Below are 144,179 nucleotides of genomic sequence, written 5' to 3' on the forward strand. Positions count from 1 at the left end.
CTCACTTAGCCCCAGCACTTTGATAAAGTCCAATATTCTACCGGATGCTAGTGAGGCGATGCGATCCCCATCCGGAAACATGGATCCAAGGGCCTTAATCTTGCGTCTACAGATTGCTGTGTAGTCGATTAGCAGGTGTTCCGGTGTTTTCAAGCTCCCTGTCACAGAACCGGCAGTTAGTGCAAGAGGCTAGGCTCATGTTATATAAATGCCTATTCAGCTTGCAGTGGCCTGAGTTTATCCCTAGGTAGGTTAATTATAACTTTAAAGCTGCTCAGGTTGTACCCCCCAAATAGCAACTTGGCATGTCGCATACCATGTGTAATATGTAACAATTCTGTTCATGTTGGAGACTTCTTTGAGGTTAACATGTAAATTTAACGATTTTTGAAAACTCTCCCTAAATTATATAATATTATTAGTTACTGAATTAGTTGTCGATGCTATTTTACAAAACTTAGATACGAGTTTCCAGTTTCTAAACCGCTGAGTCCACTGTCTTTGTCAGCAAGTGTACACGTACATATTAACAGTTATATATGTGCGCGACTGTGACTACGCAAATACAATGGCTTGGCTGGTGTTCACTCGTTGTTCGCACTTTATAGCCCGACACAGTGCAGTTCAATAGAGAGCAATGCCGTTAACTTCACTTCTGTTTGGTTAAGTTCGGTTCGGTGTATTTTCTGTAGCATGAAGTAGCTGCGCACAGTCATTTGCTCCTGATTACCGTGTCGAAGATCATAAATTTGTTTATGAGCCACTTTTTACGAGTTCGCATTGTCAACGCTACGACGAAGGAGCAACAAACGCGCAGCGCGGTGCAACGGGCGGCTGGAGCTACGATGAGCACAGCATAATGGGGAACAAATAAATATGCATATATGTATGTACGTATGAATGTATGTATGTATTATGTGTATGCTAAATGAGCTTAAAAAGCAGCACAGTGGATATAAGCGTTTATAGACCGCGCGGCAGCCGCACCGCGCCATTTCAATGCACCGAGTTCACAATGAAAACAGTCAGCGCGCATGATCGCGGAGTCTGGTCTGAGTGTGTATGTGTATGTGTGCGCGCGTGGTTTTTGCGTGGCATAAAGCAGTGCATCGAGTGTCATAACTTTTGACCAAATGAAGACATAAACAGACCATGCAGTGCGCGCCGCAGACAAAAGACACAAGCGTAAACTGTAACAACAACAAGCGCGCAAAGAAAACATATTGAACCAGTGCTTGTTTGTTTTGTTGGTTTGGTTTGTAGCGAATTCGCTTTTAACTTTTAGTTTTTGTTTTTGCTGCTGCGCTTTATAGCCGCGCGTACACACACACAGAAGCCTGCGCGTGCATTTTATAGACATCAGCGAAACAGTAGTTATTGGCAGCTGAAAAATCAATTTACTTGTGCTTAAAGTTTTATTTCTTTGACAGTTTCTAAAGATGTTTACACACTACGACCGCAGACGCGGCGCGAAGTTGGCTAGCAATGCGGTTTTAATGCAGGCGTACGTGTGCGCGCAACCCACATATAAATATATAAATCCTGTAATATGTATAAAGCTGATTACATAGCGCGCTTACAATGTACTACAATATGCCATCGTTTGCTGTTGTCTTGCTTAGTCATTGGTCAGCGCGTTGGCGCGCGCGTCTGCTTAGCTGCTATTCTGTGTGCACTATCATTTTAGCCACCATTGGTAGATATGATAAGATAGCGACTAACGCCACGCCTCTAGCTTATTGCTTCAGCACTCATCCATTATATGAAACTGTGCGTTTGACAGACAAATTGTGTTGGCGCTGTTTGCCGACGGCGAAATGAAAGCGGAGCGTATTTTCGATTATACTGTATAGCGCCAGATATTTCAAGGACCTGCACACCACTATGAAAGGAATGAAATGTCGACCCGCAAGCGCTGCGCTGACCTTGTGGCGCCTCGTCTGCCGCATTCAAGGCTCTACGCAAAGGGCGCGCGACAGCGTGTGTAATGCACAGCGCGAGCGTCTGCGGTAGTTGTCCTCTTAACACACTTCATTAGTTGCAAAGATTGCAAAAAGCACATATATGGCACACAAAGTAATGTTAATTGGCGTAGTTGCCACCGTTTATTTCAATATTCGCCGCACTCCGGGCGAATTGGCAGCGTGCGCGCCAAGTAAGGCATGCATGCCTAGCATATTGCCTGCGCCAGTGCTGTTCTTAATCAATCTCGCACTTGCCGCGCCGTCATATTTATTGCTTCATATTTCCACTAGCATATGCTGCTGTACACTCGGCCAGACATAGGCATGTATTGGTATGTGCTTATTGAGTTTAGCTCCACCTCCGTGTGTTACTGCGCAGACGCGTAAAAAGCGCGCTCACACTTTGCTGCCGCGCGCTCGCCTGCTAGCTACTACGTTCGTGTCTGCGCTTCGTTGTGGGTGAGCGTTTGGCACGACGCGTCGTTGTTGGGCACTTTACTACTGACATTCATATATGTTGTTGTTGCGCTTGTTGCTGCTTCTGCCGCTGCAAATTGTTGTGGTGTTGGTGGTGATGGTGGTGGTGTTGGTGTTGGTGATGGTGCTGATGACAGACGAATGACAGACATAAGCGATTGTCGACAACAACGACGAGCAGCAGCGCACACGCTGAGATAATTCTGAGAGATAAGGGCCCGGCCGACCGACCCATGCCCGCCAGTCAGAAGACAGCATTTGCGCGTTGTGCTGCGCTGCGCTGCTAGTGTAGTGGCCGCGCGCTGTTGGTGTGCGTGCACACATACACACATAACAGTACTTAAAATGCCTCTGTGGGGTGCAGTTGGGGTTGGCTGCGCTTTTGTGAAACAGGATGCCCATCACGTCTAATGGCGCGCTGTGGCCACTTGACTGTGTGTGTGTGTTTGTGTGTTTTCTGTGTATTGAGTAGGTGGCTGGTTTATCTAGTATTGTTGTTATTTTTTGTTTTACAAGAAACACATTTTAGTTGATGATAAAATTCCAGCGCTGTGGGATTTGACGAAAGGGGCGGTATAAGTGGCGCCAGCCCTCAAACTCAACGAAAATTTCCATTCATTTTACTATATACAACAACAATAACAAGCACAACAACAACAGCGTATTTCTATTACAACAGTGCCTGCAAATTACTGGCGTCATTTCGAGTTGTAGCATTTTGGTGCAATAATAAAGGCAACTGAAGCAACAACAACAACAAGAACAGCCAGATCCGTTAGTCGCAGCAAAACTGCAGTTCAAGATAAATAATAAAAAATTAATATTTCATTATCTGAAATTGTGTGGCATAACTGTCAGACTCTGCCCACCGCCGCCTCCGTGCGCTGCCATAGAATTTTCACCACATTTCCTGATTATTCTCAGCTTTCCGCACCAAACTGCACATCTATGCGGATGTATGTGTGGCTGTGTGTGTATTTATACACTGATTACTTTATTTTCTTTTTTTAATTTCTGTATTTGTTCGGTAAATGAATTTGCTATAGCGTTAGCAGGCGATAGGCGGATGGGGTTTTTTCAATGGGATTCTCATAAATTGAGTCAGGGACGTGTGGAGGAGTGGACGAGTGTACGAACGGACGCATGGACAAATGCCACAACTGCGTTCAGATAAATTGAAATGTTTTGAATTGGCATGAAATTAATTATTGATTTAAATATACATTTGTGTGTACATGTATGTGCGTGTTTGTGTGTATCTAGGAATAGTGGCTTTCTGAGTACACAGGCGCATGCATAGTTACATTGACTTGTAGGCTAAATTAAGCGCTAATATTTAATGGAGAATTTGTATGTAATTGGAGATCTCTAAAATATGGATATTTGCGATTCATTAATTTCGCCTTAAATGATGAAGAATGCGAAAATTTAATATGCTTACTTGTTTGGCTGAAGGAAAACTTAGGCTGTGGATTGCAAATTAATTAGTAAATAATTTCATAAAATTAGCCAAGCTTTTAGTAAGCCAAAATAAAGCAAATTGAACTGTTCAAACATAATTGAATATTATATGAGTTTAGAGTTGCAAAAAATGCATTAAAAAAAAACTAGATAAAACGTTATCTTTGGTTATATTGAAAATACCCTTTGAAAAAAAAAAATATTAAAAAAAAATTATTAAATTTTTATTTTTAAAAATATTATTTTTTTTTTTAATTTTCGGAACTAAAATATATATTTTTTTTTTACTTTACTATTATTTATTGAATATACCCTACTTAAGAGCCTAACAATAAGTTTGCGAATCTTAAACTACTCACTTAACTTACACCCTACATGGGTGATTATTTTTTTAAACTGAGCCTAAAATATATTACGTCTGGGCTGGTCGTTTCTACGTAATCTTGAGCTCCTGTTCACACGCAATAGCGATCTTGCTTGTTGATTTGGGTGAACCGATAGTTTCAATGCATATTTCGCGCTTCGTTGCTCTATTTCAGTTCGTACGTCTGGATTTCTTAAGTCGCGTTGGATGTTCTCATTTCGGATATAACACGGTGCTCCGGTGTTTGTACGAAGAATTTTTGATTGCGCACGACGAATAATTTCGAAGTTGCTGCTACTCGCGTTGCACCACAGCTCACACTCATAGCCCCAGATTGGTTTTAAAACTGTGTTGTATATAATGACTTTATACTGTAGACTCAGGGCTGAGCGAGAGTTAATTTCGCCAAGTCAGTCGCCTATCCAGATGTACCCCTAGGTAAGTAACATGATTGCTTTGTGGTATTTGTACGTTGTTCAGTGTCAAAGGCGAACAGCTGCTCTTGTTTAAGGTAAATGTAACGTGCTTACATTTTTGCTCGTTAACCTTTATCTTGCAAGAACACCAAGAACACTGCCTTGTGGTACACCAGCTTCAATCGTTTGGGCTGCAGATGTAGTGGTGTTAGGTTAGGTTAGGTTAGGTTAGGTTAGATGGCTGATCAAGAGATCGCACATGGACTAATAGAAGTAGTCCTTTGTGAAGCCATTGAAAAACGAACTCCCGTGTTCGGACTTAGATATCGGCAAACCGTTTAGTATCCAATACAAATTTGCAGAGGCGCTTAATTTCTATGCCCGCCAGGTCGGCGGGTATTCTGAAGCTATGTGCCCCCAAGTGTCTAAGTCTTGACCTCCCAAAAGCAGGGCAGTCAAGAAGGAAGTGCTGGCTAGTTTCTACTGCATCATATTCCAAGCAGCTTCTGCATGCGGCGTCCGGTAAGATTCCCAGTCTTACGGCATGTATGCCAGTAGGGCAGTGGCCCGTCAGGAGCCCCATCATTAATGAGAGGCTAGCCTAACTGAGGGCAAAGAGATCACTAGATCTTCTGCGATCTATTTTGGGCCAAAAGGCCTTTGCGACCGCACAGGTACCAATGCTGGACCATCGCTGACCGAGCAGCCGCGAGGCCCAGCCATCCAGTACTAGAGAACATGAGGATGCAGGAGCACCTACCCGTTCCCATTCTACCGATAGCGATTCTAGGGTGCCTTTCCTTGCCAGCTCATCAGCCTTGCAGTTACCTACAATTCCGCTGTGGCCCGGCACCCACACCAGTCTTATAATAAAAGCTCTCGCCGCCAGAGACAGAGACGCCAGACACTCTTCGACCAACCTTGAACGCACTGTGAATGCGTGGTGTTACATCGAACTACAAATTTTCGATCATAAAGATAGGACTTAAACAGTTCGTGGGTGTTTTGCGGGAGTAGCGTTTTTATTTTGTACATAAGATCCTCTAACCATACTCGATAAAATATAGTTAAAAATAAAATTTTTAACCCGAAAAAACGATTTTTTTCATGGAGCAATCGATGAAGTGTTTCGAGTTGGAAATAGTCGGTGATTTGTGTTCACTCGTTTAGCTATCGTTGAACGCATTTCACACTGAAAGAAACCATGTGAATCTATGATCTTATTAAAAAGACATTTTTTGATTCGTCGTTGGATTTGAAATCATATTTGGATAAAATTTTATTCGAACATTATGCATATGGACGGTCAAAAAATAGTAGTGTGATTTTATTTAACAAAAATATATTTAAATTAGATTTTCTTTTCATCTGATTTAAATTGAAAATAATAAGAAAATTAATTATAAAATAATTAGTATTTAGTTGCGTATCCTTTGTTCGATATTACAGCTACACATCGGCGATGCATTGAATTAACGAGATGTTCACATCGTTCCTTTGGTATCCATTTCCGTGCCCCCTCTACTGTTTCCCAAAGCTGATTATTATTTGTTGGAATAGCAACAGAAACTGCCTTTTTCACATCGCACCACAAATTCTCTATTGGATTGAGGTCTAGAGACTGTGCAGGCCTTTCCATGACCTCAACCCTGTTCCTCTAAAACCACTGCTGTGCCAACTTGCTTGTGTGCTTTGGGTCATTGTCCTGCTGGAAGACCAAAAGTAGTGGCAAAAGGGAGCATGATTTCCTCCATAATTCGAACATACACAGTACCATCCATGATTTCATTTATCCAGTATATCGGTCCAACACCATAAAATGAAAAACATGCCCAAATCATAATACTTAACCCTCCATATTTAATAGTTTTAGTTGTGTATTTCGCGTTGTATTCGGAACTAGCGGGTCGTCTGACATATTGGCGAGATCCTCTTGAACGATTTTGGATTCGTCTGTCCACAAAATATTTCTCCATTTCTTAAGGGCCCATTCCAAGTGATCGTTCGTAAACTTAAGCCTTTGCGCTACATGCTTCTTAGTCAGTAATGGCACTTTTCTTGGGCTATGAGCTGCTAAGTCCTGTTCCCGCAAACGTCTACGGATAGTTTCCACGCTTGCTTCCAGCTGCAATTCACTCTTGATATCAGTTGCAGGTGCGAAAGGATTACTTTTCGAGTATCTAACCACACGATTGACTAATTTAGCGGTCATTGCGGGTTTTGACCGACTCAATAGCCAACACATTTGAAAGTAAATGAAATAACGACTCCACGTGCTAACGTATACAGTTATAACGGCACTTTTTTATTGAACTCTGTCTATAAAACATTATATGTATTAAGGGGAATAAAGGGAAAAGAAGAAAACGCGAGAAAATAGAAACAATTAACTATGTGCAGTAGTAGCACTACTATTATTTTGACCGCAACTGTAGTTACCAAAAAAAAAAAATGCACCTGTGAAGGGTATATTAGGTTCGGTGCAGCCGAAGTTAGCGTTTTTTCTTGTTTTTATTTTAACGCATTTTTGCTCGGCTCGTCCCGATAAAGCTGATTTTTTTAAGAGTACCGTAAACAGATCTCTTTAGACATGCTTGACGTGCGAATTCCGATCCCACATTCATGGAGAGCATTATAACTGCCGATGAGATATGAGTTTATGATTTTCACATGCAAACAACTCAACGATCATCGGAATGGAACCTGTTTTCTGTCGATCGAAGAGATAAAACAAAATTCGCTGAAGAAACTGAAGGCCATCGCAAAAAGTGCTTATGAAAAGTGTTTCGAGGAATAGAAAAACTGTTGGCATAATTGTATTACATTTGATGGGATCACTTTGAAGGAAACAAAATAAATATTGATGAATAATTAAATAATTTGCTGTTTATTTACAATTTCTGGGTACTTTTTTGTCACAATTATAACCGGACGAGTTCGTTCCAATGACCGGACACAGACACTATTTTGGTAATATTTCGTTCAAATAATTTCTAATTAAGAAACAATATTTCATAAAATGTGCCAAGAAAGTTGTGTACAATGTATAGTCCTAGATTTATTTTTGGTATTTTATGACAGTTGATTTTAAGAACAATGCGTTAAATAATCGATTCAGCTCGATTCAATTCAGTGAATTAAGAGACAGCAAATATGCTGTATATGCCATGTCGTTCGAATGGATGAAAACCTTTCAGTTCAGTGACGCAATATCCGTCGGGGAAAGCAGATGAAGGGGAAGACCTTCACTCCGTCGGAATGACTAGGTGGAGAGGGACCTGGCTTCACTTGGAATTACCAATTGGTGCCAAACAGCGAAAAGGAAGAACTTCTGGCGTCGTCTAGTTTGTAATGGTTCAATAAAAACTAATGGGATAGTTGTCATTTATTCAGTCTTGGCTGACATTGGCTCGTATATATTTATTCAGGAGAAATATAAGTCACGTAAAATTGGAGGTTATGTAAAATCAAACTAATATATGCATGTATCCCATACATTTGTATTATAAAATCACCTTGAATCGAATAGCACCGTTACATTTTATCGTGACGCTTCTAAACTGCTTTTACATCTTCATAGTATTTTTATAGCTTTTCCTTGCAGACCTCGCCCAATAGGCCAGTAGGTCGGTGGTTGGTCTGTCGGCTTGGAAATTCGCATTTGAAAACTATTATCCCATACAATAAAATTATGGACCGTGAAGAAGATCAAAACAATAGTAAAATTAAAAGGCGGCGCGTGCCGAGTCTGGCGCATTGTAGCTGATAGATGCAATAAGATTGAAATTCACGCGAACGCACTATGCTGCGTCGTAGCTGCAAACGACCACAACGATTTTTCGGCCATAAAATTTTGCGCAAATTCATTTCCTCACTAATTGCACTAATGTGCTCTAAATTTTCCAGATATTTATTTGCTTTATGAAAATTGTGTTATAATAAGACCGAATTACGGATAAATTTTCAATTGTGGAACAGCTGAGAAGACGACTGCGCCTGTTTCCGCCGCAAAATGAGAGTGCGTAAATAAAGTCATGCGCGTATCTTGTACATAAGTATGGTATGTATAGCGGCAACAAGCATTCTCTATATGGCCTTAAGGAATGTTTTCGAGGATTTAGGTAAGGTTAGGTTAGTCTGGTAGGCTGATGAGCAGCGCATACATCAGTTTCGGTCTTTAGCGTTACCAGTTGGAGTGCTTACCTATATGTACTACATGAGGAGTAGTCAAAATTTTGGAGGCTTGCGCTTGACTCGATTTTCAACAGACACTATGGCTTCACTAACGATCTTCCAGTCTCTCATACCGTGGCGTCTCCAAATGCTTGACGCGTGGCCTTGCCAATGTGGCATAAGTGCACAAGGTACTCTATTGTATCTCTGATGCCGTTTATTTGTAGTTTTTTCGGCCTATCAGCAGGTGACGCCACTAGAGTTGGAGAGTGTTCCAGAACCTTACATAATTCTGATCTCCCGCTGTGCACATAACTTTTGCAGTTTTGCATCCATATAGGTCGTTCCATTTATACGTCTCTGATCTTCCCTACCATGTTCTTGCCTTAAACTTCGTATAAACAATTCATGGGCTTACCAAAGTCGATCAAGGTTTCGGTTGACGGCCGTACACCACTCTTGACAACCCTGTACATTATCTCATTGCCCTCGATGCCCTTGTGATCTGACACCTAGGAAAAGTGAAGCCTCTTGCTTCTGGCGATCTCCACTCTCTACTGCTACCCGTCTCAAGACACTTCTCGCGCAAATGCGAAACAAACTAAAAATCTAAAGTTGCCTGCTAATGCTTAACGGTCTTTAAACATACTGCAGCTTAAAAGGCTGCCTTATGATTAACTCTGGACAGTACATCCCGGCACCAAATCCCTTCTTCATATTGGACCCATCGGCATAAATGTTTATTGTGTTGCGCTCATCCAACGTAACTTTTCCCGTACTTTGTCTGCTCTGAACCGTCGTTACCAATTGAAAAATGGGGCCTTGTGGACGTTGCTTGCCAAACGTCCAGTACCCCCCGAGCTTTGATCGACGGTTCCATGTGTAATTCAGATATAAATTAAATGTAAAATTTATGATTGGTGGCTAATGTCGGATCAGACTCGGTAGGATTGCGATGCTTATCATCTCGACGAAGCTTTGGCACTTTTAGGGAATTAGGGGAGGCATTACCTAAATGTGAGTGAAAGGCAGAAATAAACTAGCTTTCATTTATTTTCCTTCACTTTTGAGTGTGCTTGGTTTACAAACTCTGATATTTAAGAGCGCCGTACTTATAATTAGGCAAGATCCCGCTGTTCCACTTTCCAAGCTTGGGTGATAAGGGTGAGTTGATTATGTACACCCTGTTTCGAATAGATGTCAGTGGTGCTAGCAACTGTTGCCTGCTGTCAAAGTCACTAACTCATGAATATTTTTGGTAAATGTTAGCCAACAATGAGCGGACATTAATACGTTGGCATACTAAGAGACCCGCCATGCAAGTGAGTCCAGCGCAGGTGAACTACTTACATATATATAGCCATATATGCATAAATCCGAACGCATGAGTCCCCGTGTGCATGTGATATTCAAAGTATCTGTATGGTAAACGTCAGCATTTTAGCTTGCGTGACTCCATTTGCATAAAGCCCACATCATCCCATGGTAGGGGTGAACTTCGCGATTTAAAACTCTGTCGGCAGCTGCTCCACGTGGGTCGCACGCGCCATTCTAACACTAACGCTTAAGCGTCCAAGATTGTGCTGGTGGCGCTGGTGCCTAGGGTGGTTGTACTGGTGCTACCGCTTGCATAAACTGTCCTTAAAGCGGCGTCGCGGTCGCGGTCACAACGCTGATTTGCATTTTGTTGTTGCCACCTGACACCGCGTGACGCTCAACCACATAGGCACTTTGGCAACTGGCTAGACATTCAACTAGCCTGGCAGCCAGTCAGCTAGTCAGCCAGTTGGTCTCTTGGCCTTCCACCTTAGCTCAATCGTATTGCCACTTAAGCGCTCACTTAGTCAGTCAGTTTGCTAGTCAGTCAGTCATTTGGTCCGCTCATTCATCTATTCGCGCAGCACCACGCGGGTCATTTAGCCTTTTCACTGGACTTTTGCAGTCGTGCCTTTTGTTTTTGTTTTGCGTGCTGTCTGTGTGTTTCTGTTCTTGCCACCAACTCCACGCCGCCCTCTACGGTCGACACAAGTTGTGTCTCTTCGTTTGCGCTTTTGCTTTGTTTTTGTGTTTTCTTTCTTTTTTTGTTTTTGTTTTTTAGTTAGTTTGTTTGTTGTTTGTTGGGGGCGCCCGCCGAAGAAGTTTCGCGTCAGTCGCGTCTGAGGTGCTTCAAGGGAAACAGGTGCCATTGCCGTTAGTGCTGATGTTACTCGCGCAAAAAGTGCCGGTGCTATGTTTAAACGCCGCTGGCCGTTTTACTGCGTGTGTGTGTGTGGTGCGTCGGGTTGTGCCACTGCTGGTCGGCCACTTGGCCAAGTGAATTGAAAACCGAAAAATGCAAATAAAGTATAAAATACTTGCTGCTGCATTAAAAGCAAAAACAACTATTCAAACATAACAAATACTCAGCAAAAAGTGCCGTTAAACGTTTAGTGCGAATGTGCATAATGACGCGAAGAGTTTGGCAGCCGAGTGACTGTGTCGTGGGGTCTGCGTTGCGAATTCACAAATAAATTTTGCGACTTTTGCTCGAGTTTTTGCGAGGGTTTCGTATGTTCTTTTGGAATTCGAATGTTTTTTTGGAGCTTTATGGCGACATTGTTGCCACATTCAAGGTGAAGATTACGTGCAATTTTCAAAGGGTGCTATTTTACTGTTATTGCTCCATCTTTACTTATGTACATCAATAATGTTGAATTAAATTCCAAAAAGATGTGAAATGCATGAGTCTTTGATATAATATATAGTATCTGGCATATAATGCATGATGTATTTGCTTTCATGAGAAGCCTAAAAATAAAAAGTAAATAAAAGGAAAATGCAGCGCGAGGAATTAAATTTGGAAAAATGTTGATTTGATTTCAGTGCGACCTTTAGTAATCATTGGAGATTTATTTAAAATTAATCGAAAAAGAAGTTTTACTCAAAAGTTCCAGAGCACCCGAGAACTCTTTAATAATTATCAAATAACTCGAAAAGTATCTGTCGCATTGACTTAAAATTTTCAGACAAAATTTCTAAGATTTTATATTTTAAGAAGATGCAAAGGAAGGGTAGTTGTCCTGAAGGGCTTACATCTGTTTCGTCGGGTAAAAACAGTCCGTTTTCAACAGTCTTTTCTCAAATAAAAAATAAATATTTTGTTAGAATTATTTATTGTTACAAACATACATTGTTAACAAAGAAATTCTGAAATTTCTGGAAAAAAAAAATTTTAACTCGTCCATTGCGACGCGACTCTTCGGAAAAGAGATGCGTCCGCATTGGCAGGATAACTCCTTACATAATCACATAAAGTGAAAAAATACGCGTTTTGTTAAAGCCTTAGCTTAGAAATTGGGCGAAGAAAAAAAAACAACTCAAAGTTTCATTTTAGGCAGATTTTTTTTTGCAAAGAAATGAAAATTTCAGTAAAAATTTCGTGAATTTTTTTTTCAAATATTATTAATCCGGAATAATCCAAATCTTTAAGAACTGTATCTCATAGACCTATGTAAAATTTCATGAACATTAGTTTGCTAGTTCTCGAGAAATCTTGCCAACCGACTTCAAAACACACAGTTTCGAGAAAAACACGTTTAAAGACGGCGGACTTAGCGTAGCTAGCCTCAAGCGCACAAGTTCTCAAGGCTGTATTTTCGAGACAATTACTCGGATCAACTTGAAAACAATATTCTAGAGGTGTTAGAATTAGAATTTAATAAGACTATAGAAAATGATTTAAATATCATAGAATCTTTTCAACATTGGACAAATTATCAAAATATTTTTTTCACTTATTCCATAAACATTTCATTGGAAAAAGTTCAATAAAAACAAGTAAGGAAGTGCTAAGTTTGTGTCTAACCGAAAACTTAACACTTTCGCAATTTGCAAATTATGAAACCTCACAGATTAACCACTACATTAAGTATAAAGTCAAGCATACTTATGCTTCAAATTCTTAACATTAGATATACGGGGACTAGAGGAAGTATTCCGCCGATTTCATCTATTTTAGGAAATTTGACATACTGTTATTAGAAATATATTCTTTCAGCCTTTCATTAAGATGCCTTACACATTAACCTATAGATGTATTTTAATTTTTTTTTAACCCAAAGGTGTCTCTCGCTATGGCAGACAGTCACTTGGGTTTCAACTCCTTTCATCATCCTGATCATATACATATGTATTGGGTTGTCAAAAAAGTCTTGCGGTTTTTTTTTGGATTTTGTTTTATTTTTATTTTTATTTTATTTTTTTTTTATTTTATTTTTTTTATTTTTTTTTTGTTTTTTTTTTTATTTTTTTTTTCTACTACGCCGGTCTCTTTCGACCAATTCAGCGATTTTATCGCAATTTTCGACGACAGACCTGCCGGAGCGTGGCGCATCTTCGACCACCTCTACACCAGAACGAAAACGTTGAAACCATCGTTGTGCGGTGGAAATGGAAACTAAATCGGGTCCATAAACTACACAAATTTTATTGGCGGCTTGAGATGCATTTTTGCCTTTTTCGTAGTAGTACTGTAAAATATGCCGTATTTTCTCTTTATTTTGCTCCATGTTTGCGACGCTATAACTCACGAACGACTTAAAAGAAACGACAATCAATCAAACACGTGTTACCGCGTGAAATGAGCTTTCCAAAAAAGTATAGCATGACCCGATGCGACGAATAAAACTAAAACTACGCGCTTTCAGCGCCAACTAGCGAAAATACCGCAAGACTTTTTTGACAACCCAATATAACTCTGTAACTATCTCGATTAGTTTTAGTTAACAGAAATAACCGTTACTCGCATACTGTCTTTTGCAAAATACTGCGAGCGTTTAATTATACACAAGGACCGTATTTCTTCATCACCAAACTTGTTAGACTTAGGGTCAATTTTAGACCTCCTTCGCATCACATTTATTCCACTAATATAATTTTTCTGGAATGAATTCGTTATAACTTAGGATTACCAAATCAATGCGGTGATTTGTCCTGAAAATGGCAAAATCCAAAACTTGATGGATATTTTAAGGTTAATTTAGTGATGGACGCAAGATCTCTTATGTGCTCGATGTTCATCCGCTGTTATATACGAAATTTTATTAAAGGCATATACATATGTATGTATGTATGTATAAATGAACGCTATATATCGCAGACCTCACAGTTGAAGAAACAATTCAATATTGAAACCAAGAAGTAACTGACTAATCATCAAATACGAAAAAATATCGAAATTATTAATGAGAAACGAGAAATTCCGAGCGAGCACTGGTGCGCGAAAAAAGATTTTTATGTCATCAATATTCGATATAATTATGCGATCCAAAGCTTTTGCACGCAGACTCAATCAAGGTAAGTTTAAAAGGCTGTAAAGTATATCTAAAAACAAAATTTTATAATAATAAACAGTTTATCAAGTTAATGTCATGCTACAAAACCAACTTACAAGAAGTTGCATGGGCATCGGTGTGCGAGAAGGAAATAATATTTTTAATGGGAAGGGAAGAGTCATTGGCAAATACATATCTTCAGTAACAAAGAAAAGGAGATTTAAAAATTTGAAATTTTTTAAAAGAAAGTACTAGATTGAATGTTTCGAACTTCTTTGGACGCAATAAGGCATATTTTCAGCTATATTTAAGATTTTTTTTATAAAAATATTTAAAAATAACGGAGTTATGTGCTGTCTACAGAGGTACCAAAAAAAGTACCCCAACTGCCGATATGATATCAGCCGATTGAATAGCTGAAACAAAACACTTCAAACCGTTTATTAAACTTCAAAATATTTCCTATACAATAACCTACGATCTTTGAAAAATATCTTAAATTAACAAAATGGCCTAATTTTGATTTTTTTATTTTTTGAGGTAAAAATGGTGGTTTTTTTTTAGTGCCAAATTGACAATTTTCAACCAATGTTGTGAAGTTATAATGAAGCTTCAAATTAAATTTTGCCATCAAAAGCTTTTGAATGACAAGCTTGATGTTTTGCTCAAAGTCTTGAATCGAAGCGGGATTGTCCGCATAGACTTTAGATTTAACATGTAGCCAAAAAAAAAATCTAACGGTGTGATATCACACGATCTTGATGGCTATTCGACCGGCCCAAAACGTAAAATTATCTGCTCAATAAAATGATCTCGGTGATTCCCATTCTCCATTGATTGGTGCAATGTTAATACCAAATGTCGCCGAGATCACGAGATTCACTCTTAGTCAATAGTTCGTTATCATGGTGCGATAATGGTTGACATTTACGGTTACATTACTGACATCATTGTGGAAGACATATAGACCGATGATTGAACCGACCTTCAAACCACTCCAAACCATTGTTTTTTCTGAATTAATGACAGACTCTTGAATATCTTCAAGTTGCTCTTCGTCCCAAAAACGGCAGCTTTGCTTGTATACATATCCATTGAGCCACAAATGGGCCTCATAGCTGAACAAAATTTGGCTCGAAAAAGTCGGATCTACTTGGAATTATTCCAGGACCTATAGAGCGAGAGTCATTTGGGAAGGTCGTGCGGCTTCAGTTCTTTTACAAGTTGTATTTTGTACGGCGAGTCGTTCCATACTTCAGTTCGAGTTGCTGCGAACGGCGCTGAATCGACTCTCCATGGTCTTAGTGCACACTCTCAGCTACAGCTGCTATATTTTCTTCACTGAATGCTGGACATGGTCTATTCGGTTAACTATGACTTAACAAAGAATGCTGGATGTCAAACTCAGTGATAGTGTTGCGAATAGTACGACTATATTGACCATAAATCGAGCAAAACGCGTGAAACACATTCTATACATATAATAGAGTCAAAAAAACAAACTCAACATGAAAATTGTATTTAAAATATATGCATTTAAAAAGCAGATATGCGGCATTGAGAAGATTTAATATATGGTGGTATATATTCCTAACTCATAAGCAGAAGATAAAATTAAATCCAAAACGAAATTATTGAAATTCGCGTACAATGTTAGTGATTTAAATTGCTGGTGAAACAAAAAATAAGAACTATAAAAAAGTATGACACAATTTTTGTGATAAATTATTTCAATAAAGTTATTCTTGTTGTAGAATTATTTTTATTAATTTATTTTGAATTAGCATGTTGGCGATAAGTCACTGGTCTCATGTTAAAGGAGAATAAGAACAAATATCTGTATTAGGGTGGGCCAAAAAATGTAATTCTTTTTTCGATTCCTACACTGAAAAAATGGTTGATAGTTACCCTACAAAAGGCTCTCCAAGTATGAGCTCTAAATTGTAACGGGAAGGTCTTCTGACTAACGGTTTTCTATTTCTTCAAGTAGTTGTAGGTGGGATACAAATTTTTCTATCTGATAAAAGGAAAAAAAAAACATAAAATCGTTACAATTAAAAGCTCATACTTGGATAGTCTTTTGTAGGGGTGTCCATCAACCAATTTTTCAGAGTAACAAGCGAAAAAAAATCGTTTTCTTTACCCACCCTAATATATTTACAAAACCTACACATAAGTATGTATTAAGATAGAAATACATTTGCGGTCTCTGTAACGTTCAGGCTCTTCAAGTACAAATATATTTGTATATACATACATATTTATATATACATGCATACTTGTATATACTACTAAATATGAAAAAGTTTAAGATTAGTTGGCATCGAATTTGGATCATAAACCAGCGCACATTCACGTGATATTTCTGATTTTCTGTCATGCTAAGGGGTTAAGTGTAAAATTTAAAATACATTTTTTATATTTTCATGATTCTGATAACCGGATATCTGTTAATACGAATGAGTTCGAGATAGTTCGGACATCAAGTTAATATTAGTTAACTATGCGGATATTTGTAGTTACGAAGCTCCGGTATCCATATCTTGAATTTTCTAATTACAATTCCAGAGGAATATGTGGTAGCCACAACGCGTTGAGAAGACAATTACCAAGTGAAAACATACTTTCCTTCCTGAAATATTAGGGCTGGGCTAATTTGCATTTTCGAATATTCGAATGCTCAGCACCACTACAAATCAAGAATTCTTACTAACTAAAACTGGGAAAATATAATAACAACAAAAACTTGTGTCGAAATGTAAAAAGTTTTTATTTGTGTACATACATACATACATATACATATATGTATATTTATATCCACACTCTGGCAATAATATCTACCACTGTGACTTTATCAGCTTCCAAAGTTCTAAGAAAATACGCAAAAATATTTAAACCTTAAACACAATGATTTACTTACATATGAACATATATTATGCATATATTACATATATAGAATGTGTTTAAAAACAACAACATATACATAAATATCTAGCTGATAAGCGCGTGGTTCGCTGGCATAATGGACTCGGTGAAACCCCAGTTGTAAGATGCTGTCATTATGCATTTGTAAATGCTTATGCGAATGTGTTTGTTATTGTAGTGACATTGCGTTGCAGCCTAGTTCCTATGTAGTATCAGCTCAGGCCTGATTACGGTACAAGCGTTGGTTGTGGTGACAGATATTCAAGTAAGTTAGTCTTTTTCTCCTGAGCCGTCGAAAATTTCGAAAAATCGAAATTATTTACCAAAGTCTTGTGGATTTAGAAAAATGCAACATTAGATATTATGGAAGTGGAGATTAGGCGTTACCATTTTAGTAACGAAAAACCGCATTGCAAATGAAATAATCATATGGAATTTAAAATTGGGATATAAGGGAATTAGGCGTGGCTGAAGTCCGGTTTCGCCCATTTGCACACTGTAGTACAACTAACCATTTTTTTTTTACTTAAATGAGACACGCCCATTGTCCAAAATTTTAAACTGGTTGCTATGAAGTTCTATTGCATCATGAAAACTGTAAGATTTAATATCTCTGGGGCATTTATTCATTGGGTTATCGCATTTTTAGTGGTTTTTAACAAAACCGTTATATGGAGAGCAGGCGAGGTTATTTCAATTTACCAATTTTTACACAGTACGTGGATAAGCTAGTGAGACTTGTCCTCAGCAAGTCTATTGAATCTACTTTAGTGGTTTAGAAGTTGTGTGTTTCAATTTATTAGAGGGCGGGACAAATCCTAGTTTTTTTTTTAATATCCTTAAATATGGATGCCCCTCCATACTTCAGCGCTTATCACAAAATAACAGTTTTGTAAACAAATTAATACGCTGATTAACAGCACTTCATAAGTTTTCACTTAATGGCATTTTGTGGTCGTGACAGTGGTCGGATTTCCCCATCTGCAATGTGATTATGATCGACCAACTCGGTCCTTTAATAAGTATCTTGTTATTTATGGGCGTAGACACGCCTTACATGGTAATAGCAGAATTTACAACAACGCGCTAGTCGTTCTTCCTTTTTGCTGTTTGGAGCTGATAGGAGATTCCAAGTGAATCCAGGTCCTTTTACACCTGGTCTTTCCAACGGACTGCCTCAGAGCTGTCTTTTAAGTTACTATGCTATGTCAGAAATTTTATACAGCTCATTGTACCATTGACTGCGGTATTCGCTGTTGCCAATGTGCAAAAGACCATAAATCTTTCGCAGAACCTTTCTATCGAAAACTCGTAGCGTGGACTCAACAGATCTTCCATGTCTCTGCACCACAAAGCAGGACGGGGATGATGAATGACTTATAGAATTTGGTCTTTATTCGTCGAGAGAAGCCTTTACTTCTCAATTGCCTACTTAGTCCGAAGTAGCACCTGGTGGCAATAGTTATTCTGCGTTGGATTTCAAAGCTGACATTGTTATTGGTGTTAATAATACTGGTCCAAGATAGACGAAATTATCTACGACTTCAAAGTTATGACTGGCAAGAGTGACGAGGGAGCCATTCGCGAGGGCGACGACTTTTTGTTTGATGACAGGAGATATTTGCTTCGCTTCCTTATCCAGTCTGGAGAAATCAGAACTAACGGAGTACGGCTGTTGAGATCATTGGTCGATGTCAGTGGCGTACGCTAGCGGTTATGCACTCTTGTCGAAGATTGTACCTTCTCTATTCAGAGCTGCAGCTCAAACTATTTTCTCCAGATGTAGATTGAAGAAGTCGCACGATAAGAGGTGGTGTGTGTCGATCCTAATTTCATGAGTGTTTTCCAAGATGTGGCGCATGGTGAATGGTTCAGTGAGTATACTTAGTATATCGTTTTTCTGGATCAACTTCATTTTGCGGGCATACAAAATCGCTATGTGTGTAATGCACAAAATAAAACGTCGGACCTATAAAAAATATATACATATAAATGACCAACATGACGAGCTGCGCCGATTTAGCCATGTTCGTTTGTTTGTCCGTCCGTCTCTCCGCTTCAGTGACTTGCTATTAAGTCTAATATATACGTGTGTGTACATATATATTTCTAATAAAATAACAATAATAATATAGGTTTCAGACTGAATTCATAATTTCTTACGCCCGACAGTTATTTTGGTGTTTTTGCAATAAATCTAAGCGCTCTACGCTTTATTTTCGTTCAATATTATTAGTTCTATTTCATCATTTGTACGTGAATTTCGACTGTCACCCAGATATTCCATGGCTGGCCTATATTACAATATATCGGTTATGTGTATATGTATGAATGAAGAATAATTCCCATTAAACCAACCCTACAGCTGTGGATATATTCCAGTACGTATGTATTTATGTATGTTCATGTGCATGTTGAAGTTTATGTGTGTGTGTTAAGATTGCTCCACAGGCCCACTGACCATCATATTAACAAATAGTCACTCACTTATTTTCGTACAAAATAGCTGAGTACTCTTGTTTATTTGGACTTTATCTGCCCGGACCGTTATTTAGTCCGTTCTGTTGTCATTCAAGTCACCTGCGACAGTGTGTTAATTTTTATTGCATTAATAAAGTAAACTTTTCTACAAACCTAAATACATACATACATATAAGTAAGTATATCACACACTAACACACTTCTAAAGTTACGCATCAAGACAGTATTTATCTTCGAGAATACCAGCGCTCTGATACGATCGATTTTTTTGTAAAAGCTCAGCGAAGCAATAAATTTCTTTGATACGACGAAACAATATTCGGAGGCAATAAATTTTTACCCAGTCCAAATAGCAACGAAAATTAAGTAAAATCATTGCAATAACAAATTGCTGGCGGCTAAGCAGTGTCTTAAGCAATCGCAAGAGACATTATATTCTCTTTAGTGCTGGTTAAACCAAGCACAACAACAACAATTTTTGGTAAATATAGCAATATAACTGTATATCAATGACAATTGCAGTCATGTGTTTAATACCGTTATGTATGTGTGTAAGGAAATGTGCGAGCAATAAAATATTTGGCTTGATAACAATTTATTTGGTTTGCCTGTCTTCTTTTGAAGACATTGAGAAATTGTGAGTACTTGCTGGACACAATTATCAGAGCCTTCAAGTCAGCAGACCCTTCTGCAGTAGCAGTCGATTTTCTGCCTCAACTAATTTATGTGAGTCAAACCCTGTAGAATGATGATTCGTTGCCTGGATCGAACGAAAATATGTTGTCGAGTTTGATCTTTCGTGGTTTTCGTGGGATGATTAAGGTTGCATATGAACACTTTTACTCCAATTTTGCTATACTTAAGAACAATAGTTTGACCTATATTTCGGGAAAAAATATTTCCAAAATTGAAATGTCGATGGACACAATATGATACTCATGGTGACGAGCTCATATAAATTTCCGAAAGATCTCCAGCGTAACTTTCCGCTGTTGGCATATCAAATAGTAGTAATAGTTTAGGTTGATAATCTAAATCTAGATATGATTATTATTTCTATGCGACATGTTTGGAACTCCTAGTTTAAAAAGTGAAGTGAATGAAGTGAAGAGACGCTGTGAGCTTATCCCGGATGGATCAGAATTAAGAGAGATGATAGGAGGTAAAGTTTTTTTGTTCTGCTTTTCATTAACTTATTTAGTTTTCGTTCAAGTAGAGCCATCAAGGTATACGAGTACATATATACATACATATATGCAGTAGATGTAATACACTGAAGTGCAGTTTCCTTCAGAGAGGTGTGACTGTGCGCTCAAAACTAGTCAAGAAATTCGTGAACCTTTTAGCGATAGCTTCAATCTTCCTCCATATTCGGCTTATAAGAGTGCCCGGACACAGCACAATTGCTGAAAACTGCAAAGCCGATGCCCAATTAACCCAGTTTCATTTGGCTGGAAGCGAGTTGATTGAGTTAAGCAAGCGTTGATTAACAACCAGATATTGTGCAACTGCGAAATGCTTCTGACCCAGAGTGAACACTGAGATGTCTTCCGAATTAGTAAAGTCAAAGCTGGCACAATTCCAGATGTGTATTTTGAGTAGACACTGTCCAATAGGTACATACGAGGTGCGCTTAAATATTTTATCGGACACTCTTTTCTAAAGCTATGTGGAGGAAGGCGAAATGTCATTTCCTCCTCTCTGGCAAAAGCTAGATTGAAATTGAAATATCTCGGTAACCATACCTTCGGCAACCTTAGCGAAAGATCAACATGCGTCGTCGATCTTTGAGAATATGGTGGTATTATTCCTAAAGTTTTCGGGTAACAAGAAAGATCCATCAATAAGGATACACTCTACGACCTAAACCTAACTAAGGTTTTATAACTTACGAAAATGGTAATGGTCGAATCGCGGGGAGGTGATACAAACGATTTGCAAGTCAAGATTAGCAGTCAAGAAGGGTTTACGATGTGTGTAGTGGAAATTGCAGGGAATCTTTTATGGTAAGCATACATACGATAATGCTCTTAATTCAGACCTGAACTGTCAACCATTGAACTGTCTGAAGAAGCATAATGCGGAAAGGAGTGGAGTGCGGATTGTTTTCCGCGAGGACAGGGCTACTCACGTCGATAGTGGTTCGGATCTGGAGCCAAGTGATTACTAACCGTTCCTGATTATGGTGAAAAATTCGCTTCAAGTGAAGCTTGTAAAAATCGACTCTTACAGTTTTTGATAATATTGACGATGATTTATATAAGATTGACATTAGGAAACTTTCTTCAAAAATATAGTAATCCGATTTGAACAATTTCTTCGAATATTGTCTTAGTCTAAATAATATAATATATATATTATATATAATTATGGAAAGATGAATGATGATGAGGAATGCACTGCGACCTTTGGTCTATTGTGCCCAATATGGAAAGATATCTCGTCAAACAAAAAAGTTTTCCCTATGGTTCCGATAAATAAACAGTTTCTTTAGGAGAGAAATACTTTTGCAAAATTTCAAATGGTATTTGAGAGACTGAGAGACTAGTTCGCGTATACCATATACAGTCAGACAGACGGACATGGCTAACACGCAAAACTTTAATTAAAAGAACAAAATTTCAAAAATTTAATTGATATCTAGTAAACAACTAACTGACAACTGTCTAAAGTCCAGACAAATTTGTGAGCTTCTAAAACATATGGCAGTGAAAATATGCGTAAATAAAATCGCAATGTCAATATTGTCTCATAAATTGACAATTTTGTTTTTTTAAGGCAGGAAAACGCCCATAAACAAGAATAAAAGAGTATAATAGAAGGCATTATTTTTTCGGCAGTATCGTCTGTTAGATATTACTATTATCAGGCAATCTAAAAAGAATACTCCAATACTGGAGCACATTTAGTCTGAAATGCTCGTATAAATCGATCGCCGTGATCGTAAACCATCGATGATAACGTCAAGCGAATGTGCTGAAGTACAACATCGGTGTTGTTGTTTCCACTTCTGGCGAAGACGAGTGAAAACAAGCGCCAATTTAAAATTTGGTAATATTATTGTACTTATTTATATAATTTATGACTTCCACCTATAAAGAAGATTTTCATCGTTGGCTAAGCTCATAAAACACTATCTACAATTAGACATTTACCAATCGATATTGATTAGCGGCCAGCAAGGAGCAAGTCGCGTAATGTCATGCTCAATAAAAAATAAAAAAAAGACAACAACAACTTCATAATAGTAGGTGAAGAGCTTTTCGTAAAGTACATTTACAACGTTAACTAATTTTAGAACCCACACACACACATACAAACTCATACATTTAGTCCACGTCACACACGCGCACGTATTTATGTAGGGTTTCAAGCGCTCCGAACTGTCTTGTCAAATGAAGCATAAGCAGATAACACCTATGTATCATATCTATTTATTTGGTATAAAGTCGCATTTAAAAGGCATTGTGCTGTGACACCCAGTGATGCTTACGACCTGACAGTCTAAGGCTGTGGACAGTAGGCATACAATTTATGGCACGTTCTTTTTAATTTACGATATCAATGTTTGACTTTCTAGAGGCATGATGAGATGACATTTTACAAAGTTAGTAGAAATATCGATAATTGGTGGAATTCATCGATTAAATGTTATAATTGCCAGTTGTGTGTGAGTTGGCCTTATTTACAACAAAAACAGTTCTTATTTGCACTGTTTTTAAATAAAAAATCAATTCTATCGAATAACACGCATGATGTTTTGCTCCAAGCCTGAATCGATGCGGGTTTGTCTGCATAGGCTTTATACTTTATACGAGTATATCCCCAAAAGAAAAAGTCTAACATTCTGTTATCACATGATCTTGGTGGTTAACCGATCGGCCAAAAATATGAAATTATCTGCTGCCCGAAGTGATCTCTCAATAAATCCATTGATTGATGCAATGTGTGGGAACATCGCCGTCTTGTTGAAACTAAACGTCGCCGAGCTCACGAGCTTCAATTTCAGGCATCAAATAGTCGATTATCACGGCGCGATGACGATCGCCATTGGCGGTTACGTTCTTACCGGCATCATTTTTGAAGAAATATGAACCGACGATTCCACTGGCCCACAAACTTTCTTTGCCGGTTTCCGGACATGAAGCCGAACAACCAGGTTCACACCACTCTTAAGTATCTTTTCTTGATTCAAGATCATGGTGATAGACCATAGTGATGAATCGAAGCACAAAATCCACTTTATCTTTTCTAAAACGCTCCAGTTGTTGCTGAGAAAGTCGCATTCGAATTTAAAATTCACTTGAAATAAAGCTCATACTGAGATGTGTAGAGCTTCTACTAAATCTCTCTCAGTCAATCGACGATCTTCCAGAACCATATCCTGTATCTTGGCTATGATTTCTGGTATTGATGCGCTTTTTGGACGTCCTTCACGTGGATCGTCTTCAAGGCTTGTACGACCACGTTTAAGCAACCCATCTTTCTACTGTTCTAATTGTTTATCTATCACTGCACGATATTCAATTTCTTTTCCATTATAAAAAATACTGTGACACGGCGACACTAAATGGCTTGTAAACAAAGAATGAATTGACAGATTAAAATGAAACTTCACATACGTTCAGATGAAGAGCGTACCAACTACACAAAAAAAATTTGTGCTAGTAGTAACGCCTTTTCTTATGGAACGACCACTTATTGAACAACCTGTTAAAGAATGTATTTCACGAGTTTCGCTCAACTTATGGTCAACATAATCGGCCTACTGTGCTTACTATTAGCAACACCATTACCCATTTTGACAAACAGCATTCATTATTTGATAATATTCGACCGAATAGATCACGTCCAGCACGCAGTGGAGAGTCGATTTGACGTCGTTCGCAGCAACTCGGACTGAAGCATGGAACGACTCGGTGCATTTTCCGTCGAGATCTTAAATTGTAATCGTACACAATTTTAACTTGTAAAAGAACTGAAGCCGCTCGACCTTCCCATATGATATCGCGCTATACTCTAAGGGCCCTTGAATAGTTCCAAGAAGATCCGACTTTTTCCAGCCAAATTTAGTTCAGTGATGAGGCCTATTTCTGGCCGGACAAAGAGCAACCCGAAGAGATTCAAGAACTATCATTTAATATAGAAAAAAACCGTTTGCTGTGATTTGTGAGCCGGTGAAATCATCGGTCCATATTTCTTCAAGAAGAATCATGCGTGTTATTCGCTTCTTACCAGTCGAAATGCTCGAACGTGTCATCGAAAATTAGACGCAACGGATGGACCATCTAAGACGTAGTTGTCGCCAACATTTGAAAGAGATGATCTTCAAAAAATAAATGCCAAATAATGTTCTTTCGAGTGATAACAAACATTCCACAATAAATTTGAAAATTAAATTTGTTTCTGTGTTTTTTCTTTAAGAAAGTAGGAAACCTGTTATGGATCACTCTTTAGTAATAAAACTAAGAGAGTGTAAGACCCTCAAACCAAATTAATATGATAATAAATTTTATTGTAATCCATTAACGATGTCGTCGAACAATGAAGTTGGACTCTTTTGCTTTATTTTCTAACATTGCCAATATATTGGCATTTAGCAGGCTGTCATCCTTGCAAGCAAATTAGTTCTTTTAGTACTTGTTATAATTATATAGATTATAAACGCCATATCCCCATAATATCACAATCGTTTATGTGTATATGAATGTATTTAATATATATATAATATGAAAGCTGTTACAGCTGATACCGAAGATAGCTCATTAATTAGGCGTAGTTCTAGTTTTATTCGTCGCATCGGGTCATGCTATACCTTTTTGGAAAGCTCATTTCATGCGCTAACACTTGTTGATTGTCGTTTCTTTTAAGTCGTTCGTGAGTTACAGCGTCGCAAACATGGAGCAAAATAAAGAGAAAATACGGCATATTTTACAGTACTTCTACGATAAAGGCAAAAATGCATCTCAAGCCGCCAATAAAATTTGCGCAGTTTATGGACCCGATTTAGTTTCCATTTTCACCGCACAACGATGGTTTCAACGTTTTCGTTCTGGTGTAGAGGTGGTCGAAGATGCGCCACGCTCCGGAAGGCCTGTCGTCGAAAATTGCGATAAAATCGCTGAATTGGTCGAAAGAGACCGGCATAGTAGCAGCCGCAGCATCGGTAAAGAGCTGGGCATGAGTCATCAAACCATTATAAACCATTTGAAGAAGCTTGGAGTCACTAAGAAGCTCGATGTATGGGTGCCACACGAATTGACGCAAAAAAAACATCTTTGACCGTATCGACGCATGCGAATCGCTTCTGTATCGCAACAAAATCGACCCGTTTTTGAAGCGCATGGTGACTGGCGATGAAAAGTGGGTCACTTACGATAACATAAGGCGCAAATGGTCGTGGTCGAAAAGCGGTGAAGCGGCCCAGACGGTGGCCAAGCCTGGATTGACGGCCAGGAAGGTTATTCTGTGTGTTTGGTGGGATTGGCAGGAAATAATCCACTATGAGCTGCTCCCCTATGGCCAAAAGCTCAATTCGGACCGGTACTGCCAACAACTGGACCGCTTGAAGGCAGCACTCATGCAGAAGAGGCCATCTTTGATCAACAGAGGCCGAATTGTCTTCCATCAGGACGACGTAAGGCCACACACATCTTTAGTGACACGCCAAAAGCTCCGGGAGCTCGGATGGGAGGTTCTTTTGCATCCACCGTATAGTCCGGATCTCGCACCAAGTGATTACCACCTGTTTCTGTCCATGGCGAACGCGCTTGGTAGTCTGAAGTTGGCCACAAGAGAGTCCTGTGAAAATTGGCTCTCCGAGTTTTTTGCCAATAGGGAAACGAGCTTTTATGAGAGGGGCATTATGAAGTTGGCATCTCGTTGGGAACGCGTCATCGAACAAAACGGCGCATATTTGACTTGAATCGCATTATTGTAAACAATTTTATGAACAATTGAAAATTGAATAAAAATACGGCAAGACTTTTTTTTATATTATGAAAGCTGTTACAGCTGATACCGAAGATAGCTCATTAATTAGGCGTACAAGTGTTTTAGCTGTACTATCACGACTTCATAAATGGAGCTTTCAGCGAGTAGCGTGTAGCGTGTGCGCGTAAGTGTATAAGTTTGTGCTTGGGCATACCAGCGCCTACATTTTCTAAGTATTCAAAGTTTATGATACATACATACATACATACATATGTACTGCAATTGTACAAGTATGTATGGGTGTAGGTCTTCTATCTTTTTTAATTTGCCTTTGTGTGGGTTTTTCACAATTTTAGTTTAGTCTCTTTGATTAGATAACGGTTAGGTGACACCAATACATGCGCACTGATTATTTATAAGCGTTTGCTGCTTGCTGCTGCAATAACCGTTATCTTTTGGAGAAGCTCGTCTATCTATTCGTGTGTTTGTACGAAGCTGAGTGTAAATGCAAAGACTTGTGTGTGTATGTGTGCGCTTGGTGGGTTGAGTGGGCTGTGTTTCGGGTTGTTATGCCGCTGTTGCGCGCTACAAATACCAAAGGCCAGATCATACCAAAGCTTGCCGTTACCATTGGCGGGGCCACGCTGCGCACAAGTAAGTCAAGCATACCGCGCGGTCAACCGCATTCGACGCGAACCATACGTTGCCTCTGCGCTCGGATAAACCCAAAAAAGTGTTATTTTGACATAGAGGACGCAACGCGCTCGGATAAATGGACGTACGCGGATTATCGCAAAACATTCTAAACACAACAACAAACACATACATGTAGATTACGTGACATATACCTACATACTCGCACACACACACGCGCCCACAACACTTGGTGCTTATACTACAAGTGTACTGAAGCGTTTGGCGAATCGGCAACGCCGCCGATCTCTTTGTATCTAAGACGATTCTAATCCGAAGTGCAATCCGCGCGTATGTAGAGCAAGAGTAACAAGCGACGCGCATATACATAAGTCATATTGAAATTAGATATTCGCTTAGCAAGTGTATTTGTGGCTGAAGGCTGGAAAAAAGTTGAAAAATAAAAAAAAGTCAGCGAAACAGAAGGGAAGATCAGTAGCAATTATGTGGAGCGGATGTGCCGCAGTCAGTGGCAACACAGCGTCGCGCGCGATCTGTGTCAAGTTGTGGGGTACGCGGCAAATGTGCCAGCGTCGGAACGGCATACAGTTAAACGGATATATTCTATGAACTAAAATATTCTAATAGATACCGCGCACTAAACTAACAACCGAAACTTGCTGAAAAAGCGTTAGTTGTTTGAAAGGAGTACTCAAAATAATCGTGTTGTGCATTTGATTTTAAAGAAAGTGAAACAAGCGGTGAAAGTGAAAGATCTATTGGATTGCAATCTATTGACAAACTTTAAACAAAATATTTTCGTGTGAAAGAGTTCACTTCTTATAAGAAAAAATTGAGAATACTGTGGCGGTTGTGGATTTAAGCTCAAAACACTCCGAAGCGGTAAGTATTTGATTTAAGAATCCACTAGAATGCTGTGACGTTTTATTACAAAAAGTGGAACACGTCATTCCTCAATGCCTACCGAGACAACAAATGGAAACTTGTTTTAATTTTAAGCCACCGTTGGCATTTGCTACGTTCGACTTTTTCCGAGGTTGGAAAGTAAAAAAAAATGTTTCATATTTTATTGTGTTGTGTCATTTCCAAAAATTTTCAAAAAGACTTTCTTTACAAATTTCGTGCTTTGGCCTTTTCAAAAACTTTTGTGAAGTAAAGTTTAATTCGCAATATTTTTAACCTTGAACAAAAACTTATCCGCCGCGACTGGATCAAGAAAAATCCAATAAGGCCCAATTTTCGAACAATTTTACGGCAATTTGGACCATATGTCAGCAATAACGAGCTGAATATTGATTTCCAAGGCGTCAATCGTCTTGGTGTTATCTGCATGGACAAACGGCTCTACATAACCCCCAAAAAATAATCCATGAGTTTTAAAATCGGTCAATCTTGAAGGCCCACAGGCCCACGACGCGAGATAATGCGCTCACCACATATTTTCTTCAATAAATTAATTGTTTCGTTGACTCTATGGCAAGTACAGCTGTCTTGTTGGAAACAAAGCTCGTCCGCATCAACATCCTCCAATTAAAGTACGACAAAGTCCTTAATCATGGCATTCAGTTTTGAAGAAATACGGATTATGCCCATTGGCTACACCAAACATTAACTTTTGGAGGATGCACTGGCATCTGAACAGTGACTTTTGGTTTAGCATTAGTCGAAATCCAACAATTTTGTTTATTAACATAACCACGCAACCAAACAAAACGCTGAACAAACTTCTTTTGTGAATATCGGGTTTGGTGACCTTGTCTTATTTTGAGCATTTTGACCGAACGTACGACGCACTTGTTGATCGCTCGGCCTCAATTCTTGCTCGAGTTGTAGTTTGTAAGCCCTCAAGTCAACATCCTTCCGAAAATTTTTTCTTAAAGTAGCACAGCTATTTGAAAGAAACCATGAGAATCATTCGGAAGTACAATTGTTATGAGATCCTTTTTCCAACAATAAACTGCTCATTTGTTGGAAACGTTGATATTGGGTCACTATAGCCAATTGCTGCCTTGCAAACGGAAGCATCAAAAAATTGGTCAAGTATGGAAAACTTTTTTCGAGCTGTCTTCACGAAATTTAGAACAGATTATTGTTTAAAGCAACGGTATAATCTCTAAATAAATTGTTCAGATCGCAGAACTATAGATTATATCTGCGATTAGATTAGATTGCATAAATAAATGAGGATTGCCCCGCGACTTAGGGTCTATTGTATCCGCTCTTAAGCCCCAACGACTCACTTGGCCTCAGCATATTGATAAATTCCAATATCCTGCTAGGTGCTATTGGGGCAGTGTGATCCAAGGGCTTTTATCCTGCGCCTACAGACTGCTGTGCAGTTAATTAGCAGGTGTTCTGGAGTTTATAGCGGCGATAAAAGCTGACCGATCAATATCAAGGGATATTATTATACCATTTTATGCTACAAGAAATGTACCTGTGAAGGGTATTATAGCTTTTGAAGTTTTTTCTCCGGTGGAATAAAAGAAGATTAAATTAAGCTTTTTATTAGTTTTGTGAAAAGTCAATCAATAGTTTGTTCGTTTAAAATTTTTTGACACAAGATTTTCACTTAAAATTCACTTTTTCAACCTAGGAGTAAAGCTGATAATAAGTTTACATGCAAACCGTTTAAATAGCATATGTACATACATATATATTTTATTGCATGCTCGCGCATTTTGAAGACGAGCAGCTGATAAAACTGACAGCAGCCCTTCAGCTGAAGAGTGCTGCCACCGCTTATCCACGCGCCTCAACGCTTCCGGTGGCCTGTGCCAGTAATAAAAGCGCACATGTCAATATGTATGTAGTACATATAAATAGTAGCGCATACAATCATATATGTATGTATGTACATATACATATAGACAGCGAGAGATACTCTCATTCATTGAATAGTTAAGCGCATTGTCAGCTGCTATCGTCGATTGCAATTGCATATCCTGGCCCGCCCTCCACTCGGCTTTCACGCGCACACAAATACACACAATTCGAGATCACGCCGTTTGCATGTTGGGGCAACAATAACTACGCGTTCTTCAATGCTAGTTGAAATACGTGAAATTTGGAAGGTCATAAGAAAATCGGACAGGAAAAAAATTGAACACAGTGATTTTCTTCGTCTGAAATAGATAGATTAGAAATATTTTATTAAAGCAATATTTTCAAGGGCCTCAAATCATCAATAGTAATTAAGTCAAAGAGAGAGTGGTTAAGCTGGTTATATTCGACAATTTATTTAAAGAGAAAGTTCCTCAATAACTTTAGAATAAACAAAGAAAAAATGGAGTGACTAAAATTTGAATATTTGACAAACAAAAGAGATGATTTATGATCTTTTTACCCTCTGTTACAACGAATCACACAGTCCCCGCACTCTGATAAATTCCAACATCCTTCTGGGTGTTATTGAGGTGATGTGAGCCATATTCGTAAATGTGGGTCCTAGGGTCTTTAACCTGTGCTTACAGACTGCCGTGCAGTCTAGCATCAGGTGCTTGGCAGTTTCCGGCTACATGTCGCAGAACCGGCAGATTGCGAAAGAGGCTATACCCATTTTAATTAGGTGATTCTTCATTTTACAGTGTCAGTGTAAAATTAACTAAATTTGTCTCTCGGAAAGTTGATAACAGTTTTAAACCTAGTGAGTTTGTAACGACTTATTAGCAACTTTGCCAGATGCATGCTTGCAATACTTCCCTGTCTATTGGCTCCTTATGGCGGAGTAGCTCCTTTAAGGTATGGCGACGAGCCGTAATATAGGGTTCCACCATGGAAGCAGTTACGGAGATATCAGCCAGTTCACTCGCCGCCACCTCTTTGTGACTTGGGATACATATGAGGTGCAACTGGTTGCGAGCTAATAGACTCTTCAGCCGGTCTACGCACTCTCGCATCAATGGCGATGTTTTTTCGTAAGATCAGATCGTCTTAAGTGCCGCTGGACTCTCGCTGAGTATGGCAATAATTTCACTACGATAGTTGGGTTGGAGATTTATCTCTACATACATACTTATAGCAAAGATTTTAGCTTAGGAAACGGACGGAAAACGTCTCATAGGCATCGAAAGTTTGGTACGTGGTCCTGCAACACCTGCACCAACACGTTGTGACGTTATCGAGCTGTCAGCGTACCACTTAATAGTGCTGTCAAGCGTGATAACTTCACTTCGTCCATTCGGCCTTACCTCATTTGGTAACTTTAAACTTCCTTCTGAAGCTAAACCTTTTGGTATTGCTGTCTCACGGTAGCAGAGCCACTAGCGTTTCATCATATAACCCATTCATTTGCTGGAACGAGACAACCTTCCTCCTGCCATAATCTTTTGCTGTCATGCAAGACATCCGATGTGAAGATGCAGGCAAGTTTTGCGGTTTCGATCGTTGAAGTCCTACCGAAACCCGCTTACGAAGTCCATAAGGCCACTCCATATGTTACAATCAATCTCACCATCAAGGTGTACATCCATCTGATAGTCACTGGCTTGTAGCTCCAGGATTTACCCAGCTAGCTTTGACTATGATCAGATCCACATGCTGCTTCCACCGAAAAGTGGAATAGAAATTGAGACCCCGATATTTGGGCTAACTAGCCATTTCTAGCATCTCCTGTCATCAAACAAACAGTCGTCGCACTCGCGATTGGGCACCCATGTTACTATTGACAGTCATAACATCGAAGTTGTAGATAATTTCGTCTATTTAGGAACCAGCATCAACACCAACAACAACGTCAACCTCGAAATCCAACGCAGGATGTATCTTGCCAACAAGTGCTATTTCGGACTAAGTAGGCAATTGAGAAGTAAAGTCTTCTCTCGACGAATAAAAACCAAACTCTATAAGTCGCTCATAATTCCCGTCCTGCTATATGGCGCAGAGGCTTGGACGATGATAATAACTGATGATTCGACGTTGCGAGTTTTCGAGAGAAAAGTTCTGCGAAAGATTTATGGTCCTTTGGACAATGGCAACGGTGAATACCGTAGTCGATAGAACGATGAGCTGTTTGCCTTAATATTGACACGCATTAAGAGACAGCGGCTACGCTGGCTTAATCATGTCGTCCGAATGGATGAAAGCACTCCCACTCTGAAGGTATTCGACATATGTAGTACCCGCCGGGAGAAGCAGAAGAAGAGGAAGACCTCCACTTCGTCGGAAAACCACGTAAAGAAGACCTGGCTAAACTTGCAATCATATTCTCTCGAGTATAGCTTCGCCTACACAAACTTTTCAGCCTGCATGGTGAACCAACCAAACTGCACATAATTTAAATCGGTTATTTATGCTTCGTTTCTCATGTACTTCGGACCACTGTGCTCAAGTATGCTGGCACAAGGCACTAATATACATACATACATGTAATGCCATACTATCACCTCCAACCTCTTGCAAGTAGTGATCCTGAGAATTATACAAGTAAACTTTGATTTCTATTTGAAACGGTGAATAAAGTCATTTTGCCGAACAATTCGTCGTTCTAGTATTTCTATTGTTTGGCGCGTTTGTAGAGCCTAAATGCGTCTGCGTGTCTGTGAAAAAGACGACTTCCGCTCTCCACAACACAATGCACATCCTCGATTCGCGATCGTTTCGCATTATAATTATGATTTCGTCTGCTTGCCACGCCATTTGGGCTGCTTACTTGCGCTAGTTGATGTACGCGCTTACAGTTTAATGCTTATATACATATGTATGTATGTATGTGTGTGCGTGTTTGCATTCAATTCTTTGTATGGATGCTTTTTCATTATTTGAATGACTTTTGAGTTGACTTGATTTCAGCTTCACATCTGATTACCGACACAATACTTCATGGCAGCAGTGGATTACCTTCTTTGCATTTCATGCATATCATATGCGTATGTGTGTGCGTGTATGTGCTCACAAGTGTGCGTAAGTACGATTGGCGGGAATTTTTACAAATATCTACGCGCTCATACATATTTACTCGGTAAGCGCGCGGTCCACTTGGCCCTGACGCGACGGGTCGCCGACGTAGAAGTCAACAATTTACAAGATACTTTGGCAAGCACACAAGGCATAAGCATAATAGCAATGAAAAGCAAGTTGTGTTTGTATACGAGTGTATGTGCGTGTGTGTGCTTATTACGGCATGGCCGACTGTTGATTGCGATATACTATACGTACTTGCAACTGGATCGTCGAACGGATCACCACTCGACACTGACGGAATGTTGACAAGATCGAGTGACTATTTACATACACACACACACACTCACATGCATACAGCAGTACATAATGTCTCATATGGTTGTATGTTTGTAGACTTGTGCTTGCACGCGGTGGTGGCGACGCGCTTACTGTGGGGCGAACAATGGCAAATCGCTTGCTGGCTGTCCTGTAATTACGGTTATGCGATAAAAGCGTGTGAGTATTTGTGTATTTTTAAAAATAAAATCAGAGGAAAAATCGAGGCTCATAAGTGCGCGTCTTGTAGCGGAATCTACATATTGTGTGTATGTATGTACATATAAATATACGCATGGCCGTGTATATGTAAGCACGTCCGCGTTATAAATACAAGTATGTTGCTATGTACTTGGCAGCGTCTTGATTTTGAAAAGTTTTTTTCTGATTCGCGCCACAACGTCGCAGTGGCTTCCCGCCGAGTTAATTACGGACACATACACACAGTCATATACAATATGTACAATACATGCGTTTAGATGAAACATGCCTTCACTTGGCAATCAAATTCACATAGTCCAATAAATAGTTTAGCTTTTTTTGCATCGATTGCCCTGCAGCACATTTTCCTGTCTTCCTTTCAAACGCGCTTTTGTTTTTGTTGTTCTTATTTTTATACTCTCGCAACAAAGTTGCTAAAGAGAGTATTATAGTTTTGTTCACATAACGGTTGTTTGTAAGTCCTAAAACTAAAAGAGTCAGATATAGGGTTATATATACCAAAGTGATCAGGGTAACGAGTAGAGTTGAAATCCGGATGTCTGTCTGTCCGTCCGTCCGTCTGTCCGTCCGTCCGTCCGTCCGTCTGTCCGTCCGTCCGTCCGTCCGTGCAAGCTGTAACTTGAGTAAAAATTGAGATATCATGATGAAACTTGGTACACGTATTTCTTAGCTCCATAAGAAGGTCAAGTTCGAAGATGGGCAAAATCGGCCACTGCCACGCCCACAAATGACGGAAACCGAAAACCTATAAAGTGTCATAACTAAGTCATAAATGAAGATATTAAAGTGAAATTTGGAATTCGCATTAGGTAGGAGCATATTTGGAAGTAATTTTTTTTGGAAAAATGAGCGTGGCCCCGCCCCCTACTAAGTTTTTTGTACATATCTCGGAAACTACTATGGCTATGTCAACCAAACTCTATAGAGTCGTTTCCTTCAGGCATTTCCATATACTTTTCAAAAATGGAAGAAATCGGATAATAACCACGCCCACCTCCCATACAAAGGTTATGTTGAAAATCACTAAAAGTGCGTTAACCGACTAACCAAAAACGTCAGAAACACAAATTTTACGGAAGAAATGGCAGAAGGAAGTTTCACCCATTCTTTTTTTAAAAATTAAAAATGGGCGTGGCGTCGCCCACTTATGACCAAAAACCATAACTCAGGAACTACTCGACCGATTTCAATGAAATTCGGTATATAATATTTTTTTTAACACCCTGATGACATATACTAAATATGGGCGAAATCGGTTCTCAACCACGCCTTCTTCCCATATAACGCTATTTGAATTCCATCTGATGCCTTCTCTGTATAATATATACATTAGGAAACCAATGATGATAGCGGAATAAAACTTTACACAAATACGTTATTTGAGCTGAGGTATCCCTTGTGAAAAATTATCGTGATCGGACTATAGCTTTTCAAGTCCCTGATATCGAACACGAAGAACACAGTGCCTAACCTAACCTAACCTAATTTTTCACCAAAATATCGGCAAATCTCTCAGAATTTAATTCTAATTAATTTTACAGCAAAATAAAAAAATATGTAAATGACGGATAATGAAATCTCGATTATCACTTTATCATGCGAGAGTATAAAATGTTCGGTGACACCCGAACTTAGCCCTTCCTTACTTGTTGTTATTGCCTTTGTTTGCGTTAGTCAACCGAACTTTGACAGTTGCTGTTTAACGTTTGCGCGGCAAATATCCTTGCTGTCGTCCCGCGGCGCCTCAGCTGAAATCTAGTCCAATTGCTCGGCTCGCTTAAATTCCTCCAGTGACATTCCGTAGCACTTGAGTCCGCGCGCACCACACTGTGCATTTTTGTTGGGAGACACCATTTCATAGAATGAAAGGCATAGTTCTTTTGTATAAAAAAAATAATGGTCTGAAAATTGCAAAAAGTTCACATGAGCTATTGAATCAATATGTACTATTGTCAATGTAAGCGTATAACTGTTTATTGTTGCGATTTTGCAATATTATAGGTAAGCGTTTGGTATCCACTGAAACCCATAATTATTCTGAGAGCGAAAGTGAATTTTGGATCTGTCGCAATAATTATGTGCCGGCGCGGTTTTGGACTTTTTTGGGAAACTTCTAAAATTGTTCAACGCTAATATTAAAGCTGAAATTACATAAAAAATTTTCACACATTGATAATTGCTTACTGGTGTTACTTGATACTTGCATTTGAGGTTATTGAATTGGTCTCTCGAAAAGCGCTCTAGTAGGTTCTTCTTCTTTATTGGAGTAGGCACCAGTTTACAACAGCGCGCCGGTCGTTCTTCCTTTCACTGTTTGGGCCAATGGAGATTCCAAGTGAGTTCAGGTCCTTCTCCATCTGGTATATCCTACGGAGCCTCATCTCGTATTCTCAGAGCTGGAATGTTTTCATCCATTCGGTCGGACCTAGCACAGCCGCTGTCACTTAATTCGCTGAACTATGTCAATGTCATCATATATCTCGAACAGTTCATCATTTCATGGTATTCGTCGCTGCCAATGCACAAAGGACTATACATCTTCCGCAGATTTTTCTCTAGAAAACTCGTAACTCCGACTCATCAGATGTTGTCATCGTCCATGCCTCTGCAGGATATAGCAGGACGGGGATGATGAGTAACTTATAAGGTCTTTATTCGTCGAAAGAGGACTTTACTTCTCAATTGCCTACTCAGTCTAAAGTAGCCCCTGTCGGCAAGGGCTATTCTGCTTTGGACTTCTATTGTGGCATTGTTGTTGGTGTTAATACTGATTCCAAGATAGACGAAATTATCAACAACATCGAAGTTATGACTGCCAACTGGAACCAAGTCGCGAGTGCAACAACTGTTTGTTTGATGACAGAAGATAAATATTTCGTCATGCCCTCGTTCGCTACAGACTCATTTGCTTCGCTCCCTTATCAAGTCTGGAGAAAGCAGAACTAAAGGTACTCTAGTAGTTTACTGATTACAAAAGCGAAACAGATGACGCTACATTTGCAGCAGAACGGACTTCGGACTATAACAGGATGTCTCTTGATATTTCCCGTCGAACTTCTTCATAGCTGTTAAGGAGCATAATACACTTCTCTACAGTTAGTTTCCGCTCGGGTATCTTTGCAGAAACCAACTATGCTGTCACCTGCTAGAAGCAGAGACTTCACCTGTGAACATCAGTAGAATTGCCAACCGCTAAAATGTCGACGAGCTGGATCAACATACTGATCAAATTTCAGTGTAATCACAGAGAATCTGTTAACACGTTCATTGACTCCCTCTCAGTGAATGACGTACTTGGAGATCCAATACCATCCGCAGCAAAACAAGTGCTCAAGTTGTGCCCGCCCCTCTCCTTATGGCCGTTAATTGATTTCGTTGAAGGTTAACATGTTTCTTTCTCTCAAGCAAGGTCTAGATAATCAATAACTTCCCCGAATGTAATTTTTTTTGGTTAAATGAAGCTTAAAATCGCATCTTTCCAAAACTATACACTGGAGATATACGACTACAATGACATCTATTGGCAAAATAAAAATTACTTTTTCGTCTACCCAATATTTACCCAAAAAGTTTTACGTTAAGCCCAGAATAAAATTTGTTCTTTATACCCTGATCAGGATATATTAAGTTTGCGACATTGTTTGTAACACCCAAAGGAAACACAGGAGACCCTAAAAATATATATAAAACTGATCAGTGTGACGATTTGAATCGATTAAGCCACGCTCATTGGCCTGTCCGTGCGCTCGTTTTTCTGTATATATCTTAGGGTATAGTACCTCAGTTTTTGAGATATCGGACTGAAATTTTGCACACACGTAGATACTTTTCTCCCCGAGAAGCTGCTTATTTGTCGGAACCGCAATGTTGGCACGCTTTTGAGTGGAACGCTTTTAAGTTTAGGGAGATATCTTCACGTTATTTGGCTTATTATCCGAAGCAACACTACAATGTCTGTAAAATGTTTTTTAATCGGACGACTATTGCATATAGCTGCCATACCAACTGAGGGATAAAACTCAAGATCTTGTAAGAGAACTCTTTTATTTGTCATATATTCTCTTGAAATTTGGCATAGAATATAACCAGAGGAATTGCTGCAATCCAAAAGACAAATTGGTTCGATCGGAATACTATAACATATAGCTGCCATACAAACTGAACGATCAAGATCAAGTTCTTGTTTGGGAACTTTTTGATTTGTGAGGTGAAATACACACCTTATACCTTAGTTGCCACCGAAATTAACTTTTTTCTTATTTTTATATCGATTCCCTTAATTTCGTCTAATAAAATCCCCACTCACCATAACGTTCTTCAACTAATTGCTCCAGCCAACAACATCACTGCACTTGTTATAGCCTTCTACTTCTACTTCTACTTCACTATTCTACATATACATACATTTGTACATTTATGCTAATGAGTAGGTATGTGTGCCAGCCTTCCATATTCCAGTGAATATATAAATTCACGGTAATCTTAATTGTATGCAAATCGCCCCGAAATTGTCATAATAGGTGTCAAATTTGTGCTAGCACACCGCAGCACCCAAAACAATTCAACAGCTTTGCTTTTTTGCCTTTCGGTGGTGTAAGAACTCGCGCCTACAGATAGCTCATAAATTTCGTGTAAACTTACGCGAGGACACAAAACCATTTTCCATATTAACAAACACACCGCATAATTCACGCGCTCGTGAACGCGGAGCGGTGAGCCAGCAGCGGAGGACACACACACACAAAGTAAGATTGAATCAATGTTGGTATGATGGCATTAAAAGATGAGCCGCATAGGGAAATTAGTCGGTATGTATGCCTTCATAACGGTAACGGCCTGTCAAACAAATTAGCGCGACACGAGAGGTTAACATTCATTGTTGTCTTTCTTATTTGCTTGCCGAATTTGCCCGACACATGTGAGTGACTGTGTGCAGCGGCGCACTTTCCACATAGCGGTGGCACCACGAGTGACGCTGCTACAACGGTTGTGTCATCAAACCCATTTTTCGTGCAGGAGCAGTTGTTTTACGTTCTTTTTTTTTGTGCTTTTGGTTATGTAACTAAAGGATCTAGTTGTTTACAGAAGGCACCGTAGCGAAGTTAGGGGATGAACACACGCTGGCGCATCCTGTTTGTCTATGCAAAGCATACAATTAGGGGTAAATGTGTGAGTGAAGGGCGCTAATAGCGTTAAATTAAGATGAGAGCGACAACGTGCTGCCAGACAATAAGGCAGATAGTCTATTTGCATTTGACATGGATATGGATACGGTGCATGCAACACACTCGCGCACACCAACAACACACAATGAATGCGTTCAGTCACAGGCAATTGAGCGATTGAGTTGTGTAAGCGAACGGGTTAATCCTTTTCGTAGCCAAGCAGGCGTGCAAAGTCAAAAACTATCGAAATTGGATTTCGGCGAAATCAAGCCTTCAAGAAGGGATCGATTTTGCATTATGCTCTCGCTTTTGTGCTCAGATTTATTTCGGTTTGCCATCTCCACCTTAGTGTGTATCACTAACAATGCGGCAAAACTAATAAATTTGATTTGATTTAAATTACTTCGTTTGCTTTCTATTTGAATATGTAATAATTTGCAGATGAGCGCTCTCGCTGACAACGCCCATAACTTAGCGCAAACGAAGGCTGCAACTTTGCTCTATTCACACTCGACGGTGCATACGTTCAGTACTGTTATCTTTTGAGTTTCAAATAGAACAAAAAGAGGTGAATTTAATGACATATTTATGAGCCTGATTTGCAATCGAACAAAAACTGCAAATATTCATATATTACAATTGTATGAGTTGTCAAAAAAGTTGTTAGATTTTCCTATTGATTTTTCCAGAAAGGAAAAAGTGGAAGTTTAAGATAGAATGTAACTACATATGTATATATATGAGCAATATATATGTACATATGACTGAAATTATTTTTTTCAGTTATATAGATATTTGTTGTCTTCTTCAAAATCGGTTTGTTTCAAGCAACTTATACTCAGTGACTATTACTTCAGTTTTCTAAACATTGACAGGTTTCGGCGGAAAAGTTATTTAGTGCCTGAAACAAAATTTGTTTGCGAGCAGGTTTTATTATTAATACTGAGAACAAATTTTCCTGTTTTTGGTCTTCATAACACGCACTTTATACGGTGTGATCCATTTCGAAGTTCCATACATATGTACGTCGACTCATCGGAATGTTGTTATCGTCCATGCCTCTGCGCCATATAACAAAATGAAATGATGAGTGACTTATAAAGTTTGGACTTTGTTAGTCGAGAGAGGACTTTAGCTGCACACACTTATAAAAGATTGGGCGTTCTCGATTCAGCTCTGCAGCTCGAATTATTGTCTTCAGCAGCAAATTGAAATTATCGCACGATAGGAAGTCGCCTTGTCTGAAACCTCATTTGATATCGAATGGCTTGGAGAGGTCCTTCCCAATCCTGACGGAGCTGTTGGTTTTGCTCACCGTCAGTTTACACAGTCGTATTAGTTTTGCGGGGATACGAAATTCAGACATAGCGGCATATAAAGGTAGTTCCTTTTCGCTCTATCGTCATCGATTGGGGAATCGGGTTCACCATCTCTATGTAGATGTTATGTTTTCACTGCCATTCAGCAGGTTGGAGAAGTGTTCCCTCCATAATTTTAGTATGCTTTGGGCATCAGTCACTAGATCACCTCTGTGGGTTCTACAAGAGTATGCTCCAGTCTTGAAACCTTATGTTAGTCGTCGCATCTTTTCGTAGAGCATTACCCTTCTCGTCCAGCTAATCAAATAAACTTTAGCTAGGCATTTGAAAAAACAACTGTGTTTTCACAATTGTGACTTTATTTATGTGTCATACACTTTTGGTTGTGCGATATCCGATTTATTGACAAATAAACGTCATTTGAGATTAATGTTGAGTTTTTTCTTTCACTCAAAAAATCGGCGGTTCAAACACGTCGGGAACTCCAAAAACTTTTCGGAGGTGCTGCTCCAAAGGAAACAACGTGCCCTGATTGATATTGTATAATATTTGTTTCGCCGCTTCAAATATGGCGATTTCGATATTAGTGACAGTCCGCGTGAAGAAAGGCCAAAAACCTTCGAAGATTGTGAGTTGGAGACGTTGCTTGATGATGATTTTTGTTAAAATACAAGAATAGCTTGCTTTGGCGTTGGGAGTAACCCGCCAAGCCATTTCAAAGCGACTACTTGTGCTTGCATGACAACGCTCGGCCTCACGTTGCCAAAGCCGTTAAAACCTACTTGAGGACACCTTAATGGGAAGTCCTACCCGACCCGCTACATTCTCCAGATATTGGACGATCCGATTATTATTTGCTGCTTTCGATGGTACATAGTCTGGCTAAGAAGTAGTTCTAATCACAAGACGACATCGAAAAATGGCTTGATTCTTGAATATCATCATAAGAAGAACAGTTTTACCGAAATGGTATTCGAGCTTTGCTCGAAAGAAGGAGAGAATTGTAAAGCGATGCATGATTATTCATTTCGAAAAATTCATTTGCAACAATTTCCTTACAATAAAGTTGATTTTTTTAATTATAAATCAGCGAGAACATATTTGCGCGCCTAATATACTAAACTTGCCACGAACTTTGAAACAACCAGAAGGAAACGTCGGCGACCCTATAAAATGAACCTATACCTAAATGATAAGCGTGAAACAAAACAAAATTGTTCGCTCGATTCTTCTGTTTCTTTCCTAGCAAGACAGTCGTGGGCGGACCAACTACTTCCCTTTAAAACTCCCGATTTGCTACTAATCACCTCCAGTTTTGCATGTTTATCTCTTTGAGGTCATCGATGACTGCATCTTACCATCTTTTCTTTGGTCTGTCCTTGGTTTGTTTCCGTATTCGCTAGGCGCTTATGAGGTGTTCAAGCTATCTAATAAGATATGTGTCATCTTAAAACATCATTGGACCACACATTTTTCTATATTTTGTATTTTCCTTTGGAAAGGTGTTATATGCTTCACGTCAATCGCCTTCATCGTCCAAGCTTCACAACCGCATGTCAAGATCGGACACAGGAGTACATGATAAGGAGGTAGATGTTTTCTTTCTCGAAAAGAGTTTAGTTAAGATCAAATGAGTTATTTCTTTTTTGGTTCGCTACGCATTTGGTTTTGTCAAAGATTTAGCATGAGAGGTAATCTCTTTGCTCAACTTCTGGGTTTACTTCAATAGGCTCAGACTGATTCAATGCTAAAATCGAGCTGTATTGGTAGAGAACTGTTTATTAAATGGCTGTAGCTGGCCTTTACAGACCCTTGCAGAGAAATATTTCACTGAACCCTGAGTATGAACCACGTCTCTAGATGGATTGAGACACTGTTAACTCAATATTATTTCTAAACTTGGAACTGACTTTTGCGATAACACAGACGCCTTGTTTCAGAGTGCCTGGTTACTCAAAATACTTCTGCGAAGTAGAAACGCCCTTACGTTCCTAAATTAGAATTTTCTTGGAAAAATGAAATCTAATCAAACTTGGCTCAGGCTTCACTTTATCAAAACCACATAAATATGAAATACAAAAAATAAGATAAAAAAGTTTATTTTCAACATTAAAGAACGGCAGCATTCAACCAAGACGAATGCTTCCAGATTTAGGCACAATTCAACCCAGCAGTTTGCAATCATGTCCATAGCCGATAAGTAAATCCGCTTATTAAGCGCCCAATATTGTTATTGTACGAAACCACAGAACACAACAAATTACAAACCGCACTGCACGTCTCTTTCCCGAACGGCGACCCCAACGATAGCCCAGCATACAACATAGGCCGACGAGTCGACAAACCGCCACACACGACAACTAAAAGAAGCTACACTTTGAACTCACAAGCACTGTGAGCCCTTTGGTTGTTTGCCAAGTGTGGTTGCCGATGGCGAGGCTAGTGTGCACGAGGGAGGGCAAGCAATAAGCAGCGACAGATACTCGCATTTTGCTCGTGCAAGTGGCTGTGTGCCCGAATTGTTGCGCCCTCAGGCCATACTTTGGCTAACCTTGCGCATTTCGCAGCCACCGACACCAACAGCAACAGCAACAGCAACAACTACAACGACACCGACCCCTATACATGCGCTCGCATACTCACCTGCCGTGCAGTGAAAAGTTTGCAATTATTTGCACCACACAGCAGCAGACGCTCGCTGCTGGCTCGTTGTCTGACCCCCAGCCTGCGTCGTGCTGCTGGCTTTCGCCTCTTACCACAACCCACAGCCCACAGCATGCCACGGTCTATAACGACGCCGTAAAATATATAGAATCTGCAATCGTATGCTCTCGGCTAATGTGCGAGTCGGTTTTGCGCAAGCTTCGGCTCGGCAAAGCGAAGGGAGGACGATGCTGTTAAGCACTTTGGCTTTGTGGCATGGTGTGTACTCATCACCCGCTGCAAGCGCTGTGGGTTCGGTCAACCACAACCGCAAACACATTTATGCTGCGCACAATAGCAACAGCAGCAACAACAACAAAAGCTTACCTTTCATCCACCCACCCGGTGCGCCCACCGTTGCTCTCACATGTTGCCAGCTGCTGTCGCATCTGTATTGGATGAAGAGCAAACGAGTATCTGTATCTCTATGCTGGTATCTGCCAGCGCTGCTGGGCTTGGCGTATGCCACAGAGCGAGATACCAGACATGCGCCAGGACGATTGCGAGCATGATGACAATCGAGACAAAATAGTCAGCCAACCGACCGACCAACCAGCCAAAGAAGCACCAACCAAACAACCACCCACATGCGATTGCCTTCGCATGTATCTACTTGCAACACGGCGCTACGTGTATATACAGACGCATATACACATGTAGTTGCTGCAGATACTGTGGCAAATGATAGTGCTGCTCTCAGCGTCGCGTGCTGCGTATGTGAGTGCGATGTGGCATGATGCGCCTCGCATGTCCTCGCTATGTGCTCTGTCTGTTTGTTTACGGATGCGCCATTGGATGTGGCAACAACGCAGTCCACTGCCAGGCAGGTAGTTGTTTGCCACAATGTTTATAGTTGTTGTTTTTGTGAAATGCTAGGATGCGCTGCTAGCGCGCTCACCTCAATCACTTGCCGCTCGTGGCGTTGCATTGGCTGTGAACCGGCGCATCCTTCGTTGCATCATTCGCGCTGCTTCTGTCTCTGCTGCTGTCGCTGAGCGCATCCACACAGCGCTACATACCCTCGCCGCCTCAAAAGCAGGCAGCAAAAACAAATAATACACACACACACACAAACACTCACAGCTAAATAATGAATGCGAGGACAATGTACACGCCCTATTATCCTGAATTCGGTGTCTGTTGCTCCTCCCAATTTGCCGGGTTCATTTTATTTCACATCGCTGCGTGTGTGAGTGTGTCTGCTGCGTAGGTATGCGTGCCCGCTTGTCTGCCGGCGCTTGACGCTTTTGCGCTGCTCGATGTCTGTGCGCGTGTATTTATTTGGTTGCGGCTCATCCACGAGCGTCTTTGTAAACTTTTCTGGTTGGAATTTTTTTTCACATTTTTTTTTGTGCCAATATGTATTAGTATGGATGGTATGTGTGTACCGTTTTGTTCGAAGTTTATTGTTGATGTTTTTATTTTCACTTTTCTTCGTAGCCAACTGCGAGCCATATGAAGCGCTCTCACCGCGCCTGAGGTGGTTCCGCCATCCAAATGCCTCACATATGCTCATAGTTGTACTTCAGCGCACACATTTCGCCCTATAAATGAGCGTAACACTCACACATTAATATGTATGTATGTATATCATAACTGTAAGTGTATGTATGCCTTTGTGCTTCCACCGTACCCATAAGAGCAAATAATGCATCCATGTTTTATGTAATTATTTATTTCGGTTACATTAAATACATACAATAAATAAGCAGTAAGAACGCACTGAATTCGCGCGTAACCAAATATTTTATATCCTGGCGTGATGAATGAAATTTTTGTATTTTTAGATAATTTTAGATATTTTTTAGTTAAAAGTAGTCAGCTTGAAGGGACACCTCTTTCACCTTAGTCGGGTTCAAAGCCACCTAAAACCTCTGTTGTGCTGTGGATCCGGCACCGGGCCGCAGTGCGTTTCCACACTGAACTGAATTTTCAATTCTACCTGCCTCTAGGTTTATCCACAGTCACTAGGAGTCTCCCTAAAGATCCAAACCCAATGAGCAGATTAGAGTGAACCCCAAGGAATAACTGCTCCCCGTGGTATCAGGTTTGAGTCTCCAGTCAGATCTGGTAGCTTTTGCTACTATCAGTAGAGCACCCATTAAACTCAAGGACTTGTGACATTTGTCGCTTGAACTTCAAATGTCTTTTCATTTGAAGGAATCTCGTTCAAAGTTTAAGCTGATTATTATAGCACCATTTCCGACAATACTATGCTGAAATTTCGAGACAAGCCAAATAACGGACATAGTGTATATTGGATTTTAGTCGTCTCTTACTATATGCATACCCTACCATAGTCGAATCCTATACCCTGCTCGCTAGGGAACCCGGTAGGAAACGTCGGTTACCCTACAATATAAATACTAAGATTGATCAACATGACGAGCTGAGTCCACTTAGACAGGTTCGTCTGTCTGTATACACGCGAACTACTCCCTCAGTTTTTGATATATTGATCTGAAATTAGGCCCTTTTTCCTCAAGAAGCTTATCATTTGTCGGAACCGCTGATATCGGGCCAATATAATATATGGATGGCATACAAACTGAATGATTCAGATCGAAAGCTGAATCTTTTCAGAACAAGCATATTTTTTTCAAAGTTACGGCTTGGAGGAAGATTGGTGGAGCTATATATTGTCAGGAATTCTGGTTAAGCACTGTTTAACCTCGTTATCAATGGAAACGAGTAACTTTGTGATAAGACTAGTATGGGTACCAGTCCTTAGGTACCCTAGCTCTGTTATCAGTAGAATGGGAACAGGTCGGTGATCCTCTTTTATAATATGTTTTACTACAGGATAGCTGGGTTTCGCGATAAATTGGCCAGCGCTGGGATACCATTGGTATATGCGCTATCGCAAGATCCTTTGGATCATAAGAGATCCAGTGAGCTCTTTGCCATTAGTAAAGCTAGTCTCTCCCTAGTTGTGGGATTCCTATGCTGTAAGGTTGAATATCTTACCGGACGCTAACTGCAGAAGCTGTATGGAACAAAACGAGATGGAAACATCTATACACTTTCTGCTTGATTATTCCACGGTTGGGGTGTCAGAAGTGTCGGTCTATATGACTTAACTGATGCATATAGAAATTAAAGACTTGGGTAAATTTGTAGTGGTCACAACGCGCTTTTCTTACTTATAAGATAGAACTCCAGAGCTTCCTTTTTAAGGCTTCACAAAGAACTGCATATAACTAGTAGTCCAATTGCGATCTCTGTATGCCCAACTAACTGAGCCTTACTTAGTTATAACTTTAATTAGTGATATTTAATATTTTTAAAACCATCATTTGTCGAAAGTTTTATTTCACGAACATTGGCTGGAATGTATTTCACATTTCACTTTAATTCTAGACGAGCATATTAAAATTCTTTCCACATTCTACTGGGATGTTTGAAGAACATTATTTTTGAGAGTGCAAGTCTTTCAATTCAAGTTTTAATATTATACTACTCATACTTTATTTGCTTCCAATAAATTTAATTTAATGCACAATTTTCAAATAAGCAGCAAATTGTTATTCAATAAATGTAAGAATTTCGACTTTCTAACTTAAAATTATATTTCTAGTCTTCAAAAAAGCCTAAATTTTAGCATCGATGGAATTACCGGATTAAATATGAAAGGAGAAAAATTTAAAAGACAATTGTGCTAATTTCATTTAGATATTTCGTTCTTTGCTCGTCTTTGTTACTGAATAACGACTGTTATATTTGAGTTGCCATGCAGCCATTTTGTTTTTCACCGAAGTACCTCCCATTGCTTGAATGTCTTTATCTAATGCCTTAATATTTATACTCGCCTTTTGTCTGTTTGTTTGTGCTCATATAGAATGGTATAGAATGGATGCTTTCACATCCTCTGCTGCTTGCTCTCGAGTTGTATACATCTCATGCTGTGCAGATTTGTGCTATTTACTCACGTTGGCATTGAGGGTACAGATGATACATATATAGGGTGATCCATTTTGAAGTCCCTACTTTTTTTTAAAGAAAAACACAGGTATTTCCAATTTAATTGGGTATGTTTATTATCACCCAAGAAACATTCTTTGACATTTATGTTTTAAAGATTATTTTTTTGAAATGTTGGACGCGGATACGTCTCTAACGGTCCATCCATGATATTTTTATCCAAGGTCTGCATCGAAGTGTGATTGTCCGCATAGACTATAAGCTTTACATATCCCTACAGGAAAAAGTCTAACGGTGAGATATCACACGATCTTGGTGGCCAATCGACCGGCCCAAAACGTGAAATCACCGAAATAATCTCTCAATAAATTCATAGATCGATGCGATGTTTGGGAAGTCTTGTTAAAACCAAATGCCGCAGAAATTACGAGCTTCAATTTGAGGAAACAAATAGTTGATTATTATGACGCGATAACAGTCACTATTCTTCAATATGGACCGATGATTCCACCGACCTACAAACCACGCCAAATCGTTGTTTTTTCTAGATGAAATGGCAGCTCTACATGTTGCTTTTTGTCCTAAATGCGGCAATATTGCTTATTTACAAACCCATTGAACTGGGACTCAACGCTGAACAAAATTTGGCTCCAAAACGTCAGATCTTCTTGGAATTTTCCAAGAGCCCATAGAGCGAAGCGATGTCGCTATGAACGGTTGAGCGGCTTCAGTTCTTGCATAAGCTGTATTTTGTACGCATTCAATTTAAGATCTCAACGTAAAATACGTCAAGTCGTTTCATACGTCAGTCCGAGTTGCCCGAGTTGCTGCGAACAGCGCCGAATCGACTCTCCACTGTCTTCGTGAATGCTCTTAGCTGCGGCTGCTATATTTTCTTCACTGCGTTCTCGACGTGGTCTATTCGGTCGAATATTATCCAATAATGAATGCTGCTGATGGGTGATAGTACCCTCAGTATTCAGTACCGTAAATTGAGAGAAGCGAGCGAAACACATTCTTTACAGATCGTGAATTTTTGTAATAAAATTGAACGATTTATAAACGTTGTTCAGGCGTAAGTCTTTCTATGATAAAATACCAAAAATACTGAAAATACTGACGCGGCTCAGGCGTGATCCATCCATACAAAAGATCCCTTACAAGAACTTGATTTTGGGCGACCAGTACATAGTGCTATTGTGGCTCAATCTGAACAATTTTTTCGGAGATGCAGCCGTCAGGATCTTAGCCCCTTATCACTAAGGGATGCCAAATCTGATCAACTTCTCACTAATATGACAAAATTAGAATAAGTGAAAGCAGAGTTGAATATTTTCTTAATTGAAATTTGTCTCGTCGTAACGTTGACTTTTTCAATTTATTCTCTGACTCCCAATCCACGTGCTGGGTGATTAGCATTTTTTTTTTTAAGATTTTTGCTGTTGAAAACAATTAATATACACTATAAGTGAGTTATTCCATGTTCAATTGATAAAAAACGCCATTTTTGTATTCTTTGAAAGACGGAAGTGGACACTGCATTGTTTTTGAAGTTATTAAAGATGTCGGTCAAGAGGCGACCTTAGGATCATCTCATGTTATCAGCTATTGGGAAAGTAGAGTAAAAAAAGATTAAGTTAGATTAGGCTAGGTTAGGTCGATCCTAACAGAAATTTCTCTTGCACAGCTTAGAACGCCGGTTCTATATAAGTAGTAGATCATAAAAACTTTATGAATAAACAAAGCGCTTTGAGTCTACCAAAAATTTGTTGAGACGGCTAAAGTCAATTTCGGCTAGTGCTCCTGGTTTGACAAAGGTAAGACAGGCGAGATGCTCCAGTTTTAGTCTTTCAGAGTTCTGACAATGAAGGAGGAAGGGTCTGAAAATTTCCACCTTTCTCCATATAACTTTAACAACTAGCGTCTGACATAATTTCTAGCCCTACCGCATGAATGTCCAGTAAAAACCTCTACGATTACGGGAAGAGGAACTTTGCTAATGGCAAGTGGTTACTAATAAGATCAACAATATGCTTTGAAATTCTTTTAAAGAGACCATTGCATTGTCCATCAAACTCAAAGTAATTTTCTTCTAAACTGAAATATTAAATTAGTTTTTGAACTAATTTTTGAACTATGAAATTGTCTTTTCATGGAAAGTTATTTACTGATAATCTTCTAGTATTTAAGTCTAGAGACATATGTATGTATGTACAAAAATCCATTTCAAATTGGCTTCTACCTTTTTTAGCTATAAAATTTGTGGGCGGTATTTTTTTCTTGGGCTTGAGGGCAAATTAATATTATATGGCTTTTGTAAACATTGTCAACAAGCTGAAAAGTTAAATTGACTTGCTTAACAACACAATGAGACTCTTCAAAATCAAATCTCATTCATTGCCAACCGCATGCTCGTTTTAATGCGCGGCCAACTCGTCTCCGCGCCACAAATCCAATCAGAAACGGATGAACAACGGCAACGAGCATGGGGAAAACCATATTCGAATTGAATATGCTGCTGGAAAGCCTTACGTAATATGCATTTATAAATATGCATATGTGCATTTGTATGTGTAGATAAGTACTCGTATATGTCAGCAGATAAAATTATTTGTGTAAGCAGATTTCAGAATATACTATTTGATAGCAGTACGTGCATATATGTATGTACATATGTATATTACACACTCGCATATCGAAACTTATGTATTATACAAGTATATTCATACTAAATAGATATGTATATGTACATACTTATTTACAAATATGTTTATGTATACATATGTACATTATGCCCACCTGCAAGCGAAAGCTGTCTATAACGAGCAATGAGAGAGCGCGCTCATCCTTGAGCGTATCATCCCAGGCAACCATATCCGTATCCGCAACTCCAACTCTACAGTCTTGCACCGCACACACACACTCACACGCACATGTGCTGCCACAATTGCCGCAATCGGCTGGCCGTAGTATTGCAATTGCATGAGTTCTAGTTTTCGTATTGGAATTCGTATCCTGCGCACCGAGCGCTGCCCATTCATCCTCGGCGCGGCAAACCGAAGCCGTTGACGGCGACGTCGTAGCTACTATCTCGCCGTCGCCGTTGCCGTTGCGGCATATTTGCCAAGTTGGCATTCATTCGCAAACGTTCACTCGCCGCAGGCACGACGATTTCCCAATTCGAACGGTTGTTGTGGCGTTCCGTGCCGTGCGCTTTGTTGCTGTCGTCGTCGTCGCCGTAGCGAACAGCCAGCGTGCGTGTGTGTGCGCTGTCGCCGTTGTCAGCGTCGCGCCGCTACACGCGCCTTGTTTTTGTTGTTGTCGTACGTTGTGTTGCCATCATTTTCGTGGTTATTGTGGATGCAACATTTCGTTATTGTTGTTGTCGCGTATTTATTTTTGATTTGATAATTGTAAATATGTTGCGATAGTTGTTGCTACAGCTGTGCGCTGTCTTTTGACTCGTGTGTGTGTGTGTGTGTGTGTCTGCATGGCTGTGTGTTTGCGTTCATCCCCTGCTGTTTGCGGATACGAGATGCAGATAGTCATCGCAACGAGACACGCTGATGCTACCACCAACCATTGACGAGCAACAACGCCGCTTTGCACAAACACACACAGACATATTCTATAAATAAACAACAACAAAAAGACACAGAGCACACATATGCCACCCTTCTTCAATCCCTACAGGCAGCTCGATCACTCATACACATACAAGCGTAGAGCCATACAGACACGTACACTTAGTAAATATTTAGTCATCAGCCACAACATCCTCATAGCACATCCCGGTTCATCCCCGTTAAGCCACTGCACCGCTAACTGTAACTGCGCTAGCGACGCGCATTGAAGCAACGCCGACCGAACGAACACATCCCAGCTCGAACATCCGTTTGTAGCATCCCAAACCAATTCAAATATTAAAACGTTCATTCGCCTTGGGTGTTGATGTGTCTGCGTGGTCGTGGACGTGTTCGTATCCGTTTGCAGCATTTCGTTTTGCTTTGGTTTGATTTAGTCTTGCGGAGACAACCGGCAGACAGACAACTCACACAGACCACTCAGCGCTCGCAGGCTCTGCGATTTTCACTGCTCATACGCGCATTCGTCTTTGACAAGCGGTACGCACGATTGACTAACTAACTTCGGGGTTCGCAGTTAGTACGAGTTAGTGCTCGAGCGTTTTTGACATATTTGTGAACTCTTGAAGAAGTCGTGCTTGACGCGTACGCACTCGGTGCTAGTGTAACTGTGAAAAGTTGAAATTAAAAAAAAAAACTGAAAAATTATTGTTTTCAAGGACGTCATGATATTTTAAATATTTTTGTGGAATTTATAGCAAAAAATCTGTTTAATTTCGTGCCATTTCGTTGAAAAGCAGCTTGCGGTTTTAAATTAATCAATTACTGACTGGATAATTACAAGTGCGTCTGTGACTTCCTCACAGCTGTTGTGCCAAGTGGTCGCCTGAAAGTGCTGGCGTACCAAGAATTTCGATTAAAAAAAGCAAATATTAAATTATATTTAATTTAGAAAAATATGTGAAAATGAAATTAAATACTTGGAAGTAATGGATAGTAATGGAAAGTGTGGTGTGTGCACAGTGAGATTAACAAATAAGCATAAGAAGTGGAATTTCTAAAAAGACAGCCGAACAAACGGCAAAGTACTGCTGAAATGATATTAAAGTAGTCAAATTATAATTACCAATACATATGCAATTACATACTACATATGAATTACAAAAACTGAAGCATGCTTAAATCGTGTTTTTATATGCGACTAATTTAAAAAAATAATTTTTGAAGAATTTAATTAATTATAAAATTAAAAAATTAATTAATAATTAGTGCTAATTAATTACATAATTATAATTTAAAAATTAAAAAAAAAAAATAAAAAGAAAAATTAAATGAAAAATAATAATTTTCAAAACATTTAAGCAATTAACGCTAAAAAAGTTCCCCAATACATGCTGGTACCTCTTAAGGTTAACTAAAAATATAAATATGTATTGTAAACACAAATTACTTATAATTGAATTATAATTATAATTTAGGCAACAATAAAATTGAGCACGGCATAAATTTATTAAATTCGCCTAGAAGTTATCAGTGCTCAACTCAAGTTGCAGTCGCCGTCGGCACATGCAGTGTCCTCACATGAATGCTTAAACTAAATAAAAAGTAACAAATACTTAATTTAACTACAGAAGTTATAAAAACCAAACATTTGGGATTTCAACGCGCGGCTTGAATATGATTTTCGATCGCTATGCTGTATCAGGTACGGTTACAACAAAAAACACTATTTTTTCTCAGCATTAAAAGTAATTGATTACTAACTAATGGTTGTAATGTGTGGGTAATGCGGCGAGCATAACTGAATTTAGTTAAATTTTATAATTTTTTTTTTTATTTTTTTACAATTAATGGTAATGGTATTTTTATTTTTTTTTACAATTAATGAGGATGAAATTTGCACTCAGCCTTTAAAACAGTGCACTTTTCTCTCTGTATATATCCGAACTAGTCAATTAGTGTTTGAGATATATATCGCCGAAACTTTACACACGATCTTTTTTCCAAAGAAGAAGTTGTGTCGAAACTGTCGATACGGGATCACTATACCATATATCTACCATACAAACTGAACAGTGGAAGTCAAGTTAAATAGGAAAACTTTTTCATAACATGAAATATCTCCAAAAAATTTGGTATATGTTAATGCCGATGATCACGATCGATTTATTCATATCGGATGCTTGTAGCATATAGCTGCCATACAAACTTAATTTATTGTATGGAAAGTCTTTTTAGCCCAATATTCAAAGAAATTTTCAGGATTGGATCACTGTACGTTAAGCGCTCGTATAATGCCTACGCACTAAAGTCTTAACTCTAGCTGCTTTAGCTTGTACTTGGATCCCCGTGAGGCATTACTTCGTAGATCCAAGCTTGGCAAGAATGCCTCTTCACAAACTCCCTGCGGGATTAATCAACTCGTCGTAAGCTTCTTCGCTGCCGTTCTCATATCCTGAGTTCTTGGATCGCTATTGTGACCCACTCATTCATTTTTGCCCATACCAGCTTTGTTTGCAGCATGTGACTTATAATGTTGTCGGGCAACGTCATACTTTGGTTTATTATTCGTTCGATGGTTTATATACATATCTCGATCCGGAGAAAAAGGTATGCTCGGGGTTTTCATCGGCGCTGCTGCAGAATGTACACTTTGTGTCGTTATCGTAACCTATAGACTTTTGATAGGCTCTAATTAGCTCTTAGGCTTTAAAACCGGCGACATAAGACCAGATATTCCACTGTGCGCTTCATGTGAGACCGTTCTAAATGCACAGGCCACTCTAATGGCGTATAACCTGGACACTGTCTTTGCGTTGTTGTCATTTGTTTTTTGGCGCTATCATATAGGAGCCGCGTAAATAATGTTGACTGCCTGACTTTAGCTAGTAAGGATTTCTTACTTTGGCTAAGGCCACCAGTGTTAGCCATTATTCTTGACAGGGCCGTTATCACTGTAGCTGCCTTGCCACAGGCTTTTCAACATACTTATGGTTTGAAATTCAATCTTGTATCGATCATAACGCCAAGGTATCTGAGAGAGTTACGCGTTGCAACGTTGTATATATACTTTTTTATTTATGAAGTGTGTTATAACTTCGGTTGCCTCGGTTTTTCTTAATTTTACTGATTACTGTTTCATTTATTCTTACTCTGAAATTACGAAATAAATGAAAATTCGCCGACTTAAAACGAACAAACATTTGTGTTATAATAATTCATGCAGTACTACGGAACAGATGCATATTTGAGCCCTTGATTTTGAAAGTGGTATAAGTCAAAAATTTTAAAAACCTACTTTATCAGCTATTACTTATCAAATCTTAATAAAATAACATAGTTTGAAGAGATTAGCAGCATGCCATGCAAATTAACTCTTTAAAATGTGTTTATTTTTTAGTTCTTAACTGAAATACAGATATTGTTCGTTTTGATAGTGGTATAAGTCAGAGTGTTTAGAAAGTAATTTTGTCATGTCTTCAGATAGTGGTTCAGGTATGATGAAGTAAAACTTTTAATGTAAAAACTTACTATTTAAAGTTAATTGTAGACATTTTACGGCGAATAAATATAAGTAATACTCCCAAGAAATGGAAACGAATAAGAATGATATCGTCTTCTGATGAATCAGCTCATAGTTTAAAAGCGAATTCGGAACCCTTACAAATGGAAGGAAGCAAAATGAAATCAAGAAAGAGGACACGCAATCAACAGAATTATGCACAAAATATAAGAAAAATGAAGAGAAATCGTGGAGAGGAATATGAAACAAAAAACTCTAAGCCCGTGAGTGCTAAAGTTTTCGAAAATATAGATGGTCTTTGTTCCAAAAAGTGTTTAAATGGAATCGGATATGAAGACAGGAAAGCTAATTTTGATTATTTTTGGAATTTAGCTAGTTTCGAAAAGCAGAATATGTTTCTGTATGGTTTGATTAGAAAACAATCAATAAAACAAAAACGCCCCAGAAATCACAAAGGATATATGAGAAAATGGAGTCTTAAATTTCATCTATATGTATGTATGAGTTCGGAAGTTTCTGTTTGCAAAACTTTTTTTGAATACTTTCAAAATATCTAACGGAAGATTAAGCCGTGCTTTAAATTCTGAAACATCTGGAATGGATGGTCGTGGCAAAATGCCTAGTTCATTTAGAAAAACAGATGAAGAAAAAATTAAAGTAGTACGCGATCATATTCTGAGTTTTCCAGCATGTGAGAGCCATTACACGCGATCACATCACACTTCAGGTCGAAAGTCTCTGTTCTGACTAAGATATTCGAAAAATGTAAAGGCTATATGTGGAAAAATATGATGAAAATAATACATAATGTTTAAAGGAGTGGTCTTATAGAAAAATATTTAATACTGAGTTCAACCTAAATTTTCATTTCCTCGTAAAGATACGTGCCAAAAGTGTGATTCGATAAAACTAAAAATTGAAGCATCCAGTAATGAAGACGAGAAGTTGCATCTTATGGAAATTCATGATTCACAACTTAAAAGAACCGAACTGGCTAGAAAAAGTTTAACAGATGACATACAAAAAATAAAAGATAACCCGAGTGAAAATTACGGATTCACATTTGACCTACAGAAAGCGCTTCCTTACCCAAAACTTTCTGTTTCGGTAGCTTACTATAAGCGCAACATGTATGTATACAATTTAGGGTTTCATAATTTCCACAATGGAAATGCTAAAATGTATGCATGGGATTAATCAATCGCCTCAAGAGGATCACAGGAAGTTGCGTCCTGCATCTTAAAGCACATTCGGGACATTACCACTCAAAAGCATATAACAGCTTACAGTGATGCTTGCTCACTCTCACCTGAAAAAGGCAGACCTAGAATATACGGAAATATTGATTTACTTCCATTATACACAACTATTAGACCAATAACAAAAGAAAAACGTAAAGATATGATGGATCTACTACCCTATATTCCCCCAATTTTTCACAAACACTTTATTTCCTTAAATACTACTGAATAATTTACTTAGTCACAATGAAATGAGTTTGAATAAAATGTTAATTACTAATAAAATTGTTTCATTGGTGGCATAAGTCATTTATAAAGTCATGCAGTTAATTTTGAAATTGGTACAAGTCATTTAAACCTTTCAAAACCACATTTTCTTTTAAAAATGGCTATAAATTTCATAATCATAATAAATACTTGTTCGTTAGGACCACTTTACTGTCGAAAAATCATAACCCATAATGCAAGAATATTTTTTAATCCTTTAAAATGCAAAACTCTAAATATCTCGAAACAAAAAAAATATGACTTATACCACTTTCAAAATCATGGGCACATTTATAGCAATATTTTCTTTGTGATTGCAATTCTTCAAACAAAAGAGCGTTGGAAAATTGTGTCTTCCAAATCTGATTTTTATATTATTTAAGTATGACCTGTAAATAAATTTACAAACAGAGAAGAAACTAAGGAAATTGGGTACTTGGTTCTTCGTCCAAAATCTCTCTCATCCCTTTCGACTCTTAATAAACCAGTTATATAATACTCTCCGTGCGGTGTGTGGAAACCGAATTTATATTCGCTCAATAACTGTCAATAGAACAACATTTTTCAAAACGATTTCCGAAGATTTGTGGACCTTAATAAAAACAATAAATCTATTTAGGGTTAGATAAATGGGCTAATTTTTCGTTTGACCTCGAAGAATCCCACTTGAACAAGCCGTTTTGATAGTTTTAGCTAAGCTATATAATTCTAGCGCATTCGACTTATTTCTCAAATTTTCTAATAAAATAAAAACAACAAAAAATTTCAAAATATTTTAGATTTCACTGAGATATTTCTCCACTATTATTGGTTATTTAAAGATTGTTATATAACCCGATATCCTTAACAAAAACAATAGTAATCTCAAAGAAGGCGTCCTAATTCAATAGAAATATTGACAGCATAGAAAACTAAATACCAGCTTGGGTCACTTGGTTCATGACTGACTTGGACTTCAAAGTTCCAGACTAAAACCATTTTCCTTGCACATAGTCAGAAGTCACACTTGTAGTTGTGCGATGCTGTGAGATCCTTCAGATAAGCGAGTATTTGCTTACAACTCCTATTTTACTACAACCTTTGTGCAACACTATTTACACCAACTCACACACACATGCATATATATGTATTTGCTTTTGGCGTGCGCTCATGTAATTTGACATGCGGATGTGAATCCTTGAGATAAGCGCAATGCAAATTTGCGGTCGGCACTCATTGTTCGGCGCAACTGGTGAAGGATTTCACACTTAGCGGCGTAGTTTAGAGACAAACCGGCTAAAGCGCCGCGTATGCGGCAACAAATGCCCAACTTTGAACTAATATATAATATAATTGTTGTTGGTTTTTTTATAGATTGTTTGGCTGATTATTTAGTTTTGGCTTGCGGTTATTTGCGTAGCGAACTAAATGGCGTTACAAGGTGCGCGCGGCCACACACATGCCGTGTACAGTTATAGATGCAGCCGGAAATGTGTGTGGTCCAACACACGGCGGAAGGCGGAATGCTTGGAATGGGCGCAATTTAGTTAAGATCAAACAGATAACAAGATGTGTTAGATAATAAGGTAGTTTGCATTAGTAACTTCGAATTGGAACTCTAATGATTCGGACGCCCGTACATTTGGCGATAAGAGCAGGTAAAACTTTAGGAGGTTAAAGCTTTACAGACTCGGTCTCAATCTCCACTTTTTTGTAAGAATTTTTAGCATTATACTAACGGAGTTGGTGTAAGTCTCTTCACAGCAACTTTGTTAACACACTTCCTGCCGAAAAATGCGTTTTTCGTATGAACCTCTCGTGAAGTCGCATTGCTAAAAATATCTAATTTTTTTAACACAAATCCACAACCACCAAGTGCTAAGTAAGCTTCTTCCTTCGCTATCCTATGTCCTATGTGTATATGCGCGTACTAGTTAGTTTTTGCGATATCGAACTGAAATTTTGCACACATCCGTTTCTTTTTAAGAAGCTACTCATTTGTCGGAACCGTCGATATCGGACTAATATATCATATAGCTGTCATACAAACTTACCAACCAAACTCTAGTCCTTCTATGAAAAACTTTTTCAACTGACGAGATATCTGCACTAAGTTCGTCATAGACTATAGTTGTAGTCAAAGCTATAATATACAAAGAAATTATTCAGATCTGACCACTATATCATATAGCTGTCATACAAACTGAACGATCAAAATGAAGTTCTTGTATGGAAAACTTTTTTATTTGAGAAGATATCTTCACGAAATTTGGCGTAAATTATTAACCAGAGCAACGGTACAATCTCCAATAAAAATTCCTTAGATCGAAGAACTATAGCATATAGCTACCATACAAACTGAAAGAGCAAAATCCGAATACAGTTCTATTTATACCCTTTTATGGTATAAAAAATGCAACAGTTTTGTCGTGTTTTTATTGCAACTGGAGATAATGTCTCCATACTTGAATTAAACGCCTCTAAAATTAAAAGCATTATGTTCTGGTTTTATTAAACAAACTACGTGAGCATGTACCATAGACAGATACAATGTCAAGTCGAATATATCGCTTATCTGAATATGTGTTTGTTTATTTTGTCAGTGCTATATATTTATACACGATTATCTGAATGACTCTTCCGATATCGGATCGCGCCTGTCAAACGGTTTGTTTATTTGTGTATTGACTGCCTTTTCATCGCCTTCTTCTTCACATATCATATTCTATTTTGCAAGTACTTTGTAGTTGTTCTGTGTTGTGCTGTCTTTTGGCTCTTCAGAAACGCTGAGATTGCGAAACTTCTCACTTTGGCTCGTTAACAACTTTGTTGCCGCATTGTTTGTTGTTACTGTAATTATTGTCAACGAAAAATCGCTGACAACGATGACACATCGCCAAACATGTACTGTTGTTTTTAATATATATGTATGTATAAATACGTGTGTACGCCGCTAAAGAGATCCACCAGAAGAGATAATGCCAGTCCTGCCTATTGACTTGATGTCACATCGGTGACAATGCTGCCGTTTAAATAGACATACATATGTATCTATTTAAGCAAACACACAGCCACACACACACACATACATGCATATAAGTGCCGTTTTGTGCCGTCAAGAAGCCACTTGGCCTTAACTAATCTCTATCTTGTCTCTGGTACAAAGTAAATTGGAGTATTCACGCCGTACATTTCATAATTATTTACAGTTGTTTGACACCACAAATTAGTTATGTACGTTTATAGATACCGTTGTATTTCGGTTGACCAAATTTGTTTGATTAATTTATAATATTTGTATCTTATCTGAAGTTTGAAAGCAACGATAGCACGAAGTGAAAATAGAATTCTTCGATGATTCAATGGAAGACATGCAATTGAAGAGCCTTTCGAAATGTTCAAATTTAGATTGATAAGCACAGTCTAAAGACACTAAGGAAAGTTAATATGTTTTGTTTTTGCATTTCGAAGTTCATAGTAGTATTCAGCGCTTGACATTGCAAAGTCGACTTCTTCTTAGATCACGTGATCGCAAAGTTTATTCGTTGTTATAATAATTGACAATTTAAATTAGAGAACAATCCTTCGATCAGGCACTAGTTTTTCGTGTTTTCGAAAAGTTGTGCGAATTTCATTGAAATCTATCGAGCGGTTTTCGAGTTTCGGTGGGCATCAATACAAAACCGCCGTTTTGAGAGAAGCGCAATTAAAAGTTTACTGCTGCTAGCTACCTGCTCTCGGACATTTTGTGCTCAAAAGACAGTCCAAAAGATATTGATTAAATCAAGAATAAACCTAAGAGCCGATATTTTGATCTGGATCGTATTTCAGGACTATAAACCTTTCTTTTTGCTATGAGCACTAATTCGAATTTCCAATATGAACAATATTTTCAGAATATATACATATTTATAATAATATTTATATTTATAATTTATAATTCTCACTGCAAGGGCCTTAGTGGAAAAAACTCTACATCGATTTTGAGGTCTGACGTCATAGTTGGTCATTTATAATTCTGATTAGTCCTACAAGATCCTGAATACTTTTGAGTATGAAACTCGACTTAATAACGAGTCTTTCGAAAGAATCGACGGTATTCGACGGTATTCGATTCTTTCGAAAATCCAGTTTTATAGCATCGTTGCTGTCCAACGCTTTAAATGGACACATATATGGATTGAAGACATTTGAAAATATGATTAAAAGATAAATGTTTCAATAAACAAAAGTCTTCTCAATTATACGGCTATCATTATCACGACTATTTCAGTATTATCAACCACATCTATCATAAAATCTCTGTGTATCGCTATCTAACTCCAGCGTTTCCTTCTCTACTTTCTTTTACAGGCAATAGTGGCGACGAGTACGAAGCGGCGGCAGTGCGACACCTCAATTTTGTGCCATTCTCCAATCACCACTTCAATCACCAACTCCCCCTGCAGCATCACCTCCACCAACAACAAACACACCTGCCAACGACACCACTGACAGCGAGCACCGCACAACCGTCGTTGAATTACGAACGCGGCGAACACAAGCGCGAGAGCGGTGACCTAAACGTCGCTAATGTCAACGCCAGCGCCAACGTCAACGCCAATACAATTTTACAAAACGGCCACAATAGTGCGGCGTCATACGATTTGGAAGCATCGCCACTTTATGCGACACCTATTGGGGCGGCATATCACAATCATCAACAGCAGCAGCAACACAATCACAATAACAACAAACAAGGCATTAACTTGCAGTCACCACAACAAAACCAACAACACCTGCCGACACAAACCCTCGCAGCAGCGGCAGCCGCCACGTCCGCAACAACGCCCGCCTCAGCGTCCGGTACAGCGCATCCAATGTACAACTCATTCTTTGGCAGTAAAGCGCACGCGGAAGACTTCTTCACGCAGCTGGCGCGTTTGCGTGGACGCGACGATTCCGTAAATGGTTTGGATATACAGGAGCGCGGCGTCTACGCGAAGGTGCGGCTCAGCCGCGGTACGCGTTACGGCCCATTTGTGGTGAAGCTGTGCAGCGAGCCGACGGCGCCCAGCCTGGCTTGGGAGGTAAGTGCTACTGCATGTATGCATGTGTGTGCGATATCAAGACGCAGCTGACGCTGATTAATTTAGTTTAGTGGGAAAACGCAGCGATTTTATTCGAATTTTGCACTTATTTTTGGGTGAAAATTCGTCGCTGAACACCGTCTGCTTTGTTTTTGTTTGGTTGGTTGACAATTTTCCGTTGCTTAATCCTTTCGCATCTGTGCGAAAATTGCAAATGCGGATCGCATTACCGCCAGCGGTTGCAAATTGCATATATATATACTCGTATGTGCGTGTGTGTGTGGCACTGAAATTTAATCCCATCAAGCGTTACCCAAAATTACCACAGTCCCATTTTGCACATTTCCGAATAATTATTTCGCTCGCATCCTTTTTGGGTGCAAAAATGCGACAAAATCAATGAAAATTAAGTGATCAAGAAAATATTCGATTAAAGCCGACTCAACAGCGCCGAGTTGTTATTGTTATTTTTACTTCTGTTGTTGCACGCATCAGTTGTCAATCAGAAAAGCGGCTGCGAATTGTCACACCGCCTCACCGCTGTGTGACAAGCGGCCCTTGGACTGATAGCATAACCGAGCGCCGAGTCTGCATTGAGATAGCAGCGGATAGGTGAGTGTGAGGAAGCGCGCGCACACAGCAGCAACGGATATGTTTAGGGATGTGCCACAAACCGGAGCTAATTTCCGGCACCCAAATGCGTGTGTGTGTGTGTGGAAAGTAAAGCGACGACAACAGCGTGTGCAAAAAATACGCGCAAATCCACAAAGTGTCCCTCAAATGAGGCTTAAATTCGCCAACGAGCAGATAATACCAATTAGGGTCCGGCATGCAGCATTACGTGCAGACTACAGCACTCGCATCCTGCTCTCCGCACACAGCAACACACACACAAGTGTTGGTTACTACCTCACTTCAGTTATCTTAGCTCCGGTGCTGTTGTCAGGCTGCCTGTCTGTCATCCCATTCATCTGCACTTTTCCTTTCCGTCCGTCCGCTGTGTTCTTCGTTGCTCTGTACGTATGTATGTATGTGGGGCGCTACCGTTTGACAATCCAATCAAATTATCGCGCCTTACGCAGATGAGAACTGCGCTCTGTTCTGTGTGCGCCGAGTTGACAATTGTCAATCATAAAAATTTCTAAGTAAACAATAACAAGAATTCCCAGGTAGTTACATTCAACTCTACTGAGCGGCATTCAACAAGCAAGCCACTCGAGTTGCAGCCTACTCTACATTTTGATCCTCACGCTTTGGTAGACGCTTAGTCGACGTTTCTTTGACATTTACTTCCCTGCTAACTCCGTTTGTTATTTCTCAAAATATTTGCGAAAGCATATGTTTTGCTCAGGATGATCCCAGAATCAACTCGTAGCAGGCGCTTGGAGTTTTTTGATCCAGTTTTTATGAGAATTTAAAAATATATTGTGGCCAGAATCAGTGAGCGCGCTTTAGAGAGAGTATGCTTACATAAAATAATTTTTTCTAAAATTGGTTTACGAGAGCATCAGAGGACTCAGCTAAGGAGCAAAAGGATATTTTAGAAAAGAAATAATGTCTCTATTAGCCTCGAGCGCACAAGTTTTCAAGGCTGTATCTCCGAAACTATTACTCGGGTCAACTTGAAAATGTAGGACAATATTCTACACCTCTAGAATTTGATAAGACAATAAAAACAATCGATTTTTTGGAACCCGGAAGGCCATGTAACCCCATAAGTCTTGCAAAGAAGTAGTTACTTTGAAGCTTCAGTAAAAATTATAAGCGGAGTTGCCCGAAAGTCCCTAAATACCATCGTCTTGAAGAAACTTATTCACTAGAACGTTTCAACAGATTGGATAGGGAAAGGTAAGCTTTTGTTGTTGGTGTCCTAAAGTGTACTTGAAATCAAAAATATCGACCCCAGACTGGATCCTACGAAAGTTGTTGGAAAAACCCAGTTTTCAATAGTAAGGACCTATCCTCTTGAAAAGGTTAGTTTCGTTTAATCTGGTGAATCTCCAGCTTTAATCTGAGCCTTAAAGTGATTTTCATAAAGTGGAAAAATTCAAAAATTTCGTAATAATTTTATTAAACCTAATTAATATAGTATCTAGACAAGTTTAGTAAAGCTTAGTTGTCACAACAATCGTTCCAAGAATCTGCTTGCTACACATTTGCAAAAACATTATCTATAAAGGGTACATAATTCGTATCAAGCCCTTAAACATAGCAAACAATTTGTGAGAAAGCATTTTTCTTCTTAATTCGTCAAATAGTCGGCAGCTCATATAAGTATGTTAGTTCTGAACTAAAACTTTTAGCTGAACAACACTGCCGGCATAGACACTTTAACTCTGCCACAGCCACGGCAGAGACAACTTCCCTTCAAAAGCAAAAAAAAGGTGAAAAACAACACTTCACTGAAACATCATACTGAACAAACAGTGACACACTTTTCCCTTTGCAAACCGATCAGTGACGAGATCGAGCGATCAATTCGGCAGCAGCGCCAGCGCGTCGGCATCGAATTCGTGTGCATGAAACCGCTGGTGTGAACATCGACATACAAATAGTAGATTATCTGGTGCGTGTAAATATTTTTCTTATTGTTGACACACATTTGTAGGGGTTCTATCTCGCATTGTTGTTATTATCTTACCTTTTTTTGGCTTGCGCTTTGTGAAGCCAATTTTCAAAATGTGAAATGTGTATGGATGGAGATAGTGTTCGTTGAAAGTAGAGCAAAATCGAGCTGCAAATGCGCCAGGCAAACAGTAATTGTATTTATACCTTTGCCGTTTCTAATTTGCGACGCCATGCGCCCCATACATTCGCAACGGATTAAACTGATCTTCCGATATTGAGTTGTCAGTTGTCAGTTGTCATCTGCGACTGTGACTGTCTCTTCGGCTGTGTGTTGCTGCTTGCCAATTGTCCTGCTAATCCCTAGAAACCTAATTGCATATGTTGGCAATTTGATTCTTTACCCAAGAAATGTTGTTGTATTTGTTGTCTGGTGGTAGTGTAGATACACTGGTAGCCTTGATGACTATCAGTAAGGGAATCGTAATATTAAAAAAATGTATTTTCAACTGCTTGGTCATTTATATGAAACAATAGAAGTTCACCTTTACTTTTCGTCGACAATCAGCGGTTTCACTAACTTGGAACTGGATCCATGTCAGCATCAGCGTATTGGAAAGTAAAATTAGTTAGTTTAGTAAGCTAGAAAGTCAACACAATCGAGGGAGCATGAAATGGAAGTATTCCTTGGAAAAGATGGACGGTGAGCTTATTTATAGATTGATCCAAACTTTCGGGGAGGGTTGATCAATGAATATATAGTCTGAAACCTTCCATCAGCTTCAGTTTTAGGTTTCTTAACCACTTTAGCGTCATCCAAGCTGAGGTGCCTGCCCTAAAGGTAGCAGTAGATCTACTGCTCCGAAGTACAGCCTCCTTCAGAATGGTGAATAGCCGCTCCGACTGTAGTTTAGCGTTGTTAGCCTTGAGTTCGCTGACTGTGCGCTCAAGACTAGTAAAGGATATTTAGACTTTCTCTATTAGATCTATTATGATTAGACTGTTGGGATGTCTGGCCATAGCGATATTGTTGAAAACTGTAAGGCAGATGAGTTTGCTGGGACAGCTACTACTTCAGTCTCAATAAATGCGAAACGAGATCTCCTACCGCTATGTTGGCATCTTGTAGTTCACTACTTCGTTCGTGATTCTTGCAGTAAGATTGAACATCTTATCGGATGTCAGCTGCGTTAGTTGTTCGGTAGAAAATGAGTCAGAATCATCTCAACGTTTTCTCCTTGAAAGTCGCGCTTTTGACAGAAACGAACCAGGCAAAAACAACTTGGATCTCATATTTTTACGCATCCAGGTGAAATAGCGGGTATAGAAATAAAACATCCAACAGATTTGTGATATGTTCGGGTCGTTTTTGCAGATAGCTGATATTCATCCACAGGAGTCTTTCGTATGACTTCAGAAACAGTCTAAGTGTGGTCTTCCGCCTCGCTGAGTTATCAACCATCTAACATGGCCTAACGTAAACTAGTCAGCGGTACGTTGATCTCATTTTAATACTGTTAACTTCGTTCTTGTTGATCCATTAGATAGATAGATGGATACAGACCGCGACAAGGAGATGGAATTTGTCCCGGTAGCAACTTGGCTTAGCGGATTCCTATTGTATGCTGCCAATGCCGTTTTCTGCCCGCTCTCTCCTCCGTGCGGAACAATTCCTTTATGGTGTGAGGCCCCACCCAATGCACGGTTCTGGCCCCATCATCATGGAAGCTGCCGCAGAGCGATCTAGTCTGTCAGCCTGTTGATTCACTACAAATCTGTTAAGTTGGCTAAATTCGATTTCAACCAATTAGCTCGCTTTGCCGTAGGTAGAAGTCGAGCGAGAAGCTGCCTCTAAGTCTTTATTTAAGCAACTTTGTCAATTGGCATTCATGCCGCCTTTCGGACAGTGCTCGGTTAAAACCTCTATAACTTCGGCGAGACGAAATTTACTGAGAGCAAATATTTGTATGCTTCTCATGCGTTCCACTATAAGTTAAAAGCATTTCGCAGCCTTTCAAGGGCTGAGTCGATCAGTGCTTACCGAGAATCCATGTCAATTGCCTTGTTTTATAGGGTTAATCAGAGATTTCCTGTTGTTGCATCCTGATGCACGATATGGCTGCGACGAAGTTCAAAATTTATAGCAAAAACATGACAGGGTCGACTAATTGCTATGACAAGTTAATACATTAAAGATCTCAGCCGCTGACACTTAATTTACGATGCTACAAATTACATTGTTTCAAATTCTTTTTCATGACCTTGACAATTATCGAACTGCTTAACTGTCACAAAACTTTATAATTAAACCCGAAAAGTCAACTGATTTCCACCAAAAAATCAGCAGCCAATTAAACTCGTTGCTCTAAGTGACATTTATGCTCATCCAAAAGGATTTCACAGCAATCAATTAAACCAACAAACGAGCGGATAAGTAGCCTAACATTAATTATGGGAAGACAGCAATACATGTTTACGCGCGGCACAAAAGACAAGACACACGGGAAGAAGGCACACACAGGCGAAGGAAGACGCAAACGTGTAGGTAAAGAAAGGATAAGAAGGGAGAACAAGAAGCGGCAACAAAACCAACAAAGGTCGACTTGCTAACTAGGGTGTCAAGGCGCAGCGGGACTACGCGGCTACTGGAATTGGTAAACCAAAGATAACTGCGCGACGGGTTGTCTGAGCTGCGGGCCACGTAGCGAGCAGAGCGTTGAGGGAATTGGGATGCGCACACGTTGTTTTGCGGTCACGCACAATTTATCAATTTACAGTTACAATCGTAGTGATAATAGGAGGCTAAGCAAAGGCTTAACTTGAAGTGCATGCCGGTGTGTGTGTGTGTATGGAACCGTTGGAATCAGCATGAAATGATGAGCTGAGCCGCCGTAAATGTGACTATGATGACTCCTTCAACAGTTACCGCTGGCTTTCGGCATTGCTCCCGCCGCGCTGAAGTCTCTTGAGATTACGCGAGCATTTAGTGAATTTACCAAACAATTTAATTTGTAAAGCGACATTTGTCGAGCCACACACCCCCAAGCCGGCAGGCAGCGACCGCTGCGTTTGTGTGCATACAAAATGCAAAAAATATGGAAATCACAAAAAGTCGGAAAAAAATATGAAAACGCGAAAAACACCAGTTTCAACAACAAACAATGTGTTGTACAACAAATCGTCTCGACGCTGCCAGCGTGCAACAAACAATTGGAGTGCAAAATGCGCGCCGCCGTTGCTGCGCGGCCAACAACTGTTAAGTGCACACTCAGCAGCAGCAACAACAAAACCAACAACACACACACAATGTATGCTTGTTGTTTTTTTTTTGTTTGCAACGCACCGAAACTCTTATCTCGCAAGTCATTCGGAAAAACGACGTTTCCACAAAGTGGCACATACGCGTAAGCGCTACAGCGCGCGGACGGACATGTGGATAAACGCGCCTAGCTACGCGCACCACATACAGGCGGCGGCGAGCAAGCAGGCAGGCAGCGCGTAACCGTAACCGCGTGTGCATGAGTACGCGCACACGCTCTGCAAATTGAGCTAACAACTCAATTCTAAGCAAATAAGAATTGACGTCGCTCCGTCGGCCGTCAGCGGCGGGGAGGTGGGCGCACGCAAAAACAAGCTGCCGCACATTAATACACTTGAGTACGAAGCATTTAATGTGCATTTTGTTGTTATTACACTGCTGATTTCCGCGTGCGCCCTTCGACTGTGCTCGGCATTAGCGCGATAGACGCATTTTCGCACTGCTCACTGCACTTCTAATGCTCACCACTGTTTTTTATGCGCCCGATATTTGAGTTAATGACGCACAGCCGTCCGTTGGCGGTCAGATTTTTTCAACATTTTCACTTTTTTTTTTACGCAAACGCGGCTGAATTTGTCATTTAAGGGCCATGTGACACTGTCGTAATTGGCGGGCAATGAGGCGGAAAGGCACGTTGTGGGGCGAGCATTGCATTAATAATCATATATAGTATGTATGTATGTATGTATATACATGTATGTGTGTTTTCAAATTCTTGCTTAGTGCAACCACATCATAAGTATGTGATTTTTGGCTGTAATTGCTGATTTTGATATTGTTTTTAGCGCAGCGGGCGACACTCGATTTGGCCGCGGGAGACGGCATGTTGTTGAGCTTAAGTCGGTTTGCAACAAAAAGATGCTTCGGTGCGTTTGATAGTTGATTTAGTAATATTTGTCAGGATTAAATACAGTTATTTTGCTTTAGAAATTCAGGTGAGAGGATAATAGATCATTATCATTTGTGTTTAAAAGCATTGAGGCGGTCAACTTTAACAATAATCTGTGCAATATTTTTCATCAAATTTTCCAGTCTTCGAAACACTTTTCATAAGCACTCCTTCAACGAATTTTCTTTTATACCTTCGATCGACTGAAAATGGGTTCAACGGAGCGGCAATTTCAGTTTTAGGGACAAGAAAAATTGGCTCGGAGAAAAATCTGGTGAATACGGTGGTTGATCGATAATATTCATTGCATTTTTGGCTTTAAATTCGGTCACAATCGCAGCTCTATGCGGTGGTGCATTATCATTCTGTAAAATCCCAGAATGTTCTTCCACAATTCAGGCCGTTTTCGACGGATGTTCTTACGCAAATATCGCAATACGTCCAAATAAACCTCCTTACTGACCGTTTGTCCCTCCGGAACAAATTCAACATGTTTTAAAACCATGAATATCGAAAAAATACTGAGCATCACTTTGATTTATGAGCAGTTTTGGTGTGGTATTTTTGATTTCCTCTCCTTTTTTCTCCATTCCGACAATTGTTGACTTGTTTGCATGTCAAACTCATAAACCCATGTCTCATCGGCAGTTATAATGCTCTCCATGAATGTGGGATCGGAATTCGCACGATCAAGCATGTCCAAAGAGACCTGTTTACGGTACTCTTTTTGAAAAAAATTCAGCTTTATCGGGACGAGTCGAGCAAGAACGCGTTTCACAATAAAATATTCACCAAAATCATTCCAACGCGAGAGATGTCGAGCTCTCTTACCATCTCTCTAATACTTGCCTTTTAAATCACCCATGTTTATTAGGTATTTAAGTCAAATGGATATCTCGGCCCCTATATCGACTGTATATCTACAGTTGGTTGTCCGTTATAAATCTATGGGTCCAGCATTCTGCTATCAGATTCTGGTGCTCTTATTACTCCACTCTGTCTCTGATAATAATCTTTTAGGCGCTGTTCTCTACCTGGATGTCAATGAGTGGCATACTGGCTAATACTTCAGCAGCAGCATATTTTTGCTTTGCAGAAAGTCGATGCGCTGTGTTTTTTTTATTTTGCATAGGATTTGTTGTCCAGCGTTTGGACCTACATATATTGAAGCCACGTACAATATTACTGAGCTCACTACTTTTACGATTAGAAGACGCTGGCTGGACTTTTCCTGGCACATAAGCCATGTAAGTGCTGCTGGAATTGTAGTTTTGAGTCTAATATTACGCCCATAGACTGCAATTGTGGCTGTGAAGTCACCTAGCATTTACCTATGGTGAGAAATATACGTTCCGTCACCTGACTGGTGCTTAAGAATAAAACTTTTCGGTTGAAATTATTTGATATAAAACTTTTTTGTCCACTTAAATTTTTGAATATTTTTTCACAAAGGACATCACCTCCATAATTTTTACATTTGTTTTCACCAGCCCACCCTTGCTTAAGTGATTAACCATGTACTATATAGTACGTTTTCTCTGGATGCCCAACCACTTCAGTTGATAATTTTTTATATACAAAATGCTTTAGACTAAGGAAATCGCGAACCAGTAACGCCTTGTTAGTGTTCGGTTTCTTAAAAATTTCCACTTGGAATTTTCGTAATAGTAGTTCTACGAGGTGTGTTCAAAAAGTATCGCGAATTTTGTGTTTTTTCAAAAATTATTTATTTATTCGTGAATATCTATATTGTCCCCTTCAAAATAATTCCCATGAGATATTATACACTTGTGCCAATGGTTTTTCCAATCTTCGAAGCACTTCAAAAAATCATTTTTTTATCTTCTTCAGCTCCTCCTTTGATACCGTCTTTATCTCGTCAAGAGATAGTTCAGTTTAGTGAACAAGAAAAAGTCACAGGGGGCCAGATCTAGGGAATACGGTGGCTGCGGCATCATTAGTGTGTTGTTTTTGGCTAAAAAGTCGCGCACAAGCAACGAAGTGTGTGAGCAGGAGCGTTATCGTGGTGCAAAAGCCAATTTTTGTTCTTCCACAAATCCGGGCGTTTCTGGCGGATTGTTTCGGGCAAATTGCGCATAACTTGCAGGTAATATTCCTTATTGACCGTTCTTCCCTGTGGCAAGAACTCATGATGCACCACGCCCCTGCAATCGAAGAAAACTGTCAGTTACGATTCGCGATACTTTTTGAACACACCTCGTACAAAATCTACTCAAAAGTTTCAGTTAAAGTTGTCAATTGAGCCTTAAAAACTCATAGAAACTTTAAAGGCATCACTGTGGTAGCATTTTTGGGTAACTAATCAGTTTTTTAACCCATAGGTAGCAGGCAGTGTATGATTGCAAAGTTCTCATAACCATTTTTGAATGAATGTTGATGGACACATGCATGTGTTATATTTGCTTAGGCCTTTAAATTAAGCAATCAATTACCCACCACTGTGCTACTTTACTTACCACATTTGTTGTTACGTGCATACACATACAAACTTTACGTGGTATAACACTTTCATTGCTAGCTACGGCACGGCAGATGGCGCTCGCAATTGCTCTAGATTTGTTTAGCCAATATGCGTATGTACATACAGTGAAGCATGGTGGGTTAAATTTTTTGCTTGGAAAAAATATATAATGAAGTTGAATAGAAATAAAAAATATTAAAACTAAAATAAAATAAAATAAAATAAAATAAAATAAAATAAAATAAAATAAAATAAAATAAAATAAAATAGAATAAAATAAAATAAAATAAAATAAAATAAAATAAAATAAAATAAAATAAAATAAAATAAAATAAAATAAAATAAAATAAAATAAAATAAAATAAAATAAAATAAAATGAAATAAAATAAAATAAAATAAAATAAAATAAAATTAAATTAAAAATTAAGTGCAATGAAAATAAGTTAAATGAAAAAGAAAGAGAAAACGTTAACTTCGGTGGGCAGCTGTATGCTACAGTGTTGCGATCTGAATTTTTTTCGTGGAAATTCCTCCATTGATTTAGACAATAATTTTTGTCCAATTTCATCAAGAAGTCTTATCACATAAAACCGATTAAATACAAGGATTTCATTATCAAGGAACAGTTTGTAGCAACCTTCAAATTCCAAAGTAATCCATATATCTGCGTTATAGGCCTACATTATCGTTTATATTTTTCTTGAGCCTTTATATTTCCATGCTTAGCTACAATAATATTTACTTACATACCTTTATAAACTCAAATATACTTAAAATTAAACGTGTCTTTTTGCAACAGGTCATTGCAGGTCCACATTTCCGCGGCTGGTTGGAACCGTCACATGATGTTGCGACGTGGCTGCGTAAAATACGCGCTGTCGACAATGATGGAGAGGCTAATCTGAAGAACTTCCTGGTGGCAGGATATGTGAGTGGAATGCATTTTCTAACAACAAAAAAAAAAAAACAAATACATATTTAACTTACTTTCAAATAACACGTTGATTTTTCACAGCTTTGGTATGAAACAAATCGTGATATAAACGCCGGCGAGGAAATCACCATCGATGGACGGCCGCGCACACCCATACACCTAAACGATGGCTTCGCCAATGGCGCCGATGCGGGCACGTTAAACGCGACGAGTGGCTCGCTGCAAGGCGATGATAAGAGCGAACGTGATAATGGTGAGTAATGAACGCCTCTATTGATAAACTAATCACACCGAGAGGAGACACACCACAAATACATACTGTTTGGGAAGAATAGAATACACTGATGTGTTGCCGCGAATAGTTAGGGTCATGTCTGGCAACTAAATTCCTTACTTTTTAACGCATTTCTACATTTATCTGCCATTTATTTGACTTCGATGCTGCTGTCAAGCTTATCGCGATGCTGCAGCGGCTGATCCGCTGGAACGGGAAAATGAGCAGCTGTGCAACCACAACGGAGGCCAATTGAAAAATGATGCATACTTTGTATGTGTTGTTGTTGTTGGCGGTGGTGTGCAAGGGCAATGTTTGTGCTTAGCAAATATGATTGGCGATTAGTGAGCGCAAACATGGAATTGATAACGCGCGCTGCGGCAATACGCGTGACTTGCCACATGGCACGCGTGTTGCTGTTGTTGCTTACAACGGCGAACATGTGGGCATAAGCACATATGTTGTGTATATGAATATATACTGGATGCTGCAATTACTTGCAACATTATTCACACTTTGCGCAATCACACAATTGCGCATGTCCTGTGGCAGGAGCTGCCAGCTTTAGAGGCTTGATCCTCGCAGACGTTTGATTGCCGCATTACAAGGCAGAGTTGACAACCCGGCTTGCGAGGGCGCTAGTGGAAGGGTTTGTCAAATGTTTGACACTGCCACTGCCACATCAGTGGCTGCGATAAGCATCATTTATACAGTTGTACATGCTTCAGTAGCAACAACATAATACAATTTTAAAGCCAAGAACAATAAATGCAATATTAATAACAATGTGAGAATAATTATGAGACATGGCGTTGATTGTTTGCGGGGATTTCAATTTAAATTTACACTTTCTGGCTCACACCATTTACACCCTTCACCAAGCGCTGCACATGCGCACAATACGAGTTATATTGCTGGCGCGCATTATGAGGCGACCGCATATGTTTTCGTTTGTTATTAAAATGCTTGATAATTCCATTAAGGCATTGCAGCAAGAAAAAAGCAACAACAACAATATCAATATCAAGTTAAACAACCACCATTGATGCCACATTGCAGCATCAGCGCAATCAGTTTGGCTGCCGCGCACTTTCAGGCGCACAGGCCAGTCGGACTGGCTTCTGTGGCGATCAGCCGTGCAGAGGAGTGTTGACAGCGCCTGACACAGTTACATACGTAAGTTTGTTGTAGCGCGTGACTGTAATTGGCGGCCAGGCGTCGACAATGTCGCCTCATCAAGGCAAATACGCTCAAAATATGGCATACGCTCAATTTAATCGTGATCCGTGTATTTGGCGCATTCATAACTTATATTTGCATTTGAGATTCATCGCTGATAAGTATTTTTGTGTGATATGCATATCGAAAAAATACCCTTCTGCTAAAATAAGCTGCTCACTTGAAACTATTATATGTACAATGACATATGATCGACAAAAATCAAAAATTGACAAAAATCCAAAACTTATGAGAAAATGGCGTCATAATTAAAAAAAAATTAAATTAAAAATTAAAAATAAAATTTTGATCATTTTTGGTTTGACGAAATTCGATTTTTGATCAGACAAATACTTAAACTTAAACTTATACTTATACTTATACTTATACTTATACTTATACTTATACTTATACTTATACTTATACTTATACTTATACTTATACTTATACTTATACTTATACTTATACTTATACTTATACTTATACTTATACTTATACTTATACTTATACTTATACTTATACTTATACTTATACTTATACTTATACTTATACTTATACTTATACTTATACTTATACTTATACTTATACTTATACTTATACTTATACTTATACTTATACTTATACTTATACTTATACTTATACTTATACTTATACTTATACTTATACTTATACTTATACTTATACTTATACTTATACTTATACTTATACTTATACTTATACTTATAAGTAGTAAATAATTTTTGGACAACTATATACCCGGTTAAGCAATATTAGATTAGGTAAATAGGTTGATTTCTCGTGAGGCCACGAATACTTTTATTTGAACAGCTAGAGTCGTATGTTAATACCCAGAGCATCTAGGTATAAATCGAAAAGACCTTTGCATATGAACATAGCGCCTAGAGCCAGTCATAAATTTGTTAAGACCGCTAATGTCTACTCCAGACAATTTGTCGGGTTCGTTGCAAGTATGAGAACCGAGTTGCTGCAACCTTAGTCTGGTGAAAGCTAGACAAAGGAGGAGTAAGTGTCTTGATGTTTCAAACTCATCTTCCTCCCTCAAACTTTGACAACTTCCTCCAAAATCTTTAGCCTCACCGTATAAGTGCCAATAAGACAGTGTTCAGTTGCGGCTATGTGAACCTAGCTAAGAGCTATTAGTTCCAGGGATCTTTTATGTTTCATTCTAGGCCAGAATGCTTTCGCAATCTTACAAGTACTGGTTAAAAAGTTAATCTACTCCCCGTTAAGGTTCTGAGGTTCAGTTAAGTTATCATGGAGGTCATCCAACGGTAGGCCCAGGAAACGTGTTGTTTCGACAAGGCCGAACTATAGGAAAAGGGGTGTCAAATGTGTAGGGTTAGCTAGGTATCCAAAGAGGTGGTTCGAGTCATGCGGGGACTCGTTGCATGCTCGACATATATTTGGTATTTCAGCGCCGATTTAGAATACTATAAGTATGAGTTTATCCTGACACAGTATCCAGAACGAAGCTGCGCAAGGTCACTTTCGATTCGCGCGACAATTCGAGCTTTTCGCCTGCAATATGTGGTGGTTTGACTACAAGTACGCCATTCACTGAAAGGGAGTCGGTGAAGACGTATTGTCTTATGTCGGTTCTGCTTCAAGCAGATGACTGCAGGGATGATTTCTATGAAAACACCTTAGTAGAAACTGTTTGGAGAGGAGTTCATTATGCTGCTCAACTGGGACCATACAGGTCTCACTGTGGCTTAAGGATTTTGTTGCGGCTCTCTACTTTGACAATGCAAGTTCGGGTTCCTGACCAGCGCTTGCTGAACTCGCGCGAGCCGCATCGATGCAACGTCCGCATGCAAGAAGATAAGGAAACACCTGCTCGTTCGCAACCTGATGGGATTTGTGTAAGGATGTTCTTTCTTGTAAGCTCTTCGGCTTTACAGTTTCCAAAGATTCCGCTGTGGCCAGGCATCCAATCAAATTTTGTGTGGTTTATAGCCAAAATATGCAGAAAAGATTTGATAGCGATCGACTCATTTGTCACGAAGTTAAATGCTGTTTCAAGAAAAATTTTAGTCGTTAAACTAATGAAACTCAATGTAGTGAGCGGCTTCACTTTAAAAACCTGTATCTTGTGCGATATTCTTTCATTTCTCATATTATATGGATCTCTTAAGCTTATCGCTCTATGAAGCAAAGCCAGCTTCAACTAGTGATACAAATTTCTACAACTTGTTCATAATTTTCGCAATAATTTTCTTCCTAAAATAAACTCAAAACTAAGGAAAAAGAACTTTCTGACTAATTTTCTTAAAGCCAGCTCTTGTGCTGTTGCGAGATCCTTTTGGCGCAGAGTAGAACGTAGGAAATATACAAACTACTTATAGTACTTGCCCTTAGCAAAGTTCATCTTACCGGAATCGTCACTGAACAATTAGCATTCAAGCAGTAAGGCAAAAGATCCTTACGGACTGAACTTGTCAAAGTTGTATGAAAAAGTGTAATTTGGACAAATCCAGATACTTGCTCTTCCCTTGTCTAGGCTTTGAAAGACTGCAGTTGAAACATTTCGGTAGTCTTATTTTTGGCGAACCAGCAGCTCAAGCAGAAATTGACATTACCCGTCAAAGTTTTTGATACACTTGAAGCGCTTTGCCGATTTGTAATAGCAGTTTTAGGTATCACAACGGGCTGGCGTTCTAAGCTATTCAAGTGAGTTTTCTTTTCGGATCGAGCAACTATCTAATCGAACCTAACTTTCATAAATATTGTGATGAAAGGTGCAAAAGAAGTGTCCATCATAACAATAATTCATATTAAATAGTATGTTAGACGTGTGTGCGGGTCCCGGAAAAGACAAAATCTAGATCGAGTTTACTGCCTTGTCAATATCCAAAATTTTGAATTTCCTTGCAGACACGACTTTGTTTATGTATATATAAATATAATAGGCACAATTTCGTAGTGCTTGAAATATTGCATATTTCGCCTTGGTGAACCCACTGTGCGCTGGCAACAAAACCATCATGAATAGTCAGTTCAGTAGCTGTTGGCTATCATCACTAGGCAGTGGCATTATTCGACAGCTTAACTTCGGTGATTACACGAGCCTATTCACACATGCAACATATCGTATACATATTATTACATATGCACAAAGCGGCCTTAAGCAGACGCAGGATATGTTTGCTCATTTTATATTTTCAGTATTTTATTAGTTTTTGTACAACAATTTGACTTAACTGCGATTGTTGTTGCTTCACATGGTTATTAAATGTACACATTGAGGCAGCGCTGACTTGTCGTGTGGCCGTTTGACAGTCGCGGCACAATCGCCAATCAGCGCGGCAATCGCGGTGCCAACGCGGTGGTGGTGGTGGCTGCGTTGCGGTGGCGCATGCGTGACGCGGTTAATTACAAATATGTGGGATTTATGCAGCCAAATTGAACGCGCCACAATCAAAGCCACTGCCTGCAAGTATGCATGTGTGCGTGTGTGCGTTTGTGCCGTGTAACGCGTGTGATTGCGATTGTGATCTGTTGATTTGGCCGCTGATCGCTCGTTGGGCGACGCTTGTGCGTTAGTTCGCGCGCTTATCCTGACGGCGTGATAGGCGCTTGTAAGCGACCGTTTGACACGCAACACCCAACAGCTCAGGATTAATTTCAATAAAATTGCGCACATTTATATTGTGCATTTCGCTGCTTCATTTCTATGTAAATTAATAATTCATGCAACCACTGGCATACATACACACTTAATAACGGTATGGTATATCACCTTGGCGGCAAGGTTCTACTTTCGTAACCGTTTTCGCGCGAGAATTTCCCAACATTCACGAGCGCACCTGCCCGACAGCGGTGACTTACTGCCCGCTGCCTCGCCGTCAAATATTCTACAACGGACTTTACTAACTTTCCGGTGTTTCACGTGAAAATTCTTAACGTATTTTAACACACTTTTAAGTATGTGTGTGTATGTATGTGTCTACTTATTACTTCGTTTCGTGCTCTGTAATGACATTCAGCGATTCTTCGTTCGTGTTCCGGTGCACTGCGCACGCACAGCACACCCCTGCTTGCAAGGACTTCGCGCCAGAAGGACATCTGGTTAGAACCCTTGAGACTCGCTTGGTTGTTGGCTCGCGGTAGCGGTCTTGTTAATGTGCGTTTTCCAGAGTTAATTTGATTCACAAATTTTTAATTTATTTGAAGAAAATTCGTTAGCGATATCATGTGGTTTACCATTACATGTGGTTGGTCGGCATTTCCGCATTCGAAGAAACAGTTTTGTCCAAGGCCAGCTTACAAGTTGTGAACGTAGCTAAGCATGAAGCGGTCCTACCATCTTAATTTAATCTTAGATTTGTTTCATTTTCTACCATCATTTGCACTTTCCTATAGTTTTAACATAAAAATGTGTCAGATATGCTAACGGGTGATCTCTTTCGAGGTTCCCTAATTTTTTAAAGAAAAAACGCAGAAATTTTAAATTTAATGGGGAATATTTATCATCATTCGAAAGAACATTCTTTCGCATTTATTTTTTAAAGATTTCTTTTTTTTAAAGTTGACCGCGTTTACATTTCAGATGGTTCTTTCGTTGAGTCTAATTTTCGATGACTCGTTCGAGCATTTCAACTGGTAACTGGCAAATGATATGCGTGATGTTTTGCTCCGAGAGCTAAATTGAAGTGGGATTGTCACTTCAGGTTGATCTTCGTCCCAAATGCAGCAATTTTGCTTGTTTACATACCCATTGAGCCAGAAATGGGCCTCATCGCTGAACAAAATTTGGCTCCAAAACGTCGGATCTTCTTGGAACTTTTCAAGAGCCCATAGAGCGAAGCGATGTCGCTTGGGAAGGTCGAGCGGCTTCAGTTCTTTTACAAGTTATATTCTGTATGCTTTCAATTTAAGATCTTTATGTAAAATGCAGCAAGTTTTTCCTTACGTCAGTTCGAGTTGATGCGAACGGCGCCGAATCCTTCCTTCGTGTACATTCTCAGCTGCGGCTGATAATTTTATTGACATTTGGCTGTTTGCTTTAATAAAGTTTAGGTATCAACTTAAGGCATAGTATTTTCAAAATTTCCTTTAATAATTTTTTAACAAGTTGGATCTAGATATGATTGGTGTATCACACCAAGCCACAGCAAAATCGTTAAAGATTATACAGCTTATGAACTTGCATAAGAAGGTACCTAAGTCACGTAATTAGTAGAATAAACACAAGTTGATGTTCCGTTGCTTTCTTGTGTTTTTTTTTCCTTTTTTCTGGAAAGCTTAGCTGTGCTTGGCGGGCCTTGATCAACTAAAAGTCCCTGCGCAGTCGCGAAATTCTTACGGGCGGAAGGAATGAGTATCCTGGCTTTATAAAGGACTGTGCTTACCAGTCAAGGTGCGACACTAGCCATAGCCTATGCTAACCAAGCCAAGACTTTCAAATACCAATATAGTATATTTAAAGTCTTAAAAGCAATTCAGTGCAGCTCACAATTTGACATAAGGGTACATTAGACTCGTCAGATAGACTGCAGTCAAGATTCTGTCCCTGCATTTCTAGCTTTTGTAAACCGTTCATTCCATGAATTGCCGTTGTGGTTTAGAGTTAAAAAACATCACATAAATAATTAAGAGGAATGTTCCCGAGTTTAACAGTATTCTTGAACCCACTAATATTTCTTTTATTGCTCAGTTCGTTCAATTATTGGAAACTCGCTTAATAGATTAGACCAATCTGGAGATCTAAAAAGTGCATATACAAGTACTTGTAAATTTTTTCTGAGATTAGAGATTTACTTTATTCATACTTTATCAAATATGTATATTGGACTATAAATTTTTTGATACAAAATGGGGATTACTGGGTCAACATGCTCTTTGCAGACGAATGGGATTCTTGAAACTCGTGCTATTGAAACAAAATTAAAAACGGGACCTAAGTCTACATGTGACGTTTATTAAATCAGATTGGACAGGAAATTTTTAATTTTTATACCCTGAATAAAATAGAATAACTTTGCCACGAAGTTTGTAACTACACGTTGGAGACCCTATAAAGTATATATACAAATGATCAGTATGACGAGGTGGATCGATCGATTCGTCTGAAAAGCTCTCTGCTTTTCTGATATTAATCTGAAGTTTTACACACGTCCTTTCCTCTTCTAGAAGCAGCTTATTTGTCAGAACCGTCGATATCGAATCACTATATCATATAGTTGCCATACAAGCAGTCCGATTAAGGAATTTGTAATAGTCCAGTCCTTATAGTAAGTTCACCTCGTAATTCGATAAACCCATTTATAGTCTGTAAATACCTACCATATATATGTAGGTTTTGAGACAACTTTAGGGTGTCAATATATAAGTATTCACAGACATATAAATGGGTATATCGAATTCCGAGATTCTTACCTAATTTAAGCTTAAATCACTGGACTATAAGGAATTTTTTGTATTTGTTAAGCGTATTGTAGTTCGGTGCAACCGATTGAATCGAAAAGAAGTCGGAATTAGTTGGTATTCCGCAATTACATATTTGTGAACTGATTTAATTACTTTAATGAAATTAAATTAAGTTTTTTTAACCGATTAAAATTTAAGAAATTAAATTAATTAATATTTTATAAATAGTAATGAGGGGAACCCAATCAATCGATTAACTCGATTGTGAGGAGATATATACATATATATTTCATATTCAGCATTTTTTATCGATGAGGTGATTCAATTAAGTGGAAAAATTCCATATTTAAAATAAACTAGATCACCTACAAATCGAAACACGGAACTGCCTATTGGAATTGCCAACAAAAGCTTACTCAACGCTTGTCACTGCGGCCAGCTGCTTTGCATAAATGCGGTTGGGAATCACATTTCACGAGAAAAGTCAGTACGCCGATGAAAACAGCGCACACTTTAGTTCCGCTCATCCTTCTAATGACGGCAGAGAAAGAATTCACCGGAATACATCCGTTAGCTAACAAAGCGGAAAATTAATCGCATTGTTCGTAATTTTGCACAATGTCATTTCACTAAGAAATTTCGCAAAAAAATAAAGCATTACTTGCATTAAAATTCAATTAGCGCGTCATAGCTGAGCGTTGGCCTCAATTTGCGCTGACTAAGTTGAGCGATTGCATATCCGCTTCGGCTTCGCGTTACGCCTTCGCATACAAAGTCATACATCGATGTAGTTAACCCTTTAACGCATGCGGATGCGCTCACACATACTTACATACACAAACAACATTGAGTAGGCGCCCAGCTATTGAAGCGTAGAATCAATCATTTGCTGTCGCTTGCTGGCAACCGTTAACACAATTGACAACTGCAGCAGTTTAGGCAACATTGGCATTGAATTCGAAATTGATTTTTCGAGAATTTGAAATTGAGCAGCGCGCGCCAGCGCTTGTTGTTGCTGCAGTTGAAGACGAGATTGCAATGGGCACGTGAATGCCGTGTTGCTGGCTGTCAGACAATAGCTGCGGGCATGGGACGCTTCCCACCGCCGCGGACTGCCTGCTGTAATGACAACGAATTTGCGCGACAATTGCCCAACTGCACACAAACAACAATGCATGAGCGCAAAAACAAAATGCGCTGCGCTAATCAACGGTGCCGCGTAACTCTTTCGTCAAACTCTGTGGCTGTGAGGCGTACATGAGTGTGTGTGTGTTTGTGTGTTAATGCGCGCGCATGCGGTTCTCCGCGCCTGATTTGGACACTCAATTTCTAATCAATGTGCCATCAATCGTCACGCCGCCGATTGTCATCATTTATCACAGCACCTTGGCTTGATTGGCAGCGCCACATTGACTGCGGCACACGCGCCCAGCACGTACCAACCTCTAATTCAGTGTTGCAGCGCCGCTGTGTCCATTGTTAGTGCGTTGTTGTTATTTTGGTGTATGTGGCGGCGAACAATGCATCAATGATGATCTTAATTTGTGCGCTGATGCTGCGATTAGGCAACATTAACTTGACTTCAGACTCAAATGCTTACACACATACGCATCCGCATAGTTCCCAAAGGATTAAACGAGGGATGGCACTCGCTGTTTATCTGCTGTCACATATGGGAAATGAGTGATTGGGCCTGGGTATACCGAGCTGTTTGTGTATGAATGAAAAAAAGTGTGAACAAAAGTCACGTGATTAATTGTGCGACGAGATATAAATTTTAATTTATTTTTGTGATATTTGTGATAAGCTTTGCAGAAAAATGAAAGAGTTGTATGTCAATTAATAAAACTATTATTTTCATTGCAAAAATGTTTGAGTTAGTTGAAGTTAGTAAAAAGCGAATATCTCTTAAAATGTGATTAGTAAAGAAAACGGAATAAATGCTCAACAGACCATATTGTCAGGAAAATTCAAGTGAGTTAAGTATTCTTTTGCCACTCTTCTAGAGGCCAGTGTTTGGATTCTATCAGAAAATCTATCGACTATGGGGATATAAGGATGATCGGATAGTTTTAAGTATCAATTATTTTTAACACATGACGATCTTAGCTTGGGTCCTATCCTATAACTTTTGTCGTCTCAACAAATTAAGGTCTAATGAGAAGGCACAACACCGCTTCTTCTTCCAAGAACGGCGCGTTACGAAGAGCGTAAGAAGTTTAAATTTACTCTCCGTAGTAAGGCGGAGTGGAGTGATTTCGCGCTCGACTTACAACTTAGGGGCAGCAATATCCAGTGATACACTGACGGTTCGAAAACATCGGAAGGCATTGGAACAGGCATTGCGGAACCGCATCAATATCAATGGAATGTTTCCCGAGCATATTTCAAGCAGAAGTCTCTGCCATAAGCCAGTGTGCAGAAATTAATCTCCAACGCAACTATTGCAACCAGCGTATAGCTATACTCAGCGGTAGCCAAAAGGCACTAAAACCGATCTCAGCTTACGAAGTCAAATCGTTATTACTGGACAAGTGTATAAGAAGTCCGAACTGCCCATTAGTTTCCAGCCGTGTACACCTGGTCTGGGTGCCGGGGCCTAAAGGGGTAGCCGGCAATGAGAGCCGATGAAGTAGTCTGTTCTGCAGCGGATTGCGGTGGGATCCTACACCATTAAAGAGTTGCTGCGCACGGAGGAGAAAGTGGGGAGAGTACAGCGCTGGCAACAGGCAACAAAAATGCGCCGCCCAAATTACTATTAGGAGGTTACAACTTAGCAAGGTTTAGAGGTATGATCCACCTCCGCTGAGATACATTCCGTCTGCCTGTCGCACTCTATACTTGGCATTGAAGGCACAAGAAATACTTTCAACTTCCGTCCAACACGGGCATAGTCTCTTGAAAAAACTGCCGGTTTTGTGACATGGAACCGGAAATTCCAGAACAGCTGGCCATGAGATAATGCGCTCATCAAAAGTTTCCTTCAATAAATTAATTGTTTCGTTGGCAGTGTGGCATGTAGTCTTGTTGGAACAAAAGGTCGTCCGCTTGAACATCCTCCAATTTAGCATGAAAAGGTTCTTAATAATGGCTCGGTAGTCTTTATATTAACTGTAATATTATGGTCGGCTTCATTTTTGTAAAAACACGGAGCAAGATCGATTTTTTGAAGATGAAAAGGCGTCTCAAGGAGGGTTTGTGGATTTTCACTACTCCAAATACGATACTTTTGTTTATCAACGTACTCATTCAAACAAAAGAGAGCTTTATCGCTGAACAAAATTTTATGAATAGACTTACTATCGCGTATTAAAAAGAAATGTTTGAATATTCCCATGCAGCCATATGGCACGACCAAGATAACTATCTTATAAATGCACGCAAAATTTGAATATTCCTTGTCAGTTATGAGAAGTTCCCACAGGCGACGCTTACTATTCTAATTGACTTTATCGCAATTTAATTTGTTTTTGTTTTTTCTTGAACAACTTGTGAACGAAAAAACATCTTATCATATCCTCATCATTATACCTTCCACTTCTCGGAGACTATTTAGTACTAGGCCAGTTTAATCGTGAGAACTCCGCATGCTTTGTGACTTATGGCTTATTTTCTTACGCAAATATTGCACCCCGTCCCTTAGACAATATGAACATCCCTTGCTGGACGGTCTCATGCTTGGTGCACCATGACCGAGTCATCATTTAGATCAATTGTAGCGCTTAAAACTTGACTTTTGACCCTTCTTGCGGTATTGTCAAAACGCGCTACGCTGCCGTAAACACAACCCCCAACAACTCAAAATCATACAAGTGTGTGTATGTGTGTGTCGGTAAGGCAACACCTGTGCTGAAGCGCTACCGCAAACGGCAAAGGTGCTATATGACTTTTCGGAACGCAATCCAGCGGAACAGTGGTGGTTGACTTGGCCCGGCTTGCCTTGGCCTGACGTCTTGCCCACGTAAGTGTTTCGACGTTTCGTGGCATGCAACAATCTGCAAGCGTACCCTCACACACACGCAGCGGAACTGGACAACCTGCTGCCTGAATTATGCATAATTGTGCTCAGCTGAGTTGAGCGTTGTTGAGTTGAGTTGTATCGGCTTAAACGGGTTGTTGAGTCAGCTTTCGAAGGGATGTTTCATGACAGCTCACCTGCAGGACTACACCTGTGTAGTTGTTGTGTATGCGGACCTGTGCAACCTGTGTTGTAGTCCTTCATATGTGACAAGCACTGCACAATGAAGTAGCCTGACAATCCCAACTTAACCGAGTCACCTTGGTTCGTACGTACCGCTTGTATTGACTTATCCAACTGACTTGGTGAACTAAGGTTTTGACCAACGCTTGTCTGGGGCATATGATTGAATTGAATGCATTTTAACAACACTTGCTGATCCTTTGATAGCCGTTAGGTCCCTTTGGGATCAAGTAGAGCAGTGCCCGCACTTCGACCTCTGCGCTCTGCTATTGTTGTTTTCGTGCACGCCACCAAATGAGTTCGTCCATAACAGCAACAACAATGGTTGTTTGTGTGTGTTCTGTATTCTATTTTATTTTTTACCGAGTGTTGCTGTTGTTTTTGGTACGGCGGTCAAGTGTCAGCACACTTGCCCACATATGAAGTGGAATTGAGTGTAAGCCAGGTAGTGTCGCGGCCGCAGGGGTTGTTTATTCGGGCCAATTATCTATTCACTTTTCTGACTTAAATGTACTACTAACTATTATTAATGCTGCTGTTGTTGTTGTCGTTGCGTTTATTGTGTGCCATATGAGTGCACACGATTCATCATTTACATATACTCATACACACACACACATGGCGCTGCTCGCATTCACTTTCGTCGCGGAGCGCGAGTCCTGTGTGAGTCCTTCCGGTCCGTCCGCGTTTTTTGGACTAAAGAGTCAATTGCGCAGCCTTAAATGGCACACTTGTTCCTCAAAGCGTCTAGTGAGCGGTTGTGTCCATCTCGAAAATCTTCAGCAAAAGTGTATAAAAAAGTTGAAAGTTCAATAATTTTGTGTTTCTATTTCTTTCTCGAACCTATAAGTTGGTTGAAACTGTGTGCCTTAGTTTGAAGTGAAATTTTTGCGGGTTTTGCTTTGTAAGTACTTTAGGCTGGTATTATATAAAGTGTCTACAATAATTGTTTGAAAAGTGAAAGGCCTTTGGATTGTTAGAAAAACGATATTAGTAATTTAAAAATTTCGGTATAAAATATTCTCGACAATTTTCATAAATGAAAAGATTATTTGTGAAATATCAATTTTTTGGAAAAAAACTTCATTTGCAGTCCTCAAAAATTTTGGTGTAACAAATTTGCGTTATGTTTGCTTGAAAAGTGGATTTTTCAATATTTAATATATTTTAAATTAATTTGTATTTTAATTTTAGAGGACGTAACAGAAGTTTTAAAATTTTTATAACAAATTTTCAAAAAAAAAAAAATTTTTTAAAATTTCCAAAAGAAAAATGTAAGAATATTTGCCGCAATTTTTTGTGCAAATTGATAAAAAAAAACCCAAAATATAAATTTTTCTATTTAATTTTAATTTTATTTTTTTTAATGCTAAAATGCATTTCGAAGCAAATTTATGTTTTTTACTTGAGCTTAAATCTTAATTTCAACACATTTGTCGCATTCTTCCCCATTTAAGAAAATAAGTTAAGAATTTTCAGATAAATTTGCTCCCATTTTTTAATTTTCACATATGTTTTAAATTAATTGAAATTTTTTGTCTCATTTCTCAAAAAATATTTAAAAAATATAAATATAAATATTATTTTAAATTTCTTAAAAAAATTGGACTCATAAAATTTATTTAAAATAAATATATAATATAATATGATTACTTTAAATTTTTAATTTTTTCGTTTCCTATTTTTTTTTAATTTTTTTTTTCAAAGTTCAAAATATAAATTTTTTCGGCTTAAAACATTTTGTACATCAGTGTGTGTTTTGAACTTTTTGAAAAAAAAAATAATAATAATAATTTAATTATTAAATAATAAAAATAATTTAAATATTCAAAAAAAAAATTATTAACAAATAATAAATATAAAACTAGCAGAAAATTTAAATTTTTTGAAAAAAAGTCCATAAAAATTTTTTCATAATTTTATAGTTATTTATATGATTTTATTGTTGTTAATGTCATAAGAAAAAAAATATTTCACTAAATATATTTTTCATTTATTAAATTTTATTTTAACATTCAAATTGTTTTTAACATTTTGTGTATTTAATTTTTTTAGTGTTTTGGAATGTTCCAAATTAAAAAAAATAATAATAATTTAAATATTAAAAAATAATTTAAAATAAATAACATAAATAAAAAAATTAATCAAAAAATTATTTTGAAGAAAAAATTAATTATGATTTATTTATTAAAATTTTATTCTCAAGTAAAATAATATTTTCTGATTTCTCTGTTGTTTGAATTTTTCCAAATTAAAAAAAAAAAACAAAGAAATAAATATTAAAAAGTAATTTTAAACAAATACAATATAAAAAAAAATTAAAAATCAATTCTTGAAAAAATTTATTTATTTATTTATATTACTTATTTTTTTTGTTTATTCAGCTTTTATTTTGTAGATCAAGCATATTTTCATTCTTAACTAATTTTGTGTATTTAGTTTCTTACTGTTTTGAAGCTTTAAAAAATAATATTAATTTAAATATTAAAAAATCAAGTAATACATTTAAAATAAAATAATATTAATTTAAATAATATATTAAAAAATAATAAATATTAAAAAATCAAGTAATACATTAAAAAAAATTTAAAAAATAAATGTTTAAATTTTGTCGCTTTGCTACTATAATATTACCTAAGTCTTCCATTTCGGCTTACAACTTTCAACTTCGTCCAAGCCGCACTAAATAATAGTAATATCAAGACAATACCATCAGCGGTACAGCCCATGGCTGCCACATTAGAATTAAAAGGCATCCTGTTACGCGAAACAAAAAGACAATAACAGTAAAAATAATAATGTTAACAATAACAACAGCTGTTGGTTCAGTGATTTTATCGGCGGTGTATTCATTAAAAGTGGCGCGGCCATTGCACCAGCTACGAGCCACCAGCTAGCTGCCGGACCAAACGCCAGAAGTGCTACAGTGGTCCAGTACTCCGAACTGCTCACCCACGTAACAGTGGCGTATGTTGTTGTTGTACGACACACAGCGTTCGATTTGCTGGCGAGTACAATAGCGGGCTACTACCGAATGTTGTTGTGGTTGGTAGCCAACAATTTGGTAGTTTTTTTCACGCCAGCTAGTCAGTAGGCGTCCGCCACGCTGGTCAATTGACCTTTGATGAGCCCAAAATTACAGCTGCAACTGGTAATTTCCTGCGGTTGTGGTGCCCGGTGGCGTTGCAGTAAGTACGTCGCTCATGCCACAAGGCAGTTGATGCTGTGGCGCTGTTTTGCGGCGTAGATGCCGCGGTGCAGCGCGGTTTGTTAACGTGGCTTTTGCTGCCACTGTGGCGCTCATAAATCATTTGCCGCATGCGCGGCGACCGCTACTGGACTCCAAGTCAGCCGCGCGCAAGCTTGTAATGAGCATTGTACTGCCGAAATATATGTCAATAATTTTATTGTTGTTGTATATTTTTTTTGTTTTTGTATGAATGTTACACTTTGGATCTATTAGCCTATTTACCGATTTCTTTTTTTATTTTCAGGATCTCTCTACAGTGGCGGCAACACCACAGGCGACGACGAGTACAACCGTGACCGTTCGTTTAGCGAGAAAGCGGATTGCCTTGATTTGACCGACGACGAAAACGGTTTCGACATACGTTGTGAAGTTTGTGATAAAACATTTCCGGAGCTAGACGAGTGAGTAATTCTTTTGACCACATTTTCAGAGTTTATTTTTTAGAAATATTATTTAATTTCGGACTAAAAGAGATCAAATCAGAATATTTCTTTGAAAATAGGGCTAGAAATATTTTTTGTAAACTTTTTTCACGATTCGATGTACGAGATATGACGAGAATGTTTTCGTCGTAAGACAAACTCAACTTGCATAAAGGCCTATATAAAATATTGGTTATTTTGTTGCCTTGAACCATAAACTATGCCTAATTTTGTGAAGCTATCTTGCCAAATAAAGAAGTTTTCCATGCAAGAACACAACATAGTGGTCCGATATCGACGGTCTCGACAAATAAGCAGTTTCTTGGGGAGAAAAAGCCGTCTACAAAATTTCAATTCGATGTCTCATATTTGGTGGACTAGTTAGAGTATATACAGACAGACGATTAAACGTGCATGCCTGAATCGACTTAGCTTATCACGCTGATCATGTCCATATTCTTTTTATAAAGTATCTGGGATTTCATTTTGGGTATTACCAGCGTCGAGGCATACTTAGTATAGCCAGTTCAAGGCATAATAATAAACCCTAGCTTAAGACAATAAAATTAATTAACGATAAAAAGAGCGAGTACACATACTTACCAGTAAGGGTACACGTATAGTTAGTTTGGCTTGTAGGCATGAAATATTTTTTGAAATAATCAGTTCTCAATTAATACACATTTACGGCACACTCGTCCAAAGGCTTCACACATCCTTAGGCTAGCAATTTTCTCTACTGAAATGTACTATGATTATCGCAATCAATTGGATTGTGTTGATAATTAAAATAACCCTTTGAATTTCTAAGTTCAATAAGCAATGGACATCAGATAAAAGCAGTCCGCAATTGTATTTATATTTAGCTTGTTAAGAAGGCACTGTTAATAATAGAGGACTATGGCAGCCAATCGATTGCTTAATCGAATTATCGCTGTTAATTACACCAGCCGTATGTGTCATCAGTGATAATGAGGCAGCAATTAAATGTGTCAATCTAACGGTAAACTTATGTATGAATACCAACAATACACTTTTAGGTATATATATTAGCAGCTATTTAGTTTGACCTTGACTAACCACTTCTGTTTCCTGCTATCTTCCTTTCTTCATGGTCGCTTGCTGTCTTATGAAGTTGCTTGTTCTTTTCATGCTTTAATTAAGCATATAAAAAGAGCTTAGTGGCGAACACACCCGCTTAAATCTCTTTGAATGAAGACAAATTTTTAAGGAATCGGTCCTTAAATTAGCCGAAGTATTTGAAAGCTGTTGTAGAAAATGCTGCCGTATATCAACTAGTAAAAGCGCATAAAGGTGTAATCCTCGCTCGTTTCAATCGAACCTCAGAGATTACAAATAACAAACAACAACATAATAATTAAGTGATGGGCCTTTTTACCTTGAACAGGCTATGTTAAGTTTGTAAACCCAAACGACAACGTCGTAGATCCTATAAATTACCGGGTTTCAGCCATTTTTAATACGATCTCAAGAATTGGGACTGTCTCAAAGAAGAACCTGGCAGAATTTAGAAAGGATTTGTGCTTGCATTCGTATAAAATTGTTCTCACTCAAGAACTGTTGTCATTGGACCGCTATAAACGTCGTGACTTCGCTGATTTTGTTTTGAAACAACTTGAAAAGTATAACGATTTTTAAAGATATTAATCTTCTTCGACAAAATTGACGATTCCGGTGCGAAGGAAATCCACTAATTTTTTATGAATAAACATTACCTTCACATAAATTAATAGTTGGTGTGGTTTGGTTCTGGTGGAATCATCGGTCCCTACTTCTTGCGAAATGAAGCAGGTGACACCGCCACTGTCAATGGAGAACCGTATAGATCGATGATAACTAACTTTTTATGGCCACAATTGGAAGAAGTTGATCTTGAGACAATATATGATTCAACAAGACGGGGCTATGTGCCACACAACCGAACTATTGCGAGAAAAGTTTGGAGATTCAATTATTTCAAGAAATTGTGACATTGAATGGCCTCCAGGAAATTGTTATTTAACGCCATCAGACTACTTATTGTAGGGTTATTTGAAGTCATTGGTCTTTAGCAATGCATCAGACACTCTTCAAGCTTTAGAAGTCAATATTGTACTCGAAAATTGGGTTCATCGAATTCGTGCCTGCAAATGAAGTCGTGAAGGCTATTTCAAGACTTAATTGTATCGATTGTACTGCACATTAAATTCGAAAACATTTGAAAGCACTTTTCAATTAGTGTGTGTGTGTGTTTTTTTTTTTTTTTTGTTTCTCGAACTCTTATTGGAAAACCCTGTTTACAACCGAACTAGCCACTAAGTTTTTGAGATATCGATCGGTAATTTCGAACTCGTAATTTTTCCCCAAGAAACTGCTCATTTGTGAGAATGGCCGATATTGGTCACCTTTGTTGATATGAAGGTTGAGATTATGATAAAATGTGTACAGTGGACCACTTTTGGTAAGCGGAACTGACGCTGTGAGATGAACCAAACTTAAAGTTACGGTGTCTATATGGTATAGTTGCCATATAAACAGAACGAACGGAAAAAGTGCTTGAATGGAAAGCTTTTTTATTTCAAATTTGGAATGGCGTATTGTCCAAGGAAATGGTGTCAACTCCGAAAAAATTATAAGATCCAGTAACTGTAGCATTTAGCTGCTATACAAACTGGCCGGTTGAAGCTCCTGTAAGGAATCTTTTTTAATAGTGAAGGGTGTTATGGTATAACTTCGCTGCAACCAAAGTTCACATTTTTTTGTTTTGCTTTGCTTTGCCACAAAAATGACACACGACCCTTTTTACAACAATAAAAAGAATGTCATAAATCCATACCGCTCATTAACATAGCTAATCACTTTATTTGCCCACAACACATTTCACCAATTAACACAAAGAACTCAACAACTTGGTAAACAACGGTGAATTGTCAAGCAAATTGAAATGCAAATATTTGTACGCGAAAGTGATAAAGTGTTGGCGTTTGTTTGAAGACACCCCTGAGTGTCTTCCAATTCGAGTGGAATTAGTGCAAGGCTTCGTGTGTAAACGCCAATGTGTCGCTAAGCGTTGAAGCACACAAGCTTATTTGCGCGACAGTTAAAGTCAATTGTTGAAGTGTTGATATATTTACTTGCCACCGCACATACATACACACACATATGCAGTGATACATATGCACTGATTGAGCGCGGCTGAGCACGACGTGCACACAAGCACAATTGAAATACTGATTTGTTTGCACAGTCAAGAGGCGGTAGCGGGCGAGTTGAAGTCATGCGCGCTTAGCTGGTCACTGTGCCACCGCCGCCGCTCGTGAATTATGGTAAAATACTATATAAGTGTTCATGTGGAAAGTAGAGTAATGTGCAGCAGGATGTTTCATCTGGGCGCCGGACGGCCCTTCGTGTGCGCGGCTAATGCATATTTTAGATTTTATGCCATTATTAAATGAGCAAGTGCGACGGCACGCAACAGATAACTCGCCAAACCACTCCATAACACATGGCACATATGGCATTCAGCGCCGTTGGAGGCAACATAGATGTGGCAGGTCCTTTCATTGATATTTTCACCATTATAGAATAGCTAAAAACCAGCACAAAATAATATTTTTATTCAAGCAAAGTTAGCGCCAACAGACATACGCTGAATTTCACCTGAGCGCCACATCCCCAAAGCGGTCAGTAATACAAACAAAAAACACTAAGAACGCCCCACTTGAGAAGCGCGCTGAACACACCACATATGCCCTCATAAGTACGCGCTCGTATGTCCATTATTTGCTTGATTATCGCCGCGTTCCCGTCATCCTTTTTGTTGGCGCTCTTATCTGATATTTGTCGTGCACTCATTCATTTTGATGTACATGCAAACCGCCCCAGCAAGGCAAATAAAATCAAACAACAACGCCTTCAGCCACTCAACACCCACGCGCGCACTAACACACGCCTTTTGCAAGCGCCGCCGCGTAGTATACATGTATTTGCCTATTGACATGTGCTACCTCATTACGCGCGGTACTCCAACCAACACCCAACCAACAGCGCAGCGCGCCCCACTCGTTGAACGCCCGTGCGCGATAAGCATCTTCGTTCGTCAAATTGTGAGTTTTTATATTTCGAATATGAGCGTTATGCGCTGTGTGTGTGGGTGGACATGCACATCAAGGACACAAATCCTGACGTTTCTGTTGTGCATGGTTTCCAACAGCTGCGCTCGCAAAACGATTTTGGTCGGGATTGTACATATTGGAGCGACGCGATCGTATCGCACATTAAATATTGAACATCATTTGGCTAATTGTTGACAGGCGAACCAGTAGACAAATATTTAGACAATAGCTTTGGCGGCATTGAGCACATTTATCATGATTATTACATATGTAGCATGGCATAGCAAATGTATTTATTAACTATTTGAGCTGCCTTTTCAGATATTTGTGGTTTTTATTTAATTATACATTTTTATTAAAACTTACAAGTTTCTAATTTCGAATTTTATTTTCTAGGTTGGACCATCATTTGGTTGCTAAGCACTCGTTTCGTAAAGACGAGTTTCCCTGTGAGTTGTGCAACAAGCCATTTTGTCATCGTCCTTTATTACTGAAGCATCGCGCCTTAGAGCACAACGAAGTTCGAAAGTATCCCTGTGAGAATTGCCCAAAGGTAAGTTTCACGTTAGTCTACCTTCTTATTTAAACAATTCGTTATAGTTTTATTTGAATTTAGTTTTAATTTTGCTTACACTTTTTTTTTTTTTGATTTTTTTGGTTTGTTCAGTATTAAATTTTTTGGTATTATCAGCAGTTTAACGAACGTTCTGGTTAGCATTCGGGTTTGCATTCAGAGTTCAACTAACTGGGTTTGCACCTCGAAGCCGTAATTCAGCTGAGCCAATATTCTGGTGTGGGGTATATAATCGGAATGGATGAAAATAGAATCTTCAAAGTGTGGCGCTTTTTTGGGAGCTTTCCTAAGAATCTTGAACTATCAAACATAGCCTAGAACCTAGCACTGAATCTTGAACTATCAAACATTCTTACCATCTTTTCGTACGTGTCGCCACTAACCCATGCATATTTCTGTCACAATAAAAAAAACCAGCCGAAACTGTCATTCTTGTTTCTTCCCTGAAATCAGAATTTCTTTAAAATATTAGAAATACTTTGTCCGATCTTTCTATTGCCAAAGTTTTCTGCATTGTTTATTTCTTCTTTCGCAGTTTGCTCGACTGAATTTGGGAGCTATTCGCTTTATCCAAATCCGTTGTAGCTCTCATAGGTTGTTCGGTTGAAGCTTCAGGGCACAATCTTGTAGTTTCTAAATCGATTTATTTACAAAATCCCTAACTTCAATTCTTCTATGGCATTACAACTGAACATCGGTCTGGGCTGAGAACACACAACTTTGTCAGTTGCCGCGATCTTTTGCTAGTTTACGTTAATTGTATATCAGAAATGCAGACAGTTCGAGTGCACTTAGTCCTTCCATTGGAGGCGTGAGCCCCCTTACTTCTGACAACCATCTCGATTCGAAGAAGCTTTTCGTTGAAGCATCATCTTTTATGCGAACAACATGACCTTCATAGCATCTCGATTGTATATTCAGGCGTTTAATTACTTTCATGTCGCCATACAGTTCAATATTCATCGCTCACACGGACGACTTCAAAGACCTTACGGTGAATAGTTCCCTCAAATGCTCAAATACTTTCTCTTTTCGATTCGTCATCATCTATGCTTTTGAACCGTATGTAAGGTTGGGAATGATAAGAGACTTATAGAGCGTAATTTTTGTTTGTCGAGAGAGGGATCTGCATCTCAATTACTTATCGATCCCAAAGTGGCATCGATTGGCAAGAGTTAAATTATTCATGGCTTGGAACATTGGTGGAATTTATGCTGGATCTGGGATATGCAAAGTTCTTAATTTTTTCAAATTTATAGCAACCAACAGCGATGTAGTTCATAAGGTGAGGAATCTTTGTACCGGGCCTCCATATACTCTGTCTTGCCCTCGTTCACCACAAGACCAAACTGATGCTGTTGTAGTGGCTGAATTTCTCCTAGTTGACAGTACTTGTCCGGAGAAAAATCCGGGTCTGTTCCAGTTACGTAGACCCGACTATCGTGGGAATGACCAGCCTCTTCTTTGTCACTTCTTTTGCCTGCACTTAGTCGCATTTATTATGAATACTTAGAATATAATTACACAGCTAAACCTTTCGTTGCGACTGAGGCCTTTAATAGTTTCATTATCAGAAATCGTAAACACGCGTCTACTTATGGTTGTATTTAATAAGCGTACCACGTGTTCATGTCCTTGTAAACCACAGCGCACAGTGCGGTAGCCAACAGTAGTTGATCATTTGTATGTACATTAGTCAATCTGCGAAATAGCCATAAGCGCGAGCACATTTCTAGCAAGTGGCAAATGAAGCTGAGGCTCGCGGCCCGCGGCTGTCAGCTCAGACGTGTTTTGCCGCTCAAACGAAAGAGATTGTCCGGCCAGTGTGTGGCATTGTAGAGCAGCGCAGCGCCGCACCCCGTGCCAGCTCACCTGTGCGCCGTATTCGGCTGCTTGTTGTTGACTTTGAAGAGACTCCGCCTCGTCCATTTATCTTCTTTGTGACAATCTTGCGCCTCGCAGCAACAACACACCCTTGCCATGAGCCATGTATGCCTCCGTGTTTCGTGTGTTATGTAGCGGAATATGTTTTCAACAAATCCAAGATTACGTAGCATGCGTTAATTTTTCAAAAGCAGGACGGTGCTGGCGGTGGGTTGGGGGCTCAAATAAGAAAAGATAATAGTACAATGAATAAGATAAAAATTAATGGAATGTCACGGTGCTTAATGCTTAAAGTGCGAAGATTGATCAACAAGCGCCAAAATGAAACAGTTAAGGCAAATCAACAACAACAACAACACAAATAACAAATAGACCTGAAAGACCAGCGTGATTGTTAAGAGTGTCAGGGTGGAGGAGGAGGGCGTAGTGGGGACGCCATTTCGAATCGTAGCAACGACAAATGTCAAAATCATTGATTTCATTACAATGTGGCATTTAACAAAGTAACGCATGAAACGCGCAACAATAAAGTGCTGGAGAATAGTTAGTAAAAAAAGACTCGGTCTATAAATTTATGAGCGATGAGGTGCTGCGCTGCCAACGCTGCTGCCGACGTCGCCGTGTTGATAATGCGGATGATAAAATACTTTTGATTTCTAGTAGATCAATAGCCGGCGGCCACTTACTTTTGAATTACCACCACTAAAGCGGAATACAACAAGAAGAAAACAACCAAAGATTAACAACAATAACAACAATTGTTACTCGAATAACAACAAACACCATGAAAACAAAAAAAGACAACAACAAATTAAACGCAAAAAAAGCAGACTCGAAATAGAAAATCTCCATGCATTGTTTGAATATCAAAAATAACTCGAAAATGGAAATAAAAAATGTCGAAAATTAGACAAAAGAAAAATGAGTTTGAAATATTAAAAATCAGGGCGTGTACTCACCCAAAGTACTTAAAGTGTGGTAATGATCAAATTTGGGGCTGTGACGTCCGCCCGCACACTTCAAAAAAGGTCGAAAGGTGTAAATAAAACAAAAAAACACGAACGTTATTGAGCACTTGCCACGATTGATGGTGAACTATGAAGATCTACACACATACATATGCGTACATAAAGCGGCAGCTAATAGCTGGACTTAAACAGAAATTGAACGCTGTCACACTGCAGGCTAAGACACGTCGTCCCTAACTTGGCTTTAGTGGCAGTTACGTCTTTTGGAGAACTTTTATATTGAGTTAAGCTCAAAACTAATTTACCGTTAGACTGTTGTCTAAATTTTCGAACTTAAGTACCCTTCAAAAATAGAAAATTTTATAGAAAATATTAAAAATAAAGTTTTATTGCAAAAGTTTCGAACGGATACTATGCTCAATTATGGGTTCACATCGGGTTCCTCGATCAAAAAACGGCATAATTTCATATTTTTTTATAAACATAAAAAATTAAAAATTTTAATCAAACTTTTTAATATAGCAAGAAATCATATTCTACCAAAATTTTCGGAAATCTTCAAAATATTCAAAACTCTGAAATTTTCGGCTGTTTTTTTCAAAAGAAGGTGTCTTCGTGCAGAACTTCTGACACGATCGTTTACGGGTTCTAACTAAGATCATAAACTGGCTATTGGTTGAAGGGAAAGTGGTTTACGAAAAACCGACAAAATATGGAACAAAGAATTTGACTAAAATTTTGTTTTTCTGACCACATTTCTTCTGCGGAATTCGCAAATACAAGCCTGCGAGTAGTACAAAGCCTTCAAAGACGGTCGATAGCATCATTGAGACATGCCTCGTTCTGGACGACATTCGACTTCTTCAACTGACGAAAATATTAAAAAAGTTAAGGATATGGTGCTTGAAAATTGTTAGGCAGGTGTTAGAGAGATGGCAGGAGAGCTCGGCAAGTCCGTTCGAATGAATTTCGTGAATATTTTGGGTATGAAATCCCTTTTTGCTCAACTCGTCCCTAAAAAGTTAATTTTTTTTTTTCAAAAAGAGTACCGTAAACAGGTCTCTTTGGTCCAAAAACGTTATTAATACAATCGATCAACCACCATATTCACCAGATTTCGCTCAGTGTGATTTTTTCTCGGTCTACAAACTAAAATTGTCGCTTCGTGGAACCCGCATTCAGTCGATCGAAGCTATAATACAAAATTCGCTGAAGGAACTGAAGACACTTACAAAAAGTGTTTCGAGGACTGGAAAAGTGTAGGTCTAAGTGTATAACATCTGGTGGGGATTACTTTGAAGACGCCAGAATAAATATTGATGATAATCAACTTTGAAACAGAGATTCGAGAAAAACGCGTTTAAAGTTTTAAGTGATTATACAGCTGACCTAACGCATGCAAATTTTCAAGGACGTAACTCCAAAACTATTACTCGGAACTACTTAAGCATTAAGTGCAATATTCTTCAAAAGTCATAAAAATAAATAAGACAATATTAACTTTTTGATGCCTCGAAGTCCATGAAAACCCTTAAGCGCAGTTAAACGATTTTCCTGCTGGGCCGCTGGTCAGTTTGATGTACAATGCAACACATCAACAACGCAATCGAAAAGACAGCACGCCTCAACATAACCCTACACTCTAACGCACACATATCAGCTGGGCTTAGTGTGGAAATTCGGTTTGCATGTCGATCGAATTGTGGGTCATTAGCAGTAAGTAGATTCTCGGTGGTTGAAAACGTCTTGAAAGATGCTTTTAATGGCTGACAAGCAGCGGCAAGTTGTGGTTAGGCGGCATGCAACAAAACATGATTTGTGTTTTGCTACTTTACCGATCAAACGGTCAACGGTGGAGAATGAACGATCGATCGATCGATCAAAGCAATGGTCGTCGGTGCAGCAGCAAATGATGGTCGCCAGGTTACAGTTACGCAGCCATTACCGTTACGGGCGCATTGTGATGAGCTTACGCTGCGCGTGACTGTGCCACGCCGCGGTAATTGTTTCAGTAGTTAACGTGTCGTATGCATTGTATACGCCGACTGATCGTGCCACAAAATGAGCACAACGCCGAAGATACACCCGCAATGCGTAAGCAGACAATAGCGTAGACTTATTACGTTGCAAGGCTGGTCAATTGTTGGCCTGATCGATCTTGCATGGTCATTTCAGAAATTAAAAAAGATTTCTTTCAAATGCTCATCAGTGTAGGCTTTGTAAGCGCTACTTAGGCGCGTTAGCATATGTAATGCTTGGCGAGCACTTTCCGATTTGAATGCATTTTCTTGGAAACACGGACTTGGTATGCTAGAAGACGTTGCCGGTGGAGGTGACAAAGCAGCAAATTGAAAATGTCGAAATAAAAAGCAGACTGGGTGCATACGAAAAATTTTAAAATTCTTACTTGTTGGAACCGCACTTCGCGGTTAGATAGCGTTGGCGCTGCGTTTGCTTCATTGAAGAATTCGGAGTACTTCATGGCAATGCAAGCCCAAACGAACACGCTGATTGCAGTTGTGGGGCAGCTTCACCGCAGCAAAGCTACTTTGTGCCAAGCAGTCGACGGCGGGTGTTGAAGCGCCAACCGTGCAGACAGTTGATTTTGTCACACACTGACACAGGCACAGCAGCATAACGAGCGGTGGAAGTCGAATCGGCTGGACGTTTGGTCGCGTCAAATGGCCATCGCAACTCAAAGCGACGCGCATAACTCAAATCAACTTGGCGTAGAGTGAACGCAATCAATTCATTTTACGCCATTCACACTGAACATATCAGCGAGTGCAAAATAAAAGCACAAAACAACGCAACGCTATAATAAATAACAGGCGCTCGAAGTGAGTTTACGTTCAAAAGTGCTTCAGCGAATGCTTCAATCGACTTTACACTAATCCTTTTGATGTTGTTATAGCACGAGCTATTCTTGTTTCGCCATAGAAAAAAAATGGAAAAATAAAAATCAAATAAACATACATGCAGAGGAATGAAAGACAACAAACAAAGCCTTCACGGCTTCACGGCTGTACTTCGATCATCCGCCAGCACCGAATCTAATGCGCACAAAGGCACATACTCCAGCGCGCGATAGAAATGTATACGAGCGAATGGACGGACGGACAAACAGACAGACATACAATGACAGGCAGGGAGACATTGCCAGTCAGCCATACAGCTATTGAGGCAGCTAGCGAGTTGGCCAGGCGCGCTGCCAGCCGGTGCCATTATGACAGCATGATTAGGCATAACAGTTTCATAAAAGCAGCAAATCGTGCGCGGGCCCCGTGTCCGTAACGGCAACAACAACAACAACAATAACAGCAATAGCAAATACAATTGCAATAACAACGCTTAGCAAAGCGTCCCTTACACGCCCGCGCTTAGCGAAGCAAACAAAAAGTCACAGCTTTGCGTTAGGTGCTGGCTGTGCGGGCGGGCCGCGGCGGCTTAGTGCCAGCGGCAAGCGCAACAAATTCGCGCAAATCTTTCTATAACACATTGGCTGTTGTTGGCTCTTGGCAAATGCCCCGCAAGCAGTGCCGTAATCTACACCTGGCCACTTTGTTTGTGTCATTCTACCGTCCGCTTCAATAGCGCGGACGGGTTTGCGCCTGCGCACGGCTAAACGCTGACGAAGAAACATTTACTTTGCTTTGGTGCGACATTTGTTTTTTTTTTTACTTTTTTTCGCGCGCGCGACACGGACCAGCGACAATTGTAACAATTGAAGGTAATAATTGTGGTGGGTGGCGGCGTTGACGCAGCGCGTTGCTCTGCTGGACCTCGGCGCTGCTCTCGTTTTGGCACTTGGCAGCGCGCTCAAGTTGCTCTTGTTTATCTCAAAATTTGCGTAATCTTTACCGCTGCTTGACTTTTGCTATTCTATTATGCCTTTTAAGTATATTTGCCATTCAGCATCTGCGTTGTTGTTGCTCCTGCGTAGCCAGCGCGCAATTTGCATATGACGCAGATCTGTTTGGGCGCGCATTACCTGTTTCAAGTTTTTGTGTTTTCCGTTTCATTCTTTGGCGTTGATGTTTTGTCATTGCGCTGGCCAGCACTTGCAGTTGTTGCTGCTGAAAACCGTTGGTATGATTGATTAATTTCATTTCCATTTCGATTTTTGCTTTTGTTGTGCTACCATCAAACCTCACACACACACACACTTTCACTTACCATTTCAAATGGCCAGCCATCAAGCCATGCGCGCTCCAGTCGCGCAGTTGTGATTACCGTTCAAACGGTAGCATGGCCTTAAACGGCTGCAAAGCTGCCACTACTTCGCCTGCTGACTGGCAGCTAATGTGAAAAAAATTTGTAGTGCTCATTTAGGCCTGTCAGTGATGGCGCACTCAATTTCGTCTATCTGTAACATGATTTCGCATTGCCCAACCCCCACTGCAGCTTCCTCAAAGCCTCTCGCCATACAAACGACGCAACTGCCTCACCCCGTTTCGACGTGCTGCTTCTTTGCCGTTGTCTTGAGCCATGTACCTTCACTTCGCTTGCCGCACTCGGTAGCTAGGCAACTGCTCGGTTGAACTCATACCGCCATCGCTGCGCGTCGTCTCGCATCTCCGCTGTTCGTTTCGCATTGTCTCACACCGAATTTGGCCGCATCCGTTCTCTGTTACGGTACATTTAAGGTCGCCATATGCTTTTTGATTTCGATTTGACGCTAAGCGTAGCTCATTTTATAATTTTGATCTCTTTTTTCCAATTTTTCGTTGTAGTTGTTTGTATGCTTGTATATTATATGGCTTATACGATTAATCTTGATTGTGTGTAGCAACCTACATACGAACAAGCAGTACTTCTGCGTGTACTCCCGTCTCATTTCATCATTTTCATTTTCGTTTCGTTTATTTTTTGGCACAGGTATTTCGTGATCCATCGAATTTACAGCGGCATATTCGTGCCAACCACATCGGTGCCAGAAGTCACGCGTGTCCGGAGTGCGGAAAAACATTTGGTACATCGTCCGGCCTCAAGCAGCACACGCACATCCACTCATCGGTGAAGCCGTTCCAGTGTGAGGTGTGTTACAAGGCGTATACGCAATTCTCGAATTTATGCCGTCACAAGCGCATGCACGCCGATTGTCGCATGCAAATCAGATGTCCTAAGTGCGGCCAGAGCTTCAGCACGGGTACCTCGTTAACCAAGCACAAGCGTTTTTGTGACCCCACCAACGTGCCGCTGCCACCACAGCCCGTCTCAGCCGGATCCGGTGTGAATTTGCCACCACATTTGCCGACGCACCAGCAGCAAGTCATGCAGTCTCGCGTCTTACAATCGATGAATGCGGCCGTCGCCGCCGCCACTGGTAATACCAATGGTACAGGCGCTGGTCTGCCCGGTAGTGGCATGTCGCCAGCCGACCATCCGTTCGTGCTGTTTCCGCCGTTCTTTCCGAATTTTCCAGCCGCAGCCGCTGCTTACGGATTGCCGGGCATATTTCCGCCAAGTTCAGCGCAGGCAACCAACTTCCCGTTTTTGTTTCCGAAGACCAATTTGGATATGTGCATGCCGGGTATGCCGACGCCAAGTGGTCACAATACATTCAGCAGTTTGCCGTCTATGAAAGCTAGACGGCTCCACAATTTGAACGCTGGCGAGGGTATGCGATCGGGCGACGTATCACCGCCGTCGAGTGAGCACAGTCTGAAGCAATCGAATAGTAATGCTAATGCCACACTAAGTCTAGCCACGGATACTGATGAGGATGGCAAAGTAGCCACACCACTTGCGCTGACGTTGGCTTCTAATTCACCCAATTTTAACAACAATCAAAACAGTTTCTCCACACACAATCCAAGTGATGAGGATACCAGCTCGTCTGTTGAACTAAAGATCACACAAAATGATGACGTCGACGTGCAGGAGCAAGAAGAAGTTGAGGAGCCAGCAGATATGTCAAAGTTTGAGACCAGCACCAGCAAACTTATGGAAGATGATAAGGTAAGCTACTTCAAACCCCACTCAAAAGCCATTTGCGCAGCCAAGTAACTAACATTCGTACTCTCTATTTCCAGAAATCGATTGATATAATGAGCACTCCACCGCCCGCAGACCCGTCGGATGAAGAAAACAGCAAAGCCACCAATAGCGCCGCTGCTGCGGAACTGCCACTCGATTTGAGTATAGGCCGCAAGCGCGCACGAACCGCCAGCTCCAGCTCAACTGCCGACACACAATCGGTACATAGCGAACGCTCCAGCAATCAGGCCACGCAAGCCGAGCACAAGTCTGATTGCGAGCAGCAGCCGGAGTCTAACCTAATACGCGCACATCACCATAAATTACTCAAGCGTTCAAGCCACAAAATATCAAACCGTCGTTGCGAGAAGCTCAGTCGTACACCCTCGATTACTGCCTCGCCTGGACCGACACCATCACCTTCGCCACCCAGCAAAGAGCAAGTCAATTTATTGTCAAACGATGTCAATTCCTCAGCGTCGGCCGACTTTGATTGCTTGCAACCGTTAGAACGAAATCCGCTTTTCTTGGAGGAGATCTATCATCGTTCGCGCACGTTAAACGATATCTTTCCACGCCCGTTTCCTTTTTTAGGGCCAATGGGCGGACGGCCAGCCTTTGATAGAGCATTACAATGCTCTGACATGCCGTTTCCGCCCGAACCGGTTTTTCGCAAAAATCTACTACCTGCCGGTCTCATCGGCAGCATGTTGGCCACGGCCTCCGGCAAAATCAAGGATCGCTACACATGCAAGTACTGTGGCAAGGTATTTCCGCGTTCAGCCAATTTGACACGTCACGTGCGCACACACACCGGCGAACAGCCCTACACGTGTAAGTATTGCGATCGTGCCTTCAGCATTTCGTCGAACTTGCAACGTCATGTACGTAACATACACAATAAGGAGCGTCCGTTCCGCTGTCATCTGTGCGATCGCTGTTTTGGTCAGCAAACGAATCTCGACCGACATCTGAAGAAACACGAGGCCGACACGAACGGTTTGGGTATTGGTTTCGGCGACTCGCCCTCCTCCAATGAGGCAGATCGTGAGGACAACTATCTCGATGAGATACGCTCCTTCATGGGCCAAGGCACATACAGCGAAGAACAGTACACGCCGACGAGTATTGGTGGCGCCGAAAACGACACTGACTATGCGGGCAGCGATGCAGACGTGGAGTTGTCCGTCTCGCGTTCATCGTCAGTCGATGCTGTGATGGCTAGTGGTAGTGTTGAGGATGCCGTGCACGTTAAGCAAGAGCCGTCGGCAGATGCGACGAAAAGCAGCGACGCGGTCGATGTAAGCTCGTAAGCGAACGGAAAGGGTTGCGAAAGGATGCGAAGTGTAGCTTAGAAGGTGTTAAGTGTTTTGTGTAAAAATTACATAATTAACGGTCGTTGTCGTTGTGTGGGTAGAACGCACATATTTCGTTGCGCAGTTGCGCGCTGAGTTCTGGAACGTTTACGTCTATTACGTCAATAGTGATAAAACTGCGTGTATTTGCTCGTGACATACTATCAAACAGCTGTGTTGAAAATATTAGCATAACGAATTTTAAGTGTATAAATCATAATTGTTGGACATAAAAATACAGTTTCACACACATTCATACTTACGTGTGTGTATGTGTGTGCGTATATAGTATTTAGCTGAGCGCATTATATGCAAAGTATCTAAACTACAGTTGTTTTTGTAATAAGTTTTGTTAAATTTACTAGAATGTACTATTAAATCTAAATGAATTCTTGATTAGCTAGCAAAAGTCAGGAAAGTTGAAAATCAATTTTTGCTACCAAAAAGTGTAAATTGGGCCTCAAAAGTCTAGTGATTTGCACTGAGCAGCACTTGAAAGCGTCAATAGCGTATTTGTTTAGTTGTAAGTGCCACAAGAAAAGATTAAAAATTAAATAAATAAACAAAAATGCGGAAATAAATGCATAAATCTTAAGTAATTAGCAGACTAAGTAACAAAAGTCACTTGTAAATAAATATGATAATAAAGATGAAGGAGGTTAGTTATGTATATGTTTTGAGACAACACGCGCACATAATACAATTATATAAGCAGTATATGAGCAGAAATACGTATGTAAATGTTTAAGTAAATAAATAAAATTTGATTTTTGTAATTTGTAAGCGTAAACAAATCGTTTAATAAATAAATAAAAAAATAAAAAAAAACAACAACAACGAGAAAAACGTTAATTTTGGCGGCAGCGTAGCTCTCATACCCTTCACAGGTGCATTTTTGCGGCTTAAAGTTGAAAAATATTATATATAAAAGATAGACCTTTATTCTGATTTTGAAAGGCCCGTTGGTATGGCCGATATATGCTATAGTAGTCCGATCTTAACAATATCTTTGGATATGATAGCTTTGGCTAGAACTATGGTCTATGTTGAACTTCGTAAATATATCTGGTCAATTGAAAAAGTTTCCCATACAAGTATTTGATTTTGATCGTTCAGTTTGTAAGGCAGCTATACTATATAGTAGTCCGATCCTAGCAATATCACAGGATATTATAGCTTTGGCTAAAACTATAGTCTATGTGGAACATAAAGAAGATATCTCATGAAATGAAAGAGTTTTCCATACAAAGACTTGCTTTTGATCGGTCAGTTTGTATGACAGCTATATGCTATAGTTGTTCGATATCTGCGATTCCAACAAATGTGCAGCTTCTTGGTGAAAAAAGAATGTGTGCAAAATTTCAGACCGATATCTCAAAGACTGAGGGACTATTACGCGTATATACTGACTGACGGACATGACATGACGGACATTGTGACATTCGCTGTGTGGCTTATGGCACTGTTCTGTTGGAACCACATATTGTTCAAGTCCTTATCATCCAATTCGGATCAAAAATATTCGATTATCATTGAGCAGTAGCGTTTCCCCACAGTAACATGCAGGTATTGAACATCACGGAAGAAGTACGGCCCAATGACGCCGCCAGCCTATAGACCGCACCAAACCGTAATTTTTTCGGAATGCAATGGTGACTCATGGAGTACGTGTGGATCGCTGCCTGACCAATAACACATGTTTTGCTTATTGACGAAGCTATTGAACCAGAAATGAGCCTCATTGCTGAGATGATTTTTCGATGAAAATCCGAATAATTTTCAATTTGTTGCTCAGCCCAATTCACGGACATTCGGGGATTCTGGTGATTAAGTGGCTTCAGTTCTTAAGTCAATTTGATCTTGTAAAGACGTAGGTCAAGATCTTTCTGCAAACTTCGCCACAACGGCGTCATAGAGATATCCAAGGCTTGAGAAGGACGTGTGAGAATGATGTGTGTGAGATTTTGGTCTTCCTATATTGAAAGTAGGGCTCTTTAAGATAAGACCACTGGCTCCGAATTTCGGTGGTAAATTTTAATAATTTCGTTCTCGTTCTTGGATCGTATATCTTTTCATGATGAAAGGCAAACCTTACGAAAGAAAAAATATGGAAAGAGCAGGAAATAGTATGGCGTTGCTTGCTGTCCCTATCGGTCTACTTTTGTAGCGTGCCTACTGTACTCGTTACATACTTCTTGGGATCTTCGACGTCTCCGTTTGGTTGCTAAAAAGAAATTGGAAAACCTAATATACGCTCTTGAGGGTATAAACAATTTTTAATATTTTTTGTTGTATTTGATGTGGTTAGCAAACATTTGTAAGGCTCTGAACAGGCCTGGAGTTATTTTGCCATGTTTTTCTACAATCTTTATTCATTTCACAGCCTCATCACTCAATTAGAAATTTCGCTATTATTGTAATGATGGCTGTAAGGCACACAGTTACACTTATAACAGCGTTAACGTATGCGTGTATGTGTGTGTGTGGCTGATGTTTCAATCTTGCAGCCATGACTTGGAGTTTATCAAATCCAAACTTTTTCGTAAACATTAGCGCGTTTATTTCATCTGCTGCTCCTTGCTTCTTTCGTAGTTTGAATACACTCACTATTGTTGTTGTTAGTGTTGTTCTTGTTGTTTGGCAACCAGCGGTGTTTTGTGAAGGAAACGTTTCAAGTCCAAGTAATCGACTGCAATAAAAACGCCGTTCACTTAATCACCGAATTAACACTTTCATTTTCATTACTGCCAACACACACACACACGCGCGCATATTTGTATCTATACATATACATATGTAAGTAATCATAAGCATATAAATATGTACATACGTACAAGCATATGTACGCGTTCCGCTATGTGCATTGGCAGCCGTGTGTGCGCGCGTTTTATTTACGGAACTCTTGAAGACGTTCTAAAATCAAGGTTAAGTTGTTTTTGATTCAAATTTCGTACGCTCTCTTCACTTCATTATGGCTTAATTATTGTTTTACTGTTTTCCGATCGAAATTAGCTGCTAATGGAACTAATTTAAAATGAGTGTTATCTTTAATCATCTGGTAAGTGCAGTCAGTTCATGCTTCGAAATCTTATCCATAAATCATAGCCGATCGATTAATGGCCTCGTAAAAAGGCGTCGACAAGCGCAACGGATTAACAAGCCTTAAATGGTTCGGTTTAAAAATAGTTCGACACATTTTACTTTGAGAAATTGAGAAATTGCAGCTTTCTTAGCGATGCACTATCAGACCTTTAATAAGAGGTGCAATGATGATTACTTTTATCGAAGAGATGTTGGATCAATAAAATTGTTATATGGAATATATTATAGGTGTGGCGTACATCAGTGTTGACTGGCTGACTTTAGCTAGTAGGGCTCCTACTTTGACTAGGCCCACCAGTGTTATCCATTATTTTTGACAAATCGTCACAGCAATGCCGTCCGCATAGTCAATTATTTGACCCTATTTTGACACTCCATCGTATAGTACATTCCATAGTAATGAACCCAATACGGAGTACTGCGATACTCCACTTGCCACCATGTAGATTTTTGAAAATGCATCGGTATCGTACAGTAGTAGTCTGTCAGACAGATAACTATTAATTTTTTTAGCATTTTTTACATCAAGTGTGAAAACTGCATACATCGGGTGCCCTCTATGGCCTTGGCCGCAATATCCGTCAATTCTCCGACTGCGTTTATGGTGGATCGATGTCTCCTGAAACCAAATTGGGTTTCAGATAAGCCAAGTAGTTCTCCTTTTGGGCGACGTTCCAAACGTGTGCATATCAGCCTCTCCAATATTTTCTCCATCGTATCGATCATACAAAGTGACAGAAAAGATGTCCTCTAAGGCCTTCATGCTGTATTTAACTGCGATTTTAAGTGCCTTGTTCGGGATACCATCAAGTCCAGGCGCCTTTGCATTGCCAAATCTTTGCGCAACTTCTACTACCTCCTCCTCGTCGATTGTCAAAGCTTCAACCACTGACAGTATTCGTACGGTCATTTGCTGCTCTTGCGTTGTGAAAATAATTTTCACCACCTTTTCTAGCGGAATAGCACAGGTTAGTGCCTGGTATCCACCCTCCTTACCTTTGCCATTACCATTTTATAGATATCGCGCCACAGATTTTCATCTACCTTCTAGCATAGTTCTTTGAAGCTTAACGTTTTACTTCTTTTAGTACCCTTGTTTTAATAGAATACTTATTGATCTCCACTAGTCGGAAGGCGTTTAACTGAGTATTACGGTTAACTTTTTATGTATGCGTGTAATGTCCGTATTGGGTCCATCCCTTGGTCTAAAGTTCAGAACAATATGGAAGCTCAACTGGTAATAGTTTCGGTGTAGAAGTCTGACCGGTGCCATGTGGAGAAGAAGCTCGCTGTGCTTTGCCGTAGGGTAAGGCTTTCGTCAATAGGTACCCACGTTAAACATACCGGACGTTGTAGTTCCAGGTGAGCTGAAGTCAATCTATGTCTGAATGTCTTCAGACTTTGGACTCGTGGTTTATCTTTACTTACGAGGCGGATGTTAATTGACTAGAAAATCTTAGGCACTAATAGTCTGACTAACATCTATCAATATTGAACCAATTTACATTTGTATTTTTGATGCAAAATTCCTTGCTCCAACTGAAATCTGATGCCGAATATATATTGAGTTCTCTAATGGAATTGGTAGTGAAGAGCGGTATATCTGAAACTGAACTGAAAGTCCCCACAAATAGTCACTTCACTCATAGAAAACACATGACTTGACATTTGTTAAACGAATTACTTGCCAACATAAATCCTTATTTACGTTTCCCAACTAATTTTTCACGTCCACGATATTTCTGCGAGCTTCCGTAAGTTCATCAATTAGAGCATTTATTAAAGGGCATATTTGGAAAACGAAGTCCTTGGCGGTGATATGTTTATATGTATATATATGGTATTGATTTTTTAGTAAGCTATTTGCCATGTAACGTAGCGAAGAGAAGAAACGACTAGCGCGCTGTTGTTGACTCGGCTATATGTAATCGCGTAAGCGGCGTCTACGCCAGTAAAGAAGAAGAAGATTTGCCATGTAGCGCCGTTTTCTTGGAACTAAACGTTAACCACATTAATACATTTAAATTTAGGTATTCATCGAAAATATTTTGAAAGTAATATCGAACGATGATAACCTGTGTATATAGAGCACACCAAACAATGACTTTAGAGAATGTAACGGAGGCTCAACAATGGCTTGTGGATCATCGATCTAAATGCGACAATTTAGTTTATTTCATCAAAAATTAGTTTCAGCTGTACAAAATATCTTCTTGTGAGAATCTCGATTTGGGCGCATTCAATGAACGGTCAACGGGCTTTGTGGTCGGCTTTCGTGCTTGCACGATTTGGATTTTATAAGCACACAAACCAAGATCCTTTCGAAAAATTTTCCATAAAGTGGTTGAGAAAGCGCACATTGTTGCGAGTGACGCTGGATGGATTCTTTGGGTCTACTCTGATACTCTGCTCCACAGAAACAATATCGTCTGCGGTGCTGTTACTATATAAGATACTAAAAATCCACAAACCTGGTACAAAATAATGTGCATTACATCGACTTCTAGCAGTGTTTACAGTTATTGTAAAGAAAATTTGTTAAAATTTGTTTTACTTTAGGAAACCTAGCTAAAATCGTGAAATGCTTTTATGTGAGAACCTTTCGAGTTAGCTCTATTAATTCTATAATTGGTCGAACCACATATTGAATCTTTCAGAACATATATTTCCACCTAAACGTACATTCAACGAGCGCCTCGGTAAGTAACCACAGAGTAAGCAATGATTTGCCGTTTATTTATGAGCTCCCATAAAACGGTACAATGAAGCGCGCTGACAAAAAAAAAACACCAATTTCAACCAGTTTGAGTAGAAGGTGCTAAGAAACCAACAATAACAATGGTGATGATTAGAAAAAAAAATGAACGAAAGGAATGAAACATCAAAAATTATGTACCTACAATGCAACGGTCTATTCGCTGGCCAACTTACAGACTTACTAACCGACTGATTGAATGCCTGTGTGATCGACTGTGCGGTGCGCTGACGAAAATGCACGCACACACACTCAAACACAGCGGAAAGCGCATGTAGGGGCCTGCGCTGGAGCAAATGACTGTTTTGCACGCGCGAGTATGTCGAAAATTTATGGTTTCCATTTGATGCCGAAGATGAATGGGCAAGTGAGCTTTTGCGTCATCCAGTGAAGACTTGCCGCCGTGAGTCCATTTGTGCACGAGGCGGCATGCGCGTACAAAATTGGTCAGCGGTGGCGGGAGGTAGGCGTAGTGCCAACATTAACGACTGAGATAGTGGCATTAACTGCTAAATTATATACGCGTATAACCAACCGCACCGCAGCCAAATGCGGCCGCGGCAGTTCAGGCAGCCACTGCAGCAGGTCAAGCAGCGTTCGACAATTGGAGCAGCCACAGGAGGTGTGAGCGGATGTAGTGAAGTAATAAAAATTGAAGCAGCTCTAATCTGGCCACTGATGGTTTTCTTAATGAGCAACTCAACGGGCCGCAAAGGCGCACAGCGCGCTTAGAAATCCAACGAGAGAACGGTAAACACGTTTGTTTGTATGTGTGCGTATTGACTTGCCTGATTTTTGTTTTAGCTGCCACTCACCACATAGTTGGATTCGTATGGCTTCATTGTGTCGCTACGAAGTTTCAAGTTGTTTCGCTGTATATACATATGTATGTATATGTAGTATATATCTTCTTTATACTTCATGTTTCGAGTTTGAAAGCATGACTGATACACAGCTCTATAGCGATCTCATATAAGATGCGTCTCAAAGTTTATGCACATCATGGATATCATTGTAAGGGGGTTTTCAATAAGGACGTTACACATTTTTCCCGCTCTTTTGATCTTTCCCTTCAGTAAGGTTAAAAAATTTCATCACTGAAAGACATACGATATAACAACGAATCGAAATTATTAAAATTTATTACCGAAATTCGGAGTCAGTGACCTCAAGCTTAAAAGCGGTACGCCCAATTTATGGTCATTATAATCGTCCTGTCAGACCAACAATTGAGCATCTAGTGGAAAAATCTCAATCCACAGGCACAGTACAAAATGTCCCCGTGCCAGGTGACGAAGAAGTGCCCGTAGTGTCAAGAATATTGCTGCCGCTAGCGCATCAATTGAGGAAGACCCAAATCAGTCTCCCAAGTGTAGGGCATCTATGTGACATCGTTGTAGCGAATTTTCTAAAAAGATCTTGTCCTACATCCCAACAAGATCAAATCGACGCTAGAACTGAAGCTTCTTGACCACCAGAATTGTTGTATGTTCGTGAATTTTGCTGAACAACAACTTCCTATTTTCATAAATAATCATCTTCAGTAATGGGGCTCATTTATGGCTGAAAGGCTTCGTCAATTCGTTATTGGTCAGACAGCAATACACACGTAATCCATGAGTTACTATTGTATCCTGAAAAAATACGGTTTGGTGCGGTTTATTGTCCGGCAGCGAATGTCACAATCTGTTTATTGAAAACCAAGTTTGGTGAACTTTTTTTTCACGAAATAACACAGTCAATTGGGCACCTTGGTGGTGCGATTTGACGCCGTTCCTGTGGGGCTATGTAAAGTCTATGGCCAATACCAACAACCCAGCGACGATTGATGAACTGCGTACGAGTATCGAACGTGAAATTGCAGCAGTATCGACCGATTTATGCTTGAAAACCGTCGAAAATTGGGTTCATCGCCTGGAATTCTGCAAGCGTGCCCGTGGTGACCATGCAAAAGAAATCGAGTTCCGTACATAATGGCATCGCTCTTATTGAAAACCCGGTTATAGTAAATTTTTATGGACCGTTCATTCATTTCAGAAAACAAAAATCACAAATATGGTGAATATTGGCTGATTTCTCCGAACAAATTATTAAGATTGGAGCACTGACCGATCAGAATCAAGATAAAAACCTTATAATCCCTTATTAAGTAACCTTAATTCGACGTAGCTTTATGTATGAAATTATGAATGGCTTACGTATGTAAATGATGTGGGAAACCCATGAGAATCCACCGAGCGCTTACCTCTGCGTGGAACCGGTGCATTGTCAATAGATCATATCTCAGGATCTCGAACTTATGAATCGTTAAAGAAAAGGACAAAAAAATGAAGACGTTGCAGTTGCACAGAAGCAAAACAGCTGACTACATACTGCCACAGCTCATGTTGGAACTGAGCACTGACGTACCAATAATTAGCAAGTCATATAAAAGAGCGCATGGTGGAACATGGCTGGAACACATAACCATAACAGCGGAAATGTGGATAACAGAAAGGAGCAGTTTCAAAAGAAAACAACCGCGGGATTTGACTGGATAGGCAATGAAAACATTACGGTAATAAGATGTTACTTGACGTCGCACGTTGGTATCACAGACTTCAGCCACTCATTCATACTTGAAGATGTTAACGCTAAAGCCAAGAGTAGGACACACAGACAACTAATGCCATGACAGCTGGATCCAATAAAGGATCCAAAACCACTTTCAGAAGGCCAGCATGCAACGACACAACCTCCGATATCACACTGGTGTCTGAAGGATTATCAAAGCAGCTACGTGAGTGGAAAGTGCTAGAAGACTCCATAGGTAACGATCACCAATATATGTACTACTTCTAAGACCCAAATAAAAGTACAACAGCAACTAAAAAAGAGGAACACGTAAATGGAACGTTTCCAAGCTAGACTCACGAACTACTACGCAAGTAAGACAGCCAGGTATATTTTCAAAGAAATTCTGTTCAGCATCGCAGAGGTATGTAAAGCAACAGTGTCACAAATAAACAACGAAAGGACATCCAAAGAAAGTGATCTGGTGGATAAATGAGATGATTCTGAGACAAACCTCTAGGTGAACCAATATTTAGCATAGATGTTCTTCGATCAAGGATGTTTACGAAAATACCTGTATAACATGGAAAAACTAAAAGTCCTGTTTGTATTAATGGAGACGAACCACCAGTTTCAAACCATTCCTTCTTAAGTGCTGTCGATGAAAAGAAGTAAGGAAAATATTAGAAAACAAACTTGGATAATACAGAAAATTCTAGGCAGCGGCGAAAACCGTCCCCGAAGAATTCAAGTCATTAAAAAAACAGTGAGCCGAAAAGCTTGATGCTGGTTACAAAATCGTAGGCATCCCTTGCCGTAGGGGGAGTAGAAACTGACCTGCAATTGGTCAATCTTGGAAATCTTGCACTGAAGTAATAGAAAAACGGTCCCTGGGCTAGGAAAAAAATTATCATAGAAGTAGGGTGTGTTTTGGTGAGTACACCAGTCACTTAAATGTAAAAGCAGCTGGTGAAAAATATCGAATAAAGAAATCACAAATCACAAATTTTATATTTCTAATCGAATCTAACCGAATGTTGGAAAAGGCTTACGGTGATTCAGTTTTATCAAAAACACACGCTTTCAAAGACGGTTCGTTGAAGACATCCCTCGTTCTGGAAGACCTCTGATCTCTTCAGCTGATAAAAATATTAAAAAAGTGAAAGATATATCTTTTGAGAGTCCATTCGAAGATCTTTGGCGGATATATTGTGTATGAAACACGTTCTTTCTCGACTCGTCCCGATAAATCTTTTTTTTTTCAAAAAGAGTATCATAAACAGGACTCTTTGGACATGCTTGATCATGGGAATTCCGATACCACATTCATGGAGAGCATTATAACTGCCGATGAGACATGTGTTTATGAGTTTGCCATGCAAGAAAGGCAACAATTATCGGAATGGAACACATTTTCAGTCAATCGAAGCGATAAAACAAAATTTTTTGAAGGAGCTGAATGGGGTAGCCTTCAGCTTATGAAAAATGTTTCGAAGACTGGAAAATTCGTTGGAATCGTTGATGAATAATTAAAAATTTTGCGTTTTATTTACAATTTCCAGGAACTTTTTGTCACATTAACAACAATCAAACGTATCATATCTATTCGGTACCACAAGAATTACATAACAATGGAAACGGAAAAACATAATAGCGGGTGAAACTCGAAGGGAAACCCGAAAGCGATAAACTCTACTAAATATCTTTAGATTTACATTTTGGCAAAACTTGTGATCGGGATAAAAAACTTACCGGCATTCGCTTTCGCACTAATTTCACCCAGTACTAACACATAGGAAAATCATTCAATTTAATACTTTTATGAATGACTATCAATTTTTTTTCCGCTAACTTTGATCAGCAATTGTATCGTGTTACTGTGAGAGTAAATGGCGCATGCTCAAATAAATATAAATTTATTTGTGTGGAAGATAATTGCAAGAAACCACGAAAAGTGATGATTTCCTTTGCGATCAAGGTTAAGCTTGATTGAACAGGAAATTCGGCAAGGTTGGCATCCCTGATTAGCGGTTTATAAACATGCCGCTGCCACCGTTACAGCAAAATGAAGACTAAAACAAGAGATGCAGAGAAAATGCAGTAACGGCAGAGATAAAAGTGATCAACAACAAAAACAGTGATGGCAGTCAAAAGGCGGCGTGTTAGATTTGCTTTGGCATCAGCGGCAATAAGGCGCGTGTAAGTCCACTAAGTGGAGTAACATGAAGTGAAGACAAGTACAGTGGCGCGCCACCGCAATGAACGCCGCATTAAAAGTGGGCCATGGTAGCCAGCTGAGATGGCCGCAGCTTAATGATGATTAGAAATTGATAAATGATGCACCGAAAGCGCTATTTCGCACGCCAATCGCCGATTTATAATGAGCGAAGACACGCAGGCAAAACAATGCTAGTTTGATACAAATTAATTAAGCGCTTTGTGGTAAGATTTCCGCTTTCCCTTAACCTTGACCTTTTTATAAGCGCGCTGGCAACAAACTGCCACCTGCCGAATGCGAAAAATAACATACGAACCAAAACACTTTAATCGCTATAATATTTTATAATAAAATTAACCGAAATAATTCAATGTCAGCGCATGCGCGCATTAATTAACCGTTAATGGCGTGTTGCAAACACGCATATTCAATCAATAACGCCACAAACAACCCAGCGACGCACTCGCTTATGCGAAGCGCCGCATTTCACACACGCAACACTCATGCACATTGAAATTAATATATTTGGATCAGCCTGGCCGCTGGCGCACTACGTAATCGCCTTCTGTGCGAAATGCCAGCAATAGCCCAGCTCAACTGATGACCACCAAATTCCATTTCAAGCGCGGCGCTTTCGTGTGCGCCCAACACACTTGCCACTAGGAAGGCGTGATTCGCAAAAGTGAGCTAATTACCCTTCCGCTGCGTAACGCCTTCAACGAAATGCGGTCGAATTAGTGCGGAATGCAAAAAAGCAAAAGAAAAATCGAGCTCAAGTTTTTTTCGCGCAACTCTACTGCATGCGTGCGTCATGCAAATATTTCAGTTTCGCATATATATGATTTTTGAACGAAAATAACGCATATAAATTGATTTTTAACGCAGGTAAAACAACTAGGTTCAAAACGTTGACAATAGCAACAACGCAAAGAGATTAGCGTTGCTGACTGCATATCAATCATGGCGCGCTGCGTTACATGCCACGCAGTGGACGCCGCTACGCAACGCAACACATACTGAACGCAACGCGCGCAACAAATTACAATGGCGAAGTACTAACGCGCAGGTACGCGCCGCTGCCGCGCATACAAGTTATACCATTTACCGTTACACGTGTGCGTACTTCGCCACCAAAGGCGGCCGCGGCAACCGCTGTGTTGCGGTCACTTTCGATTATGCAAAACAATGTGGACCACGCGGGACGCTTGGCATCTTGCGCACATCCAGCAAGCGCTGGTAGCTGGCGGCCAAGCGGTAGCGTTTGAGCTGGGTGTGTTTGCAGGAATCGCAGAAGCGCCGCGCTCCACCACTATTAGCAGCACAAACAGCGCTGCACACACTGCGACCCTGACCACAGCCAACAAGCGCCCGCGGTAGTCGTTTGCTGGCAATGTGGCAGCGTTATTAAGGCGCGATCCAACGTTTGCTTGGCGATTTTTCATATTGCTACGCTGAATTTTAATTTGTTTTGAACAAATGTTTTATTATTATAATACATTTTTGAATCGACGCTATTGTTGTTGTCGTTGTAGTTTTTGTTTTCCGCTACGCCACGCCAGCCAAATGTGGCTGTGTATTGATGAATTTGCGGTGAAACAGTGGCTAATTGATAATTGCTTTTTTAACACTCATTTTACCACTCATTTTTTAAACAATCTCATGCACACACACACACACACTCACATACACCTATGCTAATGTATAACGTTCCGTGGTGTGTGCGGTTATGCCATACATCAATTTGGTGCTTTGCGGCTGCTACCATTTTTCTAATTTTGCTAATTTTTGCTACCATTCATGCTACTGCCCGCGTTTGCCCCGCTTTGTTGTTGTTATGGCCGTTACTGTTGCCGCTATTATTATGGGAACTTTATTGGCTGGCGTTTTGAAGACCACATTGTACTACTGGCTTGTTGTTGTTGCTCTGATTTTTCGTAATTGTTGTATGCGTTTGCATACATATTTACCCGAAGTTTTTTGCTTGGCTCGGGCGCTGTCCACCGTTAAGCGTGTTGCGGAACCAGAGCAAACGTCGACATGCTACATTGTTGTTGTTTTTGCACTGCCAAAGTGGTGAACGTTCAAATATTTTCGTATATTCACTGGTGTTTGTGTGTGTGCCTGTGTATAATGTATTCACCCAAATGCGAGTAAATCGTCGATTAGCTGATTCGTTAAAACCGTTCACCCAGCGTTTAAGTGAAAGTGAATGAGCTCAGCTTTGAGTTGATTGGTTTGTCAGTTGATTGCTTAGCTTCATAACGGCAATTCCTCAGCTAAGTAATTTGTTAAAGTGTTTCTAAAAGCCAAAAGGGTGTGCACATTATGTTCTTCATTTAGCGAAATATTTGCGACATACTCTAACCTAGCTTTAATGTAGGCCAAATATTAAGGAGAGCGGAAGGAGGACATCGAACGCTTCAAAAGGCTACACTAAGCGATGCAAAGTCTAAGAAATTTGAAGATGAACAAATGTAGGCCGCACCACACCAACAAAGGCACTTCACGCCATTTACACATATCGCCCGAGGACATTGTCGGCAGATGCATTGCTGCGAAGTGCGCTTAAAGTCTCAGAGAAGTTAGGCATATGAAGAGGTCCGAATAAGGAAATCCTGCCGTCCTTATCTGCGTCACTGAACTTTTGAATCACTGCATCACAAAGGCTATTACTCGTGGTTGCTTCTTCTCTGCTCACATACCGACGAGGGTTGTGTGGATAGGGAAAAGTTGCTAGGAAGAAGCAGGCGAAACGGTAGGCATCTGTAAAGCCGATGAGCTAGTTGTAGGGGACACCCTTTCCCCGCTTCCAATGGAATGGAATCGGTTTGTGTCACCATTGGCATCCTACTTTCCAGTAGTGGACCAAGAGACATCGCGTGCGCTGAGTAGGTGCTGATCGACGACCCGATTCTGTGCGACTGCAAAATCCCTTTGGGTTGGAGTAGAAAGCAATAGATCTTTTGAATTACTTGACCTTGGAAAAGCTTATCTTGCCGCATTCGTAGCGTTTTTTACTGGATACTGTCCAATAGGAATTTAAGCGTATAGGTTAAAAATCTTCACGAAATCTTGCTGTCAAAATTGTACAGAGAACGGTGAGATGGAAACATCCAAGCACTTTTTCCTCCATTTGCTTAGTCTTTGCGGGATTGATTGAAACCTCTCAGCAGTCTTACCTTTCCGAACTAGGAGACATGCCAGAAACTGGCATTAGTTGTCTTTAGAAATTTGTGATAGCCTCAAAGTTCTTTGTCGAGTTGTAAGGGCGTAATGATCTATTATATAGGAGTTTTAGGTAACACAACGGATCTGGTCTCACCTAGAAAAAGCTACGATCACTCTAACTGAAGCGTTTACTACTACGAGGGCTATATATTTCTGGCCTAATAATGAAAATAGACATATTTATCAACGAAAATGTTTATTTTTTTTGTTTTTTTTCGTTGGATTTGGCTCGTCTTGGAAGATCCACACGGTCGATTGCTGTTTTGTTTCGGGCTCATACGCATAGATCCATGATTCGTCACCTGTGACGATCTTATAAACGTCTTTTGAAGCACCGCGATCGAATTTTTTCAGCATTTCTTTACACCAATCCACACGAGCCTTTTTTTGAGCGATTGTCAAATTGTGCGGGATCCAACGAGAACAAACCTTTTTACGGCCAGGTGTTCATGCAATATCGAATGTATGCTGGTGGGAAAAATGCATAGGCATGCCTCTATCTGAAGGTATGTTACATGACGGTCTTGCATTATCAGTTCACGTACGGCATCGATGTTTTCTGGCACAACGGCTGTTTTTGGACGACCTTCACGGAATTCGTCTTTGAGCGAGCGTCGGCCACGATTGAATTCTTTGTACCAGTTTTTCACAGTGCTATAGGATGGTGCTTCATAGCCATACAAAGATTTTAGTTCATCGATGCACTCTTGTCGTGATAATCCACGTCAAAAGTTGTGAAAAATGATCGCGCGAAAATGTTCACGAGTTAATTCCATTTTTTGGCCGAGATGAATTTTTTAATTCCCTGTAAATAAAACAATTCACGATTAAATGACAACACGTTCTGATTGATGTTACGCTAAAAAATGTCAAACTTTCCAATGGAAATGTCAGATTGTACCTGGCAACACTTAGTGTTGCCTAGTCCAGAAATATATATAGCAACCTACGCCGTCAGCCTATAGTATATGCGACATTTGGAAGCCTTTGTGGGTTGGTATGCCTATTACATTTGATACCTAAATGCTCGAGTGAAGTTATTTTGAAGCAGTTATGGTTTCAGTTATGATTAGCAATGAATATGCGAAGTCGTATTTGAATAGTCCTTATGGTCTAAGTATGTGATAAAACATTTATTACATTTCTATGATTACAGTGCGAATTCCATAGCCCGATATTCTATAATTCGAAGTTCTTCATAACTCAACCTCTTAAATTGGCAACATAAGTCAAATTCCATACAAATTTTCTTCCATAACTCGACGTTTTTTTGTGGATTATGGTGATTCGAGTTCGGGATGTTCAACTGTATATGGTAGTATTCATTGAAGATTTTACTAATAACGTCACTTGAGCGTAAATTGTAGCTTTTAAAATTCTTAAGTTGGTATTCAATAGGTTCTCATAGACCGCTTTCAGTTCTAAGTACCTTCGTTCGGATGATAATGAAAGTGAGGTTTATGTATAAAAAGAATGTCCCCACAATTCGCAGTTCTTTTTGGGTGCTTAATTCAGTTTCTGCTTTCATTACATTCGTACCAGCTCCTTTTATATCGAAACCAGCAAGTCCTTGTACGCATTGTTTGCTTTTTATGTCTGTTTCTTTCAAGTAACTTCGCACTGCTTGACCGTAATCTGTGGAAGATTAAGGATTGTATAATTAATTATAAAATTTTTAAATCGCGGCTCTGGTAAACATATATATATTCTTCTTTAACTAAGCGACACTTATGAAACATTACTTAAAACAGCAGCCAAGGTAGTAATCACGTAGCACCAATGGAAAGGCTTACCAAAAGCAAACAGCTTCACTTCTACTACATAAGTGCCAAATCATAAAGGCTCGCCGGCAATCAATTGATGGACGAGATTGCCAATAATAGTGTACGGCTAACACCCGAAAACGCGATCAATATTGGGAAACTCATCGTCTATACGACGATCTGAACAAAAGCATGGTAAAGAAAATCAAAACCCGGTAGATCGGAAGTACATAAAAATTCCTATTGGCACTCGATGAAAGAGACTGTAGGAACTTGATCGAAATATTAATTGGTAACTATCTTGTTGCGGCACATGCCGGCACAATGGGGCTGACAGATCACCCGGGGACAATAGAGCATCTCTAGTGCACTTGTCTCGCATTGGCAAGACTGCACTGTAATCATCTGGGGTTCCCACGGTATGATACACTGGAGGAGGTTTCGATAGTGAGGCCACAAGGTCTGTTGAAGTTCACGTCAAGCGCATGCATCCTATAGAATGACTACTCTTCATGGACCTAGTAACAGAACTCCATCTGGTATCGAAAGCTAACATACAAACTAAATCAAGTTCTTGTATGGAAATTTATTTTATTTGACGGGTTAAATTTGGCACGAATTAATGTCTAAGGCAATTATGCATTCTCCGAAGAATTTGTTCAGATTGGATCACTATAGCATATAGCTGTCGTATAAACTTACTGATCAAAATCAAGATCAAGATCTTTTTATTCCCTTTTATTCTGAAAAGAGTTTAATCCAAGGACTTTTCTTAAATTTTGATTTTCTTTATTTTAGATGAATCTCCAGGTATTTTTGATGTTCACCTCAAGGAGCTTCGATTTGAATTGGACCAACACAAACACCCATTACATTTAAAATCGAATTTTCTGTCAAATCAAGGTGAAACCTTATGTAATAATGCTAAGTTTTTACTTTTATAAAATAAAATGCCTATGTATATAAAATTGTAACTTTTTATGCCTGTGATTACACCTAATCTCTTAAACGAGCGAAGACTGAAATAATCTTCTAGTCACTGCAGAATCTCAATCACAATCTTTTGCACACGCCTAAATGCTATAAAGCTCTGTGGGAGACGCCTCTCTCAAAATCGCTCGTGTTGAAGTATTATGATCAAAAAGTAAGGTAAGATGTTTGTAGTTTTGTGGTGCCCTATGAATTGCATTCGCCAGATCAAGCTGTCAATAAAGAATATTATTTGAGCACTGTGCGTCGTTTTCGTCAACCTATATGTCTGAAACGGCTGTAATTAAGAGCAAACAACTCAAGGCACTTTCTTGGTTCCTTCATCCATATCATGCTGTCTCGGTTCTTCGAGACTTATTTGTCGAAAACTCGACTCCAACCGCAACTGCGGCATTCGCCTGATTTGTTTACGCACGCCTTCTAGAAAGATCATTGGCAAAAGTGCGTTTTATCAGAAAATGAGTTTGAATGGAATGAAAATGATTTGGAAGAACAAATAAAAATTTCACATTTTATAAACAAATTAACCTCACTTTTTGCTCATCTTGAATATATTGACCTATTTACAGCATAATAGTAGATCTTCAGCCGAAGCAGAGTTACAATTTGAGAATTCGATCACTATTTCAACTACCCAAAAGACAAGATCCAATAAAAGCTAAAGCAGCTCTGCTCAAACCTTTCATAATCTCAATCAGCATCTTTCCACGTTGCATAACAGCAATATGTCGCACTTGCCCCATTCTGATTGGTCCATTACACCGAGCTAACCGAAAGTCGAGTTCACACATAATAAATAGTTCTTGGGTTGTTATCATTTTTATTATCTTGTTGTTGGTGTTATTACAACTACTCATATTGCTGCAATATGAATTTTATTGTTGATGTTGACGTGTTTTTGTTGTTGTTACCTTGTTGTTTTCGCTTTATTTAATATTTATTTATACGTTGTTATTATTGCTGTTGTTGCGGCTGTCATTATTGTTGTTGTTGCAGCTGTCATTGTTTTTGTTGTTGCTGCTGCTGTTGTATATTATATGTTATGTTGACGTTATTGTTGTAATCGTTATTTGCGCACGATTACAAATGATTGCGATGAAATCGCACAACTGAATTTGCCAAGCAGCCGCCGAGCCGCGCCAACCGATCAGCCAAGCGGCCGTCCACCGCGGCAACACCGGCCCAGCCACGCTTGGTGCGACGTGTCTGGAGTTGTGTGTTGTTGCGCGCTGGAGTTGGCTTGACTTTGCCGCGGTGTGGCGAGGCTGCGCAGCGCTGTGGTGCGGGGCGTTGTGGCGCGCTGTGTGTTGTTGGATTGGCTACCACATTTTACGACGTCGCCAAGGCGTTTGCGCGTAATTTCGTGCATTATTGTTATTGCCGTGTTTGTGTATTTGTTGCGGCTCTTGTTCGAAGCTTTTCGCAATATTTTTTGTTTGTTTTGTTTTTGCTTTATGCCGGCGTGTATTCAAATTGTTTTTGTTGTTGGTGTTGGTGTTGTTCGCATGGCTGTTCCAGTCGTTGTTCTGCTTGTCATAATTGTTATTATTGATATTACATGTTATTATTAGTATTGTTGTTGTTGGTGTTGTTGTTACCGTTGCTGTTATTTTTGTAACGCTCTTTGGCATCATCTGTTATTTGCTGCCACTGCTGCCGCCTTCCCAAACAGAAAACTCCCATGAAAATATGACAAACCGCCGCATTGCGCTCGCGGACAGCCAATTCACACACATACACATATGCACCGGTGCGCGTAGTAAACGAGTGAGTCATCGGCATTGCATTCAACATGCAGCTGCAACAGAGTATTGCAAGCTTTTCTACGCAACGCATTGCAAAATGCCAGCGCCGTGCCGACTGTCTGCCTGGCAGTCACTTACTTGTCGGCGCCTGCTGGTCTTCTGCGGCGAGGCGCGGCGAGCGGGTGGAGCCAGCCAAATAACCATCAGCTCATTGATCAACAAACGCACATAATGCAACGCACACACACACACACACGCTCCTACTATGATGCCCATTCAGCTCTGGGCACTCGCTGCCATTATGGGGCATCAGCCGCCGCAGCACTCAGCCAGACAAGCAACACCTAACAACAAACAACCAGCGAGTTTCAAGCAAAGTTCATACGCCGTACAACCTCTACAACAGCTCTACTGTATGACGGCGTTGGCCAACTCCTTCCCAAAGGTGGCCACCATTGCACCGGGCACTGTACGCGCGTCGATTCATCTAACTATCAACCAGATGTTTGGCGCAGCCGGCAAAGCGCCACAGCAATTACTTCATATACCATAATTGCAGAAGTGTGTACGGATTTTTTCCGAAGGGAGTCCAGTGTTGGGATCGCGGGTCAAAATATTAGGTTATTGAGTTAGTTGTGCCATGAAAGAGGTGTTAAGTTAGGTTAGTTTGGTTACTCTGGTAGACGAATAAGCCACATATAGACCAGCTTTGATTCTTTGTGATACCAGATGGATTTCAGTTGCTAGGTCCAAGCGGAGTAGTCATCCTTTATTCCTTTTGACGCGAGTTTTAACAGAACCTGCTTCCTAACTATCGCTACCTCGACCAATGGATCATACTGTTAGTTACAGCGTAGTCTTACCAATGCAGGCTACAAGAGTTGATATATTGTTTCCCTGATGCCCTGCTCTAGACATATTCTGCAGTCTTCTCGATCTGTCAACCCCATTCTGCGGATGTGTTTCGCCACCAGACAGTAAAGAGGTCCGAAAAAACAGCAATTAGAAGAATTGGACTTGGCATAAAGTTTAAAAGTTAAGAGGTTTGAAGCAGGTCCGAACAAGGGAGTAAGCAAAGCGCAGAGCTGAAATTGAAACTAGCAATATGTAGATATAGAGAGTTTCTTCCTTACGAAATTCATCGCTTCGTCGAGATCTGTCAAGATTTCAATTAGCTCAAGACTGCATAACGCTGATGCCATCGGCAAACCCGAGGAATGTGATTTTACAATGAAGTTTGCACGAGAGAAAGTGAAATGGATCGATCACAATAAAATACCAGGAGTTTTAGATACATATTGTTCGGTCTTGGTCGAGATTGAGTATTTTTTCGCAACTGTCAATAGTTCTTCTTAAAAGTTTCGCAGGCTTATTACTGCAACAATGTGATCGGCTGAGTTCGGATATGAAATTTCGCTAGACCACATATAATTTCCTTAAAAGTACTAGGAATGTTAAAACGCAGACTAAAAGGACCGTTGTTGTTGTAACGGCAGACAACATTCCTGAATTAATTTCGAGAAATGAGGCCGAGTTTGACAGACCTTGGCCGTATAATCCAAGATGCGAACAAATATTAAGGACATATTAATTTTTTATTCATTCCAAGCAACCATTTTTTTTAGCCAAGTACTGACACAGTTATCCGGCTAATCCCTCTTATCAAGTCATTACAGTTAGATAGAGTTTCAAAAATTTCTTAGAGATTTCCCTGCACTTACACTTTCTTTCCTCATAAACTGATCTGTGTGACGATTTACAGAAACAGCTTAAAGTTTCAGCAAACTAAAGCTAATCTTATAAAATAACTTGAAGGCTAACTCTCCCCAGAAATAAGTCTGTGCCTGCGCCACTGCGTGCGCGATGTAGATCGCTGCATTATGTGTCCTCAAGTGTGTTCTGGCTCCGTCACAGGAAGACCAGCCGTGCCACTCGTAATTCAGCTGGGCGTGTACGGCCGGCTGCCAACTGCCGCTGCCGCTGTCGCATGTGAACGCTTTGCATATTTTGATTTTATATCTGGGCTCACTTCATTTGTATTTTTTCGCTGCAAACCAGAAAAGTTTGCACTACTGCCCGCTTGCCCCAGTATGCTGCGCATGTCGGTGACTGGGCAGCGCACAGCAGGCGGCCAGCCAGTCAACTCCGCAACTCAAGTCACAAACAAACAACCTACCAAGTGGCCCAGCCGCTCAAGCAGTCAAATGGATAGGCAAGCAAGCTGCGAGCCCGGCCGATAGCCGTGTGCGACGAGACACGTGGAATAGATGAGATTTGAATGCGAATTTCATAATCAATGACTACCAGGCGGGTGCATGGAAAATGGATTAAGGATCGTATGACGCAACAGCAAGAGATCGAAGTGGAAAATAAAAAGCTTGAAATACCTCTGTACGGGTCTGTGTGTGTGTAAAGTTATGAGCCCTTTGGTGGTGCGCACTCCTCATTGAATTATTGTCATACAGCACACATTTGACATGACATTTCTTTGTCTGGCTGGCGCTCGCATCTAAGCGGCACATCTGCAGCGTCACCAGCGCACATGCGCCGCTGTGGCACCGCGCCAACACCCACTCCAACTAACTAACTGCCTGAGTGGTACACACACACGTAAATAGACGGCGTGCGCTGTGAACCGTCGATGGAGTCTCTCGCGGTGTATCGCACATCTGATTTTGGCCCACTTAATGGCCCAATAAAGACTTCAAAGCACACCTTTGCGGCTGACAGCGTGCGCTGCCAGCGTTGCCACGTCAAATGATGCAGCACAATATTTATTAATGTTTGTTTGCTGTTATTGTCGTAGTTGTTGTGTGCTTGGTACTACCACGAGTATTGCTGTTACTCTTGTCTTCAACAAATCAGGCTATAAAACTTCGAAGGCAGTTAGGCCGCGGCGCAAAGAAAAAAAGCTCGCGAATGGTGTTGGTGATGAAGCCGAAGAAGGTTATGGCTGGCAGCTGCAACGGCATCGCGAAATTCGCTTTGGAGCTAGGTTAGAAACTAATTGCAACACCAACACACCGAGATATGTCATGTCTATTTGCTGATGTCGCACAAATGTAACGGTAGACATACAGCCGAACGGCACGCCGTTGTCACTTGGGTATACCGTAAGCTGTAGAGGCTGCACCTGGTGCGGGTGTTGGTAAGATTGGTACTGATGTGTGGAAAGTAATATACAGTGGGTTTGATGCTGAAATCGCAGAAGCATAAAAATGCGGAAATACTCATTTGGAAAGGCAAATACTTTTTCTAATGTTGAGGCAAAAGGAAGAAGGATGAAACTGCTCGTGACAGAATAGGTAACTGTATACACCGCTATTATCTGAAAAACACGTTAAACTCATTAACTTCGGCTACAATCATGCTATACACCCTTCATAGTTGCATTTCTTTTAGCAGCATATGACTAAATCTGGACATAATCGACCAACGGCTTGTTCTTTCTAGACATGAAGTTTGATATATTGTAAAAACCATCAAAAGGTCTTTAATCTTTTCACGATTAATATTTTAATCGAAAAGTTCAGATTGTATGATAGCTATATGTATGCTACAGTAATCCCAAATCGGCGATTCTCACAAATTAGCAGCTTCCATAGAGTGCAAAGATCGTTCGTACCTCTAGATCTCAAAAACTGAACGACTGACTCCTTACAAGCAAATGGACGGACATAAAGACAGACATGGCCAAATCGACTTAGCTCGACACAAGCATCATTTATAACCAGTGATCGAAGTCTTTTTTGGATAGAACCCGCGTGAGTCGTGTCAAGCTGTCCTGTTATTTTTGGAGACTCGAATCGGCACCGTTCGTAGTAACTTGGACTAACGTTTACGTCGAGATCATATATTCTAAGTAAACAAAGTACAGCCAAATTTTGCTCAGCGATCAGGCCTATTTCTGGCTAAATCGCTTGAATACCTATGAGCAAGAGTAACCTGAAAAGATTCAAGAGCTGCCATTTCATCCAGAAATGTGGTTTGTGAGCCGGTGGAATCATCGGCCCATATTTCTTCAAAAATAATGCCTGTGAGAATGTTACCGTTATTGGCGACCGGTATCCCGCCATGATAACTGACTATTGTCTGAAATTGAAGTTAGTGATCTCGGCGACATTTGGTTTCAACAAGACGGCGCCACTTCTCGCACATGGCGTCAATCAATGGATTTATTGAGAGAAAACTTCGGTGTGATATTGGTGTGTTATCACAACGTTAGACCTTTTCCTATGGGGATATATAAAGTCCAAAGTCTATGCGGAAAATCCAACTTCTTTTCAGGCCACCATCACGTGGGTCATTCGCCTGTTACCAGACGACGAACAAGTCATCGAAACTCGGATAGGCCACCTGAGACGTAGCCGCCGCCAGAGAAGAGATCGTTAAAAAATAAATTCCAAAGGATGTTCTTTTGAATGATAATAAACTTCCCTCATTAAATTTGAATTTTCTGTGTTTTTTCTTTAAAATAGTAGGATATATTCCTACTTCCTATATTCGTGCGGTTTGCAAAGAGTTTTCCAATATTGGCGCTTCAAACAAATGTGCGGCAGCCTGGGTAGAGAAGAATGTGTTTAGTTCCAGATCGTTTCTCCAAAACTGATTCCACATATTCAAACATACAGACGGACATGGCTGAGTCGATTCAGATCATATTGTATATATGCCGGCATCTCAAAGAAGAGCGAACACAAAACTGAAAAAAGCGATTCAACGGAAGTTCCAGGAAACGAAGTCTTTAAAAACGGTTGCACCATAGGGTTGAAGGAATTACGATTTTTTTTTATACAGAACACAATTAAGCATGGCAAGATCGGCTTTGGATAAGTTAAAGCGCAACGAGGGTTTATCTAGGCAGGAAACTTATTCTGCGTTCTGTGTTATACTCTTCAATGGTTGTTTTTTTCTGGCTGAAGAATTATTAAGTTAATCAAAGTAGTGGTTCAAGAGAGTGGTTAACCAATTTCAAACTTATTGACAACAAATAATAATATACTTATACATAATCCATGCATTAAGAGACGTTGTTGATATAGTAAATTTGATGTTTGTTACTCAATTGATGACTCACCTATGGCTATAAAACTATTAAGCGAGTTACAATTGCGAGTAACAGCAAGGTAACTGGCAAGAAGTCAACGGCGGCAAAAATCACAGTTAAGTCTCACCGGTGACCTGCACCCGCATCCCGTGGCGATCGTTAGTAGTCGTTACTAGGAAAGTAAAAGAAAACCTTAAAAATTATTGGCAGAGAGAAAATTAAACCATTTAAGCCATATAAAAGAAATAAAATCGTAATGAACAGAAAACACCAACGGAAGGAGTAAATCAAATGCGAAATTGACAATAAAAGCAACAGAAACTGCCGATTTCGTAACTGGACCAAGAAAACCAAAGAAAAGTACGGAAAAAAAAATTAAATGTATATTTTTCTGTATCGAATGAAGAGCATTTAGAGCTGCTTTATAAAGATCGTTAACTTGATTTTGATCGACTTGAATGGCAGCTACATATATACTATAATGATCCGATCTGAACAAAATGTTTAGAGAATGTAGATTCTTTGGATAATAATTCATGCTTAATAAAGATATCTCTGTTCTTTCTGTACAGTTCTGGGTATTACAAACTTCGTGGCAAACTTAATCCTATTGAGGATAAAAAGAGGGTTTCTTCCAGTTCACGACACTCTGCTTGTTTTGAAGAAATTTTGAGATTTTTAAGAAATTTATAAAAAACTTAAAGCCGTATTTAATTATGTGAAATTGAGTACTAAGAAATCTAGATAGTTCTTTAATCCGAGTGAATTTAAAGGTCTAGAAACTTTATTGGAATAATATATCATTCGAAGAACTAAAAATTTTGAGAAGTCATTTAAATGCGTAGGAAATAAAGAATAATCGACTACAGCTGGCTAATGTTTGACAAAATTTTAGCTGTCTTCGATTTGACAAGCGTTGGAGAGTAGCTAATCGAACAAACTATACGAGATGTTCACACCGGCATCATCACTTGTAGTGCACCCTGCGTCAGCTCGTTCTCTGTGCGCAATTATGCTAGGATTCTTTCTTAGTGGAGAAACTCTTTTATCCGTGTAAAAAACGTTATGGTAAAATTTTAGTTTTGTTTTCTGTAAAGTATTGTAATTGATTTTAAGTTTTAAGTTTTTAAAATCAAAGAATAATGAGAAAGAGCAAAGAAATGGCCAATCTCAGACAGGTTTTGTTAGAGATCGACGATCAATTAATTACGAAATGCATAGCCAGTAAATCCGCTGATAATGTGCATTCTTTGCTAAGGCGTTCTTCGCGGTTACTATCTGAATAATGTATATTCTAAAGTAAGATCTAGTAAAATCAATAAATTGTTTCTCCAAAAGATGACTTTAGTAATCTGTATCTCACTTTGTGTAAGTGCAATCGGTTTACGTTGTATGGTATCGCCAAACGAAAGATAACACGAACATGCGCTATATGTTGCCATTTTTCTTCAATAGAGACAAAAACGTAAATCAGGCGGAGGAAAATGTCTTTAGAGTTTATGGCCTTAAACAGAATGTATTAAGTTTGCCAACCTATACTTTGTATCTGCAAATTGCTCCTGAAACACAACGAAATCGATCTATTTCTGAAAGAAATTTTTATTGAAGTTGAAGAAGATCTTAGTTGGCTTACGGTGAGCCGACGCAAATGGTATCCGGTCTCCTGAGGTTTTTATATGCGTTTAGTAGTATTGTCATCATCTATAATGTGCTACTCCAACCTGTACTGTCAACAATTGTACTGTTTAAAGAGCACAATTGTCCATAAGCGGAGAGTTTTGACCAATAAGGGTAAAATTGTTTTCATCAGAACAGCGCTAGGCCACATGCATACATCGTTAGTGTCTTGATAAGCTCCTGAAGCTTGATTGAAGCAGCAGTTGCAAGGCCAATTATGACATACTGTATATTGGTATGGTGGCCAAATACATAGGCTGCTATATATATTTCTGAACTAGGCAACACTAAGTGTTGCCAGGTGCAATCTGACATTTCCATTGGAAAGTTTGACATTTTTTAACATAACATCACTCAGAACATTTTGTCATTTAAGCGTGAATTGTTTTATTTACAGGGAATTAAAAAATTCAACTCGGCCAAAAAATGGAATTAACTCGTGAATATTTTCGTACTATCATTTTTCACGACAAGAGTGCATCGATGAACTAACATCTTTGTATGGCTAAGAAGTACCATCCTATAGCACTGTGAAAAACTGTTACAACGAGTTCAATCGTGGCCGACGCTCGCTCAAAGATGTGCCAGAAAATATCGATGCCGTACGTGAACTGATAATGCAAGACCGTCATGTAACATACCTTCAGATAGAGGCATGCCTATGGATTTCTCCCACCAGCATACATTCGATATTGCATGAACACCTGGCCGTAAAAAAGGTTTGTTCTCGTTGGATCCCGGCCAATTTGACAATCGCTCAAAAAAAGGCTCGTGTGGATTGGTGTAAAGAAATGCTGAAAAAATACGACGTTTATAAGATCGTCACAGGTGACGAATCATGGATCTATGCGTATGAGCCCGAAACAAAACAGCAATCGACCGTGTGGGTCTTCCAAGACGAGCCAAATCCAACGAAAAAAAAAACCATTTTCGTTATTAAATATGCCTATTTTTATTATTAGGCCAGAAATATAACGGGTGATTTTTTTGAGGTTAGGATTTTCATGCATTAGTATTTGACAGATCACGTGGGATTTCAGACATGGTGTCAAAGAGAAAGATGCTCAGTATGCTTTGACATTTCATCATGAATAGACTTACTAACGAGCAACGCAACGAATTTTCAGTGAATGGGCCCTAGAAAAGTTGGCAGAAAATCCGCTTTTTTATCGACAAATTTTGTTCAGCGATGAGGCTCATTTCTGGTTGAATGGCTACGTAAATAAGCAAAATTGCCGCATTTGGGGTGAAGAGCAACCAGAAGCCGTTCAAGAACTGCCCATGCATCCCGAAAAATGCACTGTTTGGTGTGGTTTGTACGCTGGTGGAATCATTGGACCGTATTTTTTCAAAGATGCTGTTGGACGCAACGTTACGGTGAATGGCGATCGCTATCGTTCGATGCTAACAAACTTTTTGTTGCCAAAAATGGAAGAACTGAACTTGGTTGACATGTGGTTTCAACAAGATGGCGCTACATGCCACACAGCTCGCGATTCTATGGCCATTTTGAGGGAAAACTTCGGACAACAATTCATCTCAAGAAATGGACCCGTAAGTTGGCCACCAAGATCATGCGATTTAACGCCTTTAGACTATTTTTTGTGGGGCTACGTCAAGTCTAAAGTCTACAGAAATAAGCCAGCAACTATTCCAGCTTTGGAAGACAACATTTCCGAAGAAATTCGGGCTATTCCGGCCGAAATGCTCGAAAAAGTTGCCCAAAATTGGACTTTCCGAATGGACCACCTAAGACGCAGCCGCGGTCAACATTTAAATGAAATTATCTTCAAAAAGTAAATGTCATGAACCAATCTAACGTTTCAAACCGATGAGATTTTGCAAATTTTATGCGTTTTTTTTTTAAAAAAAAGTTATCAAGCTCTTAAAAAATCACCCTTTATATAGCAGCCCTCGTAGTATATGCATGAGTAGTGTTCTTAGAGCAACGCAAAGTTGGATACTAAACAGAATGATATTTACAACCAACAGATTTATTACTGGGGGAATTCTCTTTTCTTCCTCTATTCGCCTCCAATAATTTTTGAAATCCTATAGAATCGTACCTAATTTCGGTCCCTAGTATTGCTTTCCCTTCCAGATGAGAGTGAGAAAGCGGTGAGCTAAACAGGTACACTGGGATCAGCACTTATACGGACGGTAGGAGGTATCTCTACACAAAACTAAATACCAAAATTGTCTTCGGACCACCATACTACTGCACTGTCTTCTAAGCGGAGATCGCAGCAATTAAAACCTTATAATTCTGACAAAGAATATGCTTACAACAAGATAATTACTTCTTAATAGATCTAACATTATATTTCCCAATAAACCTGCAATGGATTCTAGCACATTGTGATATTCCTGATAATTGTGGAGCAGTTTCATGGCAATCTCTTGGATGTTGCTGAGTTTTATCAAAAGAACGAGTTATATTAGAGAGGACACAATAAAGTGCGTGGATTTTAATACCGATGATTTCATAATGGGCTTCCTAACAGATAACCACTTTACCCACATAATTACCTAGTCGGTTAGATTCTGCAATTCGAATCATATTCGAACTTGTTGTTCGCTCTACTGGAAAAAGGGTAGGCGATAACATAATGGGTTGTCAAAATAAGTCTTGCGGTACTTTTATTGAATTTTTTTTTATTGAAATTGAAATGAATTTTTGATGACTCATGCCCAGCTCTTGACCGGTGCTACGGCTGCTACTATGCCGGTTTCTTTCGACCAATTCAGCGATTTTATCGCAATTTTCGACGACAGGCCAAAAACTTAAAATAATGTTACTTGCCTGAGTTTCAATGATGAAGGTTAATTTCAGTTATAAATACGGTGCTCCATTTCCCAAAAACAAAAATCTCAGCTTATCTCAAAAATTATAAAAAAAAACAAGTAAGGAAGGGCTAGGTTCGGGTGTCACCGAACATTTTATACTCTCGCATGATAAAGTGATAATCGAGATTTCATTATCCGTCATTTACATATTTTTTTATTTTGCTGTATAATTAATTAGAATTAAATTCTGAGAGATTTACCGATATTTTCGGTGAACAATTAGGTTAGGTTAGGTTAGGCACTGAGTTCTTCGTGTTCGAAATCAGGGACCTTCAAAAAATATAGTCCGATCACGACAATTTTTCCACAAGGAATACCTCAGATCAAATACCGTATTTGTGTAAAGTTTTATTCCGCTATCATCATTAGTTCCTAATGTAAATATTATACAGAGAAGGCATCAGATGGAATTTAAGGGGTTATATACAGTTAGGAGGTCGAAAAAAAGGCATTTTTCAAGAATTTTTTCTAAGCAAACTATTTGGTTTATTGATTTGAAACTTGGCAGGTATATTATGACAACCTTAAACTATATTCACATGTTTTTTTTTGCCAAAAATAATTATCGGGAACGTTGATATTGCCAATTTTGCAGAGGTCCGCAAAAAAAAGGCCTCTTGCGGTGAGCACGATATCTCTGGACTGGATCATCTAAAAAGCAAAAACCAGATAAATTTCATTAATATAAGAAATAATCTAGTGATTGATCGAAGGAATTAGCAAAAAAAAAATTTTTTTGAAAAAATGGCGTCTACTCAAAGCAAAAGGTTCGATTTTCGACCAAAATTGGTGTCTTTAATTGTTTCTAAAAATAAGAAATTTTCATCGGATGGGGAAATCCTTCCATTAAGTACTAAAAAATATAGTTAAGAAGCTTATGTAAAAATTTCAGACCGATCGGTTCAGCCGTTTCTGAGAAATCTTGCTCACCGACTTTGAAAACACCGTTTCGAGAAAAACGAGTTTAAAGTTTTGAAAGCACTTTACTTGTAGTCGGCGCGCCTTCACTAATGTGTCTATAACTTCGAAAATATTCGTCGGATCGACTTAAAATTTTGTATGTGTATAGGTAGGTAGGTATATATTAAGAAAACGTAAAAACAAAAAAATCGATTTTTTGAAAATCCTAACTGTATATAACCCCTTAAAGCAGCGTTATATTGGAAGAAGGCGTGGTTGTGAACCGATTTCACCCGATTTCGTACATGTCATCAGGGTGTTAAGAAAATATTATATAACGAATTTCATTGAAATCGGTTGAGTAGTTCCTGAGATATGGTTTTTGGTCCATAAGTGGGCGACGCCACGCCCATTTTCAATTTTAAAAAAAAGCCTGGATGCAGCTTCTTTCTGCCATTTCCTCCGTAAAATTTAGTGTTTCTGACGTTTTTTGTTAGTCGGTTAACGCACTTTTAGTGATTTTCAACATAACCTTTGTATGGGAGGTGGGCGTGGTTCTTATCCGATTTCTTCCATTTTTGAACTGTGTATGGAAATGCTTGAAGAAAACGACTCTATAGAATTTGGTTAACATAGCTATAGTGGTTTCCGAGATATGTACAAAAAACTTAGTAGGGGGCGGGGTCACGCCCACTTTTCCAAAAAAAATACGTCCAAATATGCCCCTCCCTAATGCGATCCTTTGTGCCAAATTTCACTTTAATATCTTTATTTATGGCTTAGTTATGACACTTTATAGGTTTTCGGTTTCCGCCATTTTGTGGGCGTGGCAGTGGGCCGATTTTGCCCATCTTCGAACTTAACCTTCTTATGAAGCCAAGAAATACGTGTACCAACTTTCATCATGATATCTCAATTTTTACTCAAGTTACAGCTTGCACGGACGGACGGACAGACGGACGGACAGACATCCGGATTTCAACTCTACTCGTCACCCTGATCACTTTGGTATATATAACCCTATATCTGACTCTTTTAGTTTTAGGACTTACAAACAACCGTTATGTAAACAAAACTATAATACTCTCCTTAGCAACTTTGTTGCGAGAGTATAAAAACACTAGAAACACCAATACTTGAAAGCTCAATGCCTTCTCGTTCGCCTCAATGAGCACATTTTCGTACTTCACATAATTACTTTCATATCGCTGCTTTACAATTTTAGCTCACATTGAGGCTAATTAATCAGTACACATTATCTATATAAAGATTATTTAATTTAATGCACGGCAATACTTTCCAAAAGCCACAATGGTTGGTACTAAATCGAAAGTCGCTTACCAACACCCAAAATTCGCTTATTTGCCTATTTGTGGCGCAACGTTTGTTCGCTTTGTTGTCATTGCGACTATAAAACTTATTGACGAAGGCTTATAGGCTTTTGCTGTTGTTATTATGGTTTTAGTTGTTGTCATCTGCCAGCTATTGCCATTTTTCAGGTATTATGCCAGTTGCCAATGCTAGTGTTACTGTTGTTGTGGCTGCGCTGCGATGCCGTTGAGCTCGTTTAAACTGCGTGGGAGTACAAGGTACCGCGTAGAGTGGTGCGCAGGCCGACAGCCGCCACATACAGTGCACGTTGAAGAGGGGAGGGCTTGCGCTTGAGCGGCTCGGTCAGTTTGTACGGCATGTCGCTTTCAAATTCACTTACGTGTCCACTACTCCTACTGTCTACTGCATTCCGCACTTTGCCATGCGCCACTCAGCGACGAAAACCGATCGAAACATTCATCCATCCACGGCGAGAGATGCCCAGTTTCCCGTTTCCAATTGAATCGCCACAATGGATCGCAAACTGATCGAATCGCCGGCGCGTTGGCTTGTTTGGCGATAGTCTGCGCTATTTTTACTATTTTCATATGTTGTTGTTGTTGTTGCTCTTACATTTATTTTATTTGTTTTTGTTTTTGTTTCTGCTGCTGCCCACTTTTTCTTCTCTGACCGCTGTCGTAAGTGTTGCTGTGGTTATTTATGTTGTTGTTTTGCTGTTGTTGTTGTTGTTGTTGTTTTCCATTCCACACCGAGTGACGCAACTCACAATTTGTGCTCGAACATTTGACCAAGATGGCAAGATGGCAGGCGGCGGGTAGATTGGCAAAAATGTTGCCGGAGACATCTAGCGCCAAGTCGACGATGTAATTTGCTCCAATTACGGCGGATCTGGTTTTTGCGGTGATGGACCCACACCAATGTGCGTCGCATCGTACCGCACTCCCAAATCAACGTAATTGCGGTGAGTAGAATAAAAACAAAACATTCCACACACACACACACACAAACATACAACATGGAACTTGCAACATGGCGCACCGTCGCTGCGGCAGCGCACTCACTCTCGATGCACGCAAAGTGTGTGCGCTCCCCCTTGCTACCGGTGTTAAGTGGACGGTGGCTGGTGGTTATCTGGCGCGGCCTAGTTGCGTGAATCTTTCGTATGACATAACTGAAAATGCAAGTCAAATCGCCGACGACGATAAATGTCGGACAGCAGCCAGCGCACCGCGCTAGGCAGGCCAGACAGCTTGGCCAGGCCTTGAATCGGCGCAAATCGCCATCGACGCACAGTGTTGTTGTTGTTGTTATTCGTGTTTTTTTCCATGCCCATTCATTGCGTGTATTTTTACTTTTATTACTGCATGTTAACGGCGCTGGCAGTTTTTGCGCATGCGTGCAGAATTTGTCGTTAGCAATTCAATTTCTGTGGCGCGCATGATTTAGGCAGTCGTCCGGTCGCCCAGTTGCTTGGCTAGTTAGTTAGTTAGTTGCGCATGCGCGTGGCACACCACTCTCGCGGCGGCTTCTCACCGCAGCTGTTCTCGTTTCCTTTCTTTGTTTTTGTTTTTTTTTGTTGTTAAAATTTGGTCTTTTAGTTTTCGTTACACCCTTCTAGTGGTCGCTGCTCGAGTTGGCCGTATCGCATGCAATGCCAATTAATTAAATTGACAACGAGCGGTGCGGACAGCGGCCGATAGAGGACAGCAGTCAGCGTATAGTCCATTGCGCCCAAGCGTTCATGTATTCACATATCTATGTGTGTGTGTATATCTATAAGGCAGCACACCCATATGCGCCATGTGAGTATATGTGAGTACTCTCGCTCACATGCAACTGATTCTGCGCGGACATGTTTGGCTGCCGCTGGGAGCGCCGGTGATTGTCGTAGCCCAACAGCAAACAAAAACAAATCCAGACGTCCGTTCATTGCACCCCAACAGACTTCTCCATTTCACTTTAGTCCATGTGCCGCCTTCAGTTGGCGAGGAAATGAGAGTGAAACTGATAAAATTAAGAAATTAATGGCGGACGCTCGCTCGCACCATTATCGACGCTTGTTTATATGCATCTGTATGTGTGTGTGTGTGCAATTGCGCTTGTTTGTGCAATGCGAAAAGCGGAGCGATTTAAAGTAGAGCAGTTTAAATTACTAACTGGTCGCCAGACTTGGTGGAAGTAACCAGTTTCACTGCTACTAAAAATGCTGATAGATGCTTCAAGCCATCGGTGTATCGCCTTCCCTCGACGTCCACACATAGATGATATATATGTATATTTGTATGTATGCTGTAATTCCAGTTTTAAGTGTGAGCATTGGCTTGTCAGCAGAAATCTTTGAAAATCTTATTCATTATAATAATTAATATGAAATCGCTTAAGGTTATAAGAAACAGGGACCACACTACATACGTATGTATGTATAATGAAGTTTTTAAAAAATATAAAAAGTCAACATTTTAGGCTAGGCTAGGTTGAGTAAACAGATTTCTGGTGAGATCCAAAATAACCCAACTAGAAACGCTTGTCCGTTGTGTTAGCCAGAACTTCTAGGTGTGGAAGAAGAAGATCACTGTATGTCGCCAAAATGTCTGCAGCCTGCCACAAGTGTATTGTGTATGTCAACTGAGATGCTGCAATCTTAGTCGAAAGTTTGACAAGTTTGAAAGTGTCTAGATGTTTTTACCTCTTCTTCCTTATTGCAAATTTGACAAGTTACGTCCCCCAAAATCTTTAGCTTCTCGGCGTCAGTGCTAATGGGACAGTCTCCTGTTTCCCTTACCCATAGATCCAGCGCACGAAGGCATGAAGTCAATGGACTGTTGCCACAACAATACATGAAGACAATACGTAACCGGAACGGACCCGGATTTTTAACCGCCCAAAGACTGTCAACTCGGCAGATTTTTGTCTTTACAACAACAGCAACATGGCAACAGTGTAATTCCTGCTCATTCCCACTCTGATGAAATTTGGGTGACGGTTCCATTCGTGAAAAAGTTTACTGCGCCTCTTCTCCAACGACTCCGCCCTATACACATACAAGTATATCTCAAGGATGTACGCGGAGAGGGTGCCACTAGGAGTGGGCTCCACCTTGCAGTAGTCCAAGTTATCAGGAATGCAATCAAAGTGATAGAAAATTTCAAAATGTTGCTACTATTAAAATAGCATTAAGTTACATCATTTAGCGAGTGTGGCTTTACTAAGCACTCTCCACCAGACAAATAGGCTTCTTCTTCTTTAGACACCGCTTATGCGATTATAGCCGAGTTAACAACAGAGCGCCAGTCGTTTCTTCTTTTCGCAACGTGGCGCCATTTGGAAATTTCCAGCGAAGCACATCCTAATTTTTGCATACATAGTAAGAGGTATTACTGAAGCACAAAATAAAAATTATTTTATATCAAAAACAAAATGGTGGAAATATCAACGATCCCGTTGATTGACATTTACTGCGGCCGTCAACTTCCTGACTAGGCTTCTTATCTGAAATGAAAAAAGGATTTTTTTTTTATGAAGAAGCTTTCATCAAGTGAAGAGATTGTCAAAATATTGAGTATGTATTCCCGGAATTTCTAAAAACTGCAATTTTTACCCTTGTTTTTTGACATCAAAATAATTAAACCATCGTTAAAATACCATTTTTCATCGGAAAAGCGCTCTCTCACGCACTTCAGAATAAAATTGTCTATAGAATACGCGTTAGTTCAAGTAAATTGGACAAATTAAAGTTAGTTATGAGGAAACGGGCCTCAAAGTTTTGCTACCTAAACAGCCGCTGCATGAAGTGCAGTGGTTCTGGGGCCTATTTCTTCGATAATATTCGGAGTATACCAATGAAACTTCAGTTCTATTTTTTTGAATAGTTTTTCAATTGATTTGAGCGAAAACAAAAAATGTTCATTTTTCAAAAATCCTAGAGGTATCTCCTCCCTTGATGTAGATAAAACCAGTTTCCACCGATAGCACTTTGAAAACATCTATTGAAAACCAATTATGTCCAGCTACTTTGTGAAATTTAGGATAAGGATAGGATACCAATTAGATTAGGAGGAAGACAACTCTTCCTCTTCTCCAATCAGTCAGTATAACATTAACAGCTCTTGGGGTTAGGTAGGTAGGTACATAGGTAGGGCTCAATTAGCACTTGATGTGCCATTTTGATACACTATTCGTAGAACCTCCTGTATTTGCTATTACGTTTCTCCTTCTCTCTCGAACCATTTTGAGGTTAAGGTTTACATATATATATTTTAAAGGTTTTTGGTTAAATTTATTTTTCAATTATGTGAACGTTGCCCTAAAGTCCTTAGTACTCCAAATATAATTTTATATATGTTAAATTACTATTACTACTGAACTTTTCTTTCCTTTTATCGGAACCAGTGCTAAGCACATAAGCTTTTGACATACTAGTGTTATTTGGGTGGTCTACAGTAGCTTAAAATATTCACCTAGGTAAAAAAATTTATTATTATTATTTTTCACAACTTTCGACGTAAATTCATTCAACAACAGTTCATCAATGAACTCAGCATGAAAATTTGTGCAACAAAGTTTTTCAGACGCGAAGCACCTCCAATAAAATTGTTGCTCGTTTTTTGGAAAAATTGGATATGTCTCAACCATATCACTAGAACAGCGCAGTAAGTTCAAAGTGGAACACAAGCAGTTGTTTGCCAGTTGGCTTTCAAGAAATGCGGAAATCCAACCGCCGAAGACTAACGAACCACAATGCGAGCTCTCACACATCGATTGAAACAACTGCTTTTTTGGGCAAGACAAAAGCAAAAATAGATTTGATGAGTGATCCTGCGTGTAGTCCTGTCTTGGCACCAAATGACGTCTCGTAAACAATAAATTGAGTGGTCATTACTTTCCGTGGTTGATGCGTGCCAGAGCACACGTTTTGAAGATACCTCAATAGATGAAAATGTTTATAAATCCCTAAAGAGAATATTTTGAAATCATAAAGCGTTTTTCGATAATTATTAATACATTTGTTTTTGTTCTCTAATACTGCAATGTGGTATAAAAAAACATCACGTACAGTTTTCCAGTTACATCAAAAAAAAGTCTCTTTGAAGAAATATTTGAAAAATGCCCTGTTGACTAATATACTGATAAAATTTAAAAATAAAAAAAGTTTTTACTTTATGTACGACGTTTATTATATCGTGTAATAATTACATATAACTATTGAACCTGTTTTGTAGATTTCCTTTTTGCAAATGGCGATTTTTTCTTGTATTCTCTATTACTTACTCTCATTAGGAACCGACAATAATCCCCCATCATTGCAGGATCCCAGCGGGCTTGATATCTCTGTTCCATTGTTAAAATATCTTGGTGGAACCTTTCTCCCTGTTCATCACTGACGGAACCCAAATTTTGTGGAAAAAAACTCAAATGTGAATGTAAAAAATGAATTTTTAGTGACATTCTGCAACCCATTCTTTGGTAGTTTTCCAGCAACTCGTCGATTAGTTCCTCATACGTGTTAGACTTTTTGTTTCCTAAAAAATCCGTGACAGTGCTTCTAAATGATATCCAGGCTTTACGTTGAACGGGGTTTAGTTTCTCTTCAAACTGCTTGTCCTTCAGAATTTTTCGGATTTGGGGTCCAATGAAAATTCCTTCTTTTAGCTTGGCGTCACTTAACTTCGGGAAAACTTCTTTGAGGTATTTGAAAGCTTCGCTATTCTTATCTAAAGCTTTAACAAAGTTTTTCATCAATCCGAGTTTTATGTGTAAAGGGGGCAGCAAAACCTTACGAGGGTCAACTAGAGGTATATTCTTGATGTTAGCTTCACCCGGCACGAAATCACCTCTTTGCGGCCAATCTTTTATTTTGTAATGTTTTTCTGTTGCTCTACTGTCCCAAAGGCACAAAAAACAGCAGTATTTAGTAAATCCCCCTTGAAGCCCAAGAAGTAGTCCTATGACTTTAAGATCACCACATATCTGCCACTTGTATGTGTTGTAGTTTGTGCAATTCAAAATCAATGACATACTTTCATAAGTTTCCTTCATATCAACAGCGTAGGAAGGTGGAACTGAAGATTTAGTGTTGCCATTATGTAGCAAAACGGCTTTTAAACTTTTCTTAGATGAGTCTATGAATAAACGCCACTCTTCTGGATTATGTTGATAGCCTAACTTCTCCATAACACATGCAGGATCAGTACAAAAGCAAATTTTATCTCGTAATGTAAAGAAAGAGGCAAACTCTTCATTACGGTATCTAAACGCGGTGACCTTTGTACCTTTGGCCAGTAAATTCCACTGCTGTAACTTTGACGCTAAAAGTTCTGCATGTTGTTTAGATAAGTTAAGATCACGCACTAAATCATTAAGTTCAGGCTGCTCGATCAAATGTGTTTTTTTCTTTTCTTCTTCATCTTCGGAAATCTGATACACAGGAGACTCTTTGCTTCTTTTACGAGATATAATATTCTCTTCTATAGCATCATCAACAGCACAACGTCCAAGTTCTGTATCTAAGTCCTGTGGAAATGGTGAAACGGGAATTGGTAAATTTTCGCCATGAGGAACGGGTCGTTTAGCTGAAGATATGTCGGGATATTGAATTTTGTGCTTATTTTTTTTTGAAAATCCACATACGTTTGTCATACAAAAATAGCAATCGGTAGCATGGTTTGTCGGCTCACACCAGATCATCGGAATAGCAAAAGGCATTGATGATCTATTTCCATTAAGCCAGTGGCTTAAGTTTGACATACAAGTCTGGCAACAAATATGAGGAGTCCAATTCCGATCTTGATTCACTATAGGAAAACCAAAATACTTGAGATATGCTAATTCAGTCACTTTAGTTATTAATCTGGCATGAGATTTAGGTGTATACAAAATGAATCAGTCGATGTATTACAACTACGTTTTCGTACTTTAGACATTTTAATCAAAAAATCTCACTTTCCACGGCTATCGCAATAAATATACAACTACCTTCAAGTTTTAAATTGATAAACAAGAAAGAATACAGATAAGACATTCGAGAAATGTCATAAATACTCTCGACTAACAAATAACTCAAAGTATATATGGATTTGGCGCAAGTAGAACAAAAAATTTACTTAATACTATGTAAAAAAATAATTTTGAAATTCTTAAAAATCTTACGTGGTACGGAATTTTTAAATATGAATTGATTATTAGTACACCTAATTTAATATAAAAACACCAATAGCCAATCAGTTGCATATTGGCTGTAGACTAGTGCTATCGGATCAAGGTTTGTAACGATCCTTTTGTATTTGTAAATTGTATTATAGTTCGATGCTACCGAAGTTAATGTTTTTTCACTGCGTCAGTTGTATTCGTAACGTGATGAGCTCAGACTATTTAGCCATATCCATCTATATGTCATACCATTTCTCACATACGTGAACTTGTCTGTTAGTTTTTTGGAATATCGGTCTGAAATTTGGCAAATATTCTGTTCTCACAAAGAAGCTGGACATTAGTCAGAATCGCAGATACCGAGCAATTATGACATACAAATATATGTAGCAACCATACTAAAACTCAAGTCCTTGTATGGAAAACTTTTTTATTTCAAAAAGTGTCTTCAAGAAATTTGGCACGGAATTAAGAAAATATAGCAGCAGTAGCTGAGAGTGCACACGAAGACCGTGGATAGTCGATTCGTCGCCGTTCGCAGCAACTCGGATTGACGTATGGAACCACTTGACGCATTTTATGTCGTGATCTTAAGTTGAAGTACAAATTATAGCTTGTGCAAGAAAAAAAACCGCTCGACCTTCCCAAGTGACATCGCTTCGCTCTATACGTTTTTGAAAAGTTCCAAAAAGATCCGACGTTTTCGAACCAAATTTTGTACAGCGATCATGCCTATTTCTGGCTCAATGCGTATGTAAACAAGTGAAATTGTCGCATTTGGCACAAAGAGCAACCTGAAGAGATTCAAGAGCTGCCATTTCATTCAGAAAAAACAAAGGTTGGTGTGGTTTGTGGGTCGAAATACTCGAACACTCGTCCGAATTCAAGAAATAAATCCCAAAAAATGTTCTTTCGAATTATGATAAACATTTTCCATTATATTTGAAGTTTCTGTGTTTTTTCTTGAACCTCGAAATGGATCACCCTTTAGTTATAAGTATATAGAACTATTTCTTTCCTACCATCATCATCAAAACAACTTCATGTAAAATGAGTTGTAGTTTTGTCGTTTAATTAATTAAGTTATAATAAAAGAGACAAATTTTATCTTCACTCCAATGAACTGCCCGCGCATCTACACTTCACCATGTGATTTCTAAAATCACTTCAACTAAAGGCAGTAAAATGCAAACTCAATGGTTTAATAACGCTCGAGAATTTACTCATTTTTTATGGGCTACTAAATGCCATATTTTCTCACCATAAAATCGCCATCATCATCCCAACTATGTCAAATGCAATATATTTAAATGTACTCACCGACACAGGCCGCATATGTTTCAACGCGTTTCGAGGTATGCCGTTGAAGCTTGTAGTTGAGGCAAGTAATGCGCGTAGAATACAAAATGCGCAGCGAATTTTTTAATATGCATTTTCTGCATGCGCGCCGATAAAGATCGAACAATTTGAACAAATTTGATTGCGTTCGCAATGAAATCTCGATTTGTTCCCACATTAGATGTGTGCGCGCGCTTGCAGCTTCTAAGCCGAGCCGCGCCGTTGAACACAAAGCCATAGTCCATAGCACACAGGCGAGTGTGTGTGTGAGTGCAAGTGTGCGTGTATGTACTGCAGCGGGTATGTGATGTCTCAATTTCTTTTGAAAACCAGTTAAAAGCATCCGCCGATGTCGTTGCTTGGCTCTAAGACTCTCGGCAGTTCACCAACACTGAACGCCGCCTGATGGCTGTCCATTAGTTGTTGGTTGTTAGCTGCTGATCTAGCTGATACTTATGAGCGCAATAATAATTAAAATAATTAGCTGCCGTAAAATGTCAAATGAATTGCACTCCGCACAAGAAGTGCCTCACCAAAGTGGCGGCTTGAGTGGTGCGCGGTCAAGCGGCTGGCGCAGCGGACGAGCGCCTGGTTTCGATTTAATCCGCAGTTGGTAGTCAGCTGTGCGTTTGTTTGAATGCATTTCGAATGTAAAAACATGTGGTTAAGAAGCACGTACATATACATATATATACATACATATGTGTGGATGTCATTGCACGGCTTGCTTCTGCAGTTGACTTTTTGCCAAGCGTTGCCAAGCTAATAGTTTTTATTTAATTTCCTTTAATTTGATTTTAAACTTTCAATTATCTTCCTCGTCTGCTGCGCCGCTACACTTGTCACAAGCGATTCGCGCAAATTGCCGTTAACCGCTGTTGCTGGCCACTTTGACAAGCAGCGAAGCAACAATGCGATCGGACAATGTTGAGAAGATGTAAAAAATATTACCCACAATTAGCGCTGAATTGAGAAAACGACGCATTACCAGCAGACGAGTAATTATCATAAAAATGTGTAATAAGGTCGTATATGTTTGCGGCCGGAAATAATTTAAATAAGAAAAAAAACAAAAAGTAGACTACAGACTACAGTAATGTGCAGATCTTGACTACGGAAATCCCTGCCGAAACATCTCCGTAGATTTTGTCAATGGTTTGAATCATCATTGGCTTGAATGACAGCATTATGCTAGAGTGGTCACAACCGAAGAATTTCTTCGAAGACTGAGGCAATAGCTTGGAGAGTAAACTGTGCTAGATTTCTTAAAGATAACTCGTCAAATAGAAAAGTTTTCCACCCAAAGACTTGAGGTTGATCGGTCAGTTTGTATGGTAGCTATATCTTATTGTGATCCGATATCGAAGGTTCCGATAAATAAGCAGGTCCCTGATCAGAAAAGGATGTTTGCATTTCAAATCCATATCTCCTATACTAGGGGAATAGTTCGCGTATATACAGACGAAGAGGACGTACATGGTTAAAATCGGTCTGATTTCGTTGAGATAATTCCCTGCAATTCTTTTAATTAAGAAAACTTTGGCATAATTATGAGGAAGCTTAAAACACATTTTCCATGACGTTGTGACACTCTTATAGAGTATATACAAATACATAAATATATAAATGATCAGCATGACGAGCTGAGTCGATATAGTCATATCTCTCTTTTCGGTTGTATATACTCAGGTTATTCTCTCAGTTTTTCAGGTATCACTCTGTCTTTGCACACATATTTTTTTCCTCCAAGAGGCTGCTCATTTGTTTGAACCTATATTGGGCCACTGTAGCATAAAGCTGGCTTCAAATGCTTGTATGGGAAACCTTTTATTTGACAAGCTATCTTCACGAAATTTGGTATGAATTAATGTCCACAGCTATGTTGCACTTGAAAGGTCACTCAACTTGCCACCAATCGACATTGCAGTAGAAAGCATGGGAGGGAAATCAGCAGCAAGAGCGTTGGGTGAATTCCACAAGAACCTTCGGACATAGCTCAATAGGCAAGGGATTGGCGGGTATAATAGCCCACATATGCTCACGCCTTGTTTGGGAGAGAAGGTTTAAAGTCACACTATAACAGATAGAGGGAACACACGATTCACCAACAGAAATTTCAATATTTACGAGAACGGACTAAAAATGACTGAAGGAGAGGGCGCCGATATCAATTGCTCGGAGCTAGACTTCAGCCTTTCTGCTCTGGAATGTTGTTCAAACAGCTAATAACGCAAGAAACGGAAGAAAGAACATCAATATAATATATATAATAGCAGCAGGTAGACAGTAGATAAAGTGGTTGTAGGAAAGCGGCTGCATATATACTGGGTTCCAGACAATAAATCATGGAATTTTTGAAAGCGGTGGTCGATGGATCAGGGTGAGATGTAAGGACTTAAGGGCATGCTAGATCGCCAAACTGATGTGCAAGGGAGCAGAAGGAAAACACGAAAGCTTTATATTCACACAGTCTCGAAAAGACTGCAGGACGGTTGTTGGCAACCACAGATCATAAGTTGCTGGCATCACATATGAGCCGTATGGCCGTATGATTATTAACGATGATACATCTAGAAAGTGTGTGAAAGTAGGAAGTGTGAGATATGCTGAAACACCTCCTCTGCTTCTGAACGACTTTAACGACAATCGGCTTAGATATTTAGGAGCTTCGTAGTTCAAGGGACTGTATGAAATATCAGAGTTAGATATCAAGTCTCTATTAGACTTTGCATGAAGCGTTAACGTAAACTTTAGCCGTAATGTAACATATTCTATTACCCAAGGACATATACATATGTACATATGAGTGCGATCATTGTCATTTAAATTGACCGATCAAAATAAAGATAATGATGTTGAAAGTTGTTTATACTAAACTTTGTGGCTGGAAAGAACTAGCTAACCTGGTCGGATACGTTTTCATGATAACTTATAGTTCGGTGTAGAAACTCGGACCCTTTGAATGTAATAACAACTTTCGCAGCCATACACGTTGCGATGATGTATTCGGGCTCTATGCGCAAGATGACATTAAATGCCATGTTTGGAGTGGACCTTTGAAGTTTCTTTGAAAATATGGTATTTTCTAGAGCGAATAAAGATTTCATAGAACATAATGGCTTGTTTATGGTGTCATAGAGCGAGAGGACCACTTTCAGTGATAGACCCCACCTCTTGCCAATGTGTAGGGCCATCGATGCCTTGTTTGCTCTTTCTTCGATATTCGGTTTCCAAGAAAGCTTCCTATCCAGAATTGGCCCAAGATATTTAACTGTATACGACGGTTGCAGACGAATGCCTCCTTTTTGCGGCAGCGGGACCAGGGACCACCAGGATCTTATATCTTCTAGTAAATAAAATCATCTTTTAATCCCGGTTTTATTTGGGTTGATGGCGAGACTACTTTCACCTGCCCTATTTAGTACGACACTGAGATACCCCTGCGTCAACTCGTACATGGGACTCAGAAACTTTCTTTTGACTAGAGATGAGCGATATTGCGATTTTTAAATCACTGTAATTTTATATTGCTATTGCGATCGCAACTAAGTCGACGTTCGAACGTCGTTGTTGTTGTTGTAGCGGCAGATTCTGCCAATTTGACACTGTTTGGCCGAATAAAAGTCCGGGTCTGTTCCACTTACGTAGACCCGACTGTCATGGGAACGACGGAAACATTTTGTCGTTATTGGCGGCAAATTCTCTTTTGGCTCCTGTAACTCGAGTCAAGTTTTTCCGCCTTTCTTTTCACTACATTTTCGCAAATGTTGGAGTGGTTCGGCTGACACTAAGAGCGTATTGCATAGTTCATTTATATGTTGGTATGATGGTTTCACACATTTCTTAGAAGGAATTACCATTAGTGTGGTTGATAATTTGTTTGTTTAGTATACCGGCTTTTAATATTTTCAAGACCAAATAATTAACGCGAGTTTCCTCATCTTTGGGAAAATATTAAAAACGCGTAATTTTTTTATTCCATCATTTTTTCTGAAATTAATTAGTTACAATTCTTGTTTTCATCACAAAAAGCTTTAAAATTTGGTTTTAACAATAAGTAAAATTAATATTCCATTTTGATTATATTTCATCCACCACTTCAAACATCACACTTCACTTCTTTTCCTTGACCCTATCGCTATGACGAAAAATAGCATATACGATATATACAATACCCTGAAGAAAGTTGTTACTTTTCTGCTATTTGCTATTGTGATCGTAATTCACAGGTTCGAACTGCTATCGTAAATCAAAGGTTCGAACTGCGATCACAGTTTCGAACTGCGATCGCAATCGCAGTTCATAGAAGCGAACTGCTATTTATAAAAAGTGATCGCAGTTGCGATTTG

The 144,179-nt window shown here is 39.5% G+C and overlaps 1 protein-coding gene across 2 annotated transcripts; it reads left to right on the forward strand.

Annotated features, from left to right (window-relative positions):
* The first annotated feature begins 13,930 nt into the window (after positions 1–13,930).
* LOC105223870 (transcription factor hamlet) lies at positions 13,931–101,624 on the forward strand. Of its 2 annotated transcripts, none has more exons than XM_049462342.1 (8): positions 13,931–14,189; positions 59,654–60,369; positions 70,425–70,553; positions 70,641–70,812; positions 86,137–86,293; positions 90,826–90,982; positions 98,734–99,816; positions 99,891–101,624. In XM_049462342.1, the coding sequence occupies exons 1-8, from the start codon at positions 14,078–14,080 to the stop codon at positions 101,145–101,147; spliced, it is 3,783 nt and encodes a 1,260-aa protein (XP_049318299.1). In that variant the 5' UTR covers positions 13,931–14,077; the 3' UTR covers positions 101,148–101,624. The 2 variants fall into 2 exon arrangements, with proteins under 2 accessions (XP_049318299.1, XP_049318307.1); XM_049462350.1 differs by lacking the exon at positions 13,931–14,189 and adding an exon at positions 51,794–51,995.
* The last annotated feature ends 42,555 nt before the right edge of the window (positions 101,625–144,179 follow it).

This window comes from Bactrocera dorsalis, chromosome 1, assembly GCF_023373825.1.
Source record: "Bactrocera dorsalis isolate Fly_Bdor chromosome 1, ASM2337382v1, whole genome shotgun sequence".
Lineage (NCBI taxonomy): Eukaryota > Metazoa > Arthropoda > Insecta > Diptera > Tephritidae > Bactrocera > Bactrocera dorsalis.

Excerpts from the sequence above, each read along its gene's own strand:
- LOC105223870 (XM_049462342.1), top strand. The coding sequence starts at position 14,078 with ATGAGAAACGAGAAATTCCGAGCGAGCACTGGTGCGCGAAAAAAGATT. Across the intron at positions 70,813-86,136 it reads TAAGAGCGAACGTGATAATG|GATCTCTCTACAGTGGCGGC; the intron begins GTGAGTAATGAA and ends TTTTATTTTCAG. Across the intron at positions 99,817-99,890 it reads AACTTATGGAAGATGATAAG|AAATCGATTGATATAATGAG; the intron begins GTAAGCTACTTC and ends CTCTATTTCCAG.